Genomic DNA, 144,179 nt, shown 5'->3' with positions numbered 1-144,179 from the left:
ACTATGCATCCAAGTCATAACACAAAACGTGTCCCTTTTCTTTCTGCTCAGAGGCTTTATTATTGCCAGAACATTACATGATTACAATGCTTCTAAGTGTCCTGGGATGGGAAAGGATAGTACTAATGCAATAGTATTAAAGTTTCAGTAAACAATATGGTGATGTGATTTAAAAAAAAGCACTCTGTGTTCCTGCTGTGCAATATTATATGTAAAAAAAAGTTTGTTGTTAGATATTTGTGTAAAGGCACAACAGGAAATGAAGGTCTATTTGAAATGGTGCCTCATTTTCACAGTAATCATGATGCAACTTACATTAGTCAGTCTAATGATTGAATAAAAAGGATTGCATTTTATTATTCCATAAAAGTCTGCTTTCAGACATCATTTCTTTTTCTAGTTTTCCTGCATTGAATAATTAAACTTCTGCCTGCTACCCCATCTACTCCAGCTATTTCCTGGTACCTTTGTGTCTAGTTTTTCAACTGCAAGATACGTAGTTTGATACTGCCTTTGGATGAAGTCTATGCACATGTATTTTCTTTCTGTGGGAAGACAGATATTAAAGATAAATTAAATAGAATTAACTTAAACTTCATGATTGACTTCTCTGAAGCTAAATTCTTCCCAGAATTAAAAGAATGAAGATATACATCTATGGAATGCTAAGCACACAATTTAGCAAAAAGCCTTTGCAATTATGAAAAATTCACTCATGATTTCCTCTCAACTGTTTTTAATTCATTTTTATCAATACTATTCTCAATCAGAAAGTTAGGCCTTGCTCCTCCACATTAGAGTCAGATCATAATCTATATGACCCTCGATGATATTGACTGCAAACTTTAAAATGCAGAGTTTATTCACTTTCTATATGATGTGGACAAGGGCTGTTAGATATACATAAAAACTCAATTTATGTATACATATATATCAGTTTCTTATGTACTTTCCATCAGTATAGAGAGTTATTTTCAAATGAAAATATGCTTCAGTATTAGGCGAATAAAATGAAGCAGGTTATGGCCACTTTAAGGATGTAGTCAGTTAAAATTGAGTTTTCCTCTGACTCTCCCCTTTCCCTTGCACACATATCTCTCTCCCTCACATGCACTCATGCTTTTTCCTCCCACAGAATGGCTCAATGCCTCTGAAGAAGCATATTCCCTCCCACACCTATTCAAACTCTTCGAGTTTCACTGCATCATTGTTTGAGTAGACTATGCTTCAATGTGAAAATAAAAACAGTTCAGCTTAATGTAAATCACATTGATATATAGTTTTAAAATTAACTCAGTTATTTTTCTAAGAAATGTTACTGAGAAGTAGTCTAGTAGCACAAGGAAACAATATAACTTTAATTTAAAGCTGTTGAAATGTTGGATGTATAAAGAAACAAGCAGTAGGGCTCAGGCTTCATGTGATATGGAAGTGTAACATCTGAAACTTGAAATACTAGAAGTATCTGGAGACATTACATTTTTGTACAATAATGTTATCAATATTGGACTTACCAGTTTCATTTAATGGCAGTGAACTTCAACAATGAAGCCCCACATTTTTCAATAACATGCCAATTTCAACTTTGACCTGAGGAGAGCTCCTCGCTCTACTCCAATGCAACAATTACTTTTCATGCATTAACTAACTTTAATGCCTGGAAGAAGTTTCCCACTTACAACCAATACATACATTAATTAGCAGTCTTGTGTTCTTGATTTGTGCCCTTTGAGAAAAGTTTGGAATTTGCCTGTATTTATTTCACATAAAATTTTTCGCAGCTGCCTTAAAACAGGGACTTCCGTTCCATTTGTCTAAACTGATTTCAAATTGACAAAGTTAAAATTAGCATTGTAACTTGTTGTGCATTGCATTCCCTCAAGATTTAACAGTTTAATTTTAGATTTCTTCATCTTAATTCTGGTTCTGCTTCATTATACATTAATCAAAGAGCAACATTTCAAGATAAAACAAAACTCATAGATTCAATCCACAGAAATAGCATACTTTTACTGGTATTGGTAATGTTTAAAGAATGATATTCTCTATAGGTAGGTTTTTACGTGGAAGCTATAAAGTTATTATTGAATTATGTGTAAGAAATAAAATGAAAAACATGATGCTGAGATGTATCCACTGTTAGGAGACCTATTTCCAACATAAGAAGCTGATCATTTAAAACTGATTTCGTAGGAATTTTTTCTCAGAGTGTGGAGAATTTTTGGAATTCTCTACTCTTGAAGATTATGGAAGTTAGAAGACTGGAGGGATTTAATGAAAAGGTGGATAAATTATTGAAAGTTTGGGCAATTAGACCACAGAAGAACATAAGACATGGGAGCAGCTTTAAGCCATCTGGCCAATCATTTTGCACCATCATTCCATCATGGCTGATTTATTTTCTCTCTTAACCCCATTCACTCGCCTTCTCCCCAATTCCTTTGATGCCCTTATTAACTGACCATCTCAATGTCCATTAAAGTAACTGACCCTCTCGATGTCCAATCCCCTGATAAGAATGGCTCATAGACTGCCAGTTTCCTTATGTGTGCCAATAATCAGCTCTTTGGTTTTGCTGACGTTGAGTGAGAGGTTGTTGTTGTGGTACCTTTCAACTAGATTTTCCATCTCCCTCTTATATGCCAATCCGTCACTACCTTTGATTTGGCCAACATCCATGGTGTCATCAGCAAACTTAAATAGAGCATTGAAGCTGTACTTAGCCTCCCAGTCATAATACTCAAGTGAGTAGAGCAGGGGCTGAGCACGTAGCCATGTGGTGCACCTGCGCTGATGGTGATTGTGGAGGAGATGTTATAAACCTGAACTGACTGGGGTCTGAAAGTGAGGAAATTAAGGATCCAGTTGCACAAGGAGTTTCTGAGGCCAAAGTCTCAGAGCTAAATGATTAGCTTTGAGGTGATGATAGTTTTGGTTGCAGAGCTGTAATCAATGAAGAGCATCCTGATGTATGCATTTTCACTATACAGATCTTCCAGGGTTGAGTGAGGAGCCAACGAAATGTCATCTGCTTTTGACCTGTACTGATGGTAAGCAAGTTGGAGAGAATCCAAGTCACTCCTCAGGTAGGAATGATACGTTTCGTGACCAACCTCTCAAAGCGGATGTAAGTGCAATTGGACGACGATCATTGAGGCAGGTTACCATGTTACCAGGATTGTCGAGGACTGTGGGAGTTTGTGAAAGTGCCTTTCTGATCCAATAGACAAAATGAGCATGAAAGACATTGAGGTCATCTGGGAGCAAAACCTTGTTAATTTGGTCGCCTAGTTTTACTTTGTAAGAAGTGATAATACTCAAGCCCTGCCACAGTTGTTGAGCATCCTTCTGTGATTCAAGTTTGGTCCAGAATTGCCACCTCGCATGCGACACAGCTTTTAGGAGGTCATACCTGCATCTCTTGAACTTTCCTTTGTCGCCAGACTTGAACACCAATCATCTAGCTCTCAGAAGACTGTAGATCTCTAAGTTCATCCAGAGCTTCTGGTTGGGAAAGACTCTTCACGATTTTGTGGGCACACCTTTATCTATGAGTGTCTTTATTATGTCTGTGACAACATAGAGCATTCAATCAGATCTTCTGATGAATCCCTGAACATTGCCTAGTCTAGTGACTTGAAGCAACCCTTTAGCTGTGCCTCTGCCTCCTGTGATCACCTCCTTGTTGTCCTTACTTCTGGTAGCTTGCTCTTTAGCCTAAGACTGTAGGAAAAGGACAGCCAGATGATCAGATTTCGTGAGGTGCTGTCTAGAGATGGAATGGTGGGCAAATCTGATAGTGACGCAGCAGTGGTTTTGGGATTTCAGATGTGGTACTCTATTATATCTTACCAATGCACTAAGGAGGAGGCTGAGATTTCACCTTTAGGAATTTTCTCAGATCCCACTGAGTGTACATGACTGCAATCACAGTCCTTGCTAAGAACAACCCAAATGATGTCATACAATAATGAATGAAATACACTCTCAGAAGCATTATAACTCCAGTGAGCATGAAAAACAACTACAAACTATCATATTCAACTACAAGCATGTTCCATTGTTGATCTTCTTATCAGAAACACGATAATTAAAGCGCTTGTATTAGAGCCTACCAGGGAGAAGGCAATTCTGGATTTAGTGTTGTGTAATGAGCCAGATTTGATAAGGGAACTCGAGGTAAAGGAGCCATTAGGAGGTAGTGACCATAATATGATAAGTTTTAATCTACAATTTGAGAAGGAGAAGGGAAAATCGGAAGTACTACAATTGAACAAAGGGGAATATGTACCCATGAGGGAGGAGCTGGCCAAAGTTGACTAGAAAGATACCCCAGCAGGGATGACAGTGGAACAACAATGGCAGGTATTTCTGGGAATAATACAGAAGGTGCTGGATCAGTTCGTTCCAAAGAGGAAGAAAGGTTCTAAGGGGAATCAGAGGCGACCGTGGATGACAAGGGAAGTCAAGGACAGTATAAAAATAAAACAGAGGAAGTATAAGATAGCAAGGATGAGCGGGAAGCCAGAGGATTGGGAAACTTTTAAGGAGCAACAGAAGATAACTAAAAAGGCAATACGGGGGGAAAAGATGAGGTACAAAGGTAAGCTAGCTAAGAATATAAAGGAGGATAGTAAAAGCTTCTTTAGGTATGTGAAGAGGAAAAAATCAGTTAAGACCAAAGTTGGGCCCTTGAAGACCGAAACGGGTGAAATTATTATGGGGAACAAGGAAATGGCAGACGAGCTGAACAGGTACTTTGGATCTGTCTTCACTAGGGAAGACACAAACAATCTCCCAGATGTAATAGTGGCCAGAGGACATAGGGTAACGGAGGAACTGAAGGAAATTCGCATTAGGCAGAAAATGGTGTTGGGTAAACTGATGGGATTGAAGGCTGATAAGTCCCCAGGGCCTGATGGTCTGCACCCCAGGGTATTTAAGGAGGTGGCTCTAGAAATTGTGGACGCATTGGTAATCATTTTCCAATGTTCTATAGATTCAGGATCTGTTCCTGTGGATTGAAGGGTAGCTAATGTTATCCTACCTTTTAAGAAAGGAGGGAGAGAGAAAACAGGTAATTATTGACCAGTTAGTCTGACATCAGTGGTGGGGAAGATGCTGGAGTCAATTATAAAAGATGAAATAGTGGTATATTTGGATAGCAGTAACAGGACAGGTCTGAGTCAGCATGGATTTACGAAGGGAAAATCATGCTTGACTAATCTTCTGGAATTTTTTGAGGATGTAACCAGGAAAACAGACATGGGAAAGCCAGTGGATGTAGTGTACCTGGACTTTCAGAAAGCTTTTGATAAGGTCCCACATAGGAGGTTAGTGGGCAAAATTAGAGCACATGGTATTGGGGGTAGGGTACTGACATGGATAGAAAATTGGTTGGCAGACAGGAAACAAAGAGTAGGGATGAACGGGTCCTTTTCAGAATGGCAGGCAGTGACTAGTGGGGTACCGCAAGGCTCGGTACTGGGACCGCAGCTATTTACAATATACATTAATGATTTAGATGAACAGATTAAAAGTAACATTAGCAAATTTGCAGATGACACAAAACTGGGTGACAGTGTGAAATGTGAGGAGGATGTTATAAGAATGCAGGGTGACTTGGACAGGTCGGGTGAGTGGGCAGATGCATGGCAGATGCAGTTTAATGTGAATAAATGTGAGGTTATCCACTTTGGTGGCAATAACAGAAAGGCAGATTACTATCTGAATGGTGTCAAGTTAGGAAAAGGGTGTCCCTGTTCATCAGTCACTGAAAGTAAGCATATAGGTACAACAGGCAGTGAAGAAAGCTAATGGCATGTTGGCCTTCATAACAAGGGGAGTTGAGTATTGGTGCATAGAGGTCCTTCTGCAGTTGTACAAGGCCCTAGCGAGACCCCACCTGGAGTATTGTGTGCAGTTTTGGTCTCCAAATTTGAGGAAGGACATTCTTGCTATGGAGGGAGTACAGCGTAGGTTCACTGGGTTAATTCCAGGGATGGCGGGAATGTCATACATTGAAAGATTGGAGTGACTGGCCTTGTATACATTGGAATTTAGAAGGGTGAGAGGAGATCTGATTGAAACATATAAGATTATTAAGGGATTGGACACGCTAGAGGCAGGAAACATTTTCCCGATGTTGGGGGAGTCTAGAACCAGAGGCCACAGTTTAAGAATAAGGGGTAGACCATTTAGAATGGAGTTGAGGAAAAACTTTTTCACACAGAGGGTTGTGGATCTGTGGAATGCTCTGCCTCAGAAGGCAGTGGAGGCCAATTCTCTGGATTATTTCAAGAAAGAGATAGAGCTCTTAAAGATAGCGGAGTCAAGGGATATGGAGAGGAGGCAGGAACATGGTACTGATTGTGGATGATCAGCCATGATCACAGTGATTGACAGTGCTGGCTTGAAGGGCCGAATGGCCTACTCCTGTACCTATTGTCTGTTGTCTATTGAAATCTGCAGATGCTGGGAATTCAAGCTGGTGGAACGCAGCAGGCCAGGCAGCATCCATAGGAAGAAGCACAGTCAACGTTTCAGGCCGAGACCCTTCGTCTTGACGAAGGGTCTCGGCCTGAAACGTCGACTGTGCTTCTTCCAAGAGGGTCTCGGCCTGAAACGTCGACTGTGCTTCTTCCAAGAGGGTCTCGGCCTGAAACGTCGACTGTGCTTCTTCCAATTAAAGTGTTTGCAGTCTGTGTTGAACATCAAACAAATACTTTATTTATGATGTTATGCAGTGACCTTGCCTGGTTCATTGACACACTTGCATCAAGCTTATATGATTCCTGGTTCATTGTGTCTTATAGGTAACCTGTTTGATTCAGTTTTAGGCTTTAGAATCCAGTTCATGGACCCACCTCACAGTAGATCCCTTGAGCTTTATATTTAGCCTTCACTGTCAGTTTCCTTGGGTCACTGATCATATCTCTAACACCCACCATTCATTGTAAATCCAAGCCTCACTACCAGCCAAAAGTGATTTTGATCTTCATGATCATCAAGGCTCTGACTTTACCTTCTATCCTCTTCAGCTGAGGTGCCAACCTCTTTCTTACTGGAGCTTTACCTTAATTGGAACATGTCACATGACCCAACAATTCCAGAGCATGAATCTTTAGTTTGTTCTATTACAAATAATGCTTTGGTCATGGTGTAGAATATTACAAATAAAGGGCCCCTGCACAAAAGTTACATTGTTTTCCTTGCATTACAGCCACAATTAACATACCAGCTCCTAGGAAGCAATGGGGTGAATTGGTTGTTGTATGAGCTTTAAAGTCAATTGCATTTCCTTCTACTGCTAGTAAAAATGAAAGAGTTTCATTTGTTTCCGTTGTTAAAATTGTGCAAGTGGTCCTTTCCAGAGTTGGGTCCCTAACACTAGGGAACAAATTTTACAGTTGTTGATGATTGGGAATAAATGGGCACACAAGTGTTATAACTCACACTGCTCATGGTATGCTGTTTTATCCCTATTAAGTGTGAAAATAAGTATCTTTGGACTATTTTTTATTTTAGTTATCTTATTGAAAAACTTTGAAGATATCTATAGTTTTGGAGTACCTAAGATTTGTGTAATTGGTAGTAGAATTGCTAACAGCAGAGAGGGAGAGAGAGAGAGAGAAATCAAATGAGAAAGAGTGAGAGAGGAAGCTGCTTCTTTAAGACTTGAAGAACCTCTTAGCAATCTGAGGGACATTGTAGGGCATGCCTCTGCTAAAGCAGTTTAATAAAGGCAGTATTAGTTATAATGTTCTAAAACTGAACCATTATTATATACAGTACATTATTTGTATGCTAGGTATTGCATTGCACCGTTGAGTGTTTGCGTTTTATGAAAAAGATCTGGGAAACAAACAGTCAAGTAAAATTACAATTAATCCATGTGATTGGGAGACAAACTGAAGCAGATAAAAGTAACACATTAAAACACTTATTCTACAACCATAAGAGCGGGCCTCAGGCCTCCATTCAATAATTTAGATGGGGTGCCTGAGCTTGACATGTTTCCAGTAGCTGCTTATCAATTATTGACCAGTTAGTTTGCTGGATACAGCTCTCAGATAAGTGTCAGGGTGGGGGAGAGGCAGGAGGATAACAGAAGTGATGGGTGGGGTTCCATTTGCAGCCAACGGCAAGTCTCTGCATTTCTGTATAGCTGTGAAGATCACTCCTATATATCTTAACAATGCAAAAAGTTTCAAAAATTAAAAATAAACTTACTTTTTCTCTGGCTACTGGTTCATACACTGCATATTAACCTGGAAAGTGTAAGCATAACAAGCACTGCATCTACTTCATTCAGGAAACCCAGTTTTTAGAAGTGTCTGAATACTGAACCTTTGCTTTTATTAGAATGTGCCATCAGCTGACAACTCATTGAAGCACATTCTTATGCCTGAGCTTACCGTGCTGTGGGAAGAACGCATGGAGGAGGCCTACGAGCGGAAAAGAGCCAAGTATGAAGATCTGAAGGACAACTGCCAAAGAAGAGGCTGGAGGGCAAAGTGTTGGCCCGTGGAGGTCGGGTGTCGTGGCTTTGCAGGCCAGTCGCTCTGCAAAGTATACACTGCACTTGGAATCATGGGAGAGAGAAGAAGGAGAGCCATTTCTAGCACCACAGATACAGCAGCAAAAGCATCAAGATGGCTCTGGATAAAGAGGGCAGATCCATGGGTTGCTGCTAGGACACAGGCCAGGGTCTGATCAACCCCAGTCGGGTCACCTGGGTGAGGGTGTGTGATGTTGAAAGACCCGAAGCACCTGACGACCCCAGGTAACATCACTGATAATGTGCCCTAGCTTAGCATCATGCAGATGTTTCTGTAAGAACTACCTCCTGGGACACCAGTGACTACCAGAAAGAGTCTGGTTGACGACCAAGAAAGTTTGGTGACTACCAGGAAGAGTCTAGTTGATTGAGAATATATTACTGTTAGCCTACTCCTAATTCATAAGGTCAGCTTCCACAAGCCAAACTCACTTTGTCCTTGCTTCGTTCACCACGATCGAAACGTTTAATTATGTCTAGTTTTATGCTAAGTGTAACACCCTTACTCTTTCGGCTTTTCCGACACCTTAGAATTCATCTTACTAATGGCTGCTCAATGCAACAGGTTTAAGCAATGCCGTTCCGAATCCGGGGGAGAGCGGCTGCTCGGGGCGCGCGCTGCCTTTCTTCGTAACAGTGAAAACACCTTCTATTAGCGAAAACAGGGTACTAATGTAGGTCTTTCGTAACAGTGAGGTTTCGTAAAGCGAATGTTCGAAAAGCAGGGGACATCTGTATTCCAATTTCTACCATCACAGAGAACCCTGTTAAAAGTCTTGGGAAGATGTTTGATGCAACACTCAGAGATGAGGCGGCAATAAGAAACATCTGTGGGGAGTTTGAACAATGGTTGCAAGAGGTTGACAGGGCTGGCCTTCCAGGGCGGTTTAAGGCATGGATTTACCAGCACGGTATACGACCAAGAATCCTCTGGCCACTGCTTCTCTATCAGTTTCCAATTTCCACTGTTGCTGAATTAGAGAGGGTAGTCAGCAGGTTCCTGCGAAGATGGCTGGGTTTACCAAGGAACATCAGCAGCATTGCTCTGTATGGGAATAACTGCAAACTGAAGCTCCCCCTGAAATCCATCGAGGAAGAGTTCGAGGTTTTGCGAGCAAGAGAGGTGCTGCAGTTCCGGGCATCTTCAGATCCAGAGGTTGCCGGAGCAAGAGTGACAGTGAGAACTGGAAGAAAGTGAGAGCAGAAGCTGTAGTGGAAGAAGCTGAGGTGCGACTGCGCCACAAAGTGCTGGTGGGGGCAGTCGCCAAGGGAAGAGTTGGACTTGGAAGCCTCGAAGTCCCCCATTTTGACAAAGTACAAGGGAAAGAGCGATGAGAACTGGTCCAGAATGAAGTAAGGGCAGCTGTGGAGGAGGATAGGACCAGCAGAGCAGTGGCAATGAAACAGCAAGGAGCCTGGACCAAATGGGAGCAGGTGATCGAACGAAAGGACACGTGGAACGATCTCTGGAAGGCGGATTCACCCCACATCAAGTTCCTTATCCAGGCTGTTTATGACGTCCTTCCTGGCCCATCGAACCTGCACTGCTGGGCCTTGCAGAACGACCAGTTTGCCTCCTTTGTGAGAAGACCGGTACGCTGGAGCATGTTCTGAGCTGCTGTCCCGGAGCTCTTGCCGATGCCATTATCGGTGGCGGCATGACCAGGTCCTCCAGACAATTGCTGAGACAATCTGCAGCACCCTTAACATCTGCCGGAAAACAAGTCCGGTTAAGAATACCATCTGCTTTGTCAAAGAGGGGAAAGACCAACAGAACACCAGAAAGCAACCGTGTTGCTCTTCACTGCGCAGGACTGGAAGCTAAAAGCAGACCTGGGAAAACAGCTGCAGTTTCCTCCCCACATCACAGAGACTACATTGCGGCCCAACATCGTGTTGTGGTCCAACTCACTGAAGCATGTTCTTATGCCTGAGCTTACCGTGCCATGGGAAGAACACATGGAGGAGGCCTACGAGCGGAAAAGAGCCAAGTATGAAGATCTGAAGAATAACTGCCAAAGAAGAGGCCGGAGAGCAAAGTGTTGGCCCATGGAGGTCGGTTGTTGTGGCTTTGCAGGCCAGTCACTCTGCAAAGTATACACTGCACTTGGAATCACGGGAAAGAGCAGAAGGAGTGCCACTTCTACCACCACAGATGCAGCAGAGAAAGCATCAAGATGGCTCTGGATAAAGAGGGCAGATCCATGGGTTGTTGCTAGGGCACAGGCCGGTGTCTGATCAACCCCGGTTGGGTCACCTGGGCAAGGGTGTGTGATGTTGAAAGACCCGAAACACCTGCCGACCCCAGGTAACATCACTGATGATGTGCCCTAGCTTAGCACCATGCATATGTTTCTGTAAGAACACTCAATTTAGATGCCTAAAAAATCAGGCTGACCAAGAAAGTATCAAGCATTTTTCAGACAGTCTCGGGATGCATTGAATGCCTTGTGGATATTGTTTCTTTTAACGTCTTTGTGCAAGCACAATTATTAATTCCTTTGCTTGAGGAGGAAATTTTAACCTCCCATTCTTTAAGTCATAATTTTCTTGTAAATCTTCATAAATTTCCAAAGCAAGTACTATCAGAAAATTCTTAAAATTTCCCATTTAATACAGTAATTCTTTAAGCTGAATGAGTTTGTTCCAGCGATTTTGATCGAAGTTGAAATTAACTCTTCGTGAGAAAGATCAGTGTTTGCCTAAACATTTCTAAATAGGATCTGAAAATTACACAGTGCTCACTTGGTGGCTATAATGTGCTTGCATATATGGATAAGGTGAAGATAAGTTTAGCTTTAAAAGACAGCAGCAAACCTGGCATATGGCTGGATTTGAGATAATACACTAGAATAAATTTCATTCTTGCAACAATCAATTAATTGCCTAGTTTAAATAAAACATTTGTGTATTTGTATTTAATTGTGAGGACTTGTCAGAAAGTAGCCCAGATGACTTTGTCATTTGTCAGAAATTTATTATCATTATCACCCCTGAACTCAATATTAAAAGCTCCTTGAAGCAAGTGTATCTCTGAATATTTTAGTTTACAAACCAGTTCTGTGGCAGTTCAAATAAATACTTGCAGGTAGTTACTGATATTAATTTTTCTGTTAAATTACTATATTTTTTACTGTATGCCTTTCACAGGTTTGTTTCTTTAAATTTGAGTCTGCAGTTTATCTATAGGCATGAGAAGGAGAAGAATAATAAATCAGTGCTTAACTGAATCCACATCTAATTGGTGGTCAGCCCATGTTGCCAGTCTGTCATAATTCATCCATCTTGGCTTTGATTGCAGGGTGACTGAACAATTGCCAGATGATACACAAACATTTATACTTTTGCTGAAATGACTCATCATTTTCCCAGATTTGTTTGCCAGCTGCACTGAAATATTTCTTTATTCATCCTGGCATTGCCTAGTATTATGGTAGAAAATACTGAATCTTATTGACAATCAATCAGACTGTGTGAACTTCCTGTTAGCTACATGATATGGAGAGAGGTAAACAAATAGTTCAAGCATTCACCATTAAAGCGATAAGCAATTTTATTTCAAAAAGAATGATTCCATAAGCTATATCTACAAATCATTTAATAAAACTGACATTATCTTAAAAAGTCCAGCATCTTCTGGACATTTTTGAATTGGTTAACAATTAAATATAATAATCACAAATCAAAATTAATTTGTTCTTCAACAAATGCAATTCCATTTGCTGCGGATCTCTGCCAAAATTATGAAAACTGAAGTCTAAGCTAATTCCTTACAAACAAACTTTAGCTTGGTCAAAAATTTTATAAAGTTTATTTTAACCCAGTTTACATGCTATGTGATTTCATAATGTGGTAATACAGGTTACTAAGTTCCAATATGTTCTCTCCTTTGGAATGATAAAATTCGCAGTTTTGTCAGTAAGTAACCAGTCAGGTGGGGGAGCAAGGTGAAAGGGAATTACTATGATCTTAGTCAGCATGGAATATTAATTACATGCTATAAATGGACAGAGCAAATACAAAAAAAAATAGCTTGATATGGTGTGAAGACATTCACCTTAATTCCAAAACTATTAAAAGCAGGCAATGTTAGATCCACATCATTCATTATGAGGATGATGTTTCCAAAACTTAATTATTAAACTGTAATACTTCAGATGGTGTTCCTCCATATCATTCTAATCACATTAGAATAGCACATAGATCATTTCTCAAAATCAAATTTGTCCTCAACCACATTTTTTTTCATTATGGAAAACTTTCAGACAGTAGAAACTTCTTAATTACCGTCAAATCTGGTTGCAAATGTAAATTATCTGCCAATGTCAATTTTACATATGAGAAAGGTATATACAACAAGCCTAACTGGAGATTAATGAGAAGTGGAGAAGATAAAAGAGGTTTCTGTGGGAAGTACAAGAGGTGCACATTGTACAGCTAGACTATAAGATTACTAGAAATGCACAGTCACAGTAATCAAAGTCCCACTGTCTATCAGAGTCATAGGGCACAAAAGAATTTTAAACCATTAAAATTAAGCTGGAGCATCTTGTGCATTGCTTCATCCAGAAGGCAACTGATTTGGTTAAAATACACTGGCAGTAAAGCTATGGAAACAGAAAAAGCAGCGTATCATAGCTCAATGGGCTGCAGTTGATATGGGTTGGGACAAACCTTGAATGAACTCTCTATCTCTGAGGATCTTCCTTACCTTAGGTTCTAGTTTCCAGTAACTAAATGTGCTGTATTCTCCAGAAAAGAACAACAATCAAAAAATTGGTCAATTGTCAAAGGTGTCTTGATATGACTGGATTACGTTCAATATTTTGAAGAATAACTCCTTGTGTACAAAAAGATTATCCCACAAAACCCATGCCCAAACCATCAACCCCTTCCCTATCTCAGCTGAGAAAATCAAATGATAATCAGATAGCGTGCCAGTACCACTGGTCTGTGTATGCCAGAGGGAGAGAGAACGCATGAACAACTTTAGATTAAAGTGCAGGCAATTGGTGAGACAGTTGGAGGACTACTCAACATCTCTATGGCATTAATGAATTTTGTAAGTGAGTACTACTATAAAAACCTAGTCACTCATGAGTCATCTTGAGAATTAACATGAAGTGACTTTATACTAGTTCAGTTTACCCAACAGCTGTTTCTGAAGAATTAAAATATGGTTCTGCAGAACTATAATATGGTTCAGGGATCTCAGCAGTTGTTGGAGCAAAATCAAAGTTCAGCTCTGCAGATCCAACAGCTGGTTTTGTGGAATTCAGACAGGATTTATAGGAATCAACGAATACCTGAACTTGCTTGAATCTAATTTTCACATTAGAAGCAAAATAATAGGCAATAAACTTGACTTTCCTTCAGCTTCTCAATTGGATTTGCAGACCTCATCGGAGAAAGAGTATTGTTCAATCATGATAATTAACTGCTGCCCAGCCCAGGCATAGTGTAATAAACTTGACAAAGCTCCCCGGGCATCATCAAATTCTTTTACACCATGCTGATCATGATTACCTATGTGAAACATCCTTTTCTTCCAAGGGCAATGCTAAAGGCTCTGGATATATTTCCCTTGAGCTTGGCTTTAAGAAAACATTTCAAAATCCTGATATACCCAAATGACTATTTACAGCAACATGCAATCCAAGGCAATATATTTCCAAGAGATTGTGGGATAAACAGCATGTCATTGCATCATTAGGCAATTCAGCTCTCATTCTATGGAGGGAAGTCATAGTAGTCTTTGTTCCATTACATGTTTCTGTTAATTTTCATGCTATTTATATATTTCTGTAAAATCTGAAATGTTATGCTATTAACTAAGCTAAATTACTTATCCTTAACTATTGAAGTATTTAGCCATATATTTGATGTATTTATGACTTGACTATTTTTATTAATCAAATATTTACAACCACCAGTTTAAAAATACTTTGGCAGTTACTTCCTAACTTTTCAATTTATTAACATAATTATGAAAAAATAGTGAACTTTATCTTTCAAGAGATCATTTTCACATTTAGTTGCATCCAAACACTCAACAAAAAAATAAACAATGATATGTAACCTAGTTTTTAGGCCAATTAAGTATAAATCAGTCCACTAAAGTGTTTGAAAATGTACTAATCATACTTGTACAAATATGAAAAAAGTCAGAACTAGTACCATACATCTTTTAGTAGTTATTGGATGAATTCATTATGGAGGATTTCAGTTGGGTGAGGTTTGTGTTTAAAGCAATTGTATATCCCGAGTACAAACCTTCATCTTGCAAGAGAGAAGCTGTTGAAGTCAAAGTCATTACAGGCATCATTAGAAAATTCCAATGAACGCTTATTAATGCTTAGTAATAGGCATATTCTCCCACAGTACAATGGAAACAACAAAATCAAAACTAAGAGTTCCCTGCAGTTCCTTGCAAAGAACATCTGGCATTTGATTTCCCCCACACCCATTGTTAGCCTGCATAGGCTAAAGTGTTTTTAAAAACATGTACAGTTAGATGAATTGGCAGCTGCTTTGGGATATTGTTAGCCTAAGGCAATCAAAAGACGTGAGTTCAAACAATAGGCATATTGTAAATCGAATGTGATACCTTGCTCTCAGAGTACTCGTTTCTGATTGAATTCATAATACTACCATTCAGAGTATCAGCAATGCAAGTAAAATGTGGATATCTTACAGTTCTTGTATTCTTTAAGCATGATGTTAGTTCATTTAATTCTGCTACTGTATATTTATTGAAGAAAACTAAACAATGACATTACCAGCATTCTTTGTGGAGAAAAAAGACTTTTTTTTTTCCCTGTGGCTGGAGCTGGAGTGCAAATCCTGTCGACCATTTATAATGAAATATTGGGATATATTCTAAATGGTAGACTTGCTGTCAGCCATTCAGTGATGGTCTTAGAGTAAGAACTGATTCATCATTAATTAACCTTCACATTCTATGTAGATTTCCTCATCAAGATGCAGTTAATTAAACTAAGGTCATTTCAAGGACTGACAAAGCTGATGAAAAAACAGCGATGTTCAGAAACAAATTCCTGCCAGGGAAACAGGAAGTTTGACAGTCCCTGCCTTGTGATTGATAATAGCATCAGCTTAAAATCTCGCCCTCAAGGAATATGACAGCAGCTCGGAGTGGGATTGCAATTACAATAATATGGCAGGTATTGGATGGATTATAGTGTACACAATGTTAAAACGTCTTGCTGTCATGAATTCAAGCACCTCGTACTCAAAGCTTTATAGGCCAATATATCTGCTTCAACTGAATCATTACCTTTCATGGCATGACTATTTATTTTATATACAATAATGCCAAAACATGGTGTTTCTTTGGTCTTAATAAGCGAGTAATCACTTTTCTGTGAACTGCATGGGTGATATTTTCAAAAGTTTCAAAAATAAATCATAAGAATGGTCCTTCAGAATGGCTTGTTCTCGTCAGCTGTTAAACTTCTGCTTGGATTTCTTTATTTCTGGGTGGGAAGATTTAGTTTTCATAAACACAGGCTGTGACTATTCACTGAGGGAGAAGTTCATTATCATAATGAAAAGAAGAAATATATTCCTGATTGCTGTGAACTCTTTTTGAATGGTCCTGCCTAGTACATGAAATCTGGATTGCCAAGTGCCGGACACTCTACTGACCCAAGTAAAGAATTTCAATGGACTGATTTTATTTTACATATTTATTATTATTATTTGTGATGCTTATCCCACAATAAAAACTTGAAGTTCTCCAGGTCCATATAATATTGCATTTAACGAATGCTTCCATTTTAATAAACTTTCCTGAGCAGCACACTCCTGATATAATTTCCTTGTGGAGAAAATCTTGGTTCAAATTCTGAAGAGTCAATCCAAAATAATAGTTTGTGATTCTAGTATGGCTAACACCAGTTAATCTATTTATCTTTGTGTTTCATTTTTATAGCTAAATTTAGTCATTTATGTAAAACACAACCTTTCAACAAAAAGTGTCACAGTTTTAAGATGCTGATTTGCAGTCTTGATTTCATCCACATGCTTAGGTGGCATTTACATTCACTTCAGAGGCAGATATAGTGTGGAAATCAAAAATATATCAAAAATTAAAGATAGTTCAGGTAGGAATTATACAATCTGATTACATAACTGCTTATAGTTAATTCAAATATAATAGCTTAAACCAGATGATAACATGGTAATTTTTACAGGAGAGTATACATCACATTTAGACCAAAGCAAAATTATGAAAATATGGTAATTTGCAAACTTATATGTAATCAAACTTTCATGGCAACAATTTCTACAGGAGATTCAGAATAAAGGTGAAGTAAGATTAAATGATTTCACCACATACGACCATATTATCTTCTTAAGCAATGGTAAATGAATTTCAGAATAGATAAAACTTGTTCAAAGGACTTTCATAATGTACCCTTCTGAATAGTTTGTTTTTCTCTTCATTGTGGGCGGGCTTCTATGTTTCAAAGGGAAATGTGTTTCCTTTCTGTTTCATCAAAATGCAACAAAAACAGGTTTAGAATTTTTCCTCTGAGCAAAGTTACAGCACAAGTGAAAATTGTACTAGAAGAGCAGGTGAAAAAAAGGGTTCTTTAAATATTGATCTCATTTTGTTCTGTTTCTGATTTTGTAAATAAATAAAAACACGTGCACGAGAATATCCAAATGCTTTGCCCAACCCTTCGCTTAAATAGAGCATAAGTTTGTTTCACTCCAAGTTCATGATTAAACATGGTACTCCTTGTTAGCTTTCTGCCTTTGACACTGAGATGGTTGGTTGGTAGGGAATGAGAGAAAGCCACTTGAAGTTGTAATGCAAAGTCTGCTAATTGACATTCAGCAAGTAAGATTTTTTTTGTGAAAACAACATCCACAGGAACACAATGGCAGAATTATTACAATAGTGTGCCTGTTGCCATTGACTACTAGAGTATGAACAAAAACTGTCTCCAAGCCTTATTAAACTATGCCAACAAAGCAAAGGTTTTGATTCAGCCATCACTTGCTTAATTTAGAACATATATTAACAGTTTTGTGAGCGATTCTATACTGGAGAAGGTTGATTTGTGTTAAATTCCTTTTTTAAATGCATTAGCAATAATATTTATTTAAAAATCAATTATTGGGGACAGTGTCACAGTGAGAGGGAGCAAGGGAAGGAGTATGGATTGAACTGATAAATGATTCATCCTTTATACCTGCCACTGTGTTACTGAGCAGCACAGCTCAACTATTACTTTCAGAAAGAGTTGCGACATTTGAATTTTCTTACGAGGAAATAGCGAATAGTCCTGGATAAGGAAGACTCAAAGAAAGATAAAGTGATATTTATTCTTGGACGCGTTTTAGAAGAGCATTTGCATTGGCCAGGGAACAAGTTACTCATATGCCACCTTGGCTGTGGATGTAGCCTAGCATGGAGATCTGGGAAACATGAAAAATGTAATCCTACTTATTCCTATTCTCAAAGAATCTTGCTTACAATTAAGCTGTTTAAAAATGAAAATTAAATGTTGTGCAATGGTTTTATGTTGGATGACATTAGTGTAAACTACTGAGCCAAATTACACAACAAACCAGAAGAGACCCTAAAAGACATTGTTGTCCTTTCCACGCCTTGTGGCACTTCAGGTGGCAACCTTGCCATTCCTTTAGCATTCTTTTGTCCGTTTTTACGAGGCTGAATTGCTTGCTCAACCTAGCATGAAAGTGTGCAAGGAGCTAGCCAGATTCGATTTGGGACCACTCACCTCGTAGTCCAGTGCGGATGCCACTAAACCACCAGCCAGCTTAAAACACATTAGAATCTCTCTTATTGCTGGGTTCAATAACTGCATACACTGAGCTAAAGGAGGAAAAATATGTTCATCTTATACCTGCATTGAAAGAAAATCCACAAAATAATTAATTATTTTTAGAAATTTGCATATTCAATAGCATTTCTGAAAGTACTGCTTCTCATTTCAGCATCAATTAAAAAGCTAAGGCTCCTAGACTAAAGAACTGCTTCATGTTCTTCAAATTATTCCTGGTTCGTCAGGGACGAAATGGCTGAACTGGATGCTAAATTCACAAATATTTTACATATATAAATGCATCCGATTACATTAGACCATCTGGATTTAATTCAGTTCCAACAGCCATCAGTAACAGAAGACCTTTGCCATGTTCCCCCGAGTTAAATTCAAACATGTCTCCAGAAGAAAAGGGCAATGAATATAATTACTATCCACACTGGTTTTGCCCCAAGTATTTTATGTAATTTTTCATCCATATTTAAGTGGGTAGTCAAGGAAAAGTAAATACAAGTAAAGCAATGCATGTCCCAATATATAAACCTTAGTTAGAGAAATGGTGACCCTATTGCTCATGTCATCACTATTTTTTTACATGTTGCACTCTTTGTACTATTCTATGCTTTAAGTTACTTTAGCATAGGCTGACTCAAATGTAATTTGAAAATAACACACCAGAGAATTATTCTGTTTATCTAAGCTGTACTATTCATCTGCAGTGTACTAGTTCCAGGTATATGTGTCCCCACACCATCTGAAAACCTTATTATCTCTTGTGCAAAACCCATTCAAATCTTTGGGAAGAAAAGATTGAGAAAATTCTTTTCTATGTCTTCAGGTAAGCAAAACTACAGGTATCGCTTCACTCATTTGAACTGAAAGTTAGACTTTTTAAATAACTTTCTCTTAAGATATTAAAAAATTCCTAAGAGTTCTAACTTACTATTGCAGTAATCTTTCGCAGACGTAGTCTTAAACATAACATCAAGCCACACTATTGATGTTGCTTTAGAATGTCGAAGTAAGTAGTCTAGTTTTTTTAGACTAACATAACTATTTAAAAGTGAGTGTTTTGAAATTTAATTAGAAAACACAAATATACATAAATATGGCAAATATTAAACATATAAGTCAAACCAAAGATCAACACATGGTTAATTCTTCTTTCAACTAGACTCACCTTAAATAGTGAAATTATTTAAGTCCTGAAAATATTGTGCAGTGACTGAAATCTGTCATAGGCTGTCTGACATCGATTACTTTTCCATTATCAAAGCTCGAAGATGAACTGATCACAGAATTGTATAAATTATAGGACAATTCTGGACACCCATTGCACACATGTATACACCAATGTGGTTGTGATTTTTAAATTCCCATGCATTGCCGGAGAGGTGTTGCAATATTTATTCATTTATTTAGAGATACAGCACAGCAACTGGCCTTTCTAGTCAAATGAGCCTGCACTGCCCAATTCACCCATGTGACTGATTAACCCTCTGACCCATACGTCTTTGGAATGAGATCGCAATATTGCGTCCAATCTGAGAACAACTTAAGACTTTTTTTTGTTTTGAACTTGGTTGAGATTCTAACTTGCATTTGAAGACTTATTAAATGAAAGAGTGTGTCAGTTAATGGCTCATATTTTGTACTATCTACTGATACAGACGGGAAAAGCAATATATTACAGCTGTTGTAAAAATGAAATAAAAACAGACAATGCTGGAAGTACTCACGTCAGCTAGGATTTGTGAAGAGAGAAACACGTTAACGCTTAAGACTGATAACCTTTCAGAAAGAACAATGCGGAATGAGCTATCACTTTCCTTCCATTCCTTTGAATCGGAATGATTTTCAGATAACTCCATATGGGTTGACAATTTTTAACAATTGTTCAAGTTCAAGGTTATTGTCATCTAATTGTACATATATACACTAAACGATAAAACGTTCTTCTAGATCACGGTGCACCTGCACCACAAAACATATATCACACACAGCACATGAAACTAAATATCACCAATAATTAAGTTAATAAAATATAATTCAAAATGTATGTGGTGCGCAGCACAGGTAAACAATAAACAGTACAGTAAACATTAAACAGCTTGTTGAACTTATGACAAGACCTTTTTGGTGGCAGAGTATTCATTAGTCTCATAGCCTGAGGGAAGAAGCTGTTACCCAGCCTGGCAATCCTAAAGCTGATGCTCCTGATGGTAATGTGTCTCAGAGATTGTGGGATGAGTGTTAGGAATCCTCTACAATGTTTCAGGCCCTTGTCCTTCAATTCTCACAAATGTATATGTTTATTTATTGACATACAGCATGGAATATGCCGTTCTGGTCCTTCAAGCCAGGCTTGCCAACAACCCCCGATTTGACCATAGCCTAATCACGGGACAATTTACAATGACCAATTAACCTATCAACTGGTACGTCTTTGCACTGTGGGAGGGAACTGGAGCACCCAGAGGAAACCATGCAATCAAGGGGAAAGCATACACACTCCTTACAGACAGCAGAGGCAGTGGGAGGGATGACCCCAGTGGTCTGGTATTGTTGAGGTCAATATTACAATATTTAAAAAAAAAACACCATTAAACTTTTTACTAGAAATGGACAGGAAATCATAACTTGAGTTAGGCTGGTGAAAATTACGGCCACAAAATACCAAAATTTTACAGAAAATACTCTATAATTATTTTGTGATTCCTTTATCTAAAACTGTTGGTTGTCTTTAAGGTCACTTAAACCATGGGGTTAGTTTTGAAAATATTGAAGTATTTTGGTTAATTGTAAAATCAGAAATTTGAATTCTTAAGATGAATCTTCATAGTCTAGACTTTCATCTTATTATGGGAGGTTACAAAAAGAGCTTTTAGGCTTTTATTGAGTTCTAATGACACATCACAGAAGCCATTCTTTTTTGTCCCACATGCACTAATAAATTAGTGTTTAAACGCAACTTTGATATTTTATAAGTTGTCAGCTGTTAATGGTGGTATGGTCAATGGGGACATACTTTTAAGGATATTTCTTAAGTGCCAATTGATTCCCAAAGTCTTTAAATTAGTCCTGATGAATTTGCTTAATGGAGGTAATCCTTAAATGACATAATCGTCTTCCCACCCAGGCGTCCTAATTAACAGGCTTCAATTGGAGTGCTAAGCATGTTTGTGCCATTAAAAATATACATCAGTTGTGATTAGATCCCTTGACTGCGCAGTTTGGAACAGAAAAGTTTGCATTCACAAGGCACTCACATAGTCAATCTTATCAGAATCAGCTTAATAGTGGACTCACACTTAACCAGATTGATAAAGATCAACTTAATACTTGAAAAGAACAGAATGGTAACATCAGACATTCACATTCGCATTCTCTGGTTATTGTGAAATCTCAGAATTTCCTGTTTGCCCATCTTCCACGTTAATTATCCACAAGTGTTTTACATTATCCCCAATATAATCGTGTCTCAGAAATTGGAGGTATCCCTTACTTAAGTCATCGATGGATAATTCTTTCACTGATAAGTAGAGCCTAATACACAAGTTTCTAGATATTGATAATGTCTCTTGAATTACTGGCATCATTTTACTCTTTCAAGAAAATCTGCTGTAGCTTTTGACACTAGTTACAATATATGACTACTACCGAGTGACTTCAAATCTCAAACTCTATCAACAAAGCTGATCCTTTGAAAAGTTTTTAATTGCAAGTACGAATGAGTTTAGTACAGGTTATTGTTTAAACATTTGAAGATTTGACAATTTCAGAATGAATTGGCCTGTGCCTTTAAGTATTTATTTGTGTACATTTGCTTGTAAACATTTTCTCTAACACGTGAAATGAACTTGTGTCAGCAACAGTGGGGCTGTTGAAAGGGTAGCTAAAAATCATTTCAGGGTCGATGGCAGGCAAATAGGTGAAATTATGCAAGCCAGTAATCTGAGAGATGGAGGCAGAGGCTCTTTGGGTCACTCTATCGCTCTGTTTCCCAGCAACTTTCAATAGTTTGATTGTATTTAGGTTAAGTGCAGAGGCAGATTATATGGATCTTGCAAAATGGTATACTGTACGCCACAACATTTCTGTCATTGATATGAATATTCCACAAAAATGAGGCGAACAACTTGAAAACCTAAAGGGGTTTAAATCTACTCAATGTCTACTTGTGAGCAGATATGTTTAATTTATATCAAAGAGAAATGTAATATGTTAAAAGTTTTTAAAGGAAAGGATTATTGTGTCTAATGCACACCTTAGTCAAATCTGCTATTAAAAAATTATACAATAAGAAAACAACTGTGTAGAACCATATGAATGATAGACATTAAGATCCAATCATGTAACAATTGATAGTATTGTGGAGTATTTATATAGGTTATCTCTAATTTAACAAAGAGAATGTTACTAACCTTCAGAGTGGTATTGCAACTTTGTAATCCCTGTTAATCATGATGAGAAGCCATGCAAGCTTGTGATGTAATCACATCCATTAATTTAAGCGATTAACCTCATCATTCAGTCAATTGATGAAAACCTAACAAGAGAAACTGCAGTGCTTGATGTTCCACCCTTCAGCTCTCCAGAATGTAATTAAAAATGGTGGAGGACTTTTATGCATTGACAGCCTAACAGCTGAAAGTTAAAACAGTTTGTTAAAACCATGTCACTAGATTACAATGCTGTATCATTAGATTTTTTTCCCATTGTTTGGAGCTGCTCTTTCAGTGTTGAAGTAATTTTTTTAGTGCATAGAGGATATTTGACCCCCTAGCTATTATTCCTGAGTTCTACAATGCCTATGGTGCTGGTTCATCATATTCGAGTAGTGTCATGTTTTTATTTTCTACCAATATTTATTTGTGCTCATAAGGGTATGAGATGGATGGGAGCCTGCGTCCTGGCAAATTCAGCCCTACGGAGACTTCTATTTCATCCTGTCTTGAAACAGAAAGAAGAAGGTTTCAGAGAGAGGAAAAGCATTCTTTGTGTTCCACCTTTAGTAAATAATTGTGCTTCAAACCTCCTTGGAATGAAATAGCAAGTTGGTTTTGTTCTTTTCTTTGCACCATGGATATACTATATAAATTTAAATGATGGGGTAGATCTTAGTAACCTATTTTTATCTTATACAATTGTCTGTTGTTCTTTTTCACTCAGTTGTTCTTTTTTCCTTGTGTGCATTGGACTGCTGAAGATGTATCCATCTTTGATAATTTGACAAATATAATGACCAAACCATTACTTATTTTATGCCTCTGTATATATTGTATATATTTCCAAGTGTTTGCAAAAGTAGTGATGAAACTTTGTGTACAAAATATGAGGGTGAGCAACAAATAGCAAGACCTCAATGAATGACATTACATTTACTTTATCCATTTTTATTTAAGATCTAATAGAAAAAATCTGAAGCCAAAATTACAATATAACATCTGTTTCGTGAATAAACTATTTTTTAATGTAGTAAAAGTTTATATAGTTAATTGTGTTTGCTATTACAATCAAAATCTCAATTTCCTTAACCCTCCTAATAACTATTGTAGGGCTTTGTTAATATTCTTCATTTATGACTGTGCACTCCTCTTTCATTTAAATATAAGCATGTTTGTTTTCAATGTGTAGGAAATAGGAATTTGTTTGCTGCTGTTAAATTTGCTGTACCAGGGAAAAATATCAAAGTTACCAGAAAAGGTTAATCTCAAGTAGAATATACACAGCGACTACACCTAATGTATTTTTTGTTGATGATGGACTGTAATATTTTATCTATCAACCTGGAAATCAGCCTCATCTGAGTGAGATGCCAAGAGTGTTTGATCTTTTCCAGACACAATAATAATCTGCTTCTCTGCTATCACTCTCTGACTGATCTCTTCATATAACAGAACACATTATAACAGAGTACAGACTGCCCTCTGTTTATCTGTTGGTCACTTGCTTGAGGGGAAAAGAACATATAACAACATTGTTATAATCTAGATGTAGAAAGTCAATTTATAATACCTATATTTGTGATCTCGACTGAGAAAAAAACAAGTCTGAAATAATGTAACGTAACACCTAATGGGTGAATAACATTTTCAGAATTCAATCATTCTCAAAATAAAACACCAGTTATTAGATATGGGTATCTTCTGTGTGTATAGCTAAAGAGAACAATTGTTTCCTAAGCACTAGCACTTTAATTAGGCACCTGAGTGGAAGAATTTGGCTTTACAAACAGAGAGTTGTATGGTCCTGGGTAATCATTTGAAGACTCAGGCTCCTCTTAATTGACAACTTAACAAACTATATTCTGTACTGACTTGAAACTAAATAACATTAAAGAACTGATGTGTTTTCTTGCTGCAGTCTTTATACCATCAACACTCTGATTTGAAAAGGAGGCCCATGATTGAGATATGTGCCATAAGCTCAAAATAAATCTGTTCAAAGGAAAGAGAGATGCCATGATCAGAGCACTATTCTTTCATCACAGATTCCTGGACTGATTCCAACCCAATGTGGTAATGTGAAAAGCAACTCTTATACCGTACAAATAAAGAATTAACACATTGTATATGTGTTTGAAGAACAGAGGCTACAGATAAATCTATCATCCACTAGGTAACAAAGATTCGTGATATATTTTTTTAAATCAGTATGAATGAAAATATTGATTGGAGGGAAGAATTAGGACCAGATATTCTGTATTGTTCTCTATTTACACTCATCCTCAGGAAGGTGGAGGAGCAGAACCCCACCCTTCTTCTATTTGTAATAGGATACAATAAACATGCCTAGAAATTAGATTCATTTGTGTACATTTTGCACAAATTGCACATAAAGTTCTTTCTGTGCACGTTAGATTGTGCTAGTGATCATTTCTGGGTCAATTAATGACCATCAGGAAACTGGCCTGGGCACATCAATTCAGTTTAACGAGGCTGACATTTGTCTGGCGTCAGTTGCACAGCTAATAACATCCAAGATTGTGCAGTGCACATTTCCTCCACTGCCAACAGAAATTGGGGCTTCCAGGGTAAGCCACCAGCCTTTGCTATTAGCTATCAAAAAACAAAAAAAAACTAGGAGGGCTTTGTGGAAGATTTGGGAATAAGACAGCAATTAAAGAATCTGCACTCTGTCTTGTAAACATCATCTCACAGCCTTACTGTTCAATGTGCTGCAGTTTGATGGATAATTCACTAGAGCTTCCCTCACTGATTACAGTCATTTGAAATTATCACCTGTGACCTGCCTGTCGCAATCACGTGGCCACAGCTCACTGTGGCATAGGGACCACCTGCATCATAGCAGTTGATTGGGCTAGTTTTTACTTAAAGTGGAGGAAAAAGTTTCCTAGACCGATGAAAGAATACCCTGTCCTGCCCCCTCTACCACTTTCTCCCAGCTTCACGGTCTTCTTTTCTGCAGCTGCACAGGCATTCTCATGGGAAGAGTTCCTTAAGCTTGACTTGCTTCCTAGTAGAGTAGACATCCTCATGGGAAACAAAACCCATCTTATTTTAGCAGCTGGATCATTGTGACGCTATAGTCCTATTGTCACATGTTTTACAATTTTATTCAGGTAATCAATGGGGGCACCGATGTGCAGCATATATTAGCACACACAAAAACAACAGACTTTAATTTCTGAGAATGAATTCTGTTGTAGAGGGGTGACCAGCACAGGCAGCTTGTTCTGAATATGAAAATTAAAGTCGAAGTGAGTGTGGGATGCTACTTCTAACAATTCGCAGAAACCATGATGTTGTTGTCCATATCTAATAGTAAACTGGTATTCAGACTGACACTTATCCCTGTATGCAGAAACAACCAAAAGATGTTATTAACGTACTTTCTGATTTTAACATGCCAATCATTTTTTAATGTTTACACACTTTAATATTATTTCTTATCTTAGAAAAAAATTAAAATTTTATTTCTAATTGTTTCTTTTACAATTCTTACTTTTTTCACAAAATCATTTGGAATCTAAAGTAAAACCCAGTGACACACACACACATAAAGACCCATTGTTTCAGCTTGTTCCAAGCATTTTGAGTGTGGAACTTGGATTTTCAGCATCTGCAGGTTTTCTTTTGTATGACATATGTGACAACAAGATTTAACTCCCAGATGAGATCAATGGCTGCTACGTTCACTTTGACTTTCAAAATATGAAGGCAACTTCATGAACTCCCACAGCCCCTGATGAATCTGTGATTTCAGTCTCTGAAGCTGATGTGAGAGCAGCCTTTAGAAGGGTGAACCCATGGAAAGCATCTGGCCCAGATGGGTGCATGGCCAAGTACTGAACACCTGTGCTGATCAACTGGCTGTAGTGTTCACCGATATATTTAACCTCTCCTTTTTGAATTGAATTGAATTGACTTTATTACTAACACGAAGAGTAAAAAATCTTTACGTTACGTCTCCATTCAAATGTGCAATGTACAATTATAGTATTTTGTAATAAATATTATGTACAACAGGATTGTTAATATAACATAGAAATCCAGTAATGTCAACATGAATTAATAAGTCTGATGGCTTGGTGGAAGAAGCTGTCCCAGAGGCTGTTGGTCCTGACTTTTATACTATAGTATCGTTTCCTGGATGGTAGCATCTGGAACAGTTTGTGATTGGGGTGATTCAAGCCCCCAATGATCCTTCGGGCCCTTATTACAAACTTGGCTTTGTAAATGTCCTGAATAGTGAGAAGTTCACATCTGCAGATGTGCTGGGCTGTCCACACCACTCTCTGCAGAATCCTGTGATTAAGGGAGCTACAGTTCCCATACCAGGCAGTGATGCAGCCAGTCAGGATGCTCTCAATTGTGCCCCTGTATAAATTTCTTAGGATTTGGGGGCCCATACCAAATTTCTTCAACCGTCTGAGGTGAAGGAGACGCTGTCGTGCCTTTTTCACCACACAGCCGGTATGTACAGACCATGTAAGGTCCTCAGTGATGTTTATGCCGAGGAATTTAAAGCTGTTCACCCTCTCAACCTCAGATCCATTGATGTCTATAGGGGTTAGCCTGATTCCATTCCTCTCGTAGTCCACAACTAGCTCCTTTGTTTTTGCAATGTTGAGGGAGAGGTTGTTTTCTTGACACCACTGTGTCAGGGTGATGACTTCCTCTCTGTAGGTTGCCTTGTTATTATTTGAGATTAGGCCAATCAGTGTAGTGTCATCTGCAAATTTAATTAGCAGACTGGTGCTGTGGGTGGTGATACAGTCATCAGTATACAGAGAGTAAAGGAGGGGTCTTAATACACAGCCCTGGGGGACTCCTGTGTTGAGGGTCAGATGGGCAGAGGTGAGACAGCCCACTCTTACCACCTGCTGGCGATCTGACAGGCAGGAGGCAGAGAATGGGAATAAAGGTGCCTTTTTCGGTTGGCTGCTGGTGACTAGTGGTGTTCCGCAGGGGTCAGTATTGGAACCACTGCTTTTCACATTGTTTGTCACTGATTTAGATAATAGAATTGATGGCTTTGTGGCAAAGTTTAAGGATGATATGAAGATAGGTGGATGGGTAGGTAGTACCGAGGAATCAATGTGATTGCAGCAGGACTTAGTCATATTGGAAGATAGGGCAAAAAAGTGGCAGATGGAATACAGTGCTGTGAAATGCATGCTAATGCATTTTGGTAAAAGGAATGCATGGGGATCTCATTGAAATTTACTGAATGTTGAAAAGCCAAGGCAAGGTGGATATGGAGAGGATGTTTCCTATGGTTGGGGTATCCCGAACTAGAGGGCACAGTCTCAAAGTTGAGCAGCAACCTTTTAGAACAGAAGTAAGGAGGAATTCTTTTATCCAGAGGGTAGTGAATCTGTGGAATGCCTTGCAACAGACTGCGGTAGAGGCCAAGTTCTGACATAGGTATTTGTATTATCCAGGTGATCCAAGGCCATGTGGAGAGCCAGTGAGATGGTGTTACTGTAGATCTATTGATAGCAAAATTGCAGTGGGTCCTGGTCCTTACTGAGGCAGAAGCTGATTCAAGCCATGACCAACCACTCAAAGCACTTCTCCACAAGTGAGTGCTACTGGACAATAGTCGCTAAGCAGCTCACACTGCTTTTCTTAGGCGCTGGTATACAGTAATTGTTGCCTTTTTGAAGCAGGTGGGAATTTCTGACTGTAGCAATGAGAGATTGAAAATATCGTTGAACACACCCCCCCCCAGTTGGTTGGCACAGGTTTTCGGAGCCTTAGCAGGTACTACTTCAGGGCCTGCTGCTTTGTGAGGGTTCATCTCCTGAAAGACAGCCTGACATTAGCCTCCAACTCAAAGATCACTGGGTCTCCGGTGCCACAAGGATCTCCAAAGCTGCAGTTTTATTCTCCCTTTCAAAGTGAGCATAAAAGACACTGAGCCCATCTGGGAGTGAAGCATCGCTGCCATTCATGATGTCGGGTTTCGCTTTGTAATGGCCAGCAAACCCTGCCTCAGTTGAAAGGCATCCAAAGTCATCTCCAACCTCATCTCCAACCTCGTTTGGAATTGTTCCCCAGCTCTTGAAATAGACCTCTGCAAGTCATACCAACTTTTCCTGTACAGAACTAGGTTGCCAGACTTGAATGCCACAGATCTGGCCCTCAGCAGAAAATGAACCCCCTGCTTTTGATTTTGGTATGTACAGTAAGTTCTTATAGGCACACACTAATCCACACAGGTTTTAATGAAGTCAATGATTGCTGTGGCGTACTCATTCAGACGCGAAGATGAATTCCTGAGTACAGTGCTGTCCACTGATTCAAAGCAGTCCTGTAAGCGCTTCTGTGCTTCCCTAGTCCATACCTTCTTGGTGCTCACTACTGGTGTTGAAGAAGGAGTCTGAGAGTCTGAGTGGGAGTGCCGAGAAAGACATTTTTGAAATTTTCGTTATTTTTTTTTCTCCAACTGAGAGGCGGGACTGCGCAGGCGTGTGACGTTGGGCAGTGCAGCGCGGCAGATTTAAAAGGGCAGACATCCTGCTTCGGGTTTGATTCGAAGAAGGAGTCTGAGAGTCTGAGTGGGAGTGCCGAGAAAGACATTTTGGAAATTTTCAGTATTTTTTTTCTCCAACGGCGTTCTGAGAGGCGGGACTGCGCAGGCGTGTGACGTCGGGCAGTGCAGCACGGCAGATTTAAAAGGGTAGACATCCTGCTTCGGGTTTGATTCGAAGAAGGAGTCTGAGAGTCTGAGTGGGAGTGCCAAGAAAGACATTTTGGAAATTTTCGTTATTTTTTTTCTCCAACGGCGTTCTGAGAGGCGGGACTGCACAGGCGTGTGACGTCGGGTTGTGCAGCGCGGCAGATTTAAAAGGAGCAAAGCCTCATAGAGCGGGCAGCGTAGTTTGTGGGCTGCGGAGTGAGCCGGGAGCAGAGTGAAGACTTAAGGGCTTCGGCTCAATGGGCTTAGGCGGAAGCGGGCGAGGTGAGGAAGGTTTGACATTCATTTTCTGTTGTTATTTGAGGAGAGGGGCATTATGACTGTGAGGGCAGTTTGCTGTTCTCGGTGTCGGATGTGGGAGGCCCTGGAGTCTCCAAGCCTCCCGGACGTCTACATCTGCGCCAAGTGCATCGAGATGCAGCTCCTAAGGGACCGCGTTACGGAACTGGAGCTGCAGCTCGATGACCTTCGTCTGGTCAGGGAGAATGAGGAGGTGATAGAGAGGAGTGGAAGGCAGGTGGTCACGCCGGGGCCACGGGAGGCAGACAAGTGGGTCATGGTTAGGAGGGGGAAGGGGAAAAGTCAGGTGATGGGGAGTACCCCGGTGGCTGTGCCCCTTAACAACAGGTACTCCTGTTTGAGTACTGTTGGGGGGGACAGCTTACCCGGGGGAAGCGACAGTGACTGTGCCTCTGGCACAGAGTCTGGCCCTGTAGCTCAGAAGGGTAGGGCAAGGAAGAGGAGGGCAGTTGTGATAGGGGACTCGATAGTAAGGGGGTCAGATAGGCGATTCTGTGGACGCAGTCCAGAGACCCGGATGGTAGTTTGCCTCCCTGGTGCCAGGGTCCGGGATATTTCTGATCGTGTCCAAGATATCCTGAAGTGGGAGGGTGAGGAGCCAGAGGTCGTGGTACATATAGGTACCAATGACATAGGTAGGAAAAGGGATGATGTCCTGAAAGGAGAATATAGGGAGCTAGGAAGGGAGTTGAGAAAAAGGACCGCAAAGGTAGTAATCTCGGGATTACTGCCTGTGCCACGCGACAGTGAGAGTAGGAATGCGATGAGGTGGAGGATAAATGCGTGGCTGAGGGATTGGAGCAAGGGGCAGGGATTCAAGTTTTTGGATCATTGGGACCTCTTTTGGCGCAGGCATGACCTGTACAAAAAGGACGGGTTACACTTGAATCCTAGGGGGACCAATATCCTGGCAGGGAGATTAGCGGGGGTTACTGAGGTGACTTTAAACTAGAATGGTTGGGGGGTGGGAATCAAAATAAAGAGGCTAGGCGTGAGGAGGTTAGTTCACAACAGAGGGATGGGAACCACTGCAGAGAGACAGAGGGGTGTAAAGTGAGGGTAGAAGCAAAAAGTAGTAAGGAGAAAAGTAAAAGTGGCAGGCTGACAAATCCAGGGCAAGCATTAAAAAGGGCCACTTTTCAACATAATTGTATAAGGGCTAAGAGAGTTGTAAAAGAGCGCCTGAAGGCTTTATGTGTCAATGCAAGGAGCATTCGTAATAAGGTGGATGAATTGAAAGTGCAGATTGTTATTAATGATTATGATATAGTTGGGATCACAGAGACATGGCTCCAGGGTGACCAGGGATGGGAGCTCAACGTTCAGGGATATTCAATATTCAGGAGGGATAGACATGAGGGAAGGGGAGGTGGGGTGGCGTTGCTGGTTAAAGAAGAGATTTATGCAATTGAAAGGAAGGACATAAGCCGGGAAGATGTGGAATCGATATGGGTCGAGCTGCGTAACACTAAGGGGCAGAAGACGCTGGTGGGAGTTGTGTACAGGCCACCTAACAGTAGTAGTGAGGTCGGAGATGGTATTAAACAGGAAATTAGAAATGTGTGCAATAAAGGAACAGCAGTTATAATGGGTGACTTCAATCTACATGTAGACTGGGTGAAACAAATTGGTAAGGGTGCTGAGGAAGAGGATTTCTTGGAATGTATGCGGGATGGTTTTTTGAACCAACATGTCGAGGAACCAACTAGAGAGCAGGCTATTCTGGACTGGGTTTTGAGCAATGAGGAAGGGTTAATTAGCGATCTTGTCGTGAGAGGCCCCTTGGGTAAGAGTGACCATAATATGGTGGAATTCTTCATTAAGATGGAGAGTGACATAGTTAATTCAGAAACAAAGGTTCTGAACTTAAAGAGGGGTAACTTTGAAGGTATGAGACGTGAATTAGCTAAGATAGACTGGCAAATGACACTTAAAGGATTGACGGTGGATATGCAATGGCAAGCATTTAAAGGTTGCATGGATGAACTACAACAATTGTTCATCCCAGTTTGGCAAAAGAATAAATCAAGGAAGGTAGTGCACCCGTGGCTGACAAGAGAAATTAGGGATAGTATCAATTCCAAAGAAGAAGCATACAAATTAGCCAGAGAAAGTGGCTCACCTGAGGACTGGGAGAAATTCAGAGTTCAGCAGAGGAGGACAAAGGGCTTAATTAGGAAGGGGAAAAAAGATTATGAGAGAAAACTGGCAGGGAACATAAAAACGGACTGTAAAAGCTCTTATAGATATGTAAAAAGGAAAAGACTGGTAAAGACAAATGTAGGTCCCCTGCAGACAGAAACAGGTGAATTGATTATGGGGAGCAAGGACATGGCAGACCAATTGAATAATTACTTTGGTTCTGTCTTCACTAAGGAGGACATAAATAATCTTCCAGAAATAGTAAGGGACAGAGGGTCCAGTAGGGAAGTGGTGTTAGGTAAATTGAAGGGATTGAAGGCAGATAAATCCCCAGGGCCAGATGGTCTGCATCCAAGAGTGCTTAAGGAAGTAGCCCTAGAAATAGTGGATGCATTAGTGATAATTTTTCAAAACTCGTTAGATTCTGGACTAGTTCCTGAGGATTGGAGGGTGGCTAATGTAACCCCACTTTTTAAAAAAGGAGGGCGAGAGAAACCGGGGAATTATAGACCAGTTAGCCTAACGTCGGTGGTGGGGAAACTGCTGGAGTCAGTTATCAAGGATGTGATAACAGCACATTTGGAAAGCGGTGAAATGATCGGACAAAGTCAGCATGGATTTGTGAAAGGAAAATCATGTCTGACGAATCTCATAGAATTTTTTGAGAATGTAACTAGTAGAGTGGATAGGGGAGAACCACTGGATGTGGTATATTTGGATTTTCAAAAGGCTTTTGACAAGGTCCCGCACAGGAGATTAGTGTGCAAACTTAAAGTACACGGTATTGGGGGTAAGATATTGGTGTGGGTGGAGAATTGGTTAGCAGACAGGAAGCAAAGAGTGGGAGTAAACGGGACCTTTTCAGAATGGCAGGCGGTGACTAGTGGGGTACCGCAAGGCTCAGTGCTGGGACCCCAGTTGTTTACAATATATATTAATGACTTGGATGAGGGAATTAAATGCAGCATCTCCAAGTTTGCGGATGACACGAAGCTGGGTGGCAGTGTTAGCAGTGAGGAGGATGCTAAGAGGATGCAGGGTGACTTGGATAGGTTGGGTGAGTGGGCAAATTCATGGCAGATGCAATTTAATGTGGATAAATGTGAAGTTATCCACTTTGGTGGCAAAAATAGGAAAACAGATTATTATCTGAATGGTGGCCGATTAGGAAAAGGGGAGGTGCAACGAGTCCTGGGTGTCATTATACACCAGTCATTGAAAGTGGGCATGCAGGTACAGCAGGCGGTGAAAAAGGCGAATGGTATGCTGGCATTTATAGCGAGAGGATTCGAGTACAGGAGCAGGGAGGTACTACTGCAGTTGTACAAGGCCTTGGTGAGACCACACCTGGAGTATTGTGTGCAGTTTTGGTCCCCTAATCTGAGGAAAGACATCTTTGCCATAGAAGGAGTACAAAGAAGGTTCACCAGATTGATTCCTGGGATGGCAGGACTTTCATATGAAGAAAGACTGGATGAACTGGGCTTGTACTCATTGGAATTTAGAAGATTGAGGGGGGATCTGATTGAAACGTATAAGATCCTAAAGGGATTGGACAAGCTAGATGCAGGAAGATTGTTCCCGATGTTGGGGAAGTCCAGAACGAGGGGTCACAGTTTGAGGATAGAGGGGAAGCCTTTTAGGACCGAGATTAGGAAAAACTTCTTCACACAGAGAGTGGTGAATCTGTGGAATTCTCTGCCACAGGAAACTGTTGAGGCCAGTTCATTGGCTATATTTAAGAGGGAGTTAGATATGGCCCTTGTGGCTACGGGGGTCAGGGGGTATGGAGGGAAGGCTGGGGCGGGGTTCTGAGTTGGATGATCAGCCATGATCATAATAAATGGCGGTGCAGGTTCGAAGGGCCGAATGGCCTACTCCTGCACCTATTTTCTATGTTTCTATTCTTCAGTCTCTGCCTATACTCAGGGAGTAGAAGTACAGCCAGGAGATCAAACTTTCCAAAGTATGGGCATAGGATAGTATAGTAAGCATTCTTGATGGTGGTGTAACAGTGGTCCAGTGTATTGGTTCGTCTGGTAATACATGTATTAGTTCTTAATAATTATTTAGAGATTTTTTTTAAGCTGACCAGGTTAAAATCCTCCAAAGTGACGGTGAAGGCATCAGAATGTGTTGTTTTATGCCTGTTGATTACATTTCTCAGATCATCTAGAGCCTGCTTGACATTGACCTGAGGTGGGAGGTACACCACTACCAAAATGATCACTGAAATCTCCCGGGGCAGGTAAAATGGTTGTCTAGTGAACAGGACTGGGACAGCATCACCATGTTTATACATCACGAGGAACTGATCATGAAGCATACTCCCGGACCACTGGCTCTGAAAGAGTTAACAGTGCTATCTGGGAGCATATTATGAACTCTGCTCATCCTGTACAATGCCCTCTTTAAACATCTTATCAAGTAATGGCAAATTATTGCACAGACTTTCCCATACGTTAAATAATTTACTCTAACTGGATTATAATTGGGGATGATCAGCCTATGAAGAAAAATAAAACAAAAATGTTCTCCCTTTTGGTGGTCATAAAGTATTGAAGAAGGATACCTTCATCATCACATAATAATAACTTACGATCTGAATTTATTTTAAAAAGTTGAAATACTTCATCAACTTTAAATGGGTTATCATAGGAACAGGAATTTGTATACCATAGCATCTTTTAAGACACTGTTAGATAGGTACATGGAGCTTAGTAAAATAGAGGGCAATGCATTAGGGTAATCCTCTGCAGTTTCTAGAGTTAGTTGTATGTCGGTGCAATATCATGGGCCAAAGGGCCTGTAATGTGCTGTAGATTTCTATGATTCTATAATTTCATGAAAAGGGAAAATCCTCCATATTTCATATATACAGTGGATTCTGGTTAACTGAGTCATTGTGAGCACCCACTTATTTGGAACAATACGCTGCTTAATTAGGGCAAGGGACTGTCACCAAGTAGTTTGTGACGTGTATCAGTCACATGCACTTGTGTGGCCATTAGACACTACATCATGCTTAGAGATATCATTTTTAAGTAGCGTCAGTGCATGTGTTTGTGTTCAAAAAGGAGTGATTTTTGTCGCTGATAGTGTTGACAAATAAGCCGTAAGATAATTTGGAACTGTTTTGCTCACTGTGGTTTCAAGTATTCAGAGTTGAAGATGCCATAAGTAGCTGGGAGTGAAAATAAAACAATTTCACCACTTCAGCAACTTAGGAACTATGAAAGTATTGACAAACGTCTTGAATGTTACAATGAAAATGTAGATTTTTGAGGATGCTATCATTTATGGCATTGTATAAAGATAGTCCATTATCTGCTCTAGGTGTATGCGCTAGTTTTCTTCAGTTACAGTCAATCATAAGAACATGGCAGGTGAATTCCTATGTTGATAAATATTAGGAACTAAATCACAGCTTTATAGTTCTTTAGAGGTACTTGTAGTGTTTTAATTTGTTCTGTATTTCATTTAAATACATACATTGTTTCTCAGTTATACAGTCATTTGCTTTTTTTATACCTTTTAACTATTTCCATGAAACTTTGGCTAACTGGGGCAGCGCTTAATTAGGCAAAAATATATTGGTCCTGATGTGTCCCAATTAAGCAGAATCCAATTTAAGTTGTAATTTAAAATATTTTGAAAACATTAGTCCCTTTGACATATTACTCTATCTACAGGTATTGGCAATAATTGGGATTAGAGTTGATAATGCTCATCAATGATTTGCCAGTTTCAGAGTCAGAGAACCATCAAAGATAGCACTTGAGTGTGCATGTAGCCTCAATCTGCAGCAAATTGTCCTAAATTTAGAGTCATATCACACCAAAAGGGGCCATTCTATCCATCACATCTATCTTGACAACTTTGCCCACCTACGCTCATCCCATTTGTCTGCATTATGTCCATATCCATTATGGCTTGCCTGTGAAACTGCCAGTTTCAATGATTCTTATATATAATAGTTGCATCTGATTCCATCACCTCTTCTGGCAGTGAATTCCGATATCAACAACTCTCTGCATATAAAAGTTCCTCAAATTCCCCTTAAAACTCCTTCATCTTAATCATGTACTGACCTATTTTTGATACCCCTACCATGGAAAAAAGATTTGATCTATCCTATATATGCTAATTACAATTTCATATCCATCTATCAAATCACCCCTCAGTCTATTTCACTCAAGGGAAAACAAAATCACTTCCAATAATGAGAACATGAGAAAGTCTGCAGATGCTGGAAATTCAAGCAACACACACAAAATGCTGGTGGAATGCAGCAGGCCAGGCAGCATCTATAGGAAGAGGTACAGTCGACGTTTCAGGCCGAGACCCTTCATCAGTCCTGACGAGGGGTCTCAGCCCGAAACGTCAACTGTACCTCTTCCTATAGATGCTGCCTGGCCTGCTGTGTTCCACCAGCATTTTGTGTGTGTTGCTTTTCACTTTCAATAATTTAAGTCCTTCAGTTCTGTGCAATATCCTGGTGAATCTCTTCTTCAGTGCACCTACATCCTTGCTATTCTGTAGTGACCAGAACTTCACACATTCCTCAAACTGTGGTCTACCCAATGAATTGTAAAATTGCAACATAATGTCACAACTTTTACATTTATGCCCTGACCCATGAAACCCTTACCTTCCTTACCACCCAGTTTACCTGTCTTGTCACTTTTGGGGAACTATATACTTGAATCCCAATGTTCCTCTGTTCATCAGCACTTCAAACTTCAAAGTAATTTTATCATCAAAGTATCATCATGAGATTCATCTTGTGGACATTCCCAGTAATTAAACGAAACACAACAGAATCATTAAGGTCACATCCATTCAGACAGACAAACAATCAAAGTGCTAAAGACAACAAACTGTGCAAATATAAAAAGAAAGAGAAAAAGGAAATAATAATTAATAAATAAGGAATAAATATTGAGAATATGAGATAAAGAGTCCTTGTAAGTGAGTCCACAGTTTGTGGAAACAGTTCAGTGTTGGGGGTGAGTAAAGTTACGTTTAGTGAAGTTACCCCCTCTGGTTCAAGAGCCTGATGGTTGAGAGATAACTGTTCTTAAACCTGGTAGTGTGGTTCCTGAGGCCCCTGTACCTTCTTCTTGAAGGCAGCAATGAGAAGAGAGCATGGTCTCGATGGTGGGAGCCCTCGATGATGGATTCTACTTTCCTGCAACAGCACTCCATGTATATGTGAGAAGGACTTTACCTGTGACGGACTGGGTGGTATCCACTACTTTTTGAAGACTTTTACATTCAAGACTATTGGTGTTTCCATAGCAGGCTGTGATGCAACCAGTCAATATACTCTCCTTCGCTCATCTATAGATGTTTGTCAGTGTTTTAGATGACATGCCGAACTGGACAAACTTCTAAGAAAAGAGGATTGTTGGACCCAAGACAGATCCTCTGAAATGTCTGAAATAATATTCTACCATTTACTGTGAATGTTCTATCTATTTAACTTCTGAAAATGGATTGCTTACTCTTGTGCAAATTAAATTCCATCTGCCATGCTCTGCCCAATTTTCCATTTGATTTATATTCTACTGTATAATATTCTTTGCTTGCCAGAACACTGCCAACTTCTAATATCATTTGCAATTATAACTCTTATATTTACATTGAAGGCTTCACAAATGAAAAATGTCCTTACACATATTTCTGCAGGGCCATCAGTAAAACATCCTTCCACCATGACCCTCAGCCTCTCTATCATCAAGCCAGTTTGGATCCAATCAGCAAGCTCACCTTGTGCCTTAACATTCTGGAACAACCTACTATGCATGTCTGTCATGGTCCGGATCGGGTTCCCTTTAAATTTACTTTGTTTGTGTTACGATCCGGACCGTTGACTCCCTGTTTCCCTTTGGTTTCCTGTTTTCTCGTGTCCCTCGGGCTTGGTGATTAGAGGCAATTTACTCTCGGCTGAACCGACAGTTTATAAGTTTCTGGCTTTCAGCCGTTCTGCGCGAGGGCGTTAACGAAATCACCAAACGCGGGTCAGTCAAAGTTAACCCGCCGGGGTAAGACAAGAGCTCACCGCTGCTTGGAGCGTACTTAGGCCCAGTTATAGTACTGTTCATCATTGTGTGGTCTCCGTATCCATGTCCTGCATCTAAAAGGGGTCCCGGCCCCTGTACCCTGGAAGGGTCCTGACCCTGTGTCAAGAAGAGTCCCGACTCCATCCTATGTATAAGGAGGATTCCCGGCTCAATGTTTTACGTCCTGTGACTGAGTATGTCCCGTGAATAAGAAGAGTCCCTAGCTCTGAGAATTCAAGTATCAAGTCCTGGCTCTGGAGGTTTCAAGTATCAAGTCCTGGCTCCGGAGGTTTCAAGTATCAAGTCCTGGCTCTGAGGTCCGTGTTCCGAGTCCCAGCCTAGTCCAGGGCCTGAGTCCTTGTCCATTACGCTCTTTCCGCTTCTGCTTTGCTCTCCTTGTAACGAGCAATAAACTCAATTTAGTTAACCTCACAAGACGTGTTTGTGTCTTGCATTTGGGTCTACTCTTGCTCCCCACCTTGCGACAGAACACTCTCACCAAACATGGACCCAGCAGACGCAAACACTGTTTTTCCAAACTCTTGTTAGCCTGAATCCCCTACTGGAATCCCGCCCAGAGTGCAACTTAGAAATTCAAGAAGATGACTCGGAGTTGCCAGGTATCAGTTTGGGAGGAATGGTGTAAATACAACGAACGTTATATAAGGTCAAGGTGTTGTTATTCTGTTTTGCCTGCTGGCCAAAACCCCCTCCACCCACCCGGGTCATCAATAATACGGGCAAACCTGTTTGTCGCCTAGAGGCTCCCATTGGGGGGGGGGTGGAATACTGTCATGGTCCGTATCAGGTTCCCTTTAAATTTACTTTGTTTGTGTTACGATCCGGACCGTTGACTCCCTGTTTTCCTGTATCCCTCGGGCTTGGTGATTAGAGGCAATTTACTCTCAGCTGAACCGGCAGTTTATACGTCTCTGGCTTTCAGCCGTTCTGCACGAGAGCGTTAATGAAGTCACCAAACGTAGTGCGAGCCAATGTCACCTGGCTGGAGCCAACTAAGTTTCTTGCCGGAGCAAGCCTAGTCTCCTCCCAAAGCAAGTGCCTGCAAGCCACCTTCCCTTGCCAGAGCGGGTCAGTCAAAGTTAACACGCCGGGGTGAGCCAAGAGCTTGCCGCTGCTTGGAGCGTACTTAGGCCCAGTTATAGTACTGTCCATTATTGTGTGGTCTCCGTATCCATATCCTGCATCTAAAAAGGGGTCCCGGCCTGTACCCTGGAAGGGTCCCGACTCCATCCTGTGTCTAAGGAGGTTTCCTAGCTCAATGTTTTACGTCCTGTGTCTGAGTCTGTCCTGTGAATAAGAAGAGTCCCTAGCTCTGAGAATTCAAGTATCAAGTCCTGGCTCTGGAGGTTTCAAGTATCAAGTCCTGGCTCCAGAGGTTTCAATATCAAGTCCTGGCACTGGAGGTTTCAAGTATCAAGCCCTGGCTCTGGAGGTTTCAAGTATCAAGTCCTGGCTCTGGAGGTTTCAAGTATCAAGTCCTGGCCTCGGAGGTTTCAAGTATCAAGTCCTGGCTCTGGAGGTTTCAAGTATCAAGTCCTGGCTCCGAGGTCCGTGTTCCGAGTCCTAGCCCAGACTCTTAGTCCCAGCCTAGTTCAGGCCTGAGTCCTTGTCCATTACGCTATTCCCGCTTCTGCTTTGCTCTCCTTGTAACAAGTAATAAACTCATTAGTTAACCTCACAAGACGTGTTTGTGTCTTGCATTTGGGTCCACCCTTGCTCCCCACCTTGTGACAATGTCTTTGTCAATTGCTAATCAATGTCCATATAGGCAATATCTACTGCCCTGCTTCCATCAATCTTCTCAGTTACCTTCTCAAAAAACACAATAAAATTTGCGAGGTAGGAAATACCCTGTACAAAACCATGCCGGCTGTCCTTGATCAGCTCCTGCTTTTCCAAGCATCCTTATGATATTTTCAAATAATTTCCCAACAGTGGCATAAAACATACTGTTTTGTTGTTATCTGGCTTAACCTTGCCACCCTTCTTAAACAGAAGAACAACATTAGATATCCTCCAGGAAGTTTGAATTAGTTTCAAAGGAAAAGAAAACAAAGAACCAAGAAAACACTTCATAAATTCCAGCTAGCAACAGCATGCATCTGTGGAGGAAATACTTTGATGACTGAGATGTAATTGATGACTGAGACGTAATAAGAAAGGTAGTATCAAAGGATAAAAATAAATAGAGGGCAAATGGAGAGATAAATGCTATTAACATTAAGTAAACTTAAGTATATTTTCTTCTACTATAATCAATACACTGTCAGAAATATCAAGAATATATTTCCTGATTTGTCCACAATGAGAAAAGCACACCAGACAGGTACAGCTAGGAAATTAATTAAAAAAGAAACATCATATATTTGTGTAATAAAAAGCTCCTTCCTTAACTATTGAGAAAAAGATGTTGACAATTAGAGATCAAACAATTGAATCTCTGGAATCCAGTGCGCGAGGGTTACAGATAGAAAGGAATTGATCACTGAGGAAATAGAGTTCAGTCACGTTTAGATGTTTTGGGTATGAGTCCCATTCCAGATTCTGGAGCATAAATAATCTATGCTGATTCTACGTTGAAAGTATAAGAAAGAAATAAACTGTCAAGAAGGTTTTATTTTCAGGCAACGTTAAGCAGAATCCCCATCTGCTTTCTTAGGTGGACATAAAAGAGACCTCTGGGCTATTATTAGAAAGAGAAAGGTATCCAAGCCAATAGTAATTTCACAATCAACAGTGCTAAAATAACGGGTGATGAGCAAATGGCATAGAATGGATTTCAATATGTAAATTGATTGATGCATTTCAATAACATCGTTAGCAGTAAAGAGCTTTAGGATGTTCTGATATCACCAGGGGTACTACCAGAAGTTGAATTTAAAAAGGAGAATGAATGCTGAAAATATTTGCATTGTTGAATATATAAAATTTTTTTTTCACATTCATGCCTACTTCTTGTTTGAAGTCTAAAAGCAAGACTTTGTAGTTCTAAATGCTATTGAACTATTCCTGACATATTGCCCACACATACATATAGGACTCTCATCTTAAAATAGACATGTAAGGGGATAATCCTTTCCTAGCATCGGTTCATAGTATGGCTGCCATCAGAATACAGACTTTAGGCATCGGAGAATTGCACTGGCATTAGGCCTGCGAATTTAGAACTGGTAGTATTGTTGGATCACTTACAGCATGGCAACACATGGCAATAGTAAAAGCCATTAATACAATCCAACATGTTAATGGAGAACAAACTGTACAAATAGAATGCACCTACATGAACTTTGGTTACTGAAGCATATTATAAGGGTTCAAAGGTGCAAAGGTTCATTTGCTATCAAAGTATAACACTCTGAAATTCTTCTCTGGGTGGCCATTAAACCAAGAAAGAAAAGAAAGACAGCATGACATTCAACCCCAAAATCCCACCTCCTCGCACAAAAAAACTGAACAAAATGGAGCAGGCACATTAATCTCCAAATCCCCCTCTATGCAAAAAAAAACAAGACCGGGCAAAAAGCACAGAATTTAATAAACTATAAGACTGAGAAAAACATTCTATAGTTCAAGTCCACATCCAAAACGCAGAAAACCTGGACAACACTCTCTAGGCACAGCAGCAGGTTCACCCCCTCCAGCAGCAGAGCCATCAAAAGACAAGCAGTTGGTGCTTACCCTTCACACTCGCTTTAATGCTTCAATCTCCCTCGTTACTTTAATCGACGCACAATGGAAGCTTTAATTGGTGAAGTGGAGTCAAATATTGGCTTGAGCACCACATGCTATGGAGTTTGTGCACACTGCCTCAGTCTCCTGGAATCCTCTTAGAGACTGCAGAGCACTGATGCACTCAAATAAACTCCAAACTTTTGCATTCGCCCCAATGTTTCAATCGCCTTCATCGCTCTAAATGGAAGCTTTATTCAGCAAAATGGAGTCAAACATTGGCTCACGCCACGTTGCATAGCTTACCCACTATGAAGTTTGCTTATGCTGCCTCTACCTCCTGTAATCCTCTTGGAGACTGCACAGCGCTGGAACACCTAAATCATGTCCAAACAGCAAATCATACACTGCAACAGTGTCAGAATCACATTCTAGGTGAAAATCAAATGTAAAGTACATAAAAGAAATGAAATATATGGTTTCATGGTCTATCCAGAAGATGTCATGATCTATCTGAAGGAAGATTGTGGGCAAATGCCATCTTGACCAGAAATCAGGTGAGAAAACAATTTTGATTGAAGTTAGAGATGGAATCAGTTGCAAGTCAGATGCAGCCCATTACTTCCTACAAAGTAAAACCTAACGTCATGAATGGCTGTGACGCATCACTCCTGCAGATGAGCTCAATGTCTTTTATGCATGCTTTGAGAGGGCAAATAAAATGATACCTGTGCAAATCCCTGCAGCATCTGGTGACCCTGTGATCTCTGTCTTGGTGGCTAACATCAGAACATCTTTTAAGAGAGTGAACCCCCTCAAGGCATCAAGCCCTGATGGTTCACCTGGCAAGGCACAAAAAAACCTGCGCCAACTGTTGCCAACTGTTGCCAACTAGCAGGAGTGTTCAAGGACATTTTCGGTCTCTCACTGCTGCAGTCGGAGGATTGCACCTGCTTCCAAAGGGTGACAATCATACCAGTATCCAAGAAGAGCACATCGAGCTGCCTCAGTAACTGTCACCCTGTAGTACTGACATCTACGGTGGTGAAGTGCTTTGAGAGGATGGTCATAGCCAGAATCTATTCCTACCTAATCAAGGATCTGGAGCCTTTGTAATTTGCTTGTTGACACAATACGTCTACAGGAGATGCAATCTCACTGGCTCTCCACCTGGCCTTTAAACAGCTGGACAATACCAATTTTGATTATTTACTACAACTTAGCGTTCAACACAATCATACCCTCAGTTCTAATCAACAAGCTCCAAAACTGGGCCCCTCTGCAACTGGATCCTAGACTTCTTCACCTGGAGACTACAGACTATGAAGATCCAAAATAACATCCTCTCCTTGCTAACAATCAACATTGACGCACCTCAGAGTTGTGTATGTGTCCTCTGCTCCATTCTCTCTACACCTACAATTGTGTGTCTAGGCGCAGCTTAAACACCATATATAAATTTGCTGCTGACAATACAATTGTTGGCAGAATTTCAGAAGATTACGAGGAAGCATACAGGAGCAAGATAGATCAGCTGGTTGAGTGGTGTTGCAACAACAACCTTGCACGCAACATCAGTAGGACCGAGGGATTGATTGTGGACTTCAGGAAGGGGAAATCAAGGGAACAAACATCCTCTTTGAGGGATCAGAAATGGAAAGGGTGAGCAGTTTCAAGTTCCTGGGTGTCAACTTGTTGATGCAATTACAAAGAAGGCACGACAGTGGCTATATTTCATTAGGAGTTTGAGGAGAATTAGTTTGTCATCAAAGATTTTCGCAGATTTCTATAGATGGACCGTGGAGAGCATTCCAACTGGTTTGATAACAATATGGTATGGAGGTGCCACTCCATTTGATCAGAAAAAGCTGAAGAATGTTATAAAATCTGCCAGCTCCATCATGGGCACTATCCTCCCCAGCATCGAGGACAATACCTCAAAAGGCAATACCTCTAAAAGGTGACATCCAACAGTAAGGACCCCATCATTCCAGACATGTCCTCTTCTCATTGCTACCATCAAGGAGGAGGTACAGGAGCCTACAGATACATACTCAATGTTTCAGGAACAGCTTCTTTCCCTCTGCCATCAGATTTCTAAATGGACAATGAAAACATGAACATTTCCTCAGTATTATTTTACCTTCTTTTTTGCACTACATATTTAATTTATTTTTTGTATATAGTGCACTTTTTATTGTAACTTAACCACAAAACAACAAATTTCATGACATATGCCAGTGATGTTAAGCCTGATTCAGAATTCTGAAAGCACTTTAGAGGAACGTTACTTAGAGAATTTCCACAAATTTATTAGTCCGTGAGCCAGTAGGGTTAGTCGGTACCATCTGAGGGGAATAATGCTCATAGTGATTTTTGGCAAGGTATACATCTCTAGAGTTAGAAAATATGTGATAACATTGCACCAGTGGTAGCTTTATTACTTCAAATAAGTAATCGCTTTTTGTATATATTCCATATTAACATCAGTACAGCAGAAAATGTTACCCCTCCCCCCAAAGATAAAAAAAACTCATTTGGAGATATTTCTGGAGTTTTATCAATGTCATGAAATTTTCCATATTGTTGTAGCAGATCAAAACAATCTTAAGCTTTTGTCATAGCATTTAGAATTACAGTACAATAATTCAAATGTGGGGTTCCACACGGCCATAACCTAGGCCCCATTTGGTTGTAAAATGAATATATTTAATCAAAGACTGCTTTCCATACTTTGTTTTCTATACTTTCATAACCTATTAATAATCGTAATAATTTTCCAAGTCTTCCACGTCTTCATCTGAACTTTCCACACTCTCTGAGGTGGATGCCTGGTTCTTACAGTCTGCCATTCTACACATGTCAGTACACCTGAGGCCATTTGCAACACACATACATCTTGGGAGTGAACATTTTTTTGGACAGCTACAGGCCAGTAGATCCAAGACGGCATCGGGTGCCGGTTGGCCTTCCATCCAGTGCACCACCAACTGTTCAGCTTCCTCCTCTCTCTCCATCTTCCATATTATGCCAACAGGGCTTGGCACTTGTGGGTCCTTCTCCAAACATCTTCTCCATATACCTGCCTGGTAGTTGGCTTGCTGTGCAAGTTTTGTTAAGCAGTCTTTGCATGGTGGGAGTTGATGACTTTCGATTTCACCTTTTTTGAGCTCATTGACCTTGGTGGTCGATGCTTTTGGGGCCTACAGGAGACATGTAAGTGCCTCCAGTTTGTCTATCAGTTCTGGGAAGGGGTCTCATTCCTGACCCAACTTTAAGAATGTGTCCTGAGTTTCCCTGTTGCTGGTCAGAAGTTTTAGGGCACTTGTCTTCCCTTTGTCTGCAAAAGCGCTTACAGTGTCACATCCTGTGTATGCGTGCAACCCGATGAGAGCCCTACGAACCTTTATGCTAACAGTAGCAGCAATCTTCCTGATGTCTACAAGCCTTGTACAGGTTCTAGTGCCACACTTCTGGAACAATGGGGCCTCAATCTTGTCACAATATGCTAAAGACATGATAAAGGCATCTGTATCTTCTGAGAAGATCACTACAGATTGGTATCCCTCTCTTGTGGCATGGGCAGCATGGAAAAGTAGGTAGCCATCTGCTTCTTCTTGTTGACACTGAAGAGCTGACAACTCCTCACTATCTTGAGATGTGATTTTGTAACATTCGTCATTCACAGTTGCATACAGAATCTTCTCCTGTAGCTTTGCTCTGTACTCCGCCTTCCTCCATTCATGGACTATGAAGCTAATGAGACTATTTTTGTTACTGACTTTGGTCAGGAAGCTCCTCCACTGCCTCACCATCTGTGTACCTGTGATACCTTGCAACTCATGACCAGTCTCTTCACCCCGTAGTGATCCTTCACTATTCTTGATAGAGTTTTCCTTGTATGTGTCAAACACAACATCTATTCTGCTGCTCTGACTGCCTTCCCTCAGAGCCATACCCAGAATTGTTGTGGCAACATCTCTGAAAGTAACTTGATCACCTTTCACTCTTTGGACCAAGTTCATTCCGTCAACCACTGTAGCAGAGTTTCCTGAGAGTTGCTCTTCTACTGCATTTTTCTGCAAGGTTGAAGCTAAAGTAGCTTTATTTGTCTTTCTCAGCAATCCTTCTGGTGTGGACAGGGCCCAAGGCAATGGTCCAAAGGGATAAGAAAGGATATCCTCCATACGTAGACTGCGCCCTTGTGCCATCACTATGATGCATCTAAACAAAGCCCTGTCTGCTTTCAAAATGATCACCCTCCCATTTGATTTCACTTCTCTCTTCTTACACATATCACTGAATGTTTTCAGCTTGTTGGTTTTCATTGGGTTATGGAATTTCTTTGCTGGTGGGTCTTCCTCTAGTCTCTTATCCTTGAAGGCTGCATAGCATTGCTCACCAATCTCATATGCCTTCATCAGGTCAGAGACAATGTCTTTGGGGGCTGTCTTTGCCGTAGAGATGCTAATGAGGTCCCGCTTCTCTGCAAATGGGTTGACCCATTCATGTATGAGGCTAACCACTGCTGAGACTGCTTCCTCATCTTTCTGGATTCTTGGCCTCTATAGCTCTGCATGACAAAGCTCTGACTTGTCGCCTTGCACCATCTCCCTTAACTGTCCCAGGAATGCACTGCGGTGCTCAGCTGTTATGTAGTAACACTTGATATCTCCAGCATTCAGGCTGAACCGTGATGTGCCTCCAGGAGTCTGTGTGTCTTTGTTCACTGTGGCTTCAATAGCCTGATCCATAGGGATCTGCCCAGAGGGGTTGTTACTTGACAGCTGCACGGAGAATTGGCCTGTCTTGAAGACCTTATACACAGAAGGATCCTTCTCCGGGAGGTTCATCATCTGAGCAAAGTAAGGGGACAGGTACCTGGCATAATTCATCTTATCATAGCAAAAGCACCATGGGATCATGGTTCTTATAGCATGGAGGTTACCATGCAAGCTACCACTGCTGCAATGCTATCACATATTTTCTAGCACTAGGGGTGTATACCTCGCCAAAAATTTCTATAAGAATTATTCCCCCAGATGGTACTGGTGGCCCAAATTTGGGGTCCTGGCTCACAGACCATATCTCTTATTTTTGGGAAAGCATCAAACAGGATTCAAGTTTATTAAGTTATGTCAAAATTCCCTTGTTGTTCCACAGTCTAATTTATTGCAGTATTACATGACTGAAATGTTTATGATATACCATTTGTGGATTTTTTTGGGTATTAAGAAATACAGCATATTAATAAAGCACCAAATCATTTTAAGTGCCATTGGCCTTGTACTAGTTAACCCAAGGTCATATTTTCAATCATGGTTTTAACCAGCTGGCTTACAACCTGAATAGGTATGAAAAACTGTGAGTTTGTTTTCTACTAGGATTTCACCTTTGCCATAGAAGACTGTGATAAGTATTCTCAATCGCTACTTATGAGGTACAGGAGTGGAACCCAATGTGGTCTTCTGCTGTTGTATTAGCCTAGCCACTTAAAGATTGTTCTGCATTCAGAGATGCCTTTTTGTTCACCACTGTTGTAACATGTGGCTATTTAAGTTACTGTCACTTTCTGTCAGCTTGAACTAGTCTGGCTATTCTCTTCTGACCTCTTTCATCAACAAGGCATCTTCACTCACAAAACTGCTGCTCACAGGATGCTTTTTTTTGGCACCATTCTCTGTAATCTTTGTAGAATCTTGTGCCGAAATTCCCGAAAGATCAGGATTTTCTGATACTCAAATCACCTCGTATGGCACCAGCAATCATTCTGCATTCAAAGCCACTTAGATCACATTTCTTCCCCCATTCGGATGTTTGTTCCAAGCAACAACTGAATTTCTTGACCATGTCTGCATCCTTTTATGCATTGAGTTGCTGCTGCATGATTGGCTAATTAGATATTTGCAGTAATGAGCAGATGTACAGGTGAACCTAATAAAGTGGCCACTGACTGTATCTTAGCATATCTTTTAATAAAACCTTAGGATATTAACACAATTCTTAGCAGACCAAAGAAGGATGTAGTATGAAAGTTAGCCTTAATGGAATGTTTCAACTCCTTGCAGATGACAAGGGACCTTATTTAATATTTATTTATTGATTGATTGATTGATTGATCTGCCTATTTAGAGATACAGCTCAGAACAGGTCACTCTGGCTCAACAAAATTCACCTCCCAGTAGCACACCTATTCAACATCTTGTCTTGTCTTGTCCATACTGCACCAACTGCCGCCTCTGGGCTATAAACATGCAAGAGCAATGTGTGGTTATGTGCCTTGCTCAAGGACACAAAACGCTGCCTCAGCTGAGGCTCGAACTCGCGACCTTCAGATCACTAGTCCAATGCCTTAACCACTTGGCCACGTGCCAACATCAGCTTGATCACAGGACAATTTACAATGACCAAATAACCTACCAACCAGTATGTCTTTGGACTGTGGAAGAAAACTGGAGTACCCGGAGAAAACACACGCGGTCAAGGGAGAACGTAGAAATTCTTTACGGATGGTGCCGGAATTGAGCTCCAAACTCTGGAACTCCTTGAGCTGTAATAGCCTCGCCCTAACTGCTATACTACTGTGGCACCTTGCAGACACTTGACAATTAATCAGGGAGTCTTTCTTCAGAAGTCATGGAGCTAGTTCTCCCAGACACTTTCCTAAATCAGGAAGCTTGAGTGGATGTCTGACCTTCTTGGAACAGAAGACATAATCGAGAAAACTATCATTATGCTCAGTCATAATGACTTCACTAAAACTATGTGTTTGTACTATACAAATCTAACTTCTTATTGAAGTCACAACCAAGAATCATCTTGGAACATCAAGAAAACAGTGAAGATGTAAGTACTTAATTCAAGGTATGATTATCAGTATTACAATGCTGAACTTGTTACACTCCACTAACAATAGAGAGAGCTGAGTTGAATTTCCATAATTGCTGAAATTTTAATTCAGTTAGTATTCTAGATTTTTTTAAACAAATATCAAGTAGCAGTAAAGAGTGCACTGTATTATTAATTGTTGTCAAAATTTTAAAAAAATAGTCTATTTGGTTCACTGATATGTTTTTCAAGTCAGGAAAATCTCCACATGTACTGTACTAACATGGTTGATCATTCAATGTCCTCTGAAGTGGCCTAACAAATCACCTAGTTCAAAGGCAATAGATATTAGTTGTGCCAACACCACCCAGATGCTTAAAATTATTAGATAAAAAGCAAACAGAAGAAAGAAAATAAACTTGGACTGTGCTTTTAAAGGTTATGAAACAATATTGAAATATTAAGTTAAAACTTAACATCTAAACTTTTGATGGGTAATTTCAAAATATTAGTGTGTAATGATCTTGTCAATTTGAAGAGAAAATGAGATTGAGGGACAAATCTAAACTATTTGCAATATGTACTATTCCACAGTGTACTTCTCAGACTCCTTTCACTTAATATATTCTATTTCAATTTAATCTATTTAGAAATGCTGAATGTTCAGAGAAAGTCTATGAATGGTCCCATACAATCCTTAGAGATCACTTACATCAAAACACTAGATCAAAAAGTGGTGCAGATATAATTTGTCATCAGGGATTTCCTTCTAAAGAATTACAGTGGAGATAGGTGTGGATCAATACTATGGATTTTCACTGCAGGGGCTTGATAGCCTGATTGCTTAGAAACATGTGCAGTGATAAAAGGGCAGCACTGCCAATTTGTTACAGATAGCAGAGTCAGCACATAAGAGTATCCAGGATTTACAAGGTAAAGTGATACAAAATGTTATGATTCCTCAGTGGTCATATCTTGTTACACTCTGTGAAGTTTAACTCTCTCCTTATATCTGGTGTTTTGGATTTCTTGTAACAAAGTTACTGCATAGTATTCAAATTATTTCAACCAATAATATGAGGGTATTGTTACATATTTTTAATATATGAATATTTGAAGATACGACTATTCATTTCAGTATGATTCAATCAGGCATAGGTGCAAATTGAGGTATCAAGATATGTGACAATGTATTCCTTTATGCTATATCTTTCAAATGATGTTATACTGAGGTAAGTGAATATAGATTTAAAGATGCCAATATCCTTTTCACACAAGCATAAGGGAGAATTTGCATAGTCCTGGCCAACTGCCATCTCTTGTCCCACTACCAGCAAAATATATTGATACAATATTTATTTCGCTTTGTATAACTTCCCATGCAAAGCTGCAAAAAATGATGTAGACTTTTTGCAAACAATATGCATGCACAACGAGCCTACCAAATACACAAAGGCGTTGGCAGCATTTTATATTTGTTCATAAATGGTGGAAGCCTTGACCACCAGAGGAGATCCTAACTGGAGGATAGCTAACTCCAGTAGGCCAGTTCTAACCTTGGTCATCACCAGAGTCTGAAATACACATTTTCCTTCAATAACATTTTTATTTTATTGCTCTCGTCCCCATTCCAACCACTACTACTCCAACCCATTTCTCTGCACTCCCATAATTGATTTCCTTTCTCTCACACTCTCCAAAGCCCTTTGAATCTTCTCCGTGCCATCCACAGTATTATCATGCCATGATAGCTCTTCCCCAAACTTCGCATTTAATCCCTAGGTTATGCCAACACCTCCCCCCCCCCCCACCTCCACTCTGACCACCACCAGCCCATTTTCCAGCACTCGAATATTGTCACCTCACCTATGCTTTCACCTGCTTCTTAGCCTAGTCTGCACAGCCGCCAAAAGATCAATTCCCTTTAACCCCTCTCAGTTTCATTCATCCTGATCATCACGTCCTCAAGCCTGATCTGATTCCAAGCACATCATGCTCTGCATTATGACAAAGAAAGGGTTCCATATAAATTTCTCTCTGTTAAAGATCTGTTTTGCTTTTTGCAGATTCGTTCTAATCTGTTGAGTGTTTCTGACATTTTTCCTTTTTATTATGCATACAAACTCTGCACTACCCACACAAAGCACCAAGGCAGAGTCAGTGATGGAATATGGATTGCCTATAAGTTCATCCAGACTGACATGGGACCTTTTACAGAGTCTCCTCAATAGATAAAAATACATCTTGAGAGATTTCCAGTTCAATAAGTTTTAATTCATTTTGAGGCTGTTTGTGAGTCCTTATTGCATTTCATTTGCTCATGAAGCCACAGTTGCTCCATTTCAGAAATAATTTATCAGCTCCATTGTGCTTTCAGGAAATCCTGAGGGTATGAAATGTCTTACAGAAAATTCCTTTTCCCTGCAAGAGGAGACAATTTTATTATCTGGAGCATTGCTTTCAGCTGTAGGAATTCCTATGATTTTTCAGAAGTTAGTGTCTTTGTTTCAAATGTTGCAGCATAGTGTTTGCAAAGGGCCTTACTCTGGATTCACACATAATTATAATATGTAAACTTTACTTTGTCTGTAGGCATTTCCAAGATAGACATGCTTTGGACCTTTTTCAGAAAATTCAGAACACCAATAGCATTTCAATGGACCCTATCTGAACTATAGATCTTAAGTACTCAATAGCTATAACCTCATCTTTAGGCCAAAGTTATGTTAGTACTTATTTTATAGGTTTATTGCTAATGATACATGATGATTTTTGAATTGCTCATTTAGGTTCAAACATTTAAAAAGAACCCTAGTTTTTAGGGGATAGTATTTGGCCAAATTTAATATTTTCATTGATAAACACCACAATGGAAAAGATGGAATGTGTTTGTTTTTAGTTCAGACTGTACTGCTAATTCTGCAAGGCAAAATTGCCATGATTGATCTTCAACACATCATTCAAAGACAAAGAAACAGACTCTTAAAACAGGCACCCTGTCCCAAGCTCTATCATAGGAAGAGATTAATAAGCAGACAGAAAAAAAGATTCAAGAAGGTGGTGAAAGCTTTCTTGAAAAGTTCAAAATCTTTGCATACTTTTTGGTCCATGGTCACTGAAAGTAGAAAAGGAACATTCAGCATGGTACTATGAACTAAAGTGCAGCATCAGGTGCACATTGAAGCGAGTGTAGTTCACAGAAGGAACACACCATCTTACAAACTATGCACCTGCCCTTCCTTTGGGCACCTTCTGCTTAACCTACCTATGTGGTTCCTACATCAGTCTCAATGGTCACCTCTGAGCTGACTAAACCAGAATGAAAGCAACACCAGCACAAGAAAACCTGCTGATGCTGGAAATTGAAAGTAACACACGCAAGTAGGAAGTCAGACTTCTCTTTCTTTCCAGTCCTGATGGAAGGTCTCAATCCAAAGTGTCATCTTTTCCATTGATGCTGCCTGGCCTGCTGAGTTCCTTCTAGCATTTTGTGCCTGTTGCTTCAGAATGAAAGCAAATCATCTTCAATCCCAAAAATTGCTGGAGAAGAAAAAGGATCTCCGACAGAACAATGTCTAGCTTTAAGAGATAATGTTTATGCATTTCCAACTAGGATTTGAATTTACAGTATACAATGTGTTGTGCATTGAATTTACGTAATTTGTAGTTGATGCTAACCAGTGATTGACAACTAATAATTTTCTAGACACCTTTAGTATATACAAATATACATTCTGGTGAAGGTGCAAAATCTGACATACAGGAAAAAAGGCTAGAATGTATTTTAACATTCTGCCATTATTGTCACATTTCAACCTGATTGCTATGCCATGTGTATTCCACATATCAATGATTATGGCAGATAACAAACAATTTTTGCAGTGGCTTACATTCTTTCTCAGAAAGAACATTTCTATTGGATAAAATCTATTGATAAATAGCTATTTGTTTCCCTACATCACACTTAGATACTGAAACTTATGGAAGTGTATTTGGGATTTCAGTTTATTCTGGTAGATCACAAAAGGGTCTTATCTTGTTCCAGCTGAAAGTTTTTTATTTGATCATGACTTGCATTGAAATAATTCAAGCTGAAATCTGTGATAATAATTAAAATGTGTTTTAAATTTGCTGTCCCGCTCAGGAGCCTGCAAGCAGTCCCATATTGGCTGAAATAATTTCAGAGAATGTGAGTGGTTTCCAGGTCAGTAACATTACTGCGAATATATTTGTAGAACTTCTACGGCAGTGGATTAAGTCGCCTCATACTAAAGTTCAAAATTCAAAGTAAAACTTATTATCAGAAACGCAAGTCACCACATACAACCCTGAGATTCTTTTTTTGCAGGCATACTTAACAAATCTATAGAACAGTCACTGTAAACAGAATCTGTAAACTGCAAACAAACTGTGCGAATGCAGATAATAAATAAATAGCAATAAATAATGAGCATGGAATAACAAGATAAAAGGGTCCTGAAATGTGAGTAGTTATCCCCTTTTGTTCACGAGCCTGATGGCTGAGGCGTAGTAACTGTTCTTGAACCTGGTGGTGTGAGTCCTGAGGCACCTGTACCTTCTACCTGATGGCAGCAGCAAGAAAGGAGCATGGCCTGGGTGGTGAGGATTTTGATGATGGATGTTGCTTTTCTATGGCAACATTGCATGTAGATATGCTCAATTGTTGGGAGGGTTTTACCTGTGATGTACCAGGCTAAATACACTTTGTAGGATTTTCTGCTTAAATGCATTGGTGTTCCTATACCAGGCCATAATGCAGCCAGTCAGCACACTTCCCACGACACATCTATAGAAGTTTACCATTCTCCAATCATAGAGTTACATTGCAATTATGTATTATTAAGTGAAGATAACTTTAATAGAGCTCCTTAACGTTCACTCCACCACTCTGTTCACATCTAATTATCAATAGAAGCTTCACACCAAGATCTTATAGTTGATATAAATCACATGCTTAATTTGTGTTATTGACCTACCGGAAAATCACAGGATCACAAGACAAAGGAGCAGAAGTAGGCCATTTAGCCCATCGAGTCTGCTCCGCCACTCCACCATGAGCTAAACTTCCCTTTTTAAGCCTTCACCACTCTGAGGACTATTCTCACATCTAGTTCCAATTTCTGGCTTTATCCCCATATCCCTTGATACCCTGACTAATTAGATACCTATGAATCTCCTCCTTAAACACCCTCAATGTTCGGGCCTCCACAGCTGTATGTGGCAATAAATTACATAAACCCAAGACCCTCTGGCTAAAAAAATTTCTCCTCATCTCCGTTTTAAATGGGTACCCTCTAATTCTAAGACTGTGGCCTTTTGTCCTGGACGCACCCACCAAGGGAAACGGCCTTTCCACATCTACTCTGTCCAACACTTTCAACATTTGAAATGTTTCTATGAGATCCCCTCTCATTCTTCTATATTCTAATGAATACAGTCCAAGAGCCGACAAAATGCTCCTCATATGTTAGCCCCTGCCTTCCAGGAATCATCTTTGTAAATCTTCTCTGAACTCTCTCCAACATCAGTACATCCCTTCTAAGATAGGGGGCCCAAAACTGCACACAGTATTCCAAATGAGGTCTCACCAGTGCCCCATAGAGCCTCATCAACACCTCCTTACTCTTATACACAATTGCTCTTGAAATGAATGCCAACATAGCATTCGATTTCCTTACTGCCAATCCAACCTGGTGGTTAACTTTTAGGGTATCCTGCACAAGGACCCCCAAGTCCCTTTGTACTTCCAATTTTTGGATTTTCTCTCCATCTAAATAATAATTCGCCCAATTATTTCTTCTTCCAAAATGTATAACAGTACATTTCTCAACATTGTATCTCATCTGCCATTTCTTTGCCCACTCTCCTAAACTGACCAAGTCGATCTGCACCCTTTCCGTTTCTTCAACACTTCCTGCTCCTCCACCTACCTTGGTGTCATCCGCAAACTTAGCCACAAAACCTTTTAATCCATAATCTAAATCATCGATATACATTGTAAAAAGAGGCGGCCCCAACACCGACCCCTGCAGAACACTACTAGTAACCGGCAACCAATCAGAATAGGATCCCTTTATTCCCACCCTTTGCTTTCTGGCTATCAGACAATGCTCCACCCATTTCAATATCTTTCCTGTAATTCCATGGGCTCTCATCTTATTAAGCAGCCTCTGATGTGGCACCTTATCGAAGGCCTTTTGAAAATCCAAATACACAACATCCACAGCCTTTCCCTTATCAATCTTATTAGAGGTTACCTCAAAAAATTCCAATAGGTTGGTGAGGCAGGATCTTCCCTTCATGAAACCGTGCTGGCTTGGGTCTATCTTGTCATGCACCTCAATGTATTTCATAACCTCGTCCTTGAGGGTCGACTCCAATAACTTTCCAACTCCCGATGTCAGACTAATAAGTCTGTAATTGTCTTTTTGCTGCCTCCCTCCTTTCTTAAACAGTGGAACTACATTTGTGACCTTCCAGTCCACCGGAACCATGCCAGAGTCTATTGGTTCCTGGAAGATCATTTCCAATGCCTCTACAATCTCCAAAGCCACCTCCTTCAGAACCCGTGGGTGCACCTCATCCATTCCAGGAGACTTATCTATTCTTAGTCCATTTAGTTTCCCAAGCACTTTCTCTCTAGTAATCTTGACTGTACCTAATTCTATTCCCTGAGACCTCTGGCTATCAGGTATGTTGCTAATGTCTTCCACTGTGAAGACTGATGAAAAATAGTCATTTAGTTCTCTGCCATCTCTTTGTTACCCATTATAATTTCTCCAGCATCATTTTCAATCAGTCCTATATCTACCCGTGTCACTCTTTTACTCTTCATATATTTAAAAAAACTCTTAGTATCCTTTTTCATGTTAATTGCCAACTTCCTTTCATAATTCATCTTTTTTTCCCTAATGACTTTCTTAGTTTCCTTCTGTAAATTTTTAAAAGTCGTCCAGTCCTCAGTTTTCCCACTAATTTTTGCTTCTTTGTACGCCGTCTCTTTTGCTATTATTTTAGCCTTAACCTCTCTCGTTAGGCAGATTTGTGCCATTTTTCCATTCATGATTTTCTTTTTTCTTGGAATATATTTTTCCTGCACTTTCCTTATTTCTTGTAGGAATTTCATCCAATTCTGCTCTACCGCTCCTCCATCTAGCTTACTTTTCCAATCGACTTGGGCCAGTTCCTCTCTCATACCACTGTAATTTCCTTTGTTCCACTGAAATATCGATATACCTGATACCAGCTTCTCCTTTTCAAATTTGAAACTGAACTCAATCATATTATGATCATTACTTCCAAGGGGTTCCATTCCTCAGCTCCCTAATCGCCTCAGGTTCATTACACAGCACCCAATCCAAAACAGCCGATCCCCTAGGGGGTTTATGGACAAGCTGCTCCAAAAGCCATCCCATAGGCATTCTACAAACTCCATCTCCTGAGATTCAGTACCTTCCTGATTTTCCCAATCCACATTCATATTAAAATCCCCAAGAATTATCTTGACATTTTCCTTCTGACACGTTTTTCTATTTCCAGCTGTAACTTGTAGTCCACATCCCGGCTACTGTTTGGAGGCCTGTCTATAACTGCTATTAGTGTCTTTTAACCCTTGCCATTTCTTAACTCGACCCATAAGGATTCTACCTCTTCTGATCCTATGTCCCTTCTTTCTAGTGATTTGATATCATTACTTACCATCAGGGCCACACCACCCCCTTTACCTACCTTCCTATCTTTCCTATACACTGTGTATCCTTGGACATTCAGCTCCCAATCACATCCATCATTTACCCATGATCTCTGAATTCCCACTATGTGTTAGCTTTCAAAGAAAGATGAAGGAAAAAGAATGGGAATGAAAGAAAATACTGAAAAAAATAGGCCAATGAAAAGTAGGATAAAGTCCTATTTCCAAAAAGGCCAACCAGGATATCTCAGAAAAGTAGATTTACGAATTAATGGGCCATCTCAAATGTCTTCTGTTGAATTATCAAGGGTTCATTCTAAAGTAAGGCGTGCAATAAAACTTAATGTTACAAGCTAATTTATTTTAATTTATTTCAATAATGCTGTCTTTTCAAGTTCAGATTTCTCACATAATTTCTGCCTTTTCAAGTCTTGTCCAGCAACAACAAACTGCCAATGCCATTTTGATGAATTATTTTTCTCCCTGGTGAACTTAGAGACTCAGCATTTGGGAATGTAGTTGGGAAGGGTGATGATTGTGGCTGGGAGAGAGGTTATTGGTGGGTAAGAAAGTAAAGATGCATGGGTATAGGAGAGAATTTAAACGCAAACAACAGGAAGTCTGCAGATGCTGGAAATTCAAGCAACACACATCAAAGTTGCTGGTGAACGCAGCAGGACAGGCAGCATCTCTAGGAAGAGGTACAGTCGACGTTTCAGGCCGAGATCCTTCATCAGGAGTCCTGACGAAGGGTCTCGGCCTGAAACGTCGACTGTACCTCTTCCTAGAGATGCTGCCTGGCCTGCTGCGTTCACCAGCAACTTTGATGTGTGTTGCTTGGGTAGAGGAGAGGATTTGTTTTATTTCTCAGTGCCAGATAAGTATTGGGAAGCAGTTTTCCACAGACAGATATTCTTTCCCTCAAGCATTGTTTCAGCAAAAGCTACATCTGAAAGCAGAAAATCCAAGGAGATGCTTTCACATTCCCAAAAGAATTATTTGCACGTTGAGTTTAGAGAGAGAGAAAGATTAATGGAATCTACAATATTTTGGGCATACTGAAAAAATATAATCCAAATGCTAATTAGGTTGCTTATAAAATAGAAAATTGCTTTTTAGTCAATAAATAAATTGTAGCCCAGCACCTTTAAGTAACTCAGAACATCTGCAGTCATGATTGTATAATTTTGAACCAGTAGGTGCTGCTGTTGCACCTTGTGTCCTGAAGGGTGCAGCAGCACCATTTTCTCTTCTGTCTTTTTAACGACAATGGAGGGATTTGTAGCATTGGAACATATTGAATGGATAACTATATATTGACATTTTACTGTAATTTTAGAAATCCTACAGAGTTTTTTAGAATGCTAATTCTCATATTTGTGAGCTGATGGCATGTAGATTGACTTTTATTATGTTTAAATGCCAGAAAGCTTTGCTAAAAATGAAGTCTAACCCATAAAAATACTTAGCCTGTCATGTGTTTATACGGCAAGTCGTTGGTTGTGTAAATAATTCTGTTTGGATGCTATGGGGAAATCTTCGAAATAGCGGCACTTCTAATCCACAGGAAATACCAGTAAGTGTAGCTAAAATGTGAAAAGCTGTTAAAATATTTTAAAATTACATGTTTGGAGAACTGTTATAAACACTCTTACGGTACACAAGCGGCAGAGATTTTGAAAATGAAATCTTGTGGTGTTTATATTTTTCACATATAGAATGGAAATAGAAATAGAATCAAAGTGTTAGGGGAAATAGATTACAGAGTTACAGATTTAAAAGGAAATGGGAAGTAATGTGATTGTTTATGTGGTAGTTGGTATGGACCCGATAGACTGCATGGTCTGAATTGATGAATGACACTTATAATAAAGTGGGCCAATTAAAAATCATATTCTATTTTACATCATGTCAATCCTTTTTGCAAAGAAACAAGAGTGTATGAAATAAGTACAATGCAGGAGATGCTAATTCAAACTCCACCTATTATGAGTTAGTATTGCTGACTAATGTCACCCCAAGGTGCTTTAAATGACTAATATTATAAAGAACCTGTGCAGCTAATAAAAGACACATGTATAGTTTCTCCATTTAATTGTTGTAAGTTTTGTGCAAATGAAAACTTCTTGGCTTATTCTGTTAGGGTGTATTCTGGAGTTAGGGTATATAGCAAATATTAATTTCACCAGCAAACAATCTTCAGACCTGAGCGTGAATTGTAGATTGAATTTGAAATCCAGCCTTGAATAATAGTTTTCCTGGAGATGTGGACTAGAGTTGTTTGCCATCCAGACAATGCTGACTACCATTCATTTTGGGTGTCTGGAGTGTGAGTGGGAAGAAGGAAGTGTTTCACAGTTATATATAATTGAAAGGAGGCATTGTAGATACATTGTAACTATAGAATTGCCATGATGTTACCTTTGATGTTCAGCATATAAAATATCATGTAATATTGGGTCGAGCAGGCCTCTTCTTCCAAGACTGTCTCAGTATGATGCCTATTGTTTGTTTTTGTTGAATAAAACACTTCCCATATCGACTAGCTTTGGTGTCTCTCCGGTGACTTTGTTCACACCCCAACAATTCGTATTGGCCCTCAGGAATGAGGTGTACTCTAAGACCTCACAATTGCAAATTAACTTGACTATCTCTTCAACATGCAGCCACATCTAAACATCAATGAGAGAACTCTGTTGAAGAAAACTCAAGACTGCTAAATTACATCTTAGAGCAACTGCAGTTTTCTAATATTATCTGAAATATCCTCCACAATTAAAAGTCTGTATAGATTTATAAACTACAGTATAAACATTGACAGCAGTTTTCAACCAAATCAGTATACTCTTGACCTGAGAGCTCAAAGTATGCTGTAACTGTCAAAGCTGTGGGTGTTATTGTAGTCAATGCCACTTCAAAATGCCAGAGCAATAGCTTACTTCATAGCCTAAAAACTGTAGTGGGTATTTATTCATTACGCTCCAAATTATTTTCCTAAACAAACTTTCACCTACACTTTGGACTTAACTATTTCAGTGGTAGTTGCCATTTAATGTTAAACACTAGCAATTCTGAAGCCATTGTCAAACCATATAGATAGGGATAATGAAGTTGAAAAAAAATCAGTCAACACACACAAAATGCTGGAGGAACTCGGCAGGCCAGGCAGCATCTATGAAAAAAAGTACAGGTGATGTTTCAGGCCAAGACCCTTCAGCAAGACTTGCTGCAGGATCCTGCCAAAGGGTCTCGGCCTGAAACATTGACTCTACTTTTTTCCGTAGATGGTGCTTGGTCTGTTGAGTTCCAGCAACATTTTGTGTGTGTGTTGCCTTGATTTCCAGTATTTGCGCAGATTTCTTTTGTTTGTAAAAAAAATTATTGTTTTTATTTTACATTGTCATAGGATGAGGCAGGCATAGACGCAGTGGCCACTCTGGCTCCAACCAGTAGTGAAATTTCTTGTCCTGTTCATCTTTTCTACAACCAAAAAACACTGCTGAAGATTAAGAACACCAGAAACTGCAAGTTTCCCTCACTAGCGAGCAGAATGTGCTGCACAGTTATGGACTAATGCGGGGAGCATGCTTTCACTTTGCCCTGCAGTCTATTACAGTTACTCGGGGAAGTCGCCATCAGAAATGTGCGCTCGAACTCAGAAGCATGGTAAGTGCGCCAGTATTAAAGTGAGACTTAAAGCAGATCCCTTTAGGCCCATGTTCCTGTCGATTTTACTCGTTAATGTCCAATCTGGATTACCTGTGTCTGCTTCTGAACCAATGGGTGATAAGGGACTGTTGCACACTCATCCTGACAGTAACATGGCTTCAAGACACCATTCCAAACTCAGTCACCCGGATAGAAGACCTAATCTCCTTTTGAGTAGATGGAAGTGCTGCCATTTCCTGCAAGTCCAATGGAGGAGGTCTGGGTGTCTATATCAAATAGAATCGGTGTGCGAACGCCTCGATAGTAATAGCCCACTGCTCACTGCAGAAAGGTTTTTTAATGGTGAAGTGCAGGCCCTTCTACTTACTGAGGGAGTTTACTGCCATTGTGATTATTGCTGTTTACAACTCCCCCTGTGCTAGTGCTGGGAAAGCACTGTGGGAGATCTATGACACTATCTGCAGCCGCAACACCACTCACCCTGCTGGTGTCTTCAATAATGTCATCTTAAAACCAGTCCCTCCAAAGTTCTACCAGCATGTCAACTTTGCAACCAGAGGAGAGAATACATTAGACCTCGTTTATACCAACGGTCATTGAGCCTACAAGGCTGCCCACCACCCTCAGATCATTACTCAGACCATTTTGCTAATCGCCACATGGTTAAACGAGTCAAACCAGTTCTTGGGAAGATCAGGGCCTGGCCAGAAGCTACCACCTCAGCACTGCAGGACTGCCTTGAAAGCACGGACTGTAGCTTATTCATGGACGTGGCTACCTCTGATCATCACGTCAACATTGACTATGCGGGATTGGTGACTGGCTACATGGGGAACTGTACTGAGGACGTTACCATGATTAAACACTACACTGGCAGGGTAAACCAGAAACTATGACTGACTACAGAGGTTCATGCTCTGCTTATGGATCAGGACACTGCCTTCAGAAAGGAGAACAAGACAACTCTAAGGCTGGCAAGAGCCGCACGCTCCCGTGCCATCAGGAAGGCAAAGCATGAATACAGACAAAAAATCCACAAACACCTTTGTGGCAGCAGGGTCACACAGCACATGTGGTGAGGTATACAAACCATTACCAATTACACATCCACCCTACATGTCAACAACAGCAACGTCTCACTTCCCATTAGGCTGAATCTTTTCTATTCATGATTTAACCAACTGAATGATGTGACTTCGATAAAAGCCCCCTCTCTTCCTGAGGAAAGGACACCTGTCTAGCCGCAGCCGAGGTTAGGAGAATCCTAGCCAGGGTAAACTCATGCAAAGCTGCAGGGCTGGACAACGTATATGGTCAGATGCTGAAAGGCTGTGTGGCCCAACTAACAAAGATCTTAAAGGACATTGTTAATATCTCTCTGAAACTCTCCACTCTCCCTGCAGACTTGAAGGCAGGAACTGACATTCCAGTGTCCAAGAGAGCAATGGTAACTGGCCTAGATAACTGCCACCAAGTGGCACCATTCTCAATAATCATGAACTGCTTTGAGTGGCTGGTAATGGATCGTATAAAATCCCATCTTCCAGCTACATTGGACCCTTTCCTGTTCACCTACTGCTCAAACTGAACCGCTGATGATGCCACAGCCTCCTGCCCCACCTAGGAAATGATGCCTCGTACACCAGGACGTTGTTTATCGAGTTCAGCTCAGCATTTAACATGATCATCCCTCAGAGCCTGGCAGGTAAACTATCCTCATTGGGAGTCAACACCTCTCTCCATAACTGGATCTTGGACTTCTTGACAGGAAGACCCCAGTCAGTCCAAGTTGACAGCATCATCTCAAGCACCATCACGCGGAGCACGGGGGCACACTGAGGGTTGTATGCTCAGCCCACTGCTGTTCACGCTGCTAACTCACAACTACACTGCCAGATTCTGCTCAGACCACATCATCACATTCGCTGATGATGTTACAGTGTTTGACCTCATCAGAAACAACGGTAAGTTGGCATACAGAGAGGAGTTTGAGAGTTTTATCAAGTGGTATAATAACAACAACCTGAGTCTTAACGTGGACAAGACAAAAGCGATGATTGTGAACTTCAGGAAGGCAAAGGTCAACCAATCTCCTTTGCACATCAATGGCTCTGTTGTGGAGCGAGCAAAGAACATGAAGTTCCTTGGTGTCTTCATAACAGATGATCTAATCTGGACCCATAACAACTTCTCACTAGTCAAGAAGGCACAGCAGCATCTACACTTTCTAAGGAGATTGAGGCGTGAAAGGTTCCCTGCCCCCATTCTAAAAACTTTGTAAGGAGCACCATTGACAGTGTCCTGTCTGGCTGCATCATTGTGTGATATGGAAGCTGCAAGGCACCAGACTGCGAGACCCAGTAAAGGACAATAGAATTTGCTGAGAGGATCATTGGGGTCTCCCTTCCCTCTATGTGTAAGATTTACTGGGAGTGTTGCAGAAAGGGCACAAAGCATTGTTGAGGATCCCATCACCTATTCCACAGCCTTGGACCCACTACCATCAGGAAGGAGGTACAGAAGCATCAGGATTAGGACTGCCAGACTGGGTAACAGCTTCTTCCCTCAGGCTGTGAGACTGATGAATACCCTGCCACCACCGAGGTCTCGTCACTAGGACAGTGAATTGTTTACTGTTTACCTGTGTTGTATTTTGAATTATATTTTATTAACTTATTGATAGTATATTACTTTGGTTTATGTAGTGTGTAATATATATTGTGTGGGTGCACCGTTGAAGTTAAAATAGGGACCTGTGCAAAAATTGTTTAAACTTTATACTTATACTTTATACTTTATTGTCGCCAAACAATTGATACTAGAGCGTACAATCATCATATTTGATTCTGCTCTTCATGCCCCCTGGAGTACAAATCGATAGTAAATATTAAAAATTTAAGTTATAAATCATAAGTAGAAAATAGAAAAGGGAAAGTAAGGTAGTGCAAAAAAACCGAGAGGCAGGTCCGGATATTTGGAGGGTATGGCCCAGATCCGGGTCAGGATCCATTCAGCAGTCTTATCACAGTTGGAAAGAAGAACTTGAGAAGTATGTGGCTGTGTGAATAAACTTAAAATTACCCATTTATTAGGCTACTGTTCATTGACTGCAGCTTGGCAGTCAGCACAATAGTCCCATCCAAACCTATTATCAAGCTTTAAGACCTGGGTGTCTGTACCTTCCTCTGGAACTGGGTAAGTTAATTTCCTCATCGGCAGGTCTCAATCAGTGAAGAATGGCAACAACATTTCATCGTCAGTGAACATCAACACAGATGCACCTTAAAGTTGTGTGCTTAGCCCTCTGCTCTACTCTCTATACACAATGATTGTGTGGCTAACTACAGTTCCAATGGCATCTTCAAGTTCACCAACAGCACCACTGTTGGATAAATCACAGGTGGCGATGAGTTAGCTTACTGGAGAGAGGTTGAGAGTGCCGCAGAAACAACCTCTTCTCAGCAAAACTAAAAAGCTGATTGTCGACCTCAAGAAGGGGAAGGAAGGTGAACATATACCAGTCTACACTGAAGAATCAACAATGGAGGGAACAGCAGTTCTAAGTTCCTGTGTAATAACATAGTGTGTGTCAAACATATCACCCAATCATACTGGGCATTCTCTCTGCTTCCCTTTCCTATCAGAAGATACAAAATCCTGAAAGCATGTACCACCAGACTCAAGGGCACCTTCAGTCCAACTATCAGAAGACTATTGAATGGTTCTTAATGTGATAAGATTGATTTTTGACCTCACAATCGAACTCGTCATAACCTTGCACCTTACTGTACTGGAAGCACACAGTTTCTGACTCTTACTTGTGCATGAAGTGCAGTAATGAAGTCAAGTATCACTTCCTCACCTTCATCTTTATCCTTTCAAACTATTTCACTGATGATGTTCTATTATCTGTCTAATCAAAACCATAATGACTCTCTATCCAGTCTCTCTTCACCATAAATTACTCCATTACAATATATTATCCACCCACCTCCATTCTCCAATTCCATCAAATCTAAGCCAGTACTCAGTCCTCATTCACAGCCCCTGAAGACCCTGTGATTTCAGTCTCAGAGGCTGAAGTGAGAGCATCCTTCAGGAGGTTGAACCCATGGAAAGCTCTGGCCCAGATAAGGTACCTGGCCGAGTACTAAAGATCTGTGTTGATCATCTGGTCAGAGTGTTCACCAATATCTTTATTCTCTCACTTCAGCAGTCTGAGGTACTCACCTGCTTCAAGTAGCCTCCAATTATTCTAGTGCCTAAGAAGTAGGTGTAACTGGCCTCAACTATGACAAAGTGTTTTTGGAGGTTGGTGATGAAACATATCAACTCCTGCCTGAGAAGCAACTTGGATTCTCTCCAATTTGCTTACCTTCACAATTGGTCTACAACATATGACGTTTCATTGGCTCTTCACTTAACCCTGGAACATCATGGCAGTGGAGATGCATAGATCAGGATGCCCTTCATCAACTATGGTTCGGCATTCAATACCATCAACCCCATAAAACTAATCAATAAGCTTCAAGACCTTGGCCTCGATGCCTCCTTGTGCAATTGGATCCTCAGTATCCTCACTTGTAGACCCCAGACAGTTCAGATTGGCAAAAACATCCCCTCCACAATCTCTATCAGCACAGATACAGCACAAGCCTGAGTGTCTACTCACTTTATACTTATAACTGAGGTTAAGCATAGCTCCAATGCCATACTCAAGTTTGACGATGGCACCACTTTCATTGGGTCGAATCAAAGGTGGTGACGAATCAGGGAGACTAAAAATCAGGATGAATGGTGCCACAACAACAACCTCTTACTCAATATCAGCCACATCAAGGAACTGATTATAGACTTTCAGAGAAGAAAACCAGAGGTCCATGAGCTAGTACTCATTGGGAGATCAGAGGTAGAGAGAGTTAGATTATCTGTCCTGGGTCCAGCACGCAAGTGCCATGATGAAGAAAGCCTCTACTTTCTTAAAAGTTTGTGAAGATTCAGCATGACATCTGAAACTTTGACAAACTTCCATAGATGTGTGTTAAAGAACGTATTGATTGGTGGCATCAAACGTCTGTGCTCTTGAATGGAAAATCTGACACAAAGTAGTGGATATGGCCCTGTCCGTCATGAGTAAAGGCCTTCTCACCTTTGAGCACATCTACATGGAGTGCTATCAAGATCCATTATCAAGGACCCCTCCCCTCCCCCACACAACCCAGGATCAGGAATATCAGGCTCTTGAATCAAAGGGTATAACTTCATTCAACATCACTGAACTGTTCTCACTTTCAAGGACTTTTCATCTCATGTTCTTGTATTTATTGATTTTTTTTCTTTTGTGTTTGCACATTTTGTAGCCTTTTGAACAGTGGTTGTTTGCCTATCCTGCTGGGGGCAGTCTTTCATTGATTCTCCTACATTCCTTGGATTTACTGTGTATGGCCACAAGAAAATTAATCTCAGGGTTGTATATGGTGACATATCTGTATTTTGATAATAAATTTACTTTGAACTTTGAACCTAGATCCTTGGGCAATTTGTCCATGTAAACTGGGCCTCGAACACCCTAAATATAACAAACTGATGAAACTGGCTTCCAATATGTTGGCCAAGCAACAATAACTTCCAGTCACTGGCCTGTGAGCCCAGTTTCCAACCCTCTGAATGAAAGGTAACACCTCCCTACCATTGATTAATCCTGCTCAGCCATAGCATTCCCCCCAAAACTTCCACTGCCCCATCACATCTGTCTCTCCCGCTCAGCAACCCACAGACCAAGTGATTTCCATGATTGCAAAGTCCTTTCAGTGCACAAAATATTCAATCATACACAATGTCTTGGACTTGTTGTGCTTTAGATTTTCTCTGTTATTATTCTGTGATATTAAATTACATTGGTTAGTTGATATTTTGTGATGAAAAATAGTCAACACTTGGCATTCCAGATTTTTAATGGTAAATTTTATCCTGAAAGTAACAATATAGAGAATACAAATAAATTGTTTTCTTTATGATTCTGCAATTAATTTTGTTGCTTATATAACATTACATTTCACTATCTAAAAATGGTTCCGGTATCTTTTAACCAGAAAACAGTAAATATGATGAGAACCAAGGCTCCTTTCACACTTGAATAATTATATCTGAACCCAGAACAAAAGCCAGCATTAAGTTATTTTTCATTCTTAAATCTCTTCTTCAAAACTTATATGTGGTTCAATGAAATGATGTTCAAAATACCATTTTACAGAAACATTCTAAGTATAAATGAAATTGCGAGTCAGCAGTAAATTAATTTTATAACTATTCAGAACTTGCATTTTTCATGGACTCTATAGTCAAATATAGTTGTAGTTGGCAGTCATAAAATTTCATCCATATTGTATGTTGCTATTCCACAAGTAGCAACATTGGTGAATTAGGTTTTAAGTCACATGATGTTAAACAATACTAATACTGTTGTGTTGCAATTACTTCTATTGCAATCATTCTTCTCAGAACAACATATTTTATTTATACCTAAGATTTTATACCAAAATTTTGAGATTCATATTTCTGTTCTGCTGAGAAAATATAATATACTATAGGTCCATCTTTAAAAACCGATTCAATATTAATCCAGTGTGTACTGTCATTTAATCAGATAGAATCTAATTTAATAACTTTGCTCTAAGTGTCAATAGATCATAAAATAGGAATACTTTGAAAGTGCATAGTGAAAACTTGTATAAAGATTCATCTACCATATTTAACAGTGCTGCCTACATGCTAAATTACAACCTCCATGATGCGCAGTAATACACAGACTGCTGTTCTAGTCTCACCCCACCACAAAGAAGCTCACAGCAATAACACTGCTAAAAAACATGGCCCTGTAATACTAACATAAATTCTGGTTGCTTTGACAAGTACGTAATTTTGTGCAGTGGTGCTCTTCGCATCTCGAGAGTTATGAGGCAATTTCATTCCCATCTGACATATTTACAAAGAAACATTAGACTGAAGGAATTAGTAAACCGAGAAATCTTTATAGATTTTTAGTCCCTGGCTGTCTCACTCACATCTGTTGGCTCTTCCCAGAGGAAATGCTTGAGTGACCACTGTAGAGATTGTCGCTAAACACTAAGCAGTCAGGAGCAAACAGAGGAGATGCTTTAAGTCGGCTAACAGGATTAGGCACAAAGTTTCCAAAATTCTGAATTATATAAAAAGTAATACTGCATATGTCATGAAAATAATTTTAACCTGTTAGTGTCAGCCAGATTTTGTCATTGCATTTCTGTAAAAAGCACATATTATTCCAATTACCGAAGTGTTATTTCCGCCAGAGTTTAATGATGCTTGCTTATAAGCATAGCTTCAGGCATCCCCACAATACATTCTCACAATAGGTCATTTAAACTGATCTGTTCTAGTGTAAATACCAAAAGGGCGTCCTGAGAAATTGTCATTAAATGGGCAACAGCTTATGCCATGGCTGATCCTCATTCTCTCCCTCTAAGCAACACCGGTTGCAGATTCAGCTTGCCCTGGCATCAGCAAAAATGACAGTTTCATTGCAGATTGTCTTAGCAGGAACGATCTATCAACCAAACATCAGTCACACTGCAGTAAACACCTGCTAAACTCTACCAGTTGCTTTTCCTAATGCAATCACAATGCCCACCAGACTGTAACTTACAAAATATATAACAGAACTGAACACAGTATTTGCACTGATAGCTCCTAACAGCCCACATTTCAACCTTACTCACAGCTCACTAGCCGCAGATTTCTGTGCTAACAGCTTGCCACAGAGAGGTTCTTCATCCAGGAAGAAAATCTGGTCAGAGACCCCGCTACTACAAGCACCAACATGACATCATAATCTAACAGTAACAAGTCAGTCAGCTTAATATGATTACCAAAAGAAGCAGACAGCCCAATAGATAAAATTGTCTAGGCACTGGCTATTTAGGTAGAAGACATGAAGTCAAATCTCAGTGTTGTATTTATATCCAGACTTTATTTAAAGTTTTCTTTGACTAGTTGAACTAGGTCATCTGTGACAGGAAGGATACAATTACAAGGATTTGCCAGAGCAGTGTACTTCCAGGTTTAGAGAGCACTATAGCTGACATCCATGTGGCCTTGAAGAACAGGATAATTTTTCCTTCCTTGACACTGGTGTATACAATAGGCATGGAACTCCAAGTTGTGAAAGTGGTGATATGGAAAGATGGAAGCTATCAATAACAATATAGCACTTGGTCTGTTTTCAAAATAAATAGAGCTTACTTTGGCATTTGTTTGCATCATATTTAAAGTGATCAAATTTTAAAACAATCTAATTTCAATTATACAAGTGCTGCTGTTTTCTTCTGCACTGGCTTGAGAAGTTTTGTTACTGGACTTAACTGCAGTTTTCTGGAAGAGATTGAAGTATAATGAACGCTGTTAGCATTTATATTTTTGCCTGAGCCTTTTTATCACATCAATAAAGTTGTAACACCACATAAATCAGACATTATCTTTTGACTTCTCAGCATGACAGCTGTTACAAGAACATTAAACATCTGCACTATATTTTAAACAGACTGGGGGCTAGAATGTCAAATACACCCTCAAAAAATTGAAGCAAAGCATTTTTGAAAGAAAACTGAAAATACCTTTGAAATTCATTGCAGATTGTTACAATGTCTTATTTTTAAATGAGAAGGAAATATGGTCTTTCCAAAGTAAAGCACCCTCAAAGCTGTTTGTCACCGCTTAATGTGAGTCATCCTATCGCTGGCATAATGATGGAAAAGCGGCGTGCACTGCAAGAGTCATTTTACACATTAAAACATGTAGTGGTCAGGTCTCCATGTTCAACTGCTTCTAAAACAATGGATATACCCAGAGAGGTACAGCAGTTACTTTCTCCTGAAGATTAAAGAATGATGTGATTGAAAAGTAACTTGATATTCAATAATCCTGGTATCGTCATTCTATTTTTGATATCCTGTACTAGCAATGAGGCTTAAGCAAGGTTCAACTACTTGCAGCTATGCATCTTAAACAGATAAAAACACCAGCCAAATTCAAATCATATGAGAGTTGACAAGCCATTTATCTTCATTGGCCTGTTTTCACATAGATGTGGTTGTGCAATTCTGTTAGAAGGAGACATTACACACAGTTAATATGCTTGTGGAATAATTGGCTGCACTCACAACGGCATCTTCAGATATGGTACAGTGACATAAGGATTTTTGGCTACAAAATCATCACTTAAAGCTGGAAATCAGGCTGAAAGCATAACTGGACAATTGTTGTCTACCACAAGAGTGGAATCAGATAGAGAAGAGGATCAATATGCTCTTGGAATAATAGGAAACTCGCAGAGTTTGTTCTGCACCTGAACTGATCCCAGTTCATGATAAATTTATTTGGATTTATCTTCTTTTTCTAAATTTATCACTGAAGACCGATGAAGACAAACACTTCTCTGTAAATTATGTTTAAATGCCTTGCAACCCGTTGCTATCTAGTATTTTAAAAGATAATTGGATAAGTGGTGATAGCAATGATTCCAAATTCAAGAATAAAGTTGATCAAAACATTTTTGCTTTTTAAAATGATATTGATACTTGGTAAAAAGCATCCAGTAAAGCATTTTATCTGGTATCTAAAAGCAAAACTGTGCACTGACACAGTCTGCAGTGTGATGGCTAAATCAGACAGTTATTTGCTGATCAAGCTTCCCATTACAAGCTATGTATCCCACAGCATTTTTATTTTTGTAAAAGTAGAAAGACAGCCTGTGTTTTTGTCACCACAGCGTGCTCAGCATCTGCTGTACTATGAACATTCCCAGCTAGTGAATGTAGAAGTATATTATCTGAACTTTGCATAATAGTTGTTCTTAAATTTTAAAGTGAGAACTAAACTAGAATTAGGCTTTAACAATCAACGATGAATTCTGGGTATCAATATTCTTCCATGATTCTGAATAAGATTTTAAGCAATTAAGACTAGGGTAGGTGATCTAATTGCATGACCTTAGTGAAGCTTATTAATAAAACAAAGCAGAAAATGCAGATCATTAACATGAGAATGTGATGGACGATTTAACAAAAGATCTTACGTTGTTATTAAAAGGTTGGTTTTCCCTTTAGGATAAACATAATGAGTAGCAGGATAGTCAAAAGAGACAAAGAATTTTAACCTGAAAAAACCTTTATCTCCAACCCTGGTTGATGGAATGAAAATACACTTCTTCCACATTTCACAAGATGAAATGTCTTAGCTCAGCTCAGCTCAGTGCAGGAATGAATGCACAACACCAGGCAACCACTGAAAAAAGTTTGAAACTTTAGCTCTAACAACAATTTCTGGACTTAAAGGTTCAGATTTTAATCTAGAGACAGAAGTGCTGGGCCATTTATTCAGCATTTGACCCAAGCTATACTTGTTCCATGAATACTTAATACTTAATTGTTGAAAGTGAAAATGAATCACACCAATAAAATTGTATTAACTTAAAGAAAGGGATCAAACACAGGTTTTTATCTTTCTATTGGTAAGAGGCCAAATATATGAGGCTCAAGTTTATTACAAAGTAAACCCTCTGAGAGCTCATTTTTACTAATATGAATCTACAGATTTTGTTATTTTTATTTGTGTTCTGACATTCAAAAGTACCACAAAGTTTAAATTCCAGCATAAAATATTATAATTTGCAAAGTAAGGTGATAATTTTCACAGATGATGAAGAGTATCTTGAATATACTGAAAAAAATATATTTTCTCACACTGTAAATTATAACTATGTTTAGGTCACATTTTGTTTTAATTTCATTTCATTTCATTGATAGATCACTATTTTTTTTAGTAAGTCCATTGCATATTTTACAGAAGTGACAGTAGATGTACTGGTTACAATTTCATACCTTTGAGGGTCTTGTCAAAGTGAACTTTATAAGGTGAGTACACCGTGCTTTTCATGTCCTTTAATTGTAGAGCAAGCCTATGAAATTCAAAGAAGCATGATCATTCCCTCTTTATGGGCTAATAACCACAGTCTGTAATTTTACAATCTACAATATAAATTCATAAGAGATACTGCTCAGTGCGATTAATTTATGACAAAGCTAAACGCTTAGTGCTGATGGAAGTGAAATCCTGTTTCATGGATAATTTGATAGTCACAAGATTATATTCTCTTAATAAGAGTATTCATATTGCTGTGATTTACCTAATTAGTTTATGCATTCAAGAAGCATTCAGATTTCTTTTATTATAAGAATGTTGTTATGGTGGTTTGTAATATTTTGTGGATATTTGTTTTCAGCAAAGCAAGGGAAAAGTATGTTCAAAAATAAAAATATTTTTCAAAATTGCCAACTAATGTATGCATCAGAGGCACCAAATCAGGGAAAGCCTGGTTGGTGTATAGATTGAAGCACAATCCATCTGCGCCAATGACATCCCTAAACATTGACCTTAGAAAAGTGCCTTGGACAGCAGTTGTATGACATTTCATTTCCCACGCGACATCGTAAGGTGCAATTTCAGAATAAAATTAGCAACATAGTGAAATATGGTATTGAAATATCAACAATGTAAGCCTCGATTTGGATTAAACTGTTGAAATGAATTTAGGAACTTCATACCATATAGATAGAGAATTTTGTCTTAACTCTATGGATGGATGAAATAGAGACTTGAAGAATTGCAAGGATAATATTCCATCTCCAGAAAGCACCTTTTCCTGTCTTATCTTCCCCTGAAATGTATCATTTATTTTGTGTTGAATCTGATCAGTTTTCATAAAACCTATTAGTGTTGTTTGTAATAATAAATCATCTACAACATGGCATTCTTAAAATCATAAAAATAATATAAAGTTGATCCACCTTATTTCATGAAAGTTATCTACATGCTGCCATATTATTTGGGAACAATTATTTACTCAGTGGCTATTGGCATAGATGGTCAGGTTGATAATGTGATGATCCCTTGATTCTTGTACTTGACCGCATCATAGAAAGAGGAAAATGCTAGATTTGAAACACAATGATCATGAAATAAAGAAACAGCAAAGAAAATTGAAGTCAGTAATAGATCCTCAATCAGAGCAATAATAAGCAAGAATGCTACGCACTTAGGTTGAAAAAAAACTCTTTTGATTTGATTAAAAATATTAGTGGATTTTCTAATTCTTGTTCTGATACATCTGGATTTGTTTACAACTTAAAATAGAAAACACTTTCTGCCAATCTTTTCTTTATGTAGCAGTCAATACGTCAATAGAATACACTGTGCTTCTGTCATAATGCAAATTTGAATTTGTATGGCACATGACAACTAAATTAACAACTTATTTTTTTGCATCAAGGTTTCAATATAAGTTTTGCACGAGCAACTATATTCTTTTGTTGGCATGTGCGTCAGTTAGTTCACAAAAGTACTAAGGAGAATATTTAAATATCTGTTGTATGATGGAGTCACCAGAGCCTGAAAGAATACAAAACAATGAAGTTACACAACATTCACAACACAGTCAGATAATGCTAACACTCGTACTTGCCTAAAATGAGATTAATTTGCCTAAGATCATAAATATGGTGCTAACCAATTAACAAGTGAAAATTTCTATTGCATAAAATGTAGAAGAATACGAGTAGATACTCTCCTGCTGAGAATGCACTCATTTAGACATATTTCACTCCCTAGCTTCAGCTGAAATTTTAAGAATGCAGCATGCTATTGTATGGCATTCAATTTATTTTCTATTCTTCTCTATGTATTATCTCAAGCTGCGTGTGCCTGAGGAAAACTATTTTGTTCCCACCCCTATTTGTATTACCTCGATGCACTGTTATAACAAATTGATCTGTCTGAATGGTATGCAAGACAAGTTTTTCACTGTACCTTGGTACATGTGATAATAATAAACCAATTTACCAATTTACTTTGTTCACAAAAAAAACATTGTTGTTACCTCTGATACTGAATTACAGTTATCAGAAAACTGTGAAATTGGGATATATTTGCTTTAAGGAAGCGTTTATTCTTTTTAAGAGGTGGTGAAGTCCAACCTCCACAAACACTCACACAAACATGGCCACTTGCTGGACAAGCTGCAGCCATACTGACCTATAGCAATTGGGTCTTTAATTACTTTATTGTTTATTTCTGATACATTTCTGCTGATTGATGCCATAATTGCAGAGTATGTGGTGCAAAAGTAAATGTAAAATGAGTAGCAAATGCTGAAAATGTTAGTTCAGGAAATATAGTCTAAAGTACACAGATAGAATAGGATCTTTTTGTTCAGTTGATGACAGTAGAGAAAATTTCATTGTTTCTATATGAGTAATTACTCGCACTCAAAGGTAGACTCATTCCCATTCCTATCAGGATACTGCCTTACTGAAAGAATGAACCAGACACAAACATTCTTGGAAAAATTGCAAATAGGGAAGGGGAATATGGTTTTCTAGAGTAGGTCAAATCCAAGCAAGTGATGAAGTAGCAATTAACCTCCATGAAACTCAATGAAGAATTGTGTCTGAGACACCTGTATTACAGCTTTGGCATCTCTATTGAAACCTGCTGTTTGCTGCAGTCACAACTAGGCAGGGATGCATTGCTGTTATCTGTCCTTCTGCCTTTTAGGTGTTGGCATTTTTCAGGCTGGAATGGAATGGAATTTGCTTCATTCCCCCCATTTCATAATGATGGTAGTGATGGTTACCATGGACACACTTTTGGAGGAGAACTGGCTATGTTTTGTGCTGTCTCACCAAGAGCAGAAGGTGGAGAAATCATGCCACCTTATGAGGATTACATATTTATATACAATATCATAGACTGCACATTTGCAGATTGCATACACAACAGGAAATCTGCTTCTCTAGCATGAAACGATCATTCCGTAGCCCAGGGCTGGGCCTTCTATATCTGAATGACAGCAACCAATCAAGTTCATGTTTACTTCAACACATGTAAATACTCTGGGTATAAATGCCATAAAAACTTGGTTTTTTGTAACACCAGTATGGTGCATTATGAATATGCCAATCATAAACTACATAAACTTAAATTAACATAAATTATATTTAGCTTACATGACACAATGAACTAAAATAACATAATGACCTTCCTGCAAGACATCAGAATTGTTGTCCTCCTTCAAACATCTGTTCCCAGGATGCAGCTTTCCTTTCCAGGTCATCAGAGTTGTTCTCCTTCTTCAAAGAACGGGGTTTCCTTTCCTGCACCATCATTAATACTGCCCTCACTTCCATCTCCTCCATTTCCTGAACGTCTGTGCTCTCACCATCTTACCACTGCCTTAACAGTGATAGAGTTTCTCTTGTCCTTACCTACCACCCCATGAGCCTCCAAATCCAACATATCATTTTCTGCAATTTCCACCATTCCAAAGGGATCTGCCATCGAGTATATCTCCCTCTGTGATTCCCTTATCCATTTATCCCTATCCACTAACCTCCCTCCTGGCACCAAAGTGCTACACCTGTCCATTCACCTCTGCCCTCACCTTCATATAGGGCCCCGAACAGACTTTCCAGTTGAGGCAACACTTCACCCATGAATCTGCTAGAGTTGTCTGTTGTGTCCGATGCTCCTAATGCGGCCTCCTCTACATTGGTGAGACCCACCATAAATTAGGGTACTGCTATGTCAAGCACATACGCTCCACCTATTAAAAGCAGAACTTCCCAGTGGCCAGACATTTTAAGTCTCATTCAAATTCTTGTTCCAATGTGTCAGTCCATGGCCTCCTCTTATCATGGTGGGAGATTTAAATTTACCAAATATTGGTTGGCATCTCCCTAGAGTGAGGGGTTTAGATGGGGTGGAGTTTGTTAGGTGTGTTCAGGAAGGTTTTCTGACGTAGTATATAGATAAGTCTACAAAAGCAGAGACTGTACTTGATCTGGTATTGGGAAATGAACGTGGTCAGGTCTCAGAGCTCTCAATTGGAGAGCAATTTGGAGATAGAGATCACAATTCTATCACAATCCTTAACCATAGCATTGAAGAGGAATAGGAACAGACAAGTTAGGAAAGTGCTTAATTGACTAAAGGGAAATATGAAGCTATCAGGCAGGAACTTGGAAGCATAAATTGGGAATAATTGTTCTCAGGGAAATGTACAGCAGAAATGAAGCAGATGTTCAGGGGATAATTGTATGGTGTTCTGCATAGGTATGTTCCAATGAGACAGGGAAAGGATGGTAGGGTACAGGAACCATGGTGTACAAAGGCTGTTGAAAATCTAGTCAAGAAGAAAAGAAAAGCTTATGCAAGGTTCAAAAAACTAGGTAATGATAGAGATCTAGAAAACTAGTCTAGCAAGAAGAAGCATAAAAATGAAATTAGGAGAGCCAGAAGGGGCCATGAGAAGGCCTTGGTGAGCAGGATTAAGGAAAACCTCAAGGCATTCTACAAGTATGTGAAGAGCAAGAGGATAAGACGTGAGAGAATCGGAGCAATCACATGTCTCAGTGAAAAAATGTGAATGGAGGTAGCTGAGGTACTTAATGAATACTTTGCTTCAGTATTCACTACAGTAAAGGACCTTGGTGATTGTAGGGATGACTTACAGCAGACTGAAAAACCTGAGCATATAGACATTAAGAAAGAGGACGTGCTGGAGATTTGGAAAGCATCAAGTTGGATAAGTCACTGGGACCAGACGAGATACACCCCAGGCTACTGTGGGAGGCAAGGGAGGAGATTGCTGAGCCTCTGGCAATGATCTTTGCATCATCAATGAGGACGGGAGAGGCTCCGGAAGATTGGAGGGTTGCAGATGTTGTTCCCTTATTCAAGAAAGGGAGTAGAGATAGCCCAGGAAATTATAGACCAGTGAGTCTTACCTCAGTGGTTGGTAAGTTGATGGAGAAGATCCTGAGAAGCAGGATTTACGAATATTTGGAGAGGCATAATATGATTATGAATACTCAGCATGGCTTTGTCAAAGACAATGTTGTGCCTTACGAGCCTGATTGAATTTTTTGAGGATGTGTCTGAACAACTTGATGAAAGTAGAGCAGTAAATGTAGTGTATATGGATTTCAGCAAGGCATTTGATAAGGTACCCCATGCAAGGTTTATTGAGAAAGTAAGAAGGCATGGGGTCCAAGGGAACCTTGCTTGGTGGATCTGGAATTCGTTTGCCCACAGAAGGCAAAGAGTGGTTATAGATGGGTCATATTCTGCATGGAGTTTGGTGACCAGTGGTGTGCCTCAGAGATCTGTTCTGGGACCCCTTCTCTTCGTGATTTTTATAAGTGACCTGGATGAGGAAGTGGAGGGATGGGTTAGTAAATTTGCTGATGACACAAAGGTTGGGGGTGTTGTGGATAATGTGGAGGGCTGTCAGAGGTTACAGCAGGACATCGATAAGATGCAAAACTGGGCTGAGAAGTAGCAGATGGAGTTCAACCCAGATAAGTGTGAGGTAGATCAGTTTGGTAGGTCAAATATGATGGCAGAATATAGTATTAATGGTAAGACTCTTGACAGTGTGGAGATCAGAGGGAGCTTGGGGTCCATGTCCATACGACACTCAAAGCCTCTGCGCAGGTTGACTGTGTGGTTAAGAAGGCATTCAGTGCATTGGCCTTCATCAACCTTGGGATTGAGTTCAAAGCTGAGAGGTAATGTTACAGCTATATAGGACCCTGGTTAGTCCCCACTTGGAGTACTGGGCTCAATTCTCGTCACCTCACTACAGGAAAAATATGGAAACTATAGAAAGGGTGCAGAGGAGATTTACAAGGATGTTGCCTGGATTGTGGAGCATGCCTTACGAGAATAGGTTAAGTGAAGTTGGCCTTTTCTTCTTGGAGCGACAGAGGTTGAGAGGTGACTTGATAGAGGTGTATAAGATGATGAGAGGCATTGATCATGTGGATAGTCAGAGGCATTTTCCTAGGGCTGAAATGGCTAACACGAGAGAGCACAGTTTTAAGGTGCTTGGAAGTAGATACAGAGGAGATGTCAGGGGTAAGATTTTACACAGAGAGTGGTGAGTGTGTGAAATGGGCTGCCGGCGACTGGGTTGGAGGCGGATACAATAGGGTCTTTTAAGAGACTCCTGGATAGGTACATGGAGCTTAGTAAAATAGAGGGCTAAGGGGAACCCTAGGTAATTTCTAAAGTAAGTATATGTTTGGCACAGCATTGTGGGCCGAAGGTCCTGTATTGTGCTGTAGGTTTTCTAATGTTTCTATGTTTCTAATGAGGCCATCCTCAGGATGGAGAAGAAACACTTTATATTTCATTTGGGTAGCCTCCAATCTGATGGAATAAAATCAATTTCTTCTTCTAGTAAAAAAGATTGTCCTCCCCCCCTTTCTCTATTCCTCACTTTGTCCTCTTACCTCTTCTTACCAGTTTACCACCTTTCTCTGTTCCCGCTCCTTCATCCTTTTCTCCTATGGTCTGCTCTCCTCTCCAGCCCTTTACCTTTCCTACCCAGCTCGCTTCATCTTCCAACCATTCTCCTTTCCTTCCCCTCTATCTTTTTATTCTGGCATTACCTCACCCCCCACCCCCCCCCCAACTTCCTTTCCAGTCCTGAAGAACTGTCTCAGACCGAAACATTGTCTGTTTATTCACTTCCACAGATGCTGTCTGACCTGTTGAGTTCCTTCAGCATTTTTTGTGTGTGTTGCATAATGACCTCAGTGCACACTGAGGGAATTATAGTCCAAGATAGAAGTAGAGTCATTCAAGCTTACTTCAATGACCCAGTGGCAATTGGAAAGAAGCTGTTATTGAATCTGTAGACATGCATCTTCAGTACTTCTGCTCTTGTACATCCTGCCTAATGGCAGCAATGGCTTGCATGATGAAGGTCCTTAATAATGGATGGCTCTTGGGGCTCTACTCCTCGCATCCATCAGTGCAACCATTAGCTCCCACTGGATTTGAAGAATGTGTCTGGAGGATCTCCTCCCCTTCCATTACTACCTATTTAGGCCCAATGTTATTGATTTTTTACTTCTTCCATTAATACTCCGGCATAACGCTGGAAAATCTTGGAGTTAATGCACCATTATTTTCAAATTCAAATGATGAGTGCAATTCCCTTTGACATTGGTTCCTCCTATAATAGTACTTGATTTTAACCACAGATATTAGCCATTCAGGCTCTCAGCCACGATGTGCAGAGATTCTGTGGAACGGGTAATGCTGGCTGCATGCAATGGTCATTTGAAGTGGAGAAGAAAGCCCCAATGTAGAGAGCTGACAGTATTGGGAAAAATGGATGGCATGTTGATTGTGCATTCTCTGTTGCATTGAATATAAAAACCTGAAATCACAATATAAGTCATTAATACAGCAATAGTTGAATGAGCAACATGATATGAAGATCACCTATTCTATTGGGAAGTATTAAATACATTGTTTAACATTTTCAGTTTTGTGAGATCATTAGTAGATACTTGGTGGGCTCACAAGTTTCACTTAGACAAAGTGCCCAGCTCTGCTGAAGTAAAATAAGCAGGAAGTTGGATATTTAACATAAATTAACATAGCACTCATCTGCAACGCTTAACTTATATTGCAGTTGGTTACATGTTTATGTACCACAAACAAAAACTATGTTTCTAAACAAATAAACTGATGAAAAATATGGTTTGTTTTTTATATAGGAAATCTGATTTCATAAACAGCCAAAGTCCTCAAAGATAATTTCACAATTCAGTCTTGGAGGGCTTTTTAGTTTATTATTGTAAGAGTTTGCAGCAAAGTAAAAGGAGGTCAGTTTGAAGTCCATTTGCATTTTTGTTGTGATTTACAATTTCCACTTTGTTAATTTAAAATTTTAGAACAGTATAATTTTTTAAAGTAATGAAGGTACCATTTATAAGGCTGCAGTGGAAGCTTCAAACAGCTGCAGTGATGCAATTACAAGAATATATTGCAAAGCTGAATAAGAGAAAATGAGTAAAATGCAAGGGAAACATCAAAGGAACTGTTTTAATTCAAAAGAGATTGCACAACGTAAATCAAAATTCTGTTCTCAACTTCTGATGTTGCTTTGGAATGAGAACAAAAGCTAAGTGGAGAACTGTAGTAGACATTGTGTTTTTTGCTTCATGAAGATAGAAACTTGATTTGTTCATCCAAATTTCCCAGTATGTATTACACTATTTAAGAAATACGGTCATATAATCATTTATCTCCACTTTTCTTTTTTTCAACACAGCTTCTATATATTGATTCTGTATATTATTCAATCCATAAATTGCTCAGGTAAGTGGCTTGAACTATTTGTCAATGATAAGACAGTGGAGCACATTCTCACATTGTCCATTGACTTGTAAAGTATAAGTGGAGATCAAATGCTACTATCAAGCTGCTAACTGATACAAGATGATTGGACTGATAAATGTCAAACATAAAGGGAGCTTTTAGATCACAGGAAACGGACTGCATAAGGAAGATGACTTCTAGACAAAAGCAAAAGATAGAAGGATCTGGTTAGTAATGAGGCATGGCGTATCATACAGTGAATCTGACATAAGTTCAATTGTAACATTTTAGAAGTAAGATGAAAATATGGTGGCTCTGAAAAAGCAAAGAAGGCTAGATACAGTAGTATACAGTAGTACTTAAACTCCGTGTGTGTGAGTATATGTATGTTTGTGTGTGTGTGTGTGTGTGTGTGTATACGTGTTTAGTGTTTATTATTGTCACGTGTACCAAAACTAAATTGAAAATCTTTTTATTTGCATGCCATTCAGACAAATCATTGCATACATATGGGCATTGAGAGAGTTTAAAAGTGGAAAAATCCTAAATGCATAGTAGAAAGTTACAGCTACAGAGGAAGTGCAGTACAGATAGACAAAGTAGCAAGGGCCATGACAAGGCAGAATGAGAGAACAAGAGTTCATCAGTAGGATAGAAGCTATCCTTGAGCCTGATGGCATACGTTCTCAAGCTATTGTGTCTTCTGCCTGATGAGAGAAGAGAGAATAGTCAATATGGGAGAGGGGCTATTGACTGTGCCAGCTGCTTTCCTGAGGGAGCAATAAATTTATTGTGTGTGTGTGTGTGTGTGTGTGTAAAAAAAGGGCTGGGAAGAAGCCATACAGTACTTACAATTTAATGATAGCTGGCCAATAACAATCCAAGAAAAAATGAAGATCCCATGAGAAGAAGCAAGAGATGACTTATTCAATTACTAATGAAGAAATCTGTAAGCCTGCAGCTGCATCTAATCTTGTTGCTAAGTGAGTTTATGAAGAAGGTCGTCAGGTGCAAGATTATGAAAGTACTTGAAAATGAGAAGTTCTGCGCATTTGTAACCAACCAAATGACACATTGTATTCTCAATCATACTTAATACCTAATTGTAATGTCATTTTTATAACCAACTTGATATGTTTGCTGCAACAGACTGCTTTTGAAACAGCCAAAGATCTCTTGAAGACAATTGGTTGCAGATCAGGCACAAAACTGAGGTACTTTATCACGTAAATCAGTTCAGACCTGTTAACAAATGTCCCCAGTGGTCATGTGATCTATACTCCAAACAGGAAACAGAACCTTCTGTATCATGAATATTAAATGAGTCAAATCATTGGCACTTGTAATTCCTAGATCACCCATTGGGGGGGTCGGGAAATTAGGTTACTAGGGAAGGGATACTTGAGGAGGAAACTAAATGGGCAACTAGCATTGTGGGAGCTAGAGGAGCATTTCTACTCTTCCAATGACCATAGGAATCCTTAAAAGCCTGGTAGACCTGCACTGAGTATTAGTGAGGTGGTTGAAAGAAATGAAAATGCCTACCACTGCCCTATGAATTCACATCTCCAACAAACACACTTCCATTTTATGTGACAACAAGGAAAGACCAGAAAAATAAAAAGCAGTCAAATTTTTGTGTACAGAAAACTAATCCACTAAAATTACCCCCATCACCCTAACCTTAACCCAGCCCACCTTATATTCCACCTACTTTGGAAATAAAATGGTCTCTTAAGGGTACTGCTAAATATCGATAAGGGAATTATCCCTCCAACCGAAAAGTACCATAGAGAATTCATTCCACTTTCTGCTTATAGAGTCTATTGGAAATGTGAAACCACTCCTGGCCATCTCTCCCACCAGTCTTTCAAGCCTTGAGTTCCAGACTCTACTGTCCTTTCTATTCAACTTTGTTCCATTCCTGCTACCTGAAATCAACACATCAAGCATCTGGTATTCAGTTAAATATTTCTTACTGTTAATGCCTCGGGATGCTGTGCTTCAACTTGCAGGTTATTCTCATATATTTGAAGTTGGCTGGGTGCTTCAGTTCATTTACATCAGAGGAATATTATGGCCTGACCCACACGTTTTCATCACATCCTTGAAGCTTTGCATCCAGGCAACAAATAAAAATCTTCATCACCTCTTAACTTTGCACCATCCAGGGACACAAACAATCTTTCCGGGTGAAGCAGTGATACACTTTTACTTCTTCCCTTCTTGTGTACTGCATTTGCTGTTCACAATATGGTCTCTTCTATACAGGAGAAATCAGATGCAAGTTGGTTGATTGCTTTGTGAAGCAAACATGTTCAATTTGCGAAAGCTGAGCTTCCTAGGTGCCTGGCACTTAAATTCTCCATTTGACTCCCACTGTAAACTCCCTATCTGTGACCTCCCACACTATTGTAATGAGGCCCAACACAAGGCTGAGGAAGAGCATTTTGTTTTCCATTTGGTATGCAGCAGCCTTCTGAACTCATGGTGGAATTCCACACATTCAGGTGACTTCATTTGTTGATCTGAACCAGTCATCCACCTACGTTATTAGCTCAGTTTATACTTTCCCCTTTAAATTTTTCTCTGGGTGTGGAGGACAGCAGAGCCCAATCTGTGGGCTAGTCTTCGTTACCTGCATTTTACGCAGTTTTTTTTTTGTCCTTTGTTCTGTGTTCTCACTTTATTTTTAATTCCTCCCATTCTCTCATTGAGCAGATTGCCATAAGACCATAAGATGTAGGAGCATAATTAGGCCATTTGACCCATCAAGTCTGTTCCAACATTTCATCATAGCTGGTCAAATTTTCCTCTCAACCCTAATCTCCTGCCTTCATCCTGTACCCCTTCATGCCCTGACCAGTCAAGAATTTATCAGCCCCTGCCTTACATACACATACAGACTTGATATGTGGCAATGAATTCCATAGATTCACTACTCTCTGGTTACAGAAATCCATCCTCATCTCTGTTCTAAAAGGATACCTCCCTATTCTGAGGCTGTGTCTTCTGGTCTTAGACTCTCCCACCATAGGGGGCATCCTCTCAACATCCACTCAATCCACTCAATCAAGGACTTTCACTATTAGATAGGTTTCAATGAGATCACCACTCATTCTTCTGAATTCCAGTGAATACGCATCCAGAGCCATTAAACGCTCTTCCTATGACAAGACATTCAAACCTGGAATCATTTTAGTGAACCTTCTTTGAACCCTCTCCAGTTTCAGCACATCCTTTCAAAGATAAGGGGCCCAAAACTGCTCACAGTACTCCACTAGTTCTTTATAAAGCCTCAAAATTACATCCTTGCTTTTATATTCTAGTCCTCTTGAATGCTAACATCATATTTAACCTCCTCACCACAGACTCAACCTGCAAATTAATCTTCAGGGAATCCTGCACAAGCACACCTTGTTTATGGCTTAATATCTGTGGTCAGCCTGATGTTATCCTCTCAAAGCCATACCCCTCTGTAGGAGCAAACTGAAAGGGCATGTGAAGTTGGTGTTCAAAATAATGGGTGATTTATTAATATAAGTGTGCGCCATGAGACCAGTCAAAGCTGAGATATCTGAGGATGAATTTGGTAGTTTTCTTAAATACTCAGCTGACAAGCTGGATGCTTGTCCTTCTAAATGAATGTCCCTCTAATGTCAATGCTTCATCTGCCTTCATAGTTCATGCACTAAAATGGCAGTTATTAAAACAATCAGCTGTACAACAACGATAATATGAGAGATAAAGTCAAATCTAGGCATGGATTTGTACATTCAAATCCCAATTCCAAGTACCATTCCAAAAGGAGAGATATTTTGGCTCTATTCTCATGATTTATCCCTTATGACAGTGCATCCCATTGCTCAATGACTCCTCATCCTCACAGATGATCTTTTCAACCAACAGTAATGTGAGGAATGGCTGGTAGGTTTGTGGCTATATACTTTTGTCATTGCCATAAGTCATAAGTCATTGCCAGCATCCCTTTTGCAGTTGGCTTATGTACACTCTGCCCCACAATCATTAATTTGGTTGAGGGGTCACTATTGCCACATTATAGCCAGTCAAATGACATTGCAACAGCCTCTTGTAATATGCCTTTCCTGATGTTGTGACATAGTAGATGTTGTTCACCAAAATATACCTCAGGAAGATTTTGTTATTAACAGGTAAAGTGAACAAGAAACAGTTATCATATGTAGCAAAACCATGATCAGCTAGGCCTCTTCGTACAATTTCCTCTGGGTGTTCCCAATGATTCCCCCCTTCAGTGACATTGCATCAAGTTGAGAAATAACAGGTGGGATAGACAAAAGAAAGTCAGTGGATGTTGTTTATTTGGATTTTTAGAATGCCTTTGACAAGTTGCTGCACATAGGCATCCGTTAGTCTCGTGAGACCATGGATTTGTGCCTTGGAAGGCTTCCAGGGCGCAGGCCTGGGCAAGGTTGTATGGAAGACCGGCAGTTGCCCATGCAGCAAGTCTCCCTTCTCCACGCCACTGATGTTGTCCAAGGGAAGGGCACTAGGGCTGATATAGCTTGGCACTGGTGTCGTCGCAGAGCAATGTGTGGTTAAGTGCCTTGCTCAAGGACATAACATGCTGCCTCAGCTGAGGCTCGAACTAGCGAGCTTCAGATCACTAGACCAACGCCTTAACCACTTGGCCACACGCCAACATAAAGCTTCTTAATAAGGTAAAGATGCTGGCATGGATAGGAGATTGTGTGACTAACAGAAGGCAAAGAGTAGGAATAAATAGGGCCTTTTCTGGTTGGCAGCCCATGTCTCATGGTGCTCCACAGGGAGAACAGTCAAAGCTGATCTAACTGAGCACAAATTTGGTACACAGGAACTTGATTAACTGTAAAACTGAATGGTGGTTACAGAAAGACTTAATCAAGTAGAAGAATAAACCTTGATGGCATAATAAAATTTTTATCTACAAGTCTAACAGTAATTCTGACCTTCTGTTCAAACAATGGGCGCACACTATAACATAATTAATGAAGTTCTTTAAACTTGGGTGTTGTCACTGTTGTGTTCCATGCCTCCACTTTTAGGCTTTGTATGTCGTTCACTTTTACCACATTAGCTCAATCCACATCCTGTTTACTCTTTATTAACCCTCGCTATTCTTTCTCGCAAAATACCTTCCACCACTCTCCCTGAAGCTTTGCAAGCTTCTTTTTTCTCCTTTTCAGTTGCGATGAAGGGATTCCAACTTGAAATGCTGAACTTGTTTTCTTCCCACAAATGTAGCCCGATCTTCCGGGTATTCTCAGCATTTTCTGTTTTGGTTGTGAATTCCCAGCATCTGCAGCCTTTTTAAAACTTTCATGTAAATGATGGAATGCATGTGCACTCAAAGTCCCAAGAAAGCCTTGCAGTTCTATGAAAGAATCTGTTTTGATTTACATTCATTCTGATTACCTGGTCATGATACTTCCATAGAATGATAATTGATAATGTCAGCCTTCCTGACTCAGGGACAGGCAGATTGATGATCAGACTATATGCCTCAACACTCCATTGGGATTTCTGAAAAAAGTCTAAATGAGGCCCATTCTTGAAGAAGAAATGGGGAAGGACAACGAGCCAATAGACATCCAATTAATGATGCCGTACTTTTGATAAATATTAGCTCTCTTACCAAATGCAAAAAATACATGTCCACATGTCCCACTGTACTTTCTCCATTGCAATCTTTCAAATTCCCCCAGTAATACACTTCTATCAAGCTTCTTTCATGAAAATTCTTGATTTCTCCTGAAATCAGACACCCTCGTGTGGAGCTTAAATAACTGCAGGACTCTGTGGGCTTTTCTTTCTTGGTACCGCATTTGCAGCTTACTATAGCCAATCCTTTTGATTATGTTGATAATCCTGATCCCTGTGATACACTGTTTCAATCTATAGAATTGGCCAGATAAGCCACCCTGATTTTTATAATCCTGAGATGACTCTCACATTAGGAAAATCCATTTATTTCTTGTAGAACACAGTTGTTACAAGATTCCAAGCCTACATACTGTCTACTTTCTCAAAATTAAGGCCCTTGGAGAAAGTAGTGGGCAATTTACTTTATCATTTATGATATTCGATAATCATTGTATATCATGGTTCTAATAGTGACAAAAACATTTATGAAACTTAAACATATGGTAATGACAAGTTTCAGCAATTCCTATTTTCCTACACCTATTTTCCTAATGAGGCTAATGAACTAAATCTAATGAACTATTAAAAATGAAAAAGTCATTAGGATTTAATTGAATTAGCGAATGTAATAACATTCCTTTGTTATTTTCCATTACACTATTTTATTTTAATTCATAAAAATATAACTACTGTGATGTATAAGTTTCAAATTTCCAGTATTTATATTTATCACTCTGTTAGCAATGGGATAAATAATAAAAAAACAGTCTTAATCATTTTCACAAAAGTTACAAGTTTTTAATATCTCTCCAGAGTCCAATGAAATACCTACATTAGGGCTTAGGGTATTAACCTGTGAGTATAAAACTCATTGAATAGTGCATGAAATGCATTTGAAATGTTAGTTACCTACCAAACCAATTGGAAACAAATCTGTCTTGAGTACTGCTCTACTGGAGCCATATGTAAATACTTATTTCTCCATCTTAAGCAGACCTTTCACTTCCCCAAAATCATCAGTGGTCGGTTTAGGGGAGATTCAAGCTAATTACTTAGAAGAGCCTCTGTAACAGCAATGGAGGAAACATAAGATTTAAAAGACACACACTCAGAGTATATACAGTAGTACCCATATATAGTGCATTTGATTTAATTGGGACTTATCTGCACCAGTACATTTTAGCCCATTGAAGTGGGTTGCCCCAGTTAACTGAAGCTTCATGGAAATAGTTAATAATTATGCACTACCATTTAACTGAGTAACAAAATGTGCATCTAAATGAAATACAGAACAAATTAGAACATTATCAATACTCCTCCAGTACTATAAAACTACTTATTAGCTCCTAATAATTATTGACAGAGAAATTCATATAGGGTATGAAGCTGCATTCTTTTGATTGACTGTAAATGTATTAAATGCTCCCAACAGCATCCGCCTCCAATAACCTCTGACAACCAAGTCCGGCTCCTGGCCTTCAGGTGTGGCTTAGCTACTAAGCTCGGTGGAACTGTTTCTATTGACAGGAGAAAGGGCAAAAGCAGGTTACTGGCACCCTAAAACCAGTTGCTTTGTGCAGATGGGGCTCGTCGCTGTGGTTTGCAGCTCATTGACGAGGAGGAAAGCTCTGACCTCAAACCTCTGTTGCCTGGTAGCTATGGGGAAGGCTTTGGGAATAAACCCTGAAGGAAAAATCCAGAGCTGGAGTCCCCAAGGCAAGTCCTACATTGAGTTCAATGATGACTGGCAACCGCTCCGATGCTTCTGGTACCAAACTGTATCAGTCTCTGCTGTTCCTTTGCATTCATCACATGCGTGGAGAAGGGGAGCTTGGTACATGGCAACAGTTTGCTCTCTATGTTGTACTGCCCAGACCTGCATTTCTAGACAGCTGGGACTCAATATCCATGATCAATATCTATGATCCACCTGTACAGGTGGAGGTCCTCAACTTCCTCAAAATGAACAAATCAGTGTATACAAGTAGTACAGGTAGTGGACTGCCTTTGTACAATGCTATCAATTATTGCATTCTCCAGATCTTCATTTCCATTATACCATTCAATTTAATTGTTGGTACCTTCAACTTCTTCATAGTTCCTAATTTGTTGAAGTGGTGAAGTCGTTTCATTTTCACTCCCAGCCGTTTCTGACATCTCCAAGCCTAAATGCTTGAAACTGCAGTGAGGAAAACAGTTCTGAATTGTCTTACTGCTTATTTCTCACCAACTATTAGTGACAAAGATCATTGCTTTTTGAAGACGAGCATATGCAACTGATGCTATTCAAAAGCTTTTTACTCTAAGCATGGTGCAGTGATTAACAGCCACACAAGTGCATGCATCAGAAACTGTTTGGCAACAGTGTCTGGCCCCAATTAAGTGGCACAGTGTCCCAAATAAATAAAGGGAATCCCCACTATTTTCACAATTAGCTTTTGTTCTTTAAGAGGTGTCCCAAGTAAGTAGCTGGACTAATTAACTTATGGCCTAATTAACTGGAATTCACTGTATTTTTTCTAGCTAATAGCAATATTCTGTTGGTAAATTGAGGAGATAGTGTGCTAATGCCTTATGAGAATATTCCAAATAAATAAGTCAGTCATGACCAGAAAGATCCCTTCTCTTGATGCATAAAGAAAAGAATTCACCAGTGAGTTCAAAAGAAAGTTCAAGGCTTTAAATCCTAATAAGCTATGGTTAAGAGTTACGACTTCCCAGAGCCTTTCACAGAAAGGTTTACATCTATAAATTCATGACAACTTCCTTTTTTTAACAGAATTCCTGAATTAAGACCAATTAAATCATTAACCCTGGAAATATGAATATCAGTGTGAATGTCTCATATAATCATGTGAAGTCCTTTGTCCATTATTTTCATAAAGGCATTAACATGTTTTTATTTTAAATGTAATTGATGTCTCCATTAAAGCAATGGATATAAGAATTTCAAATGAATTTCAAATGTATGAATTAAGCATTCATACGGTAATATTCACCCAAAGTAATTTTATGTCTGTAGGTTTGAACTAAGTTTAATGGCCATTAGTCCAACTTAATCCAGTTTGCTGGTCATATAAATAGCAAACTATTAAAAAAGTCTCTTGCAGTCTGTTTACTTTTCTTTTTATTATTTTGAATTTACCTTTTACATGAATACTATTTCTGAATAACAGCTAACTTAGAAAAATCCATTGGTAATTTTCTGTGGTGATTGATGTGCTACAGATTATCTGCAGTAACCCACAAATTTGTCTTTCTAAAGCACTTCTCAAGCAAGATACCCTAGAAGAACAAAGGCAGCATATGCAATGAGGCATCATCACTTTCAAATCATACAAACTCTGACTTTCAGTTCATTGCTACTAGGTCAAATTAAGGGAGCACTTTTTATTTCCACCAGCTCTGTGGGAGCAGTTTCGCCACAGAGTCTGCAATGATTTAAGATTTTTCACAGCCAATTTCTCAAGGATGGGCAGTATACGCCAGACTTATCAGTGATACAGCATCTTAGGAGTGTCATTTTAAATGGTATCTGGACTATTATACCCCTATACAATATAGAATCATTGGTGATTACTGAACTGCAAGCGATAAGTACATCTTTCCCCAATATACTGAAGAGAAATTGATGCTAAATTCACCCCTCCCACATCAGGATTAAGCACAAACACATAAGATTCTGCAGATGCTGAAAATCTTGAGCAACACGCACAAAATGCTAGAGGAACTGAGCAAGTCAGTTAACACCTATTCAGGGGAATAAACAAACGGCATTTCAGGCTGAGAATGTAAATCAGAAATGCAGTGGTACGGGATAGAAACCAAAACATGAAAGTGGGAGTTGAAGGAGTACAAGCTGGCATGTGATTGGTGAGACCATGTGAGTAACAAGGTGGGTGTTTGGAGGAGGAGGGAATGAAGTAAGAAGTTGGAAGGGAATAGGTTGTAGAGATAAGGGGCTGAAGAAAAATGAATTTAATAGGAGATGACAGTGGTGTGAAGAAAGAAAAGGAGGAGAAGAACCAGTGGGAGATGATGGACAGGTGAGGAGAAGAGAAGGGGTAAAAGGATAATAAGAAAGGGGAATGGGAAAAGTAAAAAGGAGGAAGGAGGTAGACATTATTGAAAGTTAGAGAAATCAGCATGTATGCTATCAGGTTGGAGGCTGACCGGGAATATAACGTGTTGCTCCTCCAACCTGAGTTTGGCTCATCTTGACAGCAGAGAAAGCTATTGACTGACATGACAGTAAAGGTATGGGAGACTGAACTGAGATGTGTAGCCACCAGAAGATCTTGCCTTTTGCACTGAACAGAGCAAAGGTGCTTGACAAATTGGTCCTCTCCCCAGTTTGTGTCAGGTCTCACCAATCTAAAGGAGCACCAGGTCTAATGGATGACCCCGACAGAATTGCAGGTGGAGTGTTGACTCAGCTGGAAGGACTGTTCGGGACCCAGAATGGTGGTGAGGTAGGAGGAGTAGGGGCAGGTGCACCAGATGTCACTCTAACTTCCAGTAATTTATCCTCCCTCCATCCTGTCTTTCTCCATTTCCCATTCAGGTTACTCTCTCAACCATTTATTTCTCCTCACTATCTATTATCTCCCTCTGGTTTCACTGTCCCCCCTCCCCAACTTGCTATTCTTCCATGGTCCACTGTCCTCTCCTGTTAGATTCCTTCTTCTTCAATCCTTTGTCTCCTCCGCCTATCCTCCCAGCTTCTTACTTCATCTCCCCTCCCTCATGCCATTTACATGCCACCTCACCTGGTCTCACCTATCACCCCCTCAGCTTGTACTCCTTCCTCTCCCCCAACTTGTTATTCTGGCTTCCGCCTCCATTTTTTTTCAGTCCTGATAAAGGGTCTCAGTCCAAATCATCAAATGTTTATTCACCTTCATAGATGTTACCTGACTCGCTGAGTTCATCTAGCATCTTGTGTACATTGTTAAGTATAAGCATGCTGTCTGCCAGACAAGTCAACCAACGTCAGCACATTCTACACTTAGCTCCAAGTCAGACGTGCTAAAAAATGCTGTCTTAAAGAAAACTGGAGTGTTCTTACCTTTGTTCAATGTTTGTATGGAATTTTTCTCATGGATTATGTCAAGGAGAGAATGATAACAACTTGCATTAAGATTTATGCATCACCATCTTCAGAACTGAGACAAAACTGAACTGATAGCAATTCCATGATCAATATCAAAAATGTCAAACCATTATTTTTGACACATACACAGAGAAAGTAGTGAACCTACATAACATTTTATATTGCTCATTCAATACTTTAGAGCTATAAGTCTTTGTCACTGACATTTCAGTTCACCTGCAATCATCTTTTCTTATGTTATATGAAAAGGAACATATTTTTAAGAGCTGAAAAAAAATCATTAATCATCACACACAAAATATTGTGGAACTCAGCAAGTCAGGAGCACTATGGAGTGGAATAAGCAGTCGACAATTCTTGCTGAGATCATTCATGTTTGGAAAGGAAGGGGATAGAAGCTAGAAGCTAGAATAAAAGGTGGGAGAGCAGAAGGATGACAAGCTGGCATGTGAGGGCAAAGATGGATAGGTGTGGGATGGAATTGCAGTAAAGAGCTGGGCGGGGATAGAGGTAAAGAGATGAGCAAGAAGGAATCTAATAGGAAAAGACAGAGGACCATGGAAGAAAGGGTGAAATTGTAACCAATGGGGAATGAAAAAAGAGTGAGGTGGGAGAGGGCAGTAATCGATGTTCCTGATTTTAGGCCAGAGGTTATCCAGATGCACTATGAGGTGTTGCTTCTCCCATCTGAGTTTGGCCTCATCTTGACAATAGAGGAGGCCATGGATGGACATGTCAGAATGGGAATGGTAAGTTAAATTGAAATGGTAGCCTCTGGGAGATTTCAGTTTGACTTCTAATTAATCTCCCAGTGGCTACTCATTTCAATTTGACTCTTCTACCAAATGGCTAATTTTCAGTTCACATTGCATTAGGTTTATATTTGCAAGTTCTTTAACCTCAGTGGGTTGATTAGGAAGTGTATTTTAGGGAACCTACTACCCAACAACCTCCTGTATCCAGCATACCATTCTCTGAACTTCCTGTCATCTCCTACAGAATCCAACACATTCCTCTACCACCCTCCTCCAGCTCTCTGCTTTCTGTAGGGAGCAACACCTACTAAACTCCGTTGTCCATTTGACCCCCTTCACTGATCCACCACCCACACCCCCCCCCGCCTGTCTTTGCAAGTGTGACAAGTGCTATATGAGGCCCTCACCACCATTCTGAGCCAGAAGCAGTAATTCCAGGTGAGGCAACATTTCTCCTGCAAGTATTTCAGGGTCTTCTGTCATATCTTGTGTTTCCTCTACATCGGTGAGACCTGAAATACACTGTTTCATTCAGCACCTGTGTTCCTTCCACCACAAAATGTCACCCATTTCATTTCAACTTCCAGTCCTATTCCAACCTGCCTGTCCATAGCCTCCTCTACTGCCAAGATGAGGTCAAATTCAAGGTGGAGGATCAACACCTCATATTCCATCTGGATGGCTTCCAAACTGATGAGAATCATCAATTTCTCTTACTTCTAGTAATTACTTCCCTTCTGCCTTCTCTCTTTTCCATTCCTCATTCTGGTTCCCCTCTAACTTTTTCTCTTCTCCTCAGCTGCCCATCCACTCTCTCTTTTGTCCCTCTTCCTTTTCTTTCTTCCATAGTTCACTGTCCTTTCCTATTAGATTCCTTCTTCTGCAGCTCCTTACCTTTTCCACCTATCACCTCCTATCTTCTTATTTCACCACCCACTACCACAACACCACCCCCCCCCCCGACCACCACCACCACCCCAACCCAGCTTCCACCTCACCTCTCTGGTCTCAGCTATCACCTTCCAGTTTGTACTTCCTCCCTTACTCTCATCATTTTTCACTGCCTGCAGTCCAAAACTTGTTTCCCACTCCATAGATGCTGTCAGACTTGCTGAGTTCCTCCAGCATTTTGTGTGCATTTCTCTGGATTTTTCAAAGTCCTAAGTTCAAAGTAAATTTATTATCAAAGTACGTGTATGTCACCGTATCTTACTTTGAGATTCATTGAGATTTGGGCATTCATGTAGAAAAAGATAAATACTTCTGAATCAATGAAACAATACACACAAGCAATGCTGATAGATAACTAATGTGCAAAAGAAGGCACACTGTGCAAATACTAAATAAATAAGCAAACAAATAAATAAATAAATAAATAGAAAATATTGAAAATGTGAGTTGTAGAGTCTTTGAAACTGAGTCCATAGGTTGTGGAATATGTTCAGTGTTAAAATGAATGAAAATTCCACAATGGTTCAGGAGATTGATGGTTGGAGAGTAATATCTGATCCTTAACTTGGTGGTGTGGGACATAAGGCTCCTGTACCTCCTACCAATGGCAGCAGTAAGAAGAGAGCATGGCTTTGATGGTGGGGGTCCTTGATGATGGATCACACACAAAATGCTGGAGGAACTCAGATGCTGCTTTTTTCTGGCAGCATTCCTTGTAGATATGCTCAATGGTGGGGAGGACTTTCTGTGTTTTAGACTGGGTTATATCCACCAGTTTTTATAGGGCATTGGTGTTTCCATACCTGGCCGTGATGTAATCAGTCAGGATACTCTCTCCACTATGCATCTATAGAAGTTTTTCAAAGTTTTAGATGACATGCCAAATCTGCACAAATTTCTAAGAAGGAAAGGCACTGCTGTATCTTCTGGTTCCAGCATGGAAGTACTATTTCCTCCATCTGCACAATCTTTTTTTGCCTATTTTCTCTTACCTTTGGCTACATTTATCCATGAGTAGAACTGTATAATATAGTGTAATATCAAACAGAGAACATTAATTGAACATTTATGTCAGTACTACACGTCAGATTCTCCAAAAATGGAGTAAACAGTTTTAAAAAAGAGGCTGACTCTTGTCTGTTGTGGTCATCAATGAGATATGACAAAAATAATTTTCTATAAGAGTAAAATGGAGGAATTAACTTCTTTGATACCCCGGATACAATTAATACATTGAGAATACTTTGCTATTGTTATGGTGGTATAAAAAACATTGTCCTTTATTAATACTTCTTCTGTGTATATCTAACCTCATTGTCATGAGCCCCATCACCTCTGCAGCTTGCTGTGGAGCATTGGTCTTTGTGAATTCTTGAGCACCTCTATTTACTAATCGTTATATTAACTAGAGCCATTACGCCCTTGTGTTTTCGGTTTAATCTTGTCAAGTTAATTGTGGCTGGCATGTGTTTCTAGCAATCTGTGATTATTTAAAGAGGACTCTCATGAAGTGCCTTAGTGGAGTCTTTGTGTTGGAGAGAATGAATTGTCTTGTGGTGTCACTCAGTTGCTCCTCTGCAGGCATACCCATGTCTAATCTCTTGTTTCCATCTCTTTATGGGAAATCTGCCAGTCCTCTGAGAGCACACCATGACACTCTTTTTCACTGGCATATCTAAAATGTTACATTTCTGAAGAAAATCCTGATAATAGCTACCATCACACTTTATAAGAGGAGAGTTACCATGACTAGAGAAATGTCCAAAGTTATTTACAGTATAAATAGCTACATAATTTAGAGAAGAGTATCTGAGAAGAGTAGCTACTGGTTGTTTCTATGTAATAGTCTCCATGTTTCTTGTGATATCCATTGAAACAGGAACACGGAATAATCAAAGATATGGCTGGTTATAGTTCCCTCCACATAATTCTTCTACTAGCTTTGGCTAGCCTTAATTGAATCTTGACAGTTTGTTGCTCAAAACTTAATGTTGTAATAAGAGTTCTTTTTAAAATGCTTACAATCTACATAATGAACCCCTTGTGCAGATACCATTTGCACTGGGAATTGCAAATAGTTAAGTCATCCACCCTAACTCTGTTACATGCTAAATCTATATGTACAGAGGTGGTTCAACAGAAACCCTGTTTGCACTTATGTTCTTCTGGATTTCAAAAAAAGCATCAATCATGCAGAACAAAGTTTATCCAGTAGCTAATTCATCAGTTTGTGTTTCCTTCTCAATATCAGTATGATCTCCAAAAGGCTGACACTCTACCATAGTGCTGTATGGCTGAAGGTGCTGTTATTTTTTTTTTTGGATGAGTCTCAGTCTAGTGCTGGAGGAGATGAAAGATGCTGGTATTCATTTCAAAAAAGGGCAGTATTCTGCCCAGTACTTATTAGACATTACTGAAGCAGATTATTAAGTCAATGGGTACCTAATAAAGTGGCCACTGAGTGGATATGAAGGTTTGCATACCTCATTAGGTATTTTCACCAGGTGAATTGACTTTTGAGATGCTGTTGTGCTAGCCCCAGATATTAATTTGGAGTCAAATGCCTTTCATAAAAGCTGTGTAAAAAATGTTTTCTTGTTTGTTCTATGTCTTAAAGTGCTTAAGAAGGATATTGGTGTTGACTTTAGGATGTGGTTATTGTACAGAATAGCAAAATTGTGATTAAGTGTGCAGAGAAAACAATGATGCTGACAGATATACTGTATTGTTGAGCTGAGAGATTACAACTGGTCTTAATCATTTTCCCATATGTATGAAATGAGTGGAGATATTCCTGAAGGTATATGATATCACTGAAGGCCTAGGAGAGCCACAGAACAGATTAATGCAACAAAATGTAAAAAGAGAAAGGTGATATTATTACATATAACAGTACAAGAGACCATGAGACCTTGGTGAATGAAATAATGCCACAAGCTACAGACAAGATCTCTGAACAGGATTTTATATTTATGAAAAAAAACAGACATTTTAATCTAGTGCATTTAAGAATGTTTCAGCAAATAACTATGCAGCAGAGGAAATGTAGGAAATATATACTCAAGTAAAAGAAACTGGCGGGGAAAAAAGGTACAACTTTAAGACCTCTTCGTATCAAGCATTCCTGAGTCATTTAATGTGCAGGTTGACAATTGAGATAAGTAGAGAGAGGGGGGAAGGGAAAGATGTGTTTAGTGGTGGGATCCCGTTGGAGATGGCGGAAGTTACGGAGAATTATATGTTGGACCCGGAGGCTGGTGGGGTGGTAGGTGAGGACAAGAGGAACCCTATTCCTAGTTGGGTGGCAGGAAGATGGGGTGACAGCAGATGTGCGTGAAATGGGAGAGATGCGTTCTTGGCTCCTTGCCCATCCTCTGGGCTCCCCCCACCTTTCTTTCTCCCTAGGCCTCCTGTCCCATGATCCTCTCATATCCCTTTTGCCAATCAATTTTCCAGCTCTTAGCTTCATCCCTCCCCTCCTGTCTTCTCCTATCATTTTGGATCACCCCCTCCCCCTCCCACTTTCAAATCTCTTACTAGCTCTTCTTTCAGTTAGTCCTGACGAAGCGTCTCGGCCCAAAACGTCGACTGTACCTCTTCCTATAGATGCTGCCTGGCCCGCTGTGTTCACCAGCAACTTTTATGGGTGTTGCTTACAACTAAGAGACAATTGCTTTACTAACTTCAAAGTTTCATTGGTTGTCAGCTTGTAGTCTCTATTGACTTTTTAACACCTCCATTGTGAATGAGATTGATCTTGCAAGTAAGGCATTTAAACATGCATAGTTTACCAAATGATTACCATCATAATTGATAAGCCAATTTTGTATAAAAATGGCAGTTTTCTGTCCTGGTTTCAGAAAAGTGTGGTGACAGGGACCATGCTCTTCTCCTTCTGCACAAGTAAAATAAAGTTTGTTTGAATCACAGGAGTCTGTGTGTTCTGTGTTCAATTATTTTATGTTAAGTTATTTTATTATGAGTGACAAGGTGGAGATATGTCTCAACCAAAGGAAGTGTAAGGTATTCCAGTAGCCTGCAGATCACTGTTGGGCAAGGTGTAGCACAAGTGTTTCCCAGCTCTTCCTCCCTCCCCCACCCCCACCCCCCCCCCCCAAATCCACTACCATTGAGGGTCACATGAAGCCATGGGACCTAGTGGTGGATGTTTGTGTGAGCAGTTGTTGCATATCACATACTGGTTATGCAGCCACTACCACCAGGCCGGCAATCTCCGAAGGTTATTGATAATGAATGGCATCACCTGTCTCGTAAAGACACTGACCAGAAGAAGGCAATGGCAAGCTATTTTTATATATAAAAAAATTTGCTACGTTATACGACATGGAAAATGATGATGATCTTACTATCAGTGATAACAGTTACTTCGGTGTTCCACTGAGATGGCTTCGATATACAGGAGAAAGGAATTCAACTCTGGTAGCTAACTGGTCCGAAATTTTAGGCTGCTCATATTTGAGCATGGGACTGACTCTGCAGCTGGGACGGAAACTTCCTCCTGTATAGAGTAGTCAACGTACACCAACACCTTAGTCACTGACAGAAGGAAAGCTGCAGTGCTTTTTTTTAAAAAAAAGAAGTTTCCCTAGTTCAAGTTGGATCCTACAGGAAGCACAAGAAAATAGGGATGCCCTGGTCTGGTCTGGCCCCACAATAAGCACAGGATCATAGTTTAAAAAAAACAATTAGCACCAGAATCTGAGCTTGTATTAGGCGCTGTACACCTAGATTTTGCAGGCACTTTTTCACCAAGGCCTATGCCAGGTGGCACCTCTTGCATATATGGTGAGGCCCTGCTGCAGGTGGAGGTTCACAATAGCACTACAGGAGATGGGAGGCAGAGAGGTACAGAGGAGATGAGTGAAATGTTGATTTAAATGTACCTTGAATTGATCTAGTTAGATCTAAGAAAATATTCCCCTTGCACTGTAGATTGGCATAAAAAATAAGTATTGGACAGGAGACAGTGACGATAATGAATATGTAGAATGAATGCGTACATTCTTTTAAAAGCATTCCGGATTAAATCTAGAAGCCAATACGCCCCTCTTAATAAATGTTATTGTAAATAAACTGCAATCTAGGTTAAAGGAAAACGTCATACCATTACTTGTGTGAGAAGAGAAGAGTTAAGTAAAATTATGAGTGTTTTATAATATTGCCAAAAGGAATTACAATTGTTCTGGATTAAAGCTGTTAAGGGGAATTGAGACAATACTTGTGTGAGACTTCCCCACTGCTCCACTATAGCCTCTGGGCAATATTGTACATTGTTTTAAAAGTATTGCGATAGCTGTCCTAGACAATTTGAATATTATTTTAACTTGTACATCTGACCAAGTTTTGGTGAATCATTCCCAGATGAACTTCTTAAAATTTCACTGTAAACTTCAATTTTAACACTGGACTCAGAGATGCCCTCAGCCAAGGCAACTATGATAACAGCTTCCGCCTCCACTACAACCAGATCCATAGATTTGTTTTTAAGAACTTGTATGATTTTTAATTCTGCCCATTGTAAAATGCTGACTGATGTAAGCCCATATCTTATTTTCTTTAGCTTTTCCTCTACCTCATATAGAAACATAGAAAATAGGTGCAGGAATAGGTCATTCGGCCCTTCGAGCCTGCACCGCCATTCAGTATGATCATGGCTGATCATCCAATTCAGAAGCATGTACCTGCCTTCTCTCCATACCCCCTGACCCCCGTAGCCACAAGGGCCATATCTAACTCCCTCTTAAATATAGCCAATGAACTGGCCTCAACTGTTTCCTGTGGCAGAGAATTCCACAGATTCACCACTCTCTGTGTGAAGAAGTTTTTCCTCATCTCGGTCCTAAAAGGCTTCCCCTTTATCCTCAAACTGTGACCCCTCATTCTGGACTTCCCCAACATCGGGAACAATCCTCCTGCATCTAGCCTGTCTAATTCCTTTAGAATTTTATACGTTTCAATAAGATTCCCCCCTCAATCTTCTAAATTCCAGCGAGTATAAGCCTAATCGATCCAGTCTTTCATCATATGAAAGTCCTGCCATCCCAGGAATCAATCTGGTGAACCTTCTTTGTACTCCCTCTATGGCAAGAATGTCTTTCTTCAGATTAGGGGACCAAAACTGCACACAATACTCCAGGTGTGGTCTCACCAAGGCCTTGTACAACTGCAGTAGTACCTCCCTGCTCCTGTACTCGAATCCTCTTGCTATGAATGCCAGTATACCATTCGCCTTTTTCACCACCTGCTGTACCCGCATGCCCACTTTCAGTGACTGGTGTACAATGACACCCAGGTCTCGTTGCACCTCCCCTTTTCCTAATCGGCCACAATTCAGGTAATAATCTGTTTTCCTGCTTTTGCCACCAAAGTGGATAACCTCACATTTATCCACATTAAATTGCATCTGCCATGTATTTGCCACTCACCTAACCTATCCAAGTCACCCTGCATCCTCTTAGCATCCTCCTCACAGCTAACACTGCTGCCCAGCTTCATATCATCCGCAAACTTGGAGATACTGCATTTAATTCCCTCGTCTAAATCATTAATATATATTGTAATCAACTGGGGTCCCAGCACTGAGCCTTGCGGTACCCCACTAGTCACTGCCTGCCATTCTGAAAAGGTCCCGTTTATTCCCACAGTTTGCTTCCTGTCTGCCAACCAATTCTCTATCCACATCAATACCTTACCCCCAATACTGTGTGCTTTAAGTTTGCACACTAATCTCCTGTGTGGGACCTTGTCAAAAGCCTTTTGAAAATCCAAATATACCACATCCACTGGTTCTCCCCTATCCACTCTACTAGTTACATCCTCAAAAAATTCTATGAGATTCATCAGACATGATTTTCCATTCACAAATCCATGCTGACTTTGTCCGATGATTTCATGGCTTTTCAAATGTGCTGTTATCACATCTTTGATAACTGACTCTAGCATTTTCCCCACCACCAATGTCAGGCTAACTGGTCTATAATTCCCCGGTTTCTCTCTCCCTCCTTTTTTTAAAAAGTGGGGTTACATTAGCCACCCTCCAATCCTCAGGAACTAATCCAGAATCTAAAGAGTTTTGAGAAATTATCACTAATGCATCCACTATTTCTTGGGCTACTTCCTTAAACACTCTGGGATACAGATCATCTAGCCCTGGGAATTTATCTGCCTTTAATCCCTTCAATTTAGCTAACACCATTTCCCTACTAACATGTATTTCCCTCAGTTCCTCCATCTCACTAGACCCTCGGTCCCCTAGTATTTCCGGAAGATTATTTATAGCAGCTGAACTGGCGCAGCTTCCTTCCCTCCTGTTTTGCTCAAGCACCTGAACTAAAGCCTGCGTTCTTGCAGCCGGCGCTGCTGTAAACATTTACACTGAATCTCGTTATGCACATGATAATTGGCAATTATGAAAACTGCGTGGACTCTTCAGAACACATTGATTTAACTATGAACCTTATATTCCTATCACTTACTACAATTGTCATAAAGTATGTGGCTCCTGCTAACAGGAATGATGGAATAACTAAGGGGAAGGAATGAGCTGATTCCTTTGAAAAGGCAGCAGTAGCAATCTTTATGGCCACTTAACACTCTAGTGCGATCAGGTGTTTCGACTTCCCAAATTCTATGCTGAACTAGTATAATTACAGCATGATGCAACAGTGGGTGAAAAGACTTTGTGAACTAAAGCATTGTATGTGCAAGACTATAAAGGATATAATTGAAAATGAGAGATTCTCACCCATAGCAAGTAGAAGTAACTGTCTGATTTGCCAGAGACCTAACCCCAAACGACACTGTCATTAGCTGCTGCTGGACCTACTGCAGGAGGTTATTTGTGCGTCTCCAAATAGACTTTATGCAGTTACATAAATGTATGGGTTGTGATTAAGTACTTGTTATTGTGTTTGTTATCTCCATGGGTAGAAGTTTATCAAACTCAGAGAAATAATGCTGTAACTTACAAAACCTCTAATTACCAGAAATTATTACGAGGTTTGAGATTCCTGAGAAAATCTCAAGTCATAAGAGCCCTTGTTTTACTGGTAAAATTATATAGCAGTGGACAAAAGCCTTGCAACGTAAGCACCATTTCACCTGCCCTTCCCACCCTCGATCATATAGGGCAGCTGAAAGACAGAACAGGGCCCTGAAATGCAGACTAACTAAACTGTGTAATGAGACCAAGCTGGAGTGGCCAAAGGCACGTGCACCGGCCCACATAACAAGATGTGGCACTCTAAACTGTGTTACAGGCCTAGCTCCACATGAGATAATTTTGGGATATCCCATGCACATGCTAGCCACTCCTCCATTTTATTGAAACGGATAGATATCTATATTATGACTGAAAGCATGTTGCAGACTTATATAGCACTAACATACCAACAAAGGGGTACAGAAACTAATTGTAGTGTTCCTGTTCAGGGGACCTGCCAAACTGGCTTGTTAAAGGATTAACATGGCCTTAGCACTGCTGGAGAAACAGCCTAATGATATAGCCGTAGTGCCACATGGTATGAGCCAGGCCACCAATGACATTACTGCTGAAATGCTGACAATCAACACTGTGGCTGCCAAAATCTTCTAGCACTAGACACTTGTTGTCTAAGAGAGGTGGTACTTGTGCCATTATTTGCCAGGAGTGTTGCACATCCTTGCTTTTGTATTCCTATCCTCTTGAAATGAATGCTAACATTGCATTTTTCTTCCTTACCACCAATTAAAATCTGAAAGTTAGCATTTATGGATTCTTGCACAAGGATTCTAAGTCCCTTTGCACTTTTGATGAATTTTCTCCCCAATTAGAAAATAGTTCATGCCTTCATTCTTTCTACCAAAGTGTATGACTATACACTTACCAACATTGTTTTCCTTCTGCCATTTCTTTGCCCATTCTCTCAAACCATCCAAGTCCTTCTGCAGACATGATCTTCCTCAACACTACCAGCCCTCCACCTATCTTTGTATTGTCTGCAAACTTGGCCACAAAGCCATCAATTCCTTTGTCCAAATCATTGACATATGAAGTGAAAAGAAGTGATCCCAACAAAAACCCCTGCAGAACACCACCTGGCACTGGCAACAAACCAGAATAGACCCTCTTCATTCCCTCCCTTTGTCTCCTGCCAATCAGCCAATCTTCTATCAGTCCTGTATTCATCACCCTTTTTGATTTTTGTCCCCATGTTAGACTTAAAGTCATCCCACTAACTGCAAATTTGCCCAATCATTTGCCTGTCCTTCCTCATAGTCTCTTTATACACTGCATTCGTTGCTTACCAACTGTCCCAACCTCAGCCCTATCACTCTGGTTCCCATCCCCCTACCAAATTAGTTTAAACTCTCCCCCAACAGCTCTATCAAACTACCTGCTAGAATATTGGTCCCTCTTGAGTTCAGATGTAACCCGTCCTTTTGTACAGGTCATCCCAATGATCCAGAAAACTGAAACTCTGGCTCCTGCATCAATTGTTCAGCCACACATTCATCTACCAAATTATTCTAATTCTATTCCTACTCTCACTGGTGCGTGGCACAGACGGCAATCCAGTGATTATTACTCTGGAGGTACTGCTTTTCAGCTTTCTACTTAATTCCCTATATTTTCTCTTTGGGACCTCCTCCCTTTCCTACCTATGTCTTTGGTACCAAGATATACCATAGCTTCCAGCTGCTCACCCTTTCCCTTTAGAATACTATGGACCTGATCCAAGATATTCCTGACCTTGGCACCTGGGAGGCAAAATACCATCAGGGTGTCTCTTTCACATCCACAAAATTTGCAGTCTGCTCCCCTATCACTACTGCACTTTTCTTCTCCCCCCTTTCCCTTCAAAACCACAGAGACAGACTGGTGCCAGAGATCAGCTCTCCTTGGTGGGTCATTCCCCCCATCAGTATCCAAAATGGTATACCTATTATTGAAGGGAACAGGATATTCTGCACTTGCTTCCTATTCCCTTTCCTTCTCCTGACAGTCACCCAGTTACTTGCCTCCTGCAACTTAGGGGTGACTACTTCCCTGTAGCTCCCATATATCACCTCATCATTTTCCAGTATGATCTGCAGGTCATCCAGTCGCAGCTCTATTTCCTTACACAACCCCTAAGGAGCTATGGCTTCGTGCATTTCATGCAGATGTAGTTATCAGGGAGTCTGGAAGTCTCCCAAGTTTCCCACATCTCACACAAGGAACATGCCACTAACTCTGGACCCATTTTCAGTGCACTAGTTATGTACTAACAAAAAGAAACTGACTTTGAAACTCTGCCCATGCTTGCCAAGGCCTGTAGAGCCAAAGCCTCACCAATTTAGTACCGTCTTTTCTTACAGTGGCTTCTCCGCCTGCATTTCACTACTTTTTATTGGCCCCTGCTGAGGGCTGAGTAGATTGTTATGTTTGCAGCTTGCTGAAAAGTCCAAAAGACACGTGAGCTCATCTTAAACCTCACACTGCATCACCGGTGAATGACCTCTCGCAAAGATTACCACCTGCCAAAACTAGTCAGTTATGTAATTTCATATCTGCAAATAGTTAACAGATGGAAGAATTTTATCTATGTAAGTTGTTGTATGGATTTATTCTTTTTTTGAAGGGAATTTTTTGTGAGATGTTGATGCACCAGCCACTGCTCTTAGTTAAGAGCTGATTGCATTCAATAAAGCATGGCTTTTGATAACTCTCCCTCTATTGCTAGCCTCAGTCATTAAAGGTTCAAAGGTTCATTTTATTATCAAAATATGCATGTACAATACAACTCTGATATTCGTCTTCTCCAGATAGCCATGAACTGCCAAAACAAAAAAAAACACAAGGGGTTCATTGAAAGAAAAGACAGCAACCCTCTCCCCTGCATGAAAAGCAAAAATAAGCAAAACTCACAACCTCCAAAATCCACCCACCTTCCTCCCTCGCACAAAGAAACTAACAGATAGCCCACATGGAAAATGGCAGCTGGAACATCAAATCTCAAGTCCCCAGTGGCCTCCCTCACAAAAAAAGCAGTGACAATAACATCAAACCCCCAACACCCTCCCTTGCAAAAAAGAACAGTGACAATAGCATCAAACCCCAACCCCGTACCTCATACACAAAACCTAACAAATCGCCCACACAGAAAAACACTGACAGGAACATCAGACCTCGAATCCCCAACCCCTTCCTTGAACAAAAACTAACATATTTCCCACCTGGAGCACCAACCCACCAATCGGCAACAAGACTGAAGACTCAGAAACCCGGAGACCAAAATAAACTGAAGTCCAATAATAACATAAATCCCAGAATGTCAAACACATCCTCCCATCAGATTTGAGGAGGGGCTGCTCAAACTCAGTCCTTCCGTGAAGACGGACACCTGCGCCACTGACCTGTGGCCTCTGTGGAGAGCAATGTCCTCATACACGTCAATGCTTCAACCATCCTCAATGCTTTGAAATGCAGTCGATCATGGCCCCGTGCCTTGTCTTTAGTCTTCTGCATGAGGCAGCTCATGCACAAGGTCCTCTCTGTGGACAGCAGAAGGCTAGGTCATTTGAACAAATTTTGAAATGCACATTACAGGCTAAACATTTTTGGAAAAACCATCAAGACAAAAAGAACAAGCAGAGAACGTTGAAAAAGTGAAAAATTTAAGAGATTTGCTATCTGGAAGATGCTGAGGAATCGTTTGCTGGTGCCATCTTGACCAGAAGCATTGTGGCACTGTGTCAGCAGCATCAAAGAACTTACAAACACAACAACATTTTTCTTGTATTACAACAGCAATTAAATTTGCAGTAAACTGCTTTGAGATATCTAGAAAAATAGCACAGTATAGGATCTTACATAATTGCTGGTTGCTTCTTTTTCTTTCAATGATATTTCTTTAAGAAAAAAACATGAAAATCTATAATCAAAGCCTGATAAATGGCATTTTCAAAATTTTGAATGACAAGCCATACTCACAAAAATATGACATATGCATTCTGTGAAGTATTATACAAGAGATTAACACATAGAAATGACCATTAGCTAACTCTTCTGTGATATCAATGTTATTTGCCAATTATTACACAGCTTAACATACAGAATTAAGGTGCACGTGTTCGGTAATATATCAGCATGGATTGAGTTAATGGACTAACATCAAAGCCAAGGAGTATATAAGTCATTCTCAGACTAGAAGACTCTTTTGCTTGGTGTAGCAAAATATTCAGTACCTGGGACTGATGTATTCATCGACAAAGAAAAGTTCCTTTAGATTGATTTCTGGTATACCAGGGCTGCTCTTTGAGAAATACCTCAAGTTCAGAAGAACAAATTAACTAAGTGAAATATATAAAATTCTTGGAGGGCCTGCTATGATAGAAGTAAGGTGATGTTTCCGTTGGCTTGAAAACGAATGGTTAAGTTTTCAGAATATTGTGTCTGATTGAAGAGAGGAGGAATACCTTCCTTCAAAGGCATTTGAATCTCAGGACTTCTCTGCCCAATGAATGTGACGGCCAGCAATTTAGTATTTTCAGTTCAGAGGTACACTGTTGTTTTTCTAGATACTAAGCCAAATATAGAATACAGACGTAGCGTGTCTCTAATGTGTAGCTTGGGCAGACATTTGAGATGGAAGGTGGTGCAGACTGAATGACAGAGTAGCCGCAATGTGTCAAACGGCCATTTCCTACTCCATTTCTAATGTCCTTATGTTCTATGCTGCTCAGACAGGAAATGTAACCAGGTTGTTTTTCAATTCTGCTTCTTGGGCCATTGGGATTTGCTTTATCTCGGACAATGTGGTCTTAACTTTACCTCCAGGAAAAGGGGGTTTGATTGTGTTAGAGATAGGAGCATCTGGAAAAGTAACAAAATTTGTCTCAGAAGCCATTTTCTTCTGATTTATTCCAGAGCTGAAATGAAGCTGATGTGGCCAATTTGCTTGAGGGAAATGAGTTGGTCATTCACATATAGTCAACTATCGATGACAGCAGTTGGCTTTTCTAGGCTATGGGAAAACATAGACGCTGTAAACATGGAACACGCATAGCACCTTTGAGCTTCGTGCCTTTACAGCATTTTTTATTTGGCCAGAGATGCAGAGCTCTTCCCATTGATGAGCTAACCAGGAAACACAGTACTACTATCCACACAGAAAGTCTGCTACATGTCCCACTATCATCTGACCTCCATGAACAGCACTGGAGGCAAACAGTCCCCCAGGAATCATCAGTCAGGCTGTTGCTCAATGATTACAACTCAGCAGACAACACAATCATCTCATCCAAACTCATCATCTAGCTTCAAGTCTGGGACCTCTGCTGATCACAGCTCTATACTCAATTCCTTCATCAGCAGACCTTGATCAGTGAGGATTGGTAGCAACGTCTCCTTCTCGTTGTCAGTCTACACAGGTGGCATCAAGGGTACATGCTTAGCCCCATGCTCTTCTCTCTATGCACATGACTCTACAGCCTAGCACAGCTCCAATGCCATCCTCAAATTCACCAACAATTCGAGTGTTGTCAGAAGCATAGATGGTGGAGAGTCAGCTTACCACACCCGGCTGAGTGCGGCCACAACTGCAACCTCTTGTCAGCAAAAGTAAAGAGCTGGTTGTTGACTTCAGGAAGGGAAAGGAGGGTTAACAATTACTAGTCTACAATGATGAATCAGCAGCAAAGACAGTCAGTAACACATTCCTGGTCAGTAACATACTAGAAAGCCTATACTGGGCCTGGGCCCAGTAGAAAGGTGCATTCATACAGTAAGTGTGCTAGTGCCTTTATTTTCTTAGGAGCTTAAGGAGGTATGGCTTGTCGTTGAACAATCGAACAAACATCTGCACATGTACTGTTGAAAGTATCCTGACTGGCTGTACCATGGTCTGGTTTGGTAATTCAAATGCACAGGAACACAAGAAGGTGCAGAGGACTCTGCATTCCTCATACATTTCTCACCACCATTGGTACGTCTCTATAGAAAGCAGTGCCTCAAGGAGGCAACAACTATCACCAGAGATCCTTACAATCCAGACCATGCTATCTTTTCACAACCACCACTGAGCAGGAGATGCAGAAGCCTGAAATGCTACACTACCAAGGTGAAGAGCCATTACTTCCCTTCAACCGTTCAGCTCTTGAACCCACCGGCTAAACCCCAATCTCTGCAATTTAGCAACATTATGACCACTTTGATCACCTTGCACTAATATAGAATTTGATTCTTTTGATTCTTTTGATCTTATTGTGCTTTCCTGTAAAAAAATTTGTATAACTTACACTCAATTTATCACTTTTCTTGTGACTGCTGCTTATATGATGCTGCTGCCGGTAAGTTTTTAATTGCACCTAGGTATATATGACAGTAAACTCAACTTTCAATTTTTGATCAGTTCCTCCTGAAGCTCATTATTTGTTCCACACCAAATGACTCGAGGACCCCTCCACCATCTACCCCTTCTCTCCCATCTTAGAGAAGGTGGTAATGATTAAATTCCAAAAAATGTTTTTAAAAATTGACGATGAAAAGAATTAGGCCCAATGGGAATTGAGCTTTTTAATCCAGGACACCCTTCTCTTGTAGCCATAGTTTTTGCAGTAAATAATGACCCCTCAGGATATTGATAGTGTAACAATGGAAATGGTAAAGCCATTGAATTGGAAGGGTCAGTGATTGCATTCTATTATGTTAGAGATGAACATTGCTTCTCACTTCTGTGGTGAAAATTATACTAATCAGTTATCAGCCTAAACTAAAATGTTGTCTAGATTTTACTGGATGCAGGCTTGGACTGCTTCATTTGCTAAAGAGTTAGGAATGGAATTAAACTTGGTGTATACATTAGTGAATATCTCCGCTTCTGTTCTTATGATGGAATGAAGGCCATTGATGAACCATCTGAAGAAGTCTGAATGCAGGTCAGTGCCTAAAGAATTTTGCAGAATTGTTCTGGAATAACTAATCTCTAACAGCCATAATTATCTTTCTCTGAGTATGACTCTTACCATTGGAGGGCTTTCCTTTATGTCAACATACTTCAGTCTGAACAGCTTCCTTGATGCCAAGGGCAGTTATTTTCACCTCACCTCTGGAATTCTATTCTTTGTTCTTTATTTTGTTTGGACCTTATTATGCCCTGCAAACCTTTGAACTAGCCTATCTTTTCAGCGTTTATACTACATCCCACTCTGAATCTTATAAAGTGAGGATGCTAAAGAAACATAAATTTACTTCAATGAAGAATTACATCACCAGGACATGAATATTTACTAGTTACAGAGGATTTATTGAGGATAAAGACACCTTTGCATTTCTTATAATATTAATTCATTCTTCAGATGCCAGGCATATTTTAATTTAGATGACTAGCATTACTAATTTATTAATTTTACTATACTTATGCATAATTTATGGAGAAAGCTAATATATATTATTTTGATCCAAGTGATATCAAATGCTTATCAGTGTAATGACCTATTTGAAGACTTTTATCTTGTCTTATACAACATTCTCCGATGTTGCATCTGATGAAAGCGATGTAATCTCTATTTGACTTTCAGTGCCTGAGTTCCTCTGTAATTCAACCAGAAGTAAAATTCCAGACTGTGACTACTCAATGGCAAGATTCTGCTTAATGTTCAGGGAGTCAGGTATCCCACCTTGGAGCTAAGCTGCCAGCTGACAACACTCACTTCACATTTGAAATGACTAAGCGGTAGATTCCTCTGCAGTGTTAAATAGATTTATTGTTTATACAGGGCCACATAGAAGCTGGTATTTTATTTAATTAAAAGTGTATCAAAGAATATTATTGAATAATTCAAAATGAAATAAGAAGCTGTGAGATTGTGTCAATGAATTACGTTATTTATATGAGTAAAACTGACATCAATGCAGCATTTAACCAAGTGTGCCATCAAGGTACTCTGGTAAACTGAAGTCAGTGGCTTGAATCAGATCTTCTGAAAGTAAGATAATTGTGGCTGTTAAAAGTCAATCATCTCAGACCCAGAGTTGCAGGATTCCCTAGGTAGGACTATCATCTGCTATTTCATTAGTGACTTTCTGTGCATCATAAGATCAGAAGTGGAGATATTTGCTGGCAATTGCACAATGTTAGGTTCCTTTACCCTCCTTTCTTCAAACGAAGTAGTCCATGCTTCAAAGTTTAAAGTCCAAAGTAAATTTATTATCAATGTACATATATGTCACCACATACAACCATGAGATTCATTTTAATGTGGGTATTCACAGCAAACACAAACAACAGAAATTCTGCAGATGCTGGAAATTCAAACAACACACATCAAAGTTGTTGGTGAACGCAGCAGGCCAGGCAGCATCTCTAGGAAGAGGTACAGTCGACGTTTCAGGCCGAGACATTTATTCACAGTAAATACAAGAAACATAATAGAATCAATGAAAGAGAATGTGCAAAAAAGAAAACAAATAATAGACAAAGAAATACTAATAAAAATAATATCTTTATTATTAGCGGCAAACCATTCACCAAAATCTTCCTTTAAAATACAAACTCATAAAAGAAACTATACCTTCCTATAAATACAAAACTGTCCAGTTTTAGAGTCAGAGTCTCACAAATTATATTACGACCAATCTTACAGAGAAGATTCACTAGAATGATTCCAGGAATGAGAGGGTTAACATCTGAGGAAAGTTTGTCCGCTCTTGGACTGTATTCCTTGGAGTTTAGAAGAATGAAGGGAGACCTCGTGGAAACATTTCGAATGTTGAAAGGCATGGACAGAGTGGATGTGGCAAAGTTGTTTTCCATGATGGGGGAGTCTAGTACGAGAGGGCATGACTTAAGGATTGAAGGGCTCCCATTCAGAACAGAAATGCGAAGAAATTTTTTTAGTCAGAGGGTGGTGAATCTATAGAATTTGTTGCCACGGGCAGCAGTGGAGACCAAGTCATTGAGTGTTTTTAAGGCAGAGATTGATAGGTATCTGAGTAGCCAGGGCATCAAAGGTTATGGTGAGAAGGCGGGGGAGTGGGACTAAATGGGAGAATGGATCAGCTCATGATAAAATGGCAGAGCAGACTCGATGGGCCGAATGGCCGACTTCTGCTCCTTTGTCTTATGGTTTTATGGTCTAATCCACTATTATATAGAGGACAATCCACAATAACCATTTAGATATAATAATACAGGATAAACAAGCAAGAACAACTTACTTAACAGCATGAACATTGACTTACCTAACTTCCGTTAATGCCCCTCCTCCTTTTCTTATCCCATCCTTTATTTATTTATTTATTTATTTGTTTTTTCCCTTTCTTTCCCTCCCTTTTTTCTCCCTCTGTCCCTCTCACTATATCTTCCTCTAGTGTTCCCCTCCCCCTTTTTTCCTCCTAGACCTCCCATCCCATGATCCTCTCCCTTCTCCAGCCTTGTATCCCTTTTGCCAATCAACTTTCCAGCTCTTAGCTCCATCTCTCCCCCTCCTGTCTTCTCCTATCATTTCGGATCTTCCCCCTCCCCCTCCCACTTTCAAATCTCTTACTATCTCTTCTTTCAGTTCGTCCTGACGAAGGGTCTCGGCTCGAAACATCGACTGTACCTCTTCCTATAGATGCTGCCTGACCTGCTGCATTCTAGCAGCATTTTGTGTGTGTTGCTTAATAGATATAGCCATTCTAAACACACATAACATACAGAAATCAATAAGTGAAAAACACCAGAAATATGCTGAATTAAAAGAGGAAATTGATAGACTATGGAACATGAACAGGGTATATATTATCCCCCAGTAGTAATATTGACTACTGGTGTCATCCTAAGGTCACTGAACAATAGTATTAAACAGTTAGAACTACACAGCAATATCAGTGTAAATTTCTCAAAAGTCACTAGAATAGTCTGAAAGATCCTAGCAATTGAGAAATGAATGTGTTTGGCAATGCCCATACTTCAGATTTTACCAGCTTGAGTTGAGAAAAAAATAAAAATAATAATAATAAATAAATAAGCAATAAGTATCAAGAACATGAGAGGAAATGTCCTTGAAAGTGAGCCCATAGGTTGTGGGAACAGTTCAGTGATGTGGCGAACAACGTTGAGTGAAATTATCCCCTCTGGTTCAAGAGCCTGGTGTTTAAGGGATAATTACTGTTGCTGAACCTGGTAGTGCCGGTCCTGAGGTTGCAGCGAGAAGAGATCGCAGCCTATAAGCCTGGGGGAGGGGGGGGTGCGGTCCTTATGATGAATGCTGCTTTCCTGCAACAGTGCTCTGTGTAGATGTGCTCAATGGTGATGGACCAGGTTGTATCTGTTACTTTCACTTTTTGTAGGCTTTTCTGTAAAAGGGCATTGGTGTTTCCATAGTAGGCCATGATGCAACCAGGCATGAGGTCATTGAATGTCAAGACCATCTTGAAAGGATGGCTGGTCTCCTCCTTATTTTATTACCTATCTTCTTGAGCTCTTTCATTTAAACATATCTAAATATGGAAGCTTATCAAGTGCCACAGCACTGACTTGCAGCAGTTCCACATATCCTTCTTAACTCCATTCCCCCATTTCTATGAGATTGTCAAGCCCTCATTCACAATTCGAAAGCTCTGCTCTTTAAGATTTTGTACATCTTTTTACCCTCTACCCGCCATATTGGTAGAGATGTCTGCTTATCTACATCTGGTTTTAGACAATTCCTACCCACCATTAACAACCGTGATCAAGATTTCCATTACTTTCCTTGGCTAGTCATCTATTTTCCTCTATGTACTTGTATCGAGCTTTTGTCCTTAAGGTTCTGAGTAAAAATGAGGCATGATAGTTTTTTTTTCAGTGTAATTCCCAAATTAGAGCTTATGACATCGATGTACAGTGTTGGTGGAGATATTTTCCTAAAGATAAGACATTTAGTGAACAAATGATCATGTGTTCAATTGTGGTTGCTTGTGAAGCAATTGAAAATCCAAAGCAAACACAAATGCTAAACCTAGAAATTTGAAGTAGAGCAGAAAGTGCTGGATATATTCAAGAAGTTAGATAGCATCTGCGGAGAAAGAAAAAGATTTGATATTTCCCATGGGCATGTATCAGAACTAGTGGTGTAATGACAACAACCTCTCACTCAATATCAATAAGACCAAGGAACTGATTGTAGACTTCAGGAGAGGGAAACCAGAGGTCCATGAGACAGTAATCATTGAGGATTAGAGGTGGAGCGGGTCAGTAAGCTTATATTCCTGGATGTCACTATCTCAGAAGACCTGTGTAAATATTATTGCAAAAAAAGCACAACAGTGCTTCTACTTCTTCAAGTTAATCAGCATGTCACCAAAAACCTTGGCAAACATCTATAGATGTCTGGTGGAAGGTGTGCTGACTGGCTGCATTATGGACTGGTTTGGGAACATCAATGTTTTTGAGCAAAAAATCCTACAAAAGGAGGTGGATTCAGCCCAGTTTATCATAGGTAAAACTCTCCCAACCATTGAGCACATCTACATGAAGAATTGCCATAGAAAAACAGCCTCCATCCTCGAAGATCCTTACCATTCAGCACCATGCTCTTTTTTCGCTGTTGCCATCAGGTAGAGGGTACAAGTGCCTCAGGATTTGCACCATCAGGTTCAAGACAGTTACTACCCCTCAATCATCAGGCTCTTGAACAATAAGGGATAACTACACATACTTAAGGACTCTTATATCTTGTGATTTCATGCTCATTGTTTATTACTATTTATTTATATCTGTACAAATGTATTAGACAGTTTGTTCTGCATTGATCCTGTTTACTGTTACTGTTCTATAGATTTGCTAAGTATGCCCACAGAAAAAGGGTCTCAGGATTGTTTGTGGTGACATGTCTGTACTTTGATAATAAATTTTACTTTCTACTTGAACTTTGAAGTAATATTCCAGTGGAGCAGTATTGCTGGTAAAAACTTATAATTTTCTTAGTTTTTAATAGTTTTTAGATAGTTTTTAATAGTTAGGAAGCCTATGTGGATTGATATCAGATAACATCATAACAATTCTATGATTCATCTCATTTTCAGATAAAGATAAGCACTTTTGTCATTAGATCATCTTTAAGATAATTACTTGTCTATCTGCTCCAAGAATTCTTATCATGCCCAGTGTAAGGTGAATTCTTATCATGCCCAGTGTAACAGTGTAAGCCTGTACTGTATACTCCATATATTGGCTCACCTATTGTCAGTGCACTATTATGTTATATTAAATAGTATTTGAATGGAATGTCAATGCTACATTGTTACCAGTGGATTAATGTGCTCAGCCATGTGGAACATGAGAGATACCTTGGTTGTCTTCTACCTTAGAGCTCTGTGAAGCTGCCAAAGACTAGGTGTAGTCTGCTTTTTTGTTACTCTCTGTCCTCACCAATTATTAAAGAGCAGAGGAAGATTGCCTCCTTCTAAATATACTGTATAATATAATGATAACTTGCAGCAAGAAAATATAAGATTAAAATATTCTGTTTCTATAATGTCTGTGAGGTAGTTGACTTCTAGCTGTGTGAGAGATGACCACATTTTTTCCTTAGGATTCTAATCAAAATGTGTTAAACTGTCAGAGATATTCCTTCCTTTAGAATGTTTGAACGTTCACTTCCTCTGTGAAGCTTTTGAAACTGATATTGGGCTAACTTGTCCTATGAGAAGTAATTTTGTCCAATTGGGTCCCCATCCATCAGCAATGATTGTTGATCTACTGTCAAAGCTGTCACTGAGAGTTTCTACAAACTAGTTATACGGCAGCTGGAAAGCATGAAAAACCCACTCCAATATTCTGTACTTAAGCTATCATGTCTTTGCAGCTGCAATATTCACTCATGATCAAACAAAAGCTTTAAACCCAAAGTGCTAAATTTCTGGTCAGTACAAATCTGTTCTTGCGTCATATAGTGGTAACACAGTTTACCCAGTGGCCTCCCAACATGGACAAAATATTGAATATGTTATACAAATCACCTATCAGTATCAAATTAGAGCAAACCCTGTGCATAAAACCATATGATATAGGAGAAGAATTATGCCATTTGGCCCATTGAGTTTGCTCTGCCATGACTGATCCCAGCCCCAATCTCCGGCCTTCTCCCCATGTTCCTTCATATCCTAACCAATCAAGAAACTATCAACATTTGCCTTAAATACACAGAAAGGCAGCCTCCACAGCTGCTTGTGACAAAGAATTCCACAAATTCATCACTCTCTGGTTAAAGAAATTCCTCCTCGTCTTCTTTCTAAAAGGTCGCCCCTCTAGTCTGAGACAGTGTCCTCTGGTCTTAACATTTCTGGAATCTCATGGGAGCAATACAAAGCCAGAGCTAGGATGCTGCTGCCTCATATCTCCAGTACCCTGGGTTTAATACTGACCTCTGGTGTGGTTTGGATGTCTTCCCATGGCTGTGTGGGTTTCTTTCAGATGGTCCAGTTAGATTAATTAGATACGTTTCCCCTAGTGTATAGCTGAGTGGTAGAATCTGAGGGAAGTTGTAGACAATAAGATTGTATTAGTGAAATGGGTGATAGTTACTCATTGGCTGAAGGCCCTGTTTCTGCAGTGTATGACCTTGTGAGAACTTGCAAATTGCACTTTCAGAAAGTTTCAGCATATTCATTGAGACTTATTGAACAGTATCCTCTTTACAAACACACTCATATTTTTTTCCTTTTAAGGTATTAACTTTTTCACATCATACTGAAGATTACAGTCTTTTTTTATTGTCATGGCCTGAACCTAATGACACTTTATTCTTTTGCTTCTTCTGAAGGCAAACAATTTTGATGGAATAATAAAAGAAATGTCAATGGCTTCATTGGAGTCAGCTATGCCCAAATTCAGGTACCTAGGACCACTGTAAATGCTAGATTAAAATTATCTATGCTTCATTGTGCATATCATCCTCATAATTCCAGTGCAATCAGGTTGAGGCATACTTGGAGATATCAATAGAAATATGCTGCAGCTTCCCCATACTCCTCAATGGATTTTTTTAATCTTGATTTTAATCATTTCAGAAATACATGAATATTAAAAAGGAAGTTTGTTTGAAGGATTAAAAAGCTGTTGAAAGTGTACATTCTTAACTCTTGGATTTTGTTATAAAACAGAAAATATCATAATTTATTTGTTTATCACTATGAGTTGATTTGGCCAGGATATTTGTAGTAGATTTACTCACACTCATGAAAATCCAAGGCTTCACCAATTATCCCTGGCTAATTTCAGTATTTTCTTCATTGCTAAATAAACAGCAATGATTCTGGTAATCTGACATAAAAAAGAAATGGCAATGTTGAACAAGTCAGAGGACAGGCCAGAAAAAATAGACAATGTTTCAGGTCAATGACCTTCAGACAAAGCACATTTTCAAATGAAGGAAAAGGAGGAGAGAAGGATAGAACCAAAATGAATTTCTCTATTAAACTAGAAAGCAGCAGAGATTACATGACAAAAGAGAAAAATACACAAAATGAAAGCATGTGGTGATCGGGTGATGGAGAAAACAGAAAATGGAATGGAGGAGGTGTGCATTGGCATGTTGGAATCCACACACAAATTTGTTGAACTGCCTAGAGTATTAATTCTTCTGTTCCCTCTCTCCATGAAATGCAGAGAATTTCCAATTTTTGTTTATTTTATTCAAAAGTAGTTTGATGCCAATGCTGACTTACCAATTCTAGGCACAGCGACACGGTACTGAATGCTGCAGCCTCATAGATCTAACAACCTCTGTTTAATTCTAACCTAGGGTACTACCTACGTGCAGTTTGTGATAACGTGGCTGTTACCCAGGGTAATAGTAATGCACAAACTGGTAAGATAACTGATTACAGTAAATTGTTTCTGGTTTGGATGGTGAAGGGTTGGCAGGTAATAAAATAGAATTAAAATATATATAAATTTGTGTGGATATTTCAAAAATAATTGCTTAGTACTTCCTAAATTTGGATGTTACCTATCCTCACAAGCAATAAATTTTTAGCAAGGTAATACTCCCTTGAACTCATACTGAGGTTTAATTATTCAAAGTTGTATACTTCCAGATTTAATATCCCTCTTTTTTTCCAATGAACCAACACATTATAACAGTAGGACAAAATCAATAAATTATTAACAAGTGTTGAGATCACTGTATGCCACATGATTTATCTCAGGTACTCCCCATGATCTTCTGATTACTAATTTCCCTTTATTTATGGCAAACAAACCAAAGAGCTCACATAAATAACAAAAATCAATAAACAAGGCAAAAAAAACAGAGTAATTTGAATTATGCAAAGTGGTCAAATTCGTGACCTAAGCACCTCTATTTCTATGTCAAAGAGGCTAGTTTGTCAGCATTATGTAGTGGCTTTTATCATATTTCTATCAGACAAAAGTTTTATTGCTGCTTTTGGTTTTCAATGACAATACAAATTGATCTTTCACCTTCTATTGAGTTATAATGAAAAGTTTATTTGTTAAAAGGGTCACTGAGTTATTTTTCAATAGTGTTTTATTATTTAACATGTGCACAATGTTATGAAAATGTTACCAGCTTTGCCGAGCTTTGCATTATCAATATAATTTTATTTCTAAATATAAAAGATATGTTCTATTGTGTCTTATTTTTTCTCTTCTCATTTTTGAATAATGGAACAAATTAAAGCAACTCTATTATTTTCTCTGATAATGACGACATCAACCAACAGTTAGCTCCCCAACTTTTAGAAGTTGTGAATACAATCTCTTCCATCTTTTTGCAAGGCTGCTTACTTGTCCTTTTGGTGGATTAATGTGGAAGACCTGCATGATAAAGTAGGGACTTGACTGCATTGACTTAGCCTTTTTTTAGCCTTTCATAGGCCTCCTTCACCTTGTTCTCCACTCTTTCATCACTCCATGGAAAGGAAGATGATGAAGTTCAAGCTTTTTGCAGTCATCACAAAGTTAACTATTTTGAACCATAGCCCAGTCCCTCATGACTCTGAGACTAACATCCCTTGAACAGGGGACTCATCATTGATGAATGAGTAGTTTATAAGAAGACTATTTTCCAGGATGTAGTAAAATAACAAATAATCACATTTTCACTCTTTCACCTTGTCCTATAAGGTTGTAATAGATATAATTTGACCTTTGTCCAGGAAGGGCCTGAGGCTGAACCATTTTCTGTTGCATATGGAAACAGGGATGCCTGATAACATACATGGTAAATACTGCCTTGATATCAATTCTACTCACCTCACCTCTGAATTCAGATCTCTGGTTCATATTCAAGCCAAGCCTCTGAGGTATGAAGTAGCGTGATCCTTGAGAAACTCAACGTTTGTAGCAGTGAATAAGTTAGTGGTGAAAAAGTGCTTCTTGAACATGTACAAGCTTTCATCATTTTGCTAATGACTGATTAAATGATGATTAGATAGATTGGATTTGTTTTGTATCAATAGTGCATAACTCATTAGTTCCAACTGCATTGACTGTAAGTTAATGATTTACATTAATAAGGCATAATAGGTAACTCCAGAGTCTGGATAAAATTTAACTGGTGCCTTTACACCCACATTTTGATGCATGCACATCTTCAGCATGTTCTTTAGATAAATTTATCTCACTTGACACAATAAGTCTGCATTTCATCCTCTCTCTATCCCTACACAGCTCAATTCAGCCACTCAGTGGGCTTGCAACATCTTCTTTATCATGTTCTAATTGCAGAAACAATTTGCCACTCTACGTTACACAATCTCTCAGCTTCTCATGTTGTCTCCATAAGAAAGAATTATCTCTTTATTATGTATTAGCCATGGGCTCCCCAATTCCACATATAATCTGATCTCTGATAATCGTGAGTTCATCTGCAAAATTGACATGATCTGTACCCAGTCTTAGCTCTGTTAAAAATCTCTCTGTTCTTGTTTCAATGTAGACAACTTATTACAGTTAACAAATTCATTCCTAGACAGGTAGAAACATACTTGCAATACATCAATTGCATTCCCTAGCATCACATATGAGAGTTTTACGTAATGCTGCAATCCTCACCCCTTGTGACCGATACGAATCAATAAGATCTTTGCTTTTACCTGTTCTGGTTTATCTGCTGGAGCCAGCTCAGTATATGGCATTAACTCTTCCTCCTCTGCCACCATTCATTTAGATAGATTAAATCTCTAGAGTCCCAACAGTCTGGATGGCATTATTTGTTCTATTGCCAACTCTTGTAAATTAATCACATAACTTGTGTCTCATGCCTACCCATCAGTTCAATTGGGAGGGATCATACTGGGAATTCAGTATCTGAATTTCATTTAATGAACATTTTTCACGCCATGTCTCAGCATCAGTCTCATTCTCTCTCTAAGATACTGAAAAGTAATCAGACATTCAAGCAATCAAGAAATGCAATATATTGGTGAACGAGCTTGTAAAGCTTGAATGCTTTCTTTCTATGGCTTTTTTCCAAGGCAGCTGCCTCTGGAACTGTCTGCATATAATGCATCTCAATGGATAATCACATAGCACAATCCTCAAAAAGATGACAACAGTAAAGCAACAGTTATTTTTCATTGAATGATATTAGTTGTTGCACACATATATTACAAGTCAGACATGATAGAAGAAAAGAAGTACGTTATAGGGGAATAGGTATATTAACAGGAGAACGATAGAAACAAAAGATTGTCTAGATCAGGGGTGGCCAAACTTTTACATTCCATGCATCAGTTTTCTCACACACGAGTTCTATATGAACATATTTTGACAAGAATTGAATGGGGGTACAAGAGTTGTATGGTGCATCTGAACCCGTGAGTGAAAAAAATTGACGCATGGAATATAAAAGGTTGGCCACCCCTGGTCTAGATAAAACAGATGAAAGAGCAAAACATTTATCTAAACTTGTTCAACTCAATGCTGAGTTTCAAAGAATTATGTGGTATTCCTTGAATTTACACTGAGCCACAGTACTTTAAACTATGTCAACGTCTGAGGATTGAAAGCTAATAATGAAAGTGCAGTTGAGGTTTAAAATGATGTTTTGAATGTTCTGGTTTCAGTCATGATACTCAAGCACAAAAGTTCAGGTGGATAGTTGACAGAATGGCTGAAGGAGTTTACATTGAGGATGATTCTACCTTTCAAATAATATATCAAACTATTTTTGCTTCTCCCAGCATAACTTTGAAGAATAACAGGGGACTTATCTCCAATATTCTGAGCAATATTTATTCTCCTTAGTTCTCATAGTGGGATAAGCTCCCACTACCTATAAAGTGCTCCAAATGCCAAGTGTCTCTAACAGCCTCTGACAACCAAGTTCAACTCTTAGCCTTCACGTGTGGCTTAGCTACTAGGCCCAGCGGAACTGTTTCTACTGACAAGAGAAGGGGCAAAGGCAGACCACTGATGCCTCTAAACCAATTGCTTCAGGCAGATGAGGCTCATCAGCCTTGGACGGCAGCCCACCTTGTAGAAGGAAAACTCTGATTTGAAACCTCCGCTGCCTTACGGCCACACCCATCCATGAGAAAGATTTTGGGAGTAAACCCTGAAGAAGAAATCTGGAGCCAGGGTCCCTAAGGTAGTTTGATGTTGTTTACAACTTCACTCTGGCAACCTCTGCGATGACACTGGTGTCAAGCTGTATCAGCGCTTGCCCTTCCCTTGGACTACATCAGTGACGTGGAGAGGGGGAACCCGCTGCCTGGGCAACAGCCGGTTCTCCAAATCTCCCCACCCAGGCTTGCGCCCTTGAGAGGACACAGTCCACCAGAGGTGCAAACCCATGATCCTCTGGGATTAACAGCTGCCTACTACTATTTATTCTCCAACTAATGTTATGTAATTAGTATCTCTATCTGTGAATGTTTGCTTTGCACAAATTGTCTGTTGCATTTCCTACATTACAACTATAACCACTTTTTATTAGTGTTTCATTGACTATAAGATACTTTGGAACAAATCAAAGCAGCGAATGGTGCTATATAAATCCAAGTTGCTGCCTGAATATTTATAGTCCATCTTAAATTGCTTTTGAACTGTTAAGTCAGCCAAATCAATGTGTCTGGACTCACATCAGCACAGATCTCAGCAAAACAGACCTCAGGTTAAAGAGAAGCAATTATGAGTTTGCCTGGGAATGAGATAGTAAGTTAAGGGTAGGAATAGTTATGAGTGCGATGCAGGAGAGCCATAAAAATGAAGTTAGGTGGAATATGTCCTTGAACAATTAAATTGATTGCCCCCCTTCATCACTGATTTTCCTTGCACTGCTGGCAAGGCTACATTATCCCAGCAGTGTCCAAGTATGGGAGTTCCTGGGGCAATATGGTCCTGGTTGCCTTTCAGTCTTAAAGAAGGATGTTGTATTAGGAATGATCTATCCTGCATGACCTGACTCAACAATTATATTAGGGCTTCAAAGATTATTGGGACTAGGAAATAAATAGCTGACCTTCTGAAGTGATACAACATGATCTAGAATTGTTTGTTATTCTGTTTCACTCTGGAACTGATGGATTTTAAGTTGCACAATGCTGCGAAAATGAGGTGTCAATAACTGGCAGTCTAGACACCAATTTGGTTATTATTGGTACTATTCACAGGGAGCTGTGCCCAAATTGACTGCACCATGATGTATCTTATGGCATTGACAACATTTCAAAGGTGTTCTTCGGCTTTGTAATCGCTATTTTTTTTTCTTCTTAGCTATCAAAAGCTGCATTTTTCCCTTCACATTGTCCTCATTAAATATATTTGTGCCTTTGATATTCACAAAATAAGCCAAGAAATGCCGGTCAGTGAATAGCCGTAGATAAAACTTGTTCTTATTTTTCTTTTGATATCAAAACTAAGTTTGGGATCCATAGGATAACATTTCTGGTCAGTCCACATCCATATCGAAAGATGAGTATAACCTTCATCTTCAAAACTCTGCTTGATCATCTGCTGTTTAGGAAGAGAGTTCTACTTAAAAGAAATCCATTTCACGCTTCTGGGTTTTATGACCAATGTCATCAAGAAAAGCTGGATTTGGAAGCAATTATTGGGGGAGAATATTGTCAGAGAGCAAAAAAGGAGGAGAATCTTAACCAATGAACTTACTATCTGAAGAAATAAATTGTAATAGTGAAATAAATGGAAGTATTTTTCTTAGCCTAGTATGAAGAGAACATGAGGGCTCCTGTAAGGTAAGGTCAAGAGTTAGATGTAGCATTTGTGTTTGGATTTATTAGTGGAGATGTTGGTTTTAAAATGGTAACACTTATGGCTCGATCTTTTAACCTAGGCAGAACTTTGAAGTTTTGCCCAAAACAAATTGGAAATATGTGTCTTTACAATTTTCCCCAGGAGGTTTCTGTCGCACTTGCAGAGCTGCAATTCATACCCAGGAGCAGTCTTGTTCAACAAATGTAATCCAGTCCTATGTGTGGGCAAGTTTTCCAGAGGTGTAGTTCACATCGCAATGATGAAGAATTTGAGAAACTGCTTTATTTAATACCACAATGACTACAAGTGCACCCAAGGTACAGAGAGATGGTTTATATTTATTTATAAAATCTTTAAATATTGTGTTATCCTAAAGTTTATAGATCATGTTGATGTAGAATAAATTATTTTAATAAGCATTGCATATTTGAAGAACACTTCTGTGTTATTCAATTCTGGTAAATTTTAATTTTCTTCAGATTTAAATTTCTGTCTCTGAAATCAGAAGAATTAGGTATGTTGTGTTTGCTCAAAGCTACTTACAACTGTGGGTGGTTTGAGTTCATATATGTGGATTTCGGTTATAAATGAAGTGCTTTGTTTGAAAGGTTGGATAACAAAGTAAAGCTTGCTCTCGGGAGCTGCAGTACTTTGCTGCCAAACTATATGAAACCCTATGACAATAGTACAAACCTAGACTTCAAGGAACTTTAAATCATACAATATTTTCTTTTTCCTGACCACTGAATATTTACACTGCTTAAAGCAAAACAATGACATGGATTTATTCAGATATACAGGAATGACTGAAATAGACATAACTTAAACTGCTGTGTTTATTATCTATATCCTGTCCCAATAGAAAAGATAACAGAAGCCTGCTACCTGAATGGTTCCTTTGATATGCAGATGACTGTTCTTACCAAGCAAAATATATGAAACTCAGTTTCCTTTTCAAACAATGGGATATTAAGCTTAATCTGGATAACATCTAATATTATTAATCATTTGGAATGGTGTTAGGAGCACAAATCATGCAAAATTGCCAAAAGTATACCAGCATGAAACCATATTTGTCCATTTTTGCTTCAGTCAGGGAAAGACATAAACTGGCTTTGGTTATTTTTGCTCTGTTCTATTTCAACATGCTATGCTTTTTCTTTTGCTGCTTGGACGTGCTCCAATCTTCCATATTTTGCCAATGTTTAAAATGTTCCCCAGTTTTGTCCTCCCTTCCTCTTCAAAACATACCTCTGTATCATAGAGGATCAATGTGCGATAGAAAAGCCACCCGGAGAGCTAAGTAAACAGAACCCATTAAACTCCAATGACATCATAACACAATGCCAGCTTATAGATGTCTATCTGTACATATGGTCAAACTGAATAATCTGTCCCTTTTCACTTGAACAAATAAAGATTTACCTGCTTACCATACCTTTCACTGCCAGTACTATTTCAGAGTGCTTTACAACCAAAGTAAGTTTTTTGACAAATAGCTCATGTAGTAAGGGGGATGTGCAATAAAATTTGTGCACAGCGAGATCTCATAGTGATTTACATCAGTTAATCTGTTTTACTTAAATTGTTTAAAATAGTGTGAAGAGATGACTCTAGTCAGGAATTTATTTGCCATCTCTGTAATTGCTTTCAATGTGTTGGACCACAAAGAATGGAAACCAGCAAAACATCCAGAGAGAAAAGACCATTTCTGATCCTTATTATACAGTGTAATAAGTGTTAATGGCAATAAATTCAACATCTAACACTGTTACATCTAATGCCTAAATGTCATACTATGTTATAAGAATGTTTTTACAATGTTATAAGAAACAAAAACATGGAAAGTAATGTGCATAGATTACAATAAGCATAATGTTTGTAATAAATAATAGACTGGATACTTCCTTTATTGAGCTTGTGAGCAGCATCATTTATGATGTTAATTTTTAGTATGGGATAACAGATCCTTTTATGATGCTGTATTACAGAGAGTTGTGGATGCAGCTCAACAAATCACAGGAACCAGACTCCCCTCCTGTGGACTCTGTCTATACTCTTTGTTGCCTTAGTGAAGCCACCAGCATAGTCAAAGACTCAGCAACTCCAGATATTCTCTTTTCAGTCCTCTCCTGTGGGCAGAAGATACAAAAGCTTAAAGGCAGGTCCACCAATTTAAAAACCGCTTCTATCCTATTGTCATCAGACTCTTGAACAGATCTCTTGTACAATAAAATGGACTCTTCGCCTCAAATCTACCTTGTTATGATCTTCCACTTTATCATTGATCTGCATTGCACTTTATCAGTAGCCTTTACATTATTCTGCGTTGTTAGCTGAATGCACAATGAACTAATCATTAGATTATATCTGTATAAACAAGGACAAGTTTTTCACTAAAATTTCGAACATGTGACAATAATAAACCAATACCAATATCAATGCTGTAATATGCTCGTTGGGTGCACTCATTTTCAATGATCATTATTTTCTGCTTCCACGTGGGATTTTGTCGCCAGCTATTTCTTCCCAAATACTTTGGTTTGCTCTGAATGCCTTGTCCCTTTTGCAGTCATTTTTGAACCTGAACAGTGCGCCTTACATAAAATGCATTTGGGCACATACTGTTGCCTTTTCTTTAGACAAATAGCACAGCATAAGCCAATATTATTTAGAATGGTAAAAGTACTTAATTGCTGGGCATGATCCACAACTTCTCTTCATCATATCAAATGATAATTATTGCAATACAAGTGTAGCACTTGTGAAGGGATAGATTTTTTTTCTAATCTTATATATTATCCATATTTCATTTCTATAGAACAAAATTATGAGCATGAGGTCTTTTAGAAATGTGTAATTTCACATTAAATGGTAGCATATCATTCCCCCAGAACATTTGATTTTCAAGGATGGTTGTTGATCATGAGAATAGTTTAGCAATAGTTAAGGCAAAGTATGAAAACTGTAACACAGTGAGAATCTGTGTCTTATCAAGCTCAAGTTCAAGCCAAGTTCAAGTTTATTGCCACCTGACTGTACATATATACAACCAAATAATGGCTTGTGCAGAACTTGTATAATAATTTCTGTACATTAGGATCCTCTTGTAGTTTGATTTTAATAGAATATTTTCTTCTGAATAGAGGCAAAGTCATTCCAATTTAATTTTATAAAACAGACAATATTAGATATTCTCAGAAAATGACTGTATAGCCTTTAATCATTGCCAATTTGCTGCTACCATGCTTTAGGAAAATGTATGCATTGGGAATCCCTAATCAGCAATGCATCAGTGACCTCCTGTATGCTGATGGTCATAGCTGACTGTGAGTTACCTGCATAATCACTCCCTAGAGCTTACAGCCTGTAAAGAGCCACTAGCATAGACATTCAAGGCAGCAGTGACCTTCACAGCTATAGGTAACACTGTTGCTAACTCAAAGGGTGACTGTAGGTCTTTGTTCAATCAATAACATTTGGCAATGAAAACTTCTCTGCTGAACCTAAAATGCTGCTGTTTGGTTAAAGTTAAACAATTGGTCTTTTGGCATTAAGATCTTTGAAGAAGGGTAATGCTTCATTCTCAATTTGGAATTCTCTTATTCTGTTGTCCTTTTGACGCCATTGATCATATTGAAAGTTTAGTTGAAAAGACTCTGCTGTATATTGTTTGTGACCCTAATTAATTCATTATGCAATATTAGTAGAAGCAAGTTATCAAAGTAGTACAGGAGATAATGGCAACAAAGTAATATCACTGTTTTGAAAGCATATCAATACTGCAGTCCATCAGACATCAATAATCAGCAAAATAAAACATTATTAATGAAAAAGTAACTTTTGGCATATATTTAGGAAACCAAAATAAACCTTGTGAATCAAACTGACACAGTGCTACAAGCACAGAAGTGCATACTCTGAGATGCAGGTTCTAATCAATGGACTGACTCCTTTCTCATCTTTTAGTAACCTGTGTCCTGTCTAAAATAACACTGGACAACAAAAATTTTGCTTCCTGAATACTTTTGGGCCTATCTTATGGATTTTGGGCTGCTGATCATGAAACTCACCATGAAATTTCTTTATCATGGACCATTTTTTTGAAATTGGTCATTTTTTAAAAAATTGTAATTCAGGTCAGATTAATTGATGTAAAGATTAAGGGAGGCATTTTTTGGTCTGCAAATCAAACAGTTTATCAATGACTGATATTTCGAAGAACTTCTAGTGGGATCAGAGAAAATCGCTTGGAAGGCATTCAAAGGTGTTTTGCGAAATTTTTCTTGGCTACTGCAGAGCACCCAACATATCGATGCAGTTATAAAGAAGGCAACAGTGACTATACTTCTTTAGGAGTTTGAAGAGATTTGGTATGTCAATAAATAGTCTCAACACCTTCTAAAAATGTACAGTGGAGAGCATTCTGACGGGATGCATCACTGTCTGGTACGGTGGGGGGGGGGGTGGTGGTGCTACTGCACAGGACTGAAAGAAGCTGCAAAGGGTTAAAAAATTTAGTCGATTTCATCTTGGGTACTAGCCTATAAAGTACTCAGGACATAAGGACATCCAGCACCCAAGACATACCCTTTTCTCACTGTTACCATCAGGTAGGAGGTATAGAAGCCTGAAGGCACACACTCAGCGATTCAGGAACAGCTTCTTCTCCTCTGCTATCCGATTCCTAAATGGACATTGAACACATGAACACTACCTTACTTTTTAAATATTTATTATTTCTGGTTTTTTTTGCGCTATTTTTAATCTATTCAATATGCGTATACCGTAATTACCTATTACAGTATTGGATTTGCTTATTTATTTATTTATTTTCTTCTATATTACGTATTGCATTGAACTGCTGCTGCGAAGTTAACAAATTCCACAACACATGATTTTGATTCTGATTTTGACTATGTGCAGCTGGTTGACAACATGTTTCAAGCATTTAAAACCATGAAGTGCAACATGTCACTAAAGATTCTTTTTCTGTGTTCCCATTTAGGCTTCTTTCCTGCAAATCTCGGTGCTGTCAGTGACAAGCATGGTGAGTGGTTTCACCAGAACATTGCAGTCATGCGAAACAGTATCAGGGCAACTGGAATCCATCAATGCTGGCTGATTGTTGTTGGACACTTAAGCAGGAAGCCTCATACACTGGGCATAGTTTCAGAATAAAAGAATGTCCCTTTAGAACAGGGATAAGGATGAATTCCCTTATCCAGAGGCTGGTGAATCTGTGGAATTCATTGTCACAGGCAGCTGTGGAGGCCAAGTAATTAGGTATATATAAAGTGGAAGTTGATACGTCCTAGATTAATAAGGGCATCAAAAGTTATGGGGAGAAGACAGGAGAATGGGGATGAGAGGGATAATAAATCCTCCATGATGGAATGGCGGACTAGATTAAATGGGCCGAATGGCTTACTTCTGCTGCTCTGTCTTCTGATGTTATTGAGATACAACAGTTCAAAATATGAGATATAATTATCCAAGATGGAATTAGCATAGGAGTACTTGGGATAGGATCTATAGTGTTAGTAGATACATCACTTTCAGTATAATATGATAAAGCAATTTCTTTAAAAAAATAGAATTATGACAGATACAAAGTGCTATTGTCCATAAAGGATTATATATTGTATTCTCTTCTGTAGTTCATCAATTCTCCAGGCTGCAGGGAAGGTATACCTCAGATTGGCTGATATAGATCTGCATGACAAGGGTTTGATGGATAGCTGTCATCGTCCTTGAATGAGGGCCTGTCTCACAGATCATTTAAAGTGTTTAGAACTGATCAATGGGTCAAGGCATCCAGTGAATTATAAACATTCAGCTAGGTGTTTACTGAATGTTTCTTTGGTTACATTTGTAAGAGTAAACACTGCTTGGAATCCAGTGGATATCAATTCTTCTGATTGCAACTATGTATATCTTGGTTTTAATACTTTTTTTGTTCTGAAATTACTAATGTTAATTCAGCAAGGTTATTGGGGGCATCAGTAGAACCAAAACAAATAAATATTTAGGACAGGCATCAAATCAGACTGATCAAATGGAATGGCTGAACAGGTCCAATGAGATGAATGAACATCCCATGATCCTACATCGCCATATTTTAAAAGAATTCTGAACTTTGTCAGATTGCAATTAGCCTGAAGCCAGCAGAGAGAAGGAGGATGGATCAATGATTCCACATTACTGCAACAAGAGGTAAAGGCACATTTTGCAAGGGTCAGATTAATTTTGAGCACTAGTGCTTTTTATTGCTTTGGCATTCTACAGAGCTTAATAAAGTTTCAAGTTACTGTAAGTGCCATTTCTTCTAAATGCTCTCTTTAAAATTTGGTAACTATTCCCTCTGGTTATTTATGTCAAAGATTGATTAATCTTGCAGTGAACAAAGATGAGGTGACCATGCAAATATATTCCAGTAAACCAGGGTACAGTAATGATCTCAGAGTCATGCTACATTAACTTAGATATTGAGCAAGCAAAGACAAGATTTTTGTATTCATTTTTCAGGATGTAGGCATCATTGGCAAGGCCGTATGTTATTCTTATCATTAATTATTCTGAGCACCTTCATGAAACACTGGAATCTGTAGGGTTGTTGGGTGGAGTGTTCCAGGATTTAGTTACAACAGATGTGACAAAACATCAGTGCCTGAGTTGGCTGGGATCCTGTAGGTTGTGGTGTCTTTTCAATTGTGAAGAATTCTTTATTAACGGGAACATTTGGTACCTTTGAATCCTAGACACATCCAAGCAATCTAGCTTAGGTTACACACAGAAGTATCGGAAAACAAATAAAATTGCAGGTGGTAAAATCTGACACGAAGATAAAATGCTGTAAGAATTCAGTCAGACAAGTAACATTTGTAGAAAGATAAAACGTTTAACATCTCATGTCAAAGACTCATCATCAGAACTTTAGATGAATGATCTCCAACATGAAACATTAACTGGTTTATCTTTTCATAGACGCTGCTTGACTGGTTGAGTTCTTCCAGCATGTTTGTTTTTGTGACAGTAGAAGTATCCTTTGACTGCAGCCCAGAGTTTGAAAAGTAAATTAGTGATAGCCTGAGAGGATTTGAAATATAACATTGACACTCTTGTGTACTTCCATCTGCTAGACTAAGGGCCCATCAGAGTCTGAAGCACTGTTAGCCTTACCCTAGATGTGATTTAGTTACACAATTGTAATGCAACTCAACATAAAATGAAATCTTTGTATGGATCAAATTTGGGAGAATAAGATTGGGGTTCAAAGTCAATTTATTGTCAGATTCATATCACGAATAAACTATTCTCAGGCTTCCAGCCGGGTACAGGTATTGATTTTAACTGACATTTCAATGACATTGCAGAGTTTACCTTCGAAACGTCAGTTAAAATCAATACCTGTACCCGGCTGAAAGCCCGAAAAGAGTTTATTCGTCATCTATGCCAGGAAAGCACCAGATCCTTTTTCAAAGTACATATATGTCACCATATGCTAACCTGAGATTCATTTTCTTGCAGTTCACAAGAAATAGAAAGAAACACAATAGCAGCAATGAAGAAACACACATGACGGAGATGAACAAACAACCAATGTGCAAAAGGCAACAAACTGCAAATAAAAAATAAAATAAAATTGAAAACATGAGTTGTAGAGTTCTTAAAGTGAGTTCATAGATTGTTCAATCAGTTCAATGTTTGGATAGTGGTCATGATGGAACAATAAAACCAATCATATTGCTGTCTTTCAGTCATTCCAATTTGTATAAATACATTTGTGCATTTCTCAAACAATGGAATGGGAATTGTTAACCTTTCTGTCAGGATGCTAATGAGGAAATCAGGAGAGTTTGCAGAGGCAGCAGCTCCCCATCAGCTAGGGACAACACAGATCTCAGCATGTTCTAAGTGAGAGGTTCTATTTGCCTTCCAAGTGCAATAGGGGATCTATACACCATCAGTTTAAGAATATCCTGAGGTATTATGAGCATTTTGTGCTAGTTCACAGACATAAAGGGTTATTATTAGTGTTACGAATTTCAGAATTATTGGAACGAATGCAAGACAACAGCATGTTTAGGGTTTAGAGTTTTACATGTCTTCAGTCCACTTCTTACTTTTGAATTACAATGCTTCAATATCAAAGATTATACAAATAAACAGACCACTTTTTGCAACATAGCAACAGGAGGTCCTCCTGCTCACGGAGCTCTAAAGCAAAGGATTTATCAATTTTTATGGTCACTATTTTAATTGTTGCATTTCCATCCAGTCAATAGTGACCACATGCTTAAACAAATGAAAAGAAAAGTATGTTGATTATAAGGCAGTAATCATAGCTTATGAAGTGGATTTCCCTTGCAAAGTCACTCCAGGGTACACAAAATTCTTGCAAAGTTCATGAGGTTTATCTTGAAACTTGTTTATTATTTTGCTGACAGAAGTTGCCATGATGGACTCCAACCCAACCATTACATTCAAAGATATTCAGCATACGGTGACCTCTGCACAAGAATTGAAAGTGATGGGTATCACAGTTAATAATCTTTATGTGGAGAGTGCTGACTTCAAGAAGTATGCTCAATTTAGATTCCAATACTCAAATTCTTAAAATATACTGTATATTTATAAAGTGTGAAATCTCTATTACATTTCTAAGTGATTAATTTAGAGTTTTCTATTGAAAACAAATTGTACCCTCAAAGATTTATCCTGATAACCTTTGGTTATTTTGTATTCATTTGCCCCCATTCCTTCTGGCTCACAATATGTTGAAGAACATCATGATTTTTCATGAGGCAGATGCCATAATTAACAGTGGCAGATGTATAAATACAGTGACATTGAGAGTCAAAGTTCAGCTTGTCTACAAAAACAATCATCCTTATATGCGAATTAAATTATCTTGAAATATTTTTCAATTACTTAAAACCACTCTGCTTTTCCAGGCATACAGTCCACAATGGGTATCACAATAAACATTACTGCCAACAAACTAACAATTAATCTTAGATTTCTTGCTCTTATTTTCTACTACAAATTATAAAGCCATGCAAATAAGTGTGTGGGGTATAAAACACCAAATAATTGCAAACAAAGAAAGCAAAATAAATTTGAAAGGATTTTCTTTTATAGATCAAGCAAAAAATAAAAAAATATATAATCTCATTATAAATTGAATGCAATGATGGTTATAGAACAATATAGACATCTAATTTTGTACAATTAGATTTGCATAAAACTAGATATTTCCAAACATTCATTTGGGCAAATTTTCTGCATTATCTGCTCAAATCTGCTAGCATAATGCTTGTATCTGGGTAATTCCCAAGCAGTGTTTCAGCTCAGCATAGCAGAGTTGTACTGGTGGACTGATGGTGTCCAACAGAACATCATGAGCATCTTGACCTCCATCAGGATGCAGGAACCTCAACAAGATCAGTGGAAGAAATCACTGCCTGGGGAAGATGAGTAATTAAAAATTAAACTTGAAAGGTTGATTTGTCACATGTACATTGAATCATCAAAATATGTTGTAAAATGTGTTGTTTACATCAAAGACAAATATAGTCCGAGAATGTACTGGAAACAGCCCGCAAGTTTTGCTGTCTATGGCATGTGGAGGGAAACCACAGAACCCAGAGAAAACCCACATGGTTATAGGGAGAAAGTACAAACTCTTTACAACAGCGGCGGGAAGGAATTGAATTTAATTGAATTATTGTAGATGTTTTAAATTGTTTTTAAAGATGTGTGCATATGTGTGTGTACGTACATATGTGCATGTATGTGTGTGAGTGCATGTGCTAGAAAGGGATGGATAGGTACTGTGTATACACACAAGTGTAGGCATTTGTTTTTTTTCCTCAGGTTATTACGTAAAAATATTTTCATTGCTCTGACAGTTTTAATAGATCTTGGGTGACTTTAAAGGCTTTTTGTACCTTTCAAGAATATCCAGGAATATTTGATGAGGGTGAAAGTTTGACAGCTAGTGAATCTGGATTTGTGGCATTACCCTAGTCAAAGCTCTCACAAAACAATACCCCCATGGCCATTCTCGATAATCTAGGGAAAGCAGCCAGTGATTGCTGGGCAGCAGAATATTTCTGCTGTGATTTTCCACTCTTCAACATGAAAAATGCTGTTGCTAAAGAAAGGAAAGGTTTTCCAATTTTGATTAGCTATGCCTCAGGGTTAAAAATTGTTCCTTTACTTCCTTCTAACAAGATACATATGCTTCTAACATTAGGAGAACATCATTATAAATGCTTTTATTTTCCACCTGAAAGATCCTCTTCAAGTGAGATGAGTAATGTTGTGCCAATATATACATTATGTTTGGCTAAATTTGTAACTGAGTTGATGTTGCCAACATCTGGGTGTCTTGCAATTAAGCTAAGCATGCAAATGCTTGATCCCGAGATCTAATTTCTATTTATACCTGGCAAATAATGAGGAAACTTTTAATGCATTACTTACAGGGAAAATAAAGTTTAAAATTTAACATGTCACCAATTTCCCAAAATTTGAGAGAGCTGCATGCATTATGCACAATATCTAAACAAATGTTATTAGAAATATAAGTCTTTCTGTACAAGATATAAGATTATATCAAAAAGTCCATCCATTTTCCAAAAATATTGTAAGCAGATGATACACAGCATACTCCCATTCATAAAAAAATGCTTTTGGTCTGTCAACCAGATGTTAAATATCAGTTCATATCCTTCTCATGGATAACAATATTAGTGACATATGTGTTTTTGGAAGCTGAGAATCAGTTCTGATGAACGACTTTGTTCAAATTTCTAACAAGCACAAAGTGACAATCCTTTACTTCTGATAAATCGAGTTTTTGTTACTATCTTATATGAGAAGTTCCAAAATGCTGAAACAAAGCATCTTATCCATTTCAAACTTACCAGAGTGGAAATCTACATGCAGATTATTTGAAAAAATAATTTTTTCTTGGGGTCATTCACTCTCAATTGTCCAGTACAACAGAACATTTAGAATAATTATGTATACGTTTGCATGCATGCTATACTTGAATATATTTAAAAATGGGTACTGCATTCAGCTTGTAGAAGTGGCTTGAAGATTTCTAAATAAGCTTGTTATATAACTGTACCACTGTCAGACTTTCCACCAGCTTGTGTGTTATTGAAAGCAATTCCTGTGAGTGCTGAACTTCCTCTGAACGTCACATTTGGCTTTTGTGACATTTCCAGGTTGAGAGAGAGACATTTTATTGAAATGAATTCAGCAAAAAATCGTGAAGTGGATGGTCTGATGATGTCTCATGGGGAAACTAGCTTGAAGCAGTAACATTCCTTTAGTTAAAAGAACTGTTTTTCCTAATTTCAACTTCCTTAAATGGAAGATGAGTCAATTTGAAATATGAACAAAGAAAACATATTAAGCAAATATTTATTGCATAAACATGACCTTAGATCTCTCATACTTAATGGGTTAAAAGTGGAACTTTAAAACAGAGCTATTAATGTTTAAGATGAGAGTGACACTGGTAAGGTAGTTTTGATAGCCCATCCATAACTGCATCTGAGCAGGCAGTGGTGACTTAATAGACTATCAACATTGGTCCTACAGAGGCCACAGATGTCTGGTGTGCTCTTCTCTTCCATCACCAAGGATGGTAATCTTCTTGGCATTCCCTTGTTTAATTGTCCACCATCATTCTGGACTGAATGCAACAGGAGTGCAGGACTTTGACTGAATTTGTTGTTTGTAGACTTGTTTAGCATACATGTTAACTTGTGTTCCAACTTCATTTGGATGGCACATTAGCTTCAGATACATTTTGTCAATTTCTGGTATTGTCCTCTACACTCTTTATGAAATTAGAGTCTGTCCCCTGTCTAGACAGTAATAGCGATCATTTGAAATAAAAACGACTTAATTTTGACATTTCCTGGGAATGTGGTTATATCTGTTCATCTTGACATATTTTCTTTAAACAGTTTTTTTATTGTGAAATAATCAGATAGAAAGGAAATTAGTTTGAGAGAATTAAGTTGAAATTAGTGGAGAAAGTTGCCATGCAAGAATACTGCAACAGCTCTGTATTTCAATTGTGTGTGCGAATTTGGTTCTGGCCCCCTGTCAACACAATAATGCCACACAGCTAGTTCTCAAACAGGGTCATCAGAACTTAAAAAAAGTGAAATTCAAAGGTTTCAAAGGTACATTTATGTCAGAGAAACGTATGCAATTTACATCCTGAAATTCTTTTTCTTCGCAAACATCCACAAAAACAGAGGAGTGCCCCAAAGAATGAATGACAGTTAAGTGTTAGAAACCCAAAGCAAACCCCACAGCTCCCCCTTCCCATGCATAAGCAGCAGCAAATCAACAATCCCCCTCCCCCACCAGCAAAAAAAAGCATCGGCACCCCCCACCGAGCACTGAGGTGTGCAGCAAAGCATCAATAAGGACACAGACTTGCAGTACCCCTAACACTACTCGTTCACCCGGTAATTCGACATACCACAGGCTTTCTCTCTCCCTAATAAGGGAAAAAGAAGTATCCCCATTTCGCAGCAAGAGGTGAGACATAACAAACAACTTGCTGATTTACAATGGTAAAGTCTGTTGCATCGCTTTTACTGAGCTTTGTGCCCAAAGAACTCGGGTCTCTGGGCACACAGCCAGCAGCCAGCTTGGTGGTTTCGATCTTCCACGTACTCCTACGACACACCAAATTCCAGCGGAGGCACCGACCTCATGTGTGCCCGCCTCCAGAGCCACGAAATCCCAGAACCTGAAGACGCGCTAATCTTCTAGGCCGTGTCCTTGGCATATTGAATAGTGGCCAGTCGTGAGACCCTGAGAGCAGGTCCCATTCTCGCAAAGAAACAAAGTCAATGTGTAACTCCAGGGAAAAGTAGAGATATGAAAGATAGAAATAGAGCTTTTTCTGAATATGCAAACAGAAGAATCACCGTTAGGCACCATTGTCTCCTAAGCTCCACCTCCTTTAAATATGAATAATTATGAGAATGCTAAAGTAAAGGTTCTTTTAGACTGTTGACTGTTTACCTGGTGTACTAATTTGAAGTGATGTGTTGAAAAGGCAGCATTGGTAAGACAATGGCCTGGTTAATCAGCACATGCGGGTTCCATCAGCAATGCCACAAATACCAGTGTTGGTAAAGAGTTATTGTCACTCCTACAGAAAACAGTAGATATTACCAGCATGTCAAGTAGTATCAGTGGAAAGAAAGACAAGAGTTAACTCTTTAAAGTCAACCTTTAAGCTGAAACTCTTCACTTTATCAGATTATTGTATGTTTACTCATTATGCTGTTAGAAAATATAATTACAAGAGAGTATGAGGATGATTTAAGCTGAGAGTGAAAAATTACATTATGTACTGTAGTTTTTGCTGACACTATTTTATATGTTAAGCAAATTTCTTATTCTGTGTGGCATTAAATAATCAAAAATCAGATCACAGCCTTTCATTTTATTTAACTCTTGTTAGGGACAGACATTATTTATAGATGTCGGTTAGTCAGAGGTTGGTGGAACATATACAGTAAACTTTAAGACACCAGTCTTCAATCCTCTCTATGATCACATTTAAATGTCTCTGATAAAAATACATGAGTCTTAAATGAACATTCTGTGCTATAATAAACTGCGAATTTAAGATAACCATGGAGGAAGTGGAATGCTTGACTTTAAATAAGGAATATTTGGGCCCAATCTGAGCTCAGCAGTTCTGTCCGGATGGGATTCATGGCATCAGTCAACATAAGAATGATGACCTGCAACAGAGCCTTGAGCATCAGGTGCATTGAGAAAAGAAGGATGGGGATCAAAGAGTGGTTGAGCAGTGAACAGATGCACAGGGTGTGAATACTAGCTAGATATTTGTGAGCAGTAGTGTTATGTATAGTTTATGTATAAATGTGTGGGTTGGGTAGCAGAGTCCCAATATATGTGGAAATTCAGGTGCCTGGTATAAAATGTAACAAGAAGATCCCTTTGACTCAAACCTGTGTGCAATGCAATGGGACGGGCAATTGTCCATCTGCCCACTAGTACAACCATGTCAGGTCACTCGCCTGAGTGCTACTGACCATGTAACCCACTACTACCTGACGCATAGTTGGGTGGTCGGCGACTAAACCGGCTCCCCCACCAGGCTTGCCTGGTGAGGAGGGTGGCTAGACACACTGCAGGACGAAAAACAAGACCTGTCAAAGGGCGGATGAACCCTCTCGTCGGGTCAACGGCCGTCTAGCAAACACGTTCCATGAAGCGCGGAAAGGGCATCCCTTGCATCGAAGCTTGGTCTGGCCATTCACTGCAACAGACCTTCCCCCAGCCGTCTTGGACCCCACCATGCTGCTGGATCCGGGAGGGGATGTGGAGAGGGTAGTTCTGGACCCGTGCAAACCCCTACTCACCTAAAATCCATTCATACACATGCTATTCCTTTCTGAGGAGTGGGGTACCACCCCACTAACTGGCTGAAAGGAACCATCATCATCCTATAGGATGGCTAGCCAGAGAGATAGTACAACCATACAGTACCTTGAAAACCATTCAGCCCACAATACTTTGTTCATGTAAATGAGTATTACAACCAAGGATTTTGATCAATTAAACTGAGAATTCTTATTTGTGAATCACATGTTCCTTTTTTTTCACCATACAGCCCAAAAAAAACAGGAAAAATTGTAATGCATGGAAAACTAGAAGTCAAAAATTTAAATGCCAGCAGTTCAAAAGTATCGATCCCCTTTTGCTCAGTATTCAGTTGAACCACCACTCGCAGCAATTACAGCCACTAGTAGTTTTGGATAAGTCTCTTATTAGTTTTGCACAATATGATGGAACAAGATTTGCCCATTCTTCCTTGCAAAATTACTTGAGCTGTGCCAGGTTAGTTGGGGAGTGGCAGTGGACAACAATCTTGAGGTCTTACCAGACATGTTCAATTGAGTTCAGGTTCGGACTCTGGGCCACTCAAGAACATCAATTTTTTTTTCATTTGAAACTGCACCATGGTTTCTCCGGCAGTATGCTTTGGGTTCCCTGTCCTGTTGAAAGATGAACTTCCTTTTCAGTTTAAGTTTTCTGGCAGAGGCCAGCAGGTTTTTATCCAGGATCTCTGAATTTAGCAACAGTCTTTTTCCCATCAATCCTGTTAAGACTTCCAGTCCCTGTTGCTGAAGGCATCCCCATAGCATGATGCTACCTCCACCATACCTTACAGTAGGGACAACGTTACTTGGCTGATGCACAATATTAGATTTACGCCACACATACCACTTGGTATTGAGGCCAAAATCGTCCACTTTAGTCTCATCTGACCACAAAACGTTCTTCTACATCTCTACAGTATCTTCTAAGTGACGTCTCACAAAGTCTTTATGGACAAGGATATGCGTTGTTTTTTAGCTAGAGCTTCTTCCTTGCCATTCTTCAACAAAGATCCATTTTAGGCAAAGTCTTCGAGATTGTAGAGCCATGAACTTTATCTCCATTTGCAGCCACTGAATTCTACACCTCACTCAGAGTGACTGTTGGCATCATAGTAGCTGCTCTTACAAGTTACCTTCATCTGCAGTGAATAAATTTAGAAGGGAAGGCTGACCTGGACAGTGTGGCAGTGGTTTCATATTTTTTTCCACTTTTTCATGAAGAACTGCAATGAGCTCTGAGGTATGTTCAGTGCCCCTTTGATATGGTCTTGTACCCTTCCCTAGATTTGTGCTTCTCTATTATTACTGTTGGACCTGATAGAGTGAGGGGGTATTTTTTTCTTTATGAATTCATTGAAAATAGATGATCCTTAAATTTTCTACATCAAAAGTATTAATGAATATTAAAGATGAACAATTAAGGGAATACATACTGCTCCTGAGGAAAATTAGCATAATAATTACATAGGGCATGAATTTTTTTTTGGTATTCATTGTTTTTAACAATTTTGTGAGTCTCACACTTATATTTTTTAAATAATTTAGTAAATTATCGACAGGTTTGGAATTTTTCTTTTGGTTTGACAAGATGCACAACATTTTCTAGATCAGCTTAAAAATCTTACTTCAATATATTTTAAATTTAGAACACAAGACAGTAAAATGTGAATAAAGTTACTGGGGGGCTGAATATTTTGTCAAGTCACTCTGTATGGGCCATATCGTTATCCGATCATTGCCTTTGTTTCAAACTGAATAAAATTACTGTATTTTGACTCACATCTGTTTCTCAGTTGAACTCCTTTGACTTGCACTAATCAAATAAGATTTTGCTGTTTCAATAACTCCAAATGGCAAGTTAATCTACAACAAGTACTGTATATGGTAAATATACTGGTGTTTTAATCACTAGAAATCCAGATCTATTAGAAATAAGATAAATAATTCGAGGTTGCGGTGGCTATATTCTTTTTTCTTTGCAGCCAATACTAGTCTATATGTATATCTGTGATTATATTATTTTGAGAGAAAGACAGTAATTTCACAACCTAGACTGCACTTCCTACTATGCATCACCTAGGAAATTATGAAACAGAAAATTGGACTCATGAAATAGCTTTGCAGAAATCACCTCTCCACAAACAACATGTGGTACAAGTTGGAAGTAGCCTCTATGAGACATTCAGATAAATTCAGAGAATATATCCTCATTGCTGAAAGTTACGCTTATCAAACAAGACTGCAGATGCTCATTAAAAAATTCCCTAGTCCAACGGATTCAGGGCAAGGCTAGGATAAGACCATTTGTAAGATTATTAAAATGTTGAAGCATTTTAACTACTTGTTGTTCACAATCAAGTTACAGCTGCCTAAATGATTAATTTTCCAATTATATAGCATATTCTGTGAGGCATAAATGAAAATTTACGAACTCAACTTTTTATCTGCTTAACTGAAGAAAAAATTTGTATTTTAGTTGCTTCAATTAATAATTGAATCAATCACTTGTTCCGTTTGAGATGGTTGCAATGATCTCTAAGTTATGATTATAACTGTGATTATCTCTAACCACATATTACTTCTCTATGTAATGGTTTAACAAAATCTTTATGCATTTTTGTATTATATTTATTATTTAAAATATGTAGAACAACAACATAAAAAAGGATGAAATTCTTTCAAATCAGTAGTATTAGCAAAGTGGGATAGAGGAAATTATTGCCTATTGGAACTGAAGGAAGCCTTATGAATCCTATAAATTCAAGAGAAGGATAATTATTACAGGTAATATGGATATTATGAAATATCTCAGTAGTACAGAAGTATTTATATGTACATATATTTATATGTGTATTCATATGTACCTAACAAAGTGGCCACTGAAAGCTTGTTCGTGAACTTCTGCCACTGTAGTCCATCCACATCATGGTCCAACGTGTTCTGTGTTCAGAGATGCTCTTCTCCACACCACTGTTGTTATGCGTGGTTATTTAAATTACAGTCACCTTCCTGTCAGCTTGAAACAGTGTGGTCATTCTCATCTGAGCTTTCTCATCAACAAAGCATTTTCACTACAGAACTGCTGCTCACAGAAGTTTTTGTTTTCCACTCCATTCTCTGTAAACTCTAGAGATGGCAGTGCATGAAACCCCTATGAGACCAGCAAACCACCCCATCTGGCACAAACAATAATTCCACAGTCAAAATCACCTAGATCACATTGCTTCCTCATTCTGATGTTTGGTCTGAACAACAAAATAACCTCTTGATTGTGTCTATATGCCTATATGCATTGAGTTGCTGCCACATGATTTGCTGATTAGATATTTGAATTAACATGCAGGTGTACAGGTGTACCTAATAAAGTGGCTACCAAGTGTATATATATTTGCGAAGTTTTGTTGGGCAAGCTCGAAATACGGATGGTCTAATATATCTCTATAAACTCATCTTTTAGAATTGTGCAGAGTTTCAGATGACAACTTAGTTCGGGGGAAGACAGTGGTACGAAAAATGGTGTGGCTTTTCACTGTCAGTATACTATTGCAATTGGATTAGATAGAAGCAAGTTTTTTGAGGCGTATTTGACATAGTGCATATTTCAAATTCCACATCGGTATCTGAAATCTTAACTTATCTGCTGAATCAGCTTTTACCTCCCCAGCAGCCTTCAGCAGGTTAAAGTATCAAATGTCATCTTTAAACCCTTAAGCATGCAAAGGGCTATCCCCCAGGACTCACTATTTTTCTTCATTTATGCCTATAACCTTCAAACTGGCAAGTGTGTGCAAAAGGCCCCAGGTCTGAATTTATGCAGATTGTGCAGAGACTGGAGCACTAGCTCTGTAAAATGAAATGCAATGTATAAATGCATAGTTATGCAAACATTTTCAGTTTCAATTTCAGTGTAAGGAGACCTGATTATTTCAAATGTCTGTTTTACAAAGATTGAGATCCTTAATGAAGCATAAAGGTTGCTTTCCATTGTCTTCATTTTGTAATATTTCTATTATATTCTGTGTTTTCACCAGTAAGTCAGCTTTTAGTACATGAAGGAGATTTTATATCTGAGGACATAGGATACCCAGAAGAGATGAGCTTACTGTCAACTGTGATTGGGACATATAAGTAATCGAGTAGTTTACTGTCTAAACTGGTCTGTACTCCTTTCTCTGCATCAAAGATGTAAGTGATTATAATTTCCAAGACCTGTCGATAACCTTCCTGCAGGGAATTTTAAGGCAGTCTCAAATGCCCCTATGGTTGTCTCACAACTCTGACACAACCCCTTTTCTAATTTCTCTTCACATAGGCCCATGTAGGCTCCAGATATCTGCAGAAGGCTTCATAAGACAATTGATGATAATTAACTGTCATAATGAAAAAAAAATTCTAACACTTATTTGCACTCTCCTTCCTTGCTTCGGCATGCTACCCATGTGGTGCATGGTGGGAAGATGCCAGTTTTGATTATCATTATGTGGTATGTTAACTGCTTTCCATATGCAGGGCTGCTAATCTTGGACTGGAAATGGGGAAAGCATCCAGTGGCCTTATTCCTCACGTTATCCAATGCCGCCTGCCCGTGTGCAAATTTCAGGTGAGGATAAGGTTGACCTCATTTCTTAAATAGTGTGATGTGCATACACGAAGGATGGATGCTCAGGTAAAGACATTAGTATTTTAAGTGTGGAACTCATCACCACTTTTTCACTGGTAATAAACGCTTGTCCATTTATTTGCCCTGTGGATATTCATGTATATTAGCGTAGATACAAGACTCTGTTCTGCCTTGTAACTCTACCTTTCAAAGCTTTTACGCATAAAATCATTGAAGGCTTTGTATCCTTTGTATCCATCCTTTTCCTCATTTTTCTCTGGATATAATGTCTACATTCATCTATGCTGATTTTCAGTCTTCCTTAAGCAAAGCCTCTGTGCTATCATACTTAAAAAACTAATCTTTGAAACCTACAACTTATTCTGCTTATATACTAGAAAGATCAAACCATACCTTTAGCCTTTCAACCTCCCCCCGACTCCCACACCACACACACACACACACACACACACACACACACACCCACCCACACACACACACACAAATTCGACAGCTTTACCAAATGACTTGTTCTCTTATTTGGTCCTTGTCTCGAGTTCAACAAAATTGTCCTCAGCCTCTTATATTCCACCAGTATCTCCATCTCAAAGACTACCCTATAAGAAAGCAGTAATATATGCTGACACCACCCATCACCCAATGCCTTCACCACCTTCAGAATTGCTTGTTTTATTGCTCTAGGACCAAAACAGATGTTTCTTTAGCAAAATCTAAAGCAGTATTTCAAAGAAGACTTTCATACTGAAACAAGAAAGAATGGTGCATAAGAACATTTAATTCAAATATTTGGAAGAACTTCATGTAAAAAATGACCAAGTCTTGGAATGGTATTCTAAATGGGATGGCAAAGACAACAGTCTTACCTACAAGGAACTGGTTGAGGCAGGTTGGAGAAAATATTTTTTATATGTTAAAGGAATTAAACCTATGGGGTTAATGTAGCAAAATGAAGCTTTCTGAATGGCAAAGCAAGTGAGCAAATGACCTAATTCCGGTTCTATCCCTTATGTACTTATTTTACAAAGCCAAATAGGTAAGGGCGAGTTTCTCCTGAACTGCATTAATCGTGTTTTGTCAGTCACAATATGTTTTTTATTAAGAGTTCGCATCAGGTTAATTTCCAAAATGCGCAAGTACTCCATCAAATGACTGATGCCTGTTTAATGAGGACAAGGTGTCCAGAAGCAGTCAGAGTAAAGTTGTTGGTTACTCTCAGATTCATTAAGGAACTTTTTAGTATAAATGACAGCAAAATGACAATTCAGCTTGCAGTTCCTTACGCATTTCATTCAGGACTTCTCAGCTCTTCTCTTCTCACCTTGAGCATTGATATTCATCAATCAACCAATGTATTATCAAGCTTTGAAAATAAATAATTTCTTTGTGTTTGGATTCATTATTATCAACATATTCTAATTGTTCTTGGGGTTTGCTATCCGTGGTATACTGACTTTAGATTTTGAAATTTCAGACCCCTTCGTTGCCTGCTCTTTCTAACTGCTATGTCTGTCTGATTCTAAATACTTCACATTTTATTCAATTAACTATTGGTGACACCATCTTGGATGCTTGGCTTTAAGCTCTGGAAGTCCTTCCCTGAAACTCTCTGCCTCTTTACCTGTTTTGTTGTGACTTGCTTTGAAGGTTACCCCTTTGGCAAAGCATTCAACCTAATTTCTCATTATGTGGCTTAGCACGGTATTTCATTTGATAACTTCCCTGTGAAGCATATTGGAATCTTTTTTTTCATCAATAAAGCAGCATACATCCATGTTGTTTGTCGTTACTTTTTCTTCCTTTTGATTAACTTCTACTTGGCCTTGTATAATCTACCTCAAGTATCCCTGCAATGCAACTCCAGCCTCCTATGGATGTCCACAGCAGTGATTTTTTACTCTCTCCTCTCTCTCCAGCTGCCATCCTTAATCCCCAGACTTGCCAACCCTCTCCAAGACTTTTGAAAGCTCGTGGTAAATCAACCTTACCTGAAATGTTATTGGTCACCTTGGCAATTCTCCTACTATTACACAGCATTCTTTTCTCTTTATTAACTTAAATTACCCATCATTTTGGTCTTAATTCTGAGATAAATTAGCTAGTGATGATTTTTCATGTAATCTTTGCTGCCTTTCTTTGACAGATGTTGAAGAATCCAAATTTGCAACAAGAATAGTTTTGATGAAGAAAGGCCAACATCACTGACATTGAATTTACTGAAAGTAGCAGTTGAGTGTATTAGGTCCTAACCTCGGCAGGGAAATATATCTGATTTAAATTGTTATAGGCTTTGAAAGTTCATATCTAAACGTAAAGCTTTGTTTAACCATGTTGCCACAAGTGATAGATGATAAACAAGATGGAAAGGCAAGGGTTAAAAATAGAAAGGTTCTGCTCTTTTCAGGAATCTACTTCCACTTCAGAAAGCACAAACTGTGTTGTACGGATATGCCTCCAAAGTGGCCTAGTTGTTTTTAATGATCTGAACAGTTTATTGACTTCTGAGCGCTGGTGGCTGACAGGAACCATTAAAAATCTTGATGTGTATGGCTGTCACCTGTTTTTCTGATAACAGTACCATGCTTCAAATCAGACATCATACAGTGTTTAAAGTCTAACATGGAAGAGAATTAGAAATGAAACCGGGGCAGGAAGAATTGATCCCCCTTATAGTGGTTTATGGGTAGAAATACACATTTAGTTGATCAATTTTCATGCTTTCTTCTCTTGTCAGATTTCATCTCTCCCACAGCTGTACCCACCATGGGAAACCGGTGACCATGGGCATCCCTCTACAACTACCTTTATACCTCTTACATTTGAAAATCAGCAGCAAGACATCTGCCATCAAACCCAGAACAAGTACTCAATTTTGCAAGCCTTTGCAATTTTCACTAAAAGGAACATTTTGAGGAATATATTTTTAACTCCCATCAGAGTTGATTTCAGTGTTAGACTTGCCCCTTCTACTCCTGTAAAAATGTGGTAGGATACTGACAGTCCACTTATTATCTCCACCCTGCCCTGTGTCATCGCATCGCCACGACCCAGGACTCACTAGTTTTGGGAAGAACTTGACCAACAGGTTACATGGTGATATCTAATTGACATCCATCCCCAACATCCCTGTATTACAGAGATGAAGTCCAATGCTGAGTGATATAAAATTTGAGCCCCTAATCTGGTGAAACTACATTACCCTTCTTACATGTACTATTGAAGTATATCCTTCAATAAGTAGAGAGCAAACCAGTGCACAATAGTCAAAATACAATCTCTCCGGTCTCTCCATAACTGGTTCAAAGTGTCTCTCTCCTCTTATCAAATATACAATAAAGACTAATACATCTTTTCCACCTAATTGGTTAATAAATTTGTATATGAATTTTCAGTGGTTTGTGTGGCTATACAGCTAAGTTCCTGTGAACACCATCACCTATCAGTCTCTCACAACCCACTGTACTATTAGTGAAAGAGAGATATTTCTCTTACATTATTAGTATTGATATATCTAGAGTGTCAGTGTCAATCTGGTCCCACTTACTTCTTTGCCTCGTTACTACACTTGGTTTAAATTTAGTCATTTTTTTTCTCCTTCGGAAGCCCCGTGGGATTGAGAGTGACTTGCTTCTACTCTGGTTGTTCGAGTAGAGGGAGCTGATACAGTTGGGTGGGGAGGGGGGGTGGTGGAAGGAGGGAATTGGATTCTCTTCCAGTGGTGAATCAGAAGATGCCCTAAAGGTTAGATAGGGTGGTCTCTCATTCTACTCTTTATCCAAGGCCTCTGTGTGTTCTTGCAATGTACTTTGAGGTTCTCTATCTCATCCCAAGTTCTCAGTCTGTACTTTGAGTGGTTACTGGACAAAAGCTTCCAAGAATCAGCTGCGATGGTGTACTTTATCAAGGAGAATTTGAGCCTCTCATTGGATTTATTTCTTCTGTGCACCTAATGTCTTCATGACAGCAGTTAACACAGAGTGTGCACTTCACTAGTCTAGTGATGGGCATATACTGCGGTGGCCTACCAGACGTAAAGTCATATGCGTAGAGAAATACAGCATGGAAACAGACCCCTGAGCCTGACTTGCCCACGCTGATTGAGATCCCAGTCTATGCTAATCCTATTTTCCTGTATTTAGCCCATATCTCTTGATTCGTTTCTTATTCATGTACCTGTCCAAATGTTATATAAGCACTGTAATTGCACCTGCCCCTGTCATCCCCTCTGGGACTCTGTTCCATATACCTGCTGCCCTCTCTGCAGTAAAATTGACCCTCAGAACTCCCTTAAAATTTTCCCTTCTCACCTTAACTATATCCTCTAGTTTCAGCCATTCCTACCCTTGGAAAATGATAGTTATTATCGACCCTATCTATGCCCTTGTCAAAGCTTTGCTGAAGTCCTTGTAGACCACAGCTACTGACTTGACTTCATTAATGTTCTGAATAAGCTCCTCAAAAGACTGCAAAAGTCCACGTATAGCCCAACTACGGTCTTCAATGCCTTTTAGAGTAACCACCTCAAAACATTCAAGTCAGATTTGTGAGGCAGGATTTCCCATGTTCACTTCCCCTCCTCAGTCCTTGCCTTTCCGAGTGATTGTAAGTACTGTTTCCCTGCTACTGACATTAGGCTCACTGACCAGCAGTTTTTGGCTATTCCTTACCACCTTTCTTGAATGGAGAACATGAGCTACCGTCCAGTCTTCTGGTACCTCACCCGATGCTAAAGATAATGCAATGATTTAATAATGCTGAAACATAGATGACCGAGAGTAACCAGGATTTAATGCAGGAAATTTTAGCATAGAAGTAGAACACTGATATTGGTTCAGCCATCCTTCCAGTGAGTTTGGAGGATTTTGTAGAAACAGCCATGATGGTATCTTTTAGGTACCTGTAGGCACCTGCTGCATGCAGTCCAGGTTTCAGAAGCATAGAGGACAGGGATCACTGCAGCCTAATAGTCCTTGATTTTTGGGTCAAGCCTGATGAATTATCCTTCAAATATTCTTAGTTTATTTGACAAAAGACCACCTGTTAGCGCAGTGAAGGCAGTGATGAACTTTACTATCTATGTCTGTGAGATGAGAAGTGGTTCATGTTTAGGGTCCTAACATGAATCTTTATTGGAGCATATTAAAAAAAGATGAGGGGAAATATGTACAGCAAGGACATTTGTCCACTAGATGT

General features: G+C 39.3%; 1 long non-coding RNA gene across 2 annotated transcripts; it reads left to right on the top strand.

The window, feature by feature from the left end:
* Positions 1–57,796: 57,796 nt before the first annotated feature.
* LOC134336759 (uncharacterized) lies at positions 57,797–127,550 on the top strand. 2 transcript variants are annotated; one of them, XR_010015878.1, is made up of 4 exons: positions 57,797–57,862; positions 120,042–120,217; positions 124,909–124,950; positions 127,431–127,550. It is a non-coding gene; the product is annotated as an uncharacterized LOC134336759 (long non-coding RNA). The 2 variants fall into 2 exon arrangements; XR_010015877.1 differs by lacking the exon at positions 57,797–57,862 and adding an exon at positions 88,900–88,934.
* Positions 127,551–144,179: the final 16,629 nt, after the last annotated feature.

The sequence above is a fragment of the Mobula hypostoma genome, chromosome 2, assembly GCF_963921235.1.
Source record: "Mobula hypostoma chromosome 2, sMobHyp1.1, whole genome shotgun sequence".
In the NCBI taxonomy this organism is placed as follows: domain Eukaryota; kingdom Metazoa; phylum Chordata; class Chondrichthyes; order Myliobatiformes; family Myliobatidae; genus Mobula; species Mobula hypostoma.
This window is presented reverse-complemented; position numbering and strand designations above follow the sequence as displayed.